The sequence below is a fragment of the Phaeoacremonium minimum genome, assembly GCF_000392275.1.
Source record: "Phaeoacremonium minimum UCRPA7 unplaced genomic scaffold PA7_03_scaffold_290, whole genome shotgun sequence".
Lineage (NCBI taxonomy): Eukaryota > Fungi > Ascomycota > Sordariomycetes > Togniniales > Togniniaceae > Phaeoacremonium > Phaeoacremonium minimum.
The window spans coordinates 81,564-216,960 of NW_006921195.1; the positions used below are offsets into that span (position 1 = coordinate 81,564).

The following is a 135,397-nucleotide window of genomic DNA, read 5'->3' on the forward strand; positions in this document are numbered from 1 at the left end:
GCGGGAAGCAACCTTAGAGAAGCAGAAGAAGCATACTCCAATCAAGCCACAGGGACCAGCACCCATGATAACACGAGAAAGGCCCCCAGGCTCTCTCTATGCGTGCAACACCGAGTTGTCGAAGTCCATTTCGATACTGAAGTCGCGTTCCTCGAGATGGACTTTTTGTCGGAATTAAGGATTGAATTAAGATTGGTAATATGCCGTGCATCGGCGTTCTTGGCAGCGTGTCCTTTATTTTTGGCAGGGAATGAATACCTAGTCTCCTACTTTGGTCGGAAGACCGTACAAGGTGCATTTCCTTGTGTGTTCCTCTCTGCCTTTTGAGACTATTGAAGCCATTAATAACGCATTAGCTCCTACGACGCCGCCAGAACTCCAATCATTAGGGGGCACGACGTCCCGGGTGTGGAGTTGTGGCGCTGACGCTTGGCAAGACCTGGCATATCAAGAGCCGGCTGGCAAGGAAACTCATCCGCACTGTGCCGCTCCCAACTCTCTTTACAACCTGGGTACTACCTACTCTGCGCGGTAGGTAGGTCTTCAACTTTTGACTTTGTGCTGGCCGCTGTGCGGGTTGCGGATTGCGCTTGTGAGGGCTTGCATCGACGCCGTCGCTGACCGTTGATCCCGCCCAGCGAGCCCGCTGTTTAAAGATGCAAGGAAACTCCACATGGCGGGCTTGAAGGATGTCAACGGCGCCCTGCCGAGCCGCACTGAATAACAGGTTACTGCATAGAATTATGTGGCGGGCTGGCAATGCGAAGATTTGGGAGATGGTAGATGAGCAATCGTCCATTTCCTTGCATTGATTGATGGCGCCGTGGCTGATCGGTGGCTTGCTGTCTTGCCCGTTTTTGCATCTCTTAACCTGATGGCCTTTCCTTTCTAGCTCTCCAACTCTGTACTTCATCATTGTCAATACACCAGGCACCAACTGATCAGATAGTCTTCTCCGCTTGGTTTTCTCCTGCATTTTGAGAGTCTGAGGCTCTACAACTGCAGAGGGCACCTCGGATAGTGACTCAACATGGGAATGCCGTGGGATGCGGAATTTTTCCCGCTTCTTTTCTCCAGACTGGGAATAGGCGAAAACACGGGGTCCCTTGAGGATCGTCATTTGCGCAGGGCATTAACTGGGTCTGCTTTGCACAGCGACAGGGTCCGGTCTTGGCGGACTCTTCAGCCGCATCTCTTAGCTACTTGACTGTGTACTATGCAGTAGGTACGGTATTATGTGGGTATGGCCAAATCAACAACAAATCAACAATGGCGAGCGAGGGAGACCTTGAACCTGGCACAGTGCCGGTGTCAGTGCCCGCTGTCTCTCACTTCTTGACTGCCCGCACCAGCCTGTCTTAGACAAGCTGCTAGACTAAACTCACAGCCGCGCCATCGTGTCACATCTGTCACTTCAGCCCAACTGTGGATGCCTCAAGGCGCTCTCTTACTACTCAGTACTCTCCTCCCTCCCTTCACAGTGCGAGTGTCGGTATGGAAGGACGAGTAGCACCGCGGATACAGGATCCGTCCCCTGAGAACCTGTGAAGACCTTGTCCTCTCTCTCTCACTAGACTGGACTACCTGCTTGGTATTGGGTTGGAGTCACAACCATCTGGCGCCCTACTACCTGTGTATGGGCCGGAAGCTTGAACATCGCCAAGCCACAAAATCTAAACCCCCCTGGGTCTAGGCCAAACTAATACTGCAAGCGCGTAAGGCAGAATTCGTGTTAGTTGTTTGGCATCAAGGGGCCAAGCGGCATGTCTCAAGCCGGGTTGCGGCTGCTTGAACCAAATATCCTCGTTCCCCTGTCAAGCGTCGACGAGGTTGGACAAACTCTTAAGCCGCAAGAGCCCTCGGGTGGCTTCAGGACTAAGACTCCGGTTTCTCTCTTCCCGTCTCTTCTCATATACCCCACAGCTTCTTCCTCCCTTCGAGCAAGCTTCTTCGTCTTGCTCTCTTCATATTCGATTCTTCTTTCCTGTCGGCTTGAGTTAGGTACTGTATATTCTTTGGCTCACATACCACATTCACAATGTTCAAGAATTCGCGCTCAACTGAACGCGCCGCGGGGCGGGAGCATATCCCGATCTACCCCAAGGGCTTCATCGCCATTCGCATCATCCAGCTGGTCATTGCTGTGATCATCCTCGGTCTTATTGCCTACTCACTGTCTCTGATCATCTTCGACGGAAACAGCTTGAACATCTTCACTGTGAGTCGGACAACTACCACATGGATAGGACGAGTTTGACTAACACCGATCTTGCAGGCTATTGCAACTATCATCATCAGCATCTACTACATCGTCGCTGAGTTTGGCGCCCCCAAGCTTTACAACTACTGGGCGGCCATGTCCCTGGACATTTTCATGGTCATCTTCTGGATCACCTCGTTCGCCCTCCTCGCCTCTGAGGTTGCGCCTTACATGAAGGGCTACTGCGACTACTACTACTGCTACTCTCTGTCTGGCACGGACCTGGTTGTGGCTTCGTGCCTGGCCGCAGCTGCTGGCCTGGGCGGCCTTGAGTTGTAAGTCAACACCGACAAATACTTCTTTTATATGAGAGTCGATAGACTAACAGGTCTCCAGCGTTCTGTTCTCCATCTCCCTCATCATCCACTCCATCATGATGCACCGTCACCGCAAGGCCGGCCTGCACTGCAACCCCATCGGCAGCGGCACCGCCGCGGGTGTCGCCCCCAGCAGCATGCCCGCGTCGAGCGTCCAGCAGCCCGTGCAGGCCGAGAAGCCGCACGTCATGCCCTCGTACACTGCCGTGCCCCAGCAGCAGCAGCAGCAGCAGCAGCAACCTCAGGGTGTCCCGCCCCAGGTCTACATGCAGCAACAGCAGGGCTATCCCCAGCAGACCATGACGCCTCCTCCCCAGCAGCCGTATGGCGCGCCTATGGCCCAGCCTACCCCTTACTACCCCCAGCAGACGCCCAGCCCGCTGGTCGCGCAGCAGACAGGGCCGTATGCGGCGCCGCCTCAGCAGGGCGTTCCGGCCCCTCATCCTGGCCACTACGAGGCTCAGGGCACGCAGGTGCCTCAGCAGTATCAGCAGTAAGCAATGGTATTGGAAAGATTGCGTTGAATTGTGGCGGCACGGGAAGTTGATGACCTTAAGAGGCTGAGCATTAATAAGATGATCCATTGTGGGTACATCAGGGTATGCTGGGACGGCGTCAAATGAACATCAGGCACAGAAAAGATACAAAATCGTCTAGCTTGTCTGGTTGGAATCGAGTTGTTTCGGCGGCGCATTTTGATACCTCTTGTAGATCTAATCAATCTTTGGACTATGACAAGATACCAGCACAGATGAAGGTGATTTGTTCACAAGCATTGACACACGGTGCTGTCCATGGTTGTGATGAATGTCTTGCAGCATTCCCGCTAATTATTCCAACGTTTCGAGTGAAATCGCGATTCGAAGTCCTGCTGCGTTCTTCACAACTATTTCTTACCTTAGACCACACCCAAAGAGTGTACTTGAACTCGATACTATTCCTCGATTCTTAGGAGATACGTTAGAAGCCGATGGTTCCCGAAACCCCATTGAACTGTTGAGTCGAGGTGCCTTGTGACTTCTTTTATTTGTCTACTGCGTCTTTCTTTCACCAGCACCAACTCTGTTTATTACTTTTAAATGAACGTCTCGTACTCAATATTTTAGGGTCGAAGTTAAAGAAGTCTTTCTATCGCAACATATATATGGCGGTAGACTGTCGAACCATGAAGTAACTGGAAAAAGTAAAGGTTCCCTCTCATGCTTCCAGGATAGGGCAGTTGTGTTCCCTTTTCCTGATTACACGGGTGAGAAGGCATTGTGAACGAGATCACCGGCCAAGTTGACCGGACGACAAAGCTCTTCTTAGATCACCCTACCAGAAATTTTCGTCCCAACCTGGGTGTGACCTTCATTATCATACACACTAGGGTTCAACCACGCCAGTTATCTGGTAGTTTACCTAATTCCTCCAGCCTTCCTCCACACTACGCCAAACGTAAACAACACGACGTCGCCTCACCATCTACGCACCAGATGGCGTCTTCCTGAACTGCCTTTCTCCTTGCTGTCGCCTTAGCACTGTTTCACGATCCAGTGCTCTCGATAATTTATCGTCTCGAGCACAGGGGTCTTCCATGGGGACATTCCATGGTTTTCGTACCGAAATAGACGAAGGGAGCAACCGCAATAATCAAGACTCATCGCAGCCTCCCTTTTCACAGAAAGACCAACTTCCTCGTTGCTTGACAATGTCTTCATCTATAGGCAGCCAAGAAGCTAGAGACTCCTTTACCAAGGTTCCTGCCTTAGAGGATGGATCCTCGACGCCAACAGAAGTGGCACAATCGGCGGTCATGCCTTCCGGCGAAACGCCCAAGGGGCACTTCTTTCCAAGTCTGGACGAGGCACACCGCAACATCACCTCTAGAATGGGCTCGCATTCTACATCGCGTAATGCCTCATCCGGTAACAACACAATCTCCTCTGAGGATATACCTCTGCAAGATATGCGCGCCACGACCTCAAGCTGCCGCACGAACATGTTGATCAGCGACTCCCTTGATTTACCCGTGGCTCATGTCACACAACGGTCCCTGACCCATCCCAAGACGCGTCGACTAGACTTCTCTGCTTCACAGCCAGTGGACCGCCAAGCTTGTCGGCCTCCGGGGTCTTCCGTTTCAATCAACTCCGATGTCAACACATATTATCACAGTTTCCACAACGACCATGGACTGCCCGACATCAAAGGGCCCAGACAAGCCTCTGACAGTACAGTGGAGCGTATACTGAACCAGTATATACCTTCATCTGAGCTCGATTCGTCATCTTCCTCTTTCCCTTTCCACAACAAGAAGCGCGTTCGCTCTGAGTCTCCATATTCAATTTCATTGGGTGTTATACCTTCCTCTGAGCGCCCCAAAGACGATGGTTTCTCTACGAGGCTCAATTCGAAGATGCCTTCCCATAAAGACAAAGTGGCGTTTCGGTTTGACCTCTCCGATACCCGTGAGGATACGCCAACGAAGCTTGGTCGGCTGCCTTTGCGAAACAACTTGACTTCTCCCACCCCTGATGATCAGGATGCAATAGGAGGTCCGCACATGGAAGCAGACACCCTGTTCACGCCAAATCATCCAGAGATCGTAGCTACGACATCACTTCCCAAATTGCCTGCCCCCCGTCCTGCTTATATCCCCACCATTTTTGGATCAAAGAGTGCAGGTGCGAAAGCTTCCGCCAACGCGATGAACCTAAGAGGAGCCCGGGTCCCACAGTCTGGAGAATCTCTCAATGTGACGGTTGAAGAGCAGGTTGAAGGGGAGATTCGTCACTTCACTGCCGATCGCGTCGGTAGCGGAATTGGATCATTGCTACCTCCTCCCCATCGCATGCATTCAAATCGCAGCCGTCGCATGAACCAAAGTAGCTTCATCAGTGGAACAGGGAAATCAACTGGCAACTTGACAACCGATTCTGACGATGACCCCTTCAGATACGACAGACAATCATTCGGCGTCTTTCTGCAACCCTCGAAAGAAAGAGAGGTCAGCGCAGCCCTGAGGCATGTCAGTGGACTGAGCGTACACAGCATGGGCACTATATATAGTCCCGATGGTACGCCGCTTAAGACGATATCTCGAGCACGAATGTTTGATAACTCACCGCAGTCAGTCTACCAAATTGACGTTGCAACGCGACGACCAGGATCTGGAAATAAGCTAGCAGAATCATTCTACAACACCTCGGCGATCCAGTCAAAGTGGGCAATTGGGGCGGATTCCGATCAAGTCAAGGTTGCAGTGCAAAGGGTGGCCCCTTAGGAGGGTGCCCCTGATAAGATTGACAAGAAGCCGGAGGTTCCCAGACACCCCCAACCATTCGAGTGGCTGCGCAAAGAATGGAATACCAATACATCAAATAACCAAGTTGCGAGCGATGGTGATGAATGGGAGACCATAGAGAACTCCCACGCGGCACTTCCAGGAGGCAGTATAGGATTGTCCTTCCACAATGGCCGGAGCAACAACTATGACCAGCAGAACTCGACCAACAGTTTCACTGATATCTCCGAGGCTAGCTCATATCAAGGATATGGCCATTTTCCCTCCACCGAACGCATCGTCCAACACCCAGCAAGAAAACTGTCGTGGGACTTTGGCTATCGTGTGAGAAACTTGAAAGACACGGAGATTCCCGTGCTGGTCCCAAATTCTGGTTTTCACAGAGTGAATGGCTTTGTTCAAAACACCAGTCGTCCTTATCTAGGAGGCTCCCGTGCAGGCAAGGACAAATCACCCTCCACTTCCTTGGTGAGAAAGTTATCAAATCCCTTCCGACGAAGCAGCCCCAGAAGACCGCGATTTTCTCAGGTTCCGTACAGCAAGTCTCAGAGGTCTGCCCGGTATAGCATCCAGCTATCTGATCCGGACGACCAACGACCAGCAAAACGCCGGTCTTTAGGCGGAATAGCAAAGATTCCGGTATCACCAGCACCAAATCTGCTCGTGCCTGAAACTCCAAAGGAGCAACTAACCACCGCAAAGTCACCTACGCGTGATCGGGCTGACACTGTGGGAAGTTCAGCGGCTGAGTTTACTCCAAATTCGGACAATACTCCAAGCTTCCATCACTTCAACCTCATCCCCCTTTCAGAAGCTGCCAGACGCCAAGCTGAAAGAAGAGCTAGCGGATTAGATGATGAGACTGCGACTGGACGAGCTCGACTGCAGCAAGGCCAAAGTTTCGTTTCGTCAAAAGCTACCGGCATGGGCTCGCCAGTTCCCTCCCCATTACCTATGGCGCCTGAGCCTGTCTTTCGGCCGGCGGGTAAACGAGTCACTCCACAATCTCCTCGAAGCCATTTACTCAACCGGCTGGTACGAGGTAATGTTGACTCATTGTTTACAACATGTGATGTTCGCTAATTCATACGATAGACGCTCTCGGACGTCAGAACACAGTTGCAACTAGCATCAGTTCTGAATCACAATCCCTTACACCTCTTGCACACGGTGCGGTGCCGTTTGGAGCAGAATCCGTCGGTTCCTTTAAAAGTCTTGACCACTCGAATGCATCTCCCAGGCCCGTTTACAATGCTCCTCGTCTTTATACTTGGGACGAGCGTCGCCGCATACAGCAGGGAACAGACCCCTCGCTCCGTAGCCTCGCATCGAGAGGTAGGGATGCCGATCCTGAGCTTGGCTTGATACCGCCTCCTATGCGTGGTCACGATGGGTGGGTGTCCTGGGAATCCAAACGTAAGCGGAAGGTGTGGTTCGCGGGCATGACGATTCTGAGCCTCCTGCCATTCATCTCGATTCTTATTCATAACGGCTTGTTCGATTCCGCCTTGGCCTGGTACACTCGAGGTGAAATTCATGAATTGACTCAACGTCAGAAGAGCTTCATTCAGATCGAGATGTGGCTCACTGGAATCGCGTGGGTTGCCATGCTCGCCGTTCTGATCTACTTGTACACCCGTTAGGTCAAGCCTCAGGCTGCATCATGTTCCATTAAGAGTCGCAACTGCTCCACTTGCGACTTCATTTACGATCATATGAAATGGACGGATACACTGCTTTATTCTCATAGGCTTTCCTGCACTCTCGGACGTATGCACGATACTTGCCATGGACCCGATAACCAACAATTTCCTTGAATTGCAACGGAAGCCTGGAATGACTGGTGATGCTTCACGATCATTGCTCAACACCATCCCTGTCGGTATCTATGTATCAGTACGGCTGTACTTCTGTTCATATTCATTTCTTTCAATGTCCAATCGCCAGCATTCGTCATGATACGACACGGGCTGCTCTCTCCTGCAGTATTTCAGCACACAAAAATCGTGGGTACCTGAAGGCTTCATCTCGACGATTCTTTATGCGTTCTTCATTCTCATCAAAGCCTTCGCATAAGGCGAAGAGAGCGCAGTAAACCCTGAGAATGCCCATTCAGGCGCGCTGCTATCCACGGGGAATTTCATGCTTGGAAACCAACTTCGGTCGTTCATTTTGAACCAAAAATTGCATCTGGAAGATGGCTATTTGAGGCATTTGCTGAGCACGGATAAAGGGGAGTTGACCAAAGGCGTATAGGGGAGTTGCAAGGATCTCGAGGATTTTGTATCTACAGAAGCCGTTGCTCGTGTTTTCCTTGCAGGACAGGCTCATGTGATGATCCTTTGGTTTAAGCCGGTCGACTTCCAAGATAACCGCTTTTGTGTGAATAGTTAAGGCATAGCTTGTGCCAGATACCGCAATGACATTGATGAAACTGGACGCTACTCATGTGACATTGATTTGCTCATTGCGCTCATAAAGCGGGAAATGACAGTTTGTGAACGTTTTATGAGACAATAATCTGAGAGATGATCCTCCATCTCTTATTTTCCATTTGTTTCATTTTCAAACGTCTCTAAGGCTGACTTTTTTAGAAATTCCCGATGTGGAGGAATTCTACTAGGAAATACCCAGGATCTATGTACAGTACAATGTAAAACGACAAGCATTCTCTACAAATCGAAGGCGATACCAAAAAAGCCCCTTTTTATCACCACCGCTTCTTGTCCAAGCCTCTCTATTGCTGACCAAACACGATGCCCCTCAGCTTGTCCTTCTCGCCGCTCTCGTCGCACATGGCGCGGAAGATGCCCTGGGGCCTCTCCCACAGCTCGCGGGGGCTGCCGAACTCGGCGACCTGGCCGTCGCTCAGGACGAGGATGCGGTCAAAGTCGGCGATGGTGCTCAGGCGGTGGGCGATGACGAGCAGCGTGGCGTCGGTGAACTCCTCGCGGATGGAGCGCTGGATCAGCGCGTCCGTGTGCATGTCGACGGCGCTGGTGGCCTCGTCGAGCACCATGACGCGCGGGCGCGAGACGATGGCGCGCGCGAGGCACAGCAGCTGGCGCTGGCCCTGCGACAGGTTCAGGCCGCCCTCGGAGACGGGCGACTTGAGGTCCTCGAACACGTTGGCGTTCTTGGCGGTCGGCGAGGAGGGCTCGGCCGAGGTGGGCGTCACGGAGCCGCCGGTGCTGCCCGAGGTGATCAGGTGCACGCGCTCGAGGCAGTCGCGCAGCTCCGAGTCGCTGTGCTTGTCAAAGGGGTCGAGGTTGCTTCGGACTGTGCCGGAGAAGAGGACAGGATCCTAAGATCAAGTTAGTTTGACATTATTGGTCTTGCGGCTTATAATCTAGATAAGAGCTTACCTGAGGAATAATTGCCAGGCGGGACCGAAGATCGTGGAGCTTGATCTTCGAGATGTCCTGCCCGTCAACGTAAATGCTTCCAGACCTTGCTTCCAAGAATCGGAACAAGGCCAGTGTGAGCGAGGACTTGCCCGCTCCCGTGCGGCCGACAACGCCAACTCGCTCATTGCTGTTGACGCTAAATGTCAGGCCCTTGAGGACAGGGGGCAAATCAGCGGCATAGCTAACGACAAGCTCGTTAACCTCCAGACGGCCCTCAGTCGGCCAAGCAGCTGGCGGGCTCTTGCCTTCAAGAGACTCGGTCGGTAGCTCCGTGTACTCGATGATACGCTCCGCTGCGTTCATGTTAAGCTCAACGTTGGCGTAGAGACGGATGGTCCACATGACGCAGTTGGCGAAGTCCAAGGCGAACGCAAGAGCGAAGCCTGCCAAGGCGGCGTCAATGTCAGGGGTCAAGAGGATGAGCGAGGAGATGAAGACTGAGAAAAGCGAGCCGATCAACGACATTCTCCAGCCCATCCACCTGTTGAAGAGCCACAAGTGCCACGTAGCAACCGAATAATCATCAAGCTTCTTATACATGCGCTCAATGTAGACTTGCGCCTTGTCAAAGCCGCGAATCGTCGCGACACCAGTAAGTGCGGAGCCGAACTGCTCGAAAACAGGTGACTTGGTCGTGCTCTCCAGTCTCTTAACCGGTCGAGCGGCATTGAGGTAGACCATTGCGTAGTACAGGCACATGAGCAGCAGGACAAGAGCTAGGACGACAATGTACGGGGACACGAACAGACCTGCGACAATGACGCCGAGAAGCTGCAAGAAAGAACCGCCTCCAAAGCTCAGAGAGTTTGCAAGCTGGGAGTCGATGATGTGGAAGTCTGAGGTGAATCTGTTGAGGACACGGCCCACTGGCACGGTGTCGAGCCACCGAAGCGGAGTGCGTAGAATGACAAAGTTGAGCTTTGCGAAGAGTTTGCGACTGGCCCTAATCGAACCAATGTACGTGTAGAAGAATTTGAAGGTGCCGATAATCGAAGACACCAAGGCGAGGAATACATAGATCCCGAGATAGAATTCGAGGCTGCGCTGTTCTGCTGATACGGTCGGTATGGTGTGGAGATGAGGTGTCTGCTGAAGAGAGATCTGGTAAGTGTAGCCATGCTCTCTAGAGACGTTAGTGTGGAAAGCTTTTATGCTCTCCTCCTCGTATGTGCCTGTCCAGATTCGCAGCCACCAGGAGCGGCCAAGAGAGAATGCCTGGTTCACGACGAAAACGAGAACGCAGCCGCCCCAGAACAGGATACCACCGCTGTCTTGGAGGTAGACCCCGTAAACGTGCTTTCTAACCGCACCCTCCTCACGCTTCTCATCCTCCACAAACTTCCGAGGTGCTACTGTCTTGGACGTGACCTTCTTCAGAGTATCGCCATTAGCGCCGTTCTGCTCCTCCTCTCCATCAGTAGACTCGTCTGAATTGACAGCAGTTATGGTCTCATCCTCCCGAATCTCCTCTGCTGACTGTTCGTGGCTCTTGATCTGCTGAAGCGTGCCATCCTCCTGCAATTCAGATAGGAGGCCTGCGTTGAGGACACCTCCATCTCCCAACTCCACTAGATACTTAGTCTTCGGCTCGCAGAGTGCGACGTGGTGGGTGACCAGGATGCGAGTTCTTCCAGTAGCAAGCTCGCCGTTGAGACACTTCTCAAAGATGTGGCGACCGACATGAGCATCGACAGCGCTGAAGATATCGTCTAGTACAAGTATACCCGCTCTCGAGTACATGGCTCTTGCGAGAGTAACACGCCACTTCTGGCCACCACTGAGGTTGATACCGTTGGCTCCGATCTCTGTGTTCTCACCGTCACTAAGCATTTCCAAATCCTTCTTCAACGCGCAAACCTCAACAGTCTGATTATATCGCTCCTCATCGTAGGGCAGCCCAAAGACGATGTTGTCCTTGATGCTGGCGTTCTCGATCCAGGGAATTTGGGCGACATATGCGATTGCCTCGGGAATAATCCAGTTTGCCTTAGTGGCTTTGCTGTCATGCCTGTCTGCCAGTGGTGGTGCTCTGGGGAGAGAGATAGATCCGGATAGGATGTCTACTTCTCGAAGGATAGCAGAAAGCATCAAACTCTTGCCCGTTCCAGTCTTACCAGAAACGACGGACAGTTCGCCTCGCGGGAATGTGACGGTGATATTTCGTAGGATAAATCTCTCGTCGTCGTCCAACTTCTCTTCCGCAGGCCAGGCAATGGAAGCATTGTCAAAAGTCACCTCGTCAGAGTCCTTGACAGGAGCCTTCTCGATTTCGGGGCTGTTGAGATACTCTTCAATTCGCTTGATGGAGGTCCATGCATCTAGGAGATCGGTAGTCAACTCGGGCACGACCGAGAGCGTCACCTCGAGGGCCTTGAATACTCCGAGACTGACGAATGCGACAGATGGCGTCAAGGCTCCGTTCAAGCCTGCATACACAGCCAAAGAGGCTGCTGAGAGGAGGATTGGGCTAGTAACCCAACAGGCCAGGAGCGCGGTGTCGCCGAGGAAGACAGCCCACACGCTCTTCAGCTCCTTCTCTCGAACATCGCTGATCTTCTTCTCCCATTCTGGCTCGAGCGCAGAGAACTTGATCTGTCGAATGCCCTGAAGAGCCTCTGTCACGACTTCCATCTTCTCATCTCGAACCTTCATTAGTTTGTCCTGGGCCTCCGAATACCGCTTAGAGAAATAGATGTTGACCGGCATGATGGCGACCATGGTTGAGAAGCCAGAAAGAAGAGCTTGCCAGCCCAGAAGATTGACCAGAAAAGCCAGGGAGATGATCAGCTTGAATAAGCTTCCGGGGAACAGATTCTGGTAGGCGGCGAAGTCGGACACACGCTTCGCATCGACACCAATCAGATTGACTGTGCTCTGCTTGCTCTTCTTGAGAGCTTCTGCCTCATCTTCCAACTCATCTGGCACCTCGGGGCGGTCTGCCGTGGTCGACTCCCCAGCAGTGCCAGTAACGACAGGCTCAGCAGTCTGCTCGACCTGCGCCTTCTTGTTGGAAGACCTTCCGGTACCCTTGACATCCTTCCGGCGCATAGACTTTTCGAAAATGAGAGCTCCGAGCTGGGCTCGGACGGGGATGGTGAGCTCAGCCCACGAGAGCCAGAAGACGTATCCTTCAACCCACTATATAGACACGTTAGTGATTATCTTGGATGTTCAATAGCGATAAATTCTTACCGCTTGAGCTACAATAACGGCACCTAGCCAGACCACCCACATCCAGGTCTCCACGCCATAGCTGTCGCTGCGCTTCTTCGTCTCTAGAATGCGCAGAAGCTGCAGTATCACCCACTGCGGGGCGAAATTAAGCACCGCCGTTCCGAGAGTGAGCACCCACTGGAGGGCGAAGGCACCGCCGTGGGCGAGGATGACGGAGAGCCAGAGGCGCTGCTTGAAGTTCTTTGCCTTCCAGTCGGCCGAGACCTCCTTGGCGCGGGTGAAGTGGTCCGGGCGCGGGAGGTCGGCCATGTCGAGGTTCTTCTTCTTGCCGGCGAGCGAGAGCACGTTGTACGGCCAGGCGAAGGTGAAGCGCGAGAAGGCGTACACGGTGTACATGCGGTCGACGAGGCGGCCCTCCTCGTCGAAGACGTCCGGCCGGCGCGGGATGAACAGGCTGGCCGCGCCGAGGAAGACGACCGCGGCGGTCTCGACGATGCGCAGCGCGAAGAGCACGGGGTAGTGCTTGAGCAGGACGGCGATGATGGACGTGTCCTGCGCGAGGATCATGACGGCCAGGATGATGCACGACAGGAACGAGTATAGGCCATCACTGTAGGCCTGGACCGACTTCCTGCTCGAAGCAATGGCGGTCGCCTGGAACAGGAGGAGAGCCTTTTACGTGGAGTCAGTAGATTCATTCCCGGGTTTGGCATTTGTGAAGACTCTCAACTCACCCAAGCACCGACACTGAGCCAATTCTCCAGGAATAGGCCATCCTTGCCAATATGAAGCGTAGACAGAACAGCGAGAGCCACAGCGATGCCGAAACCGAGCGCCGCAAGCAGGCAGATGAAGACCTTGGGCACCTTGGCCGAGAAGGCCTTTACGGCCTCGGGAGAGCTCTTGCCATCTAAGTCTTGGTATGTCTCATCCTTAGCCTCGCGCTTGGAGAGCTGCAGAAGAAATGCTGAGGCGGCCGGAATGGTCAGGAGGCCAATGACACCGACGCCCGTCCCAACGGCAACTATCATCGAGTCGTAGCGCATGGTGGCGCAAATTGCCGAGTGCAGTGCGTGGTGGTCTGCACCTCGCACCTGGTGTTGGTGTTGAGCTCCGTTCTTTTTTTTTTCTGTGTATCTCGGCGCTTGTTTGCTGAGTAGTAATCCTCCTCCCGATTGAAAACTCGAGCCTTATGTTACGCGAGACCGTTTAAAGTCACACGGATACGGAAGCTCGTAAGATTATTAGAATATCACCCAAAGTGATGATGATGTTGTCGTCGGGTGTTCGTAAATACGAAAACGTCCAACTCTCCACCAGTTAGCCAGCCAGTCGAACCCGAAATACTGTAGACCGATTGCGTAGCTCAAGTCAAGCGTCTTGGGTACGTAACTGTCAATCGACAAGCTCACCGCGCGTCAACTGTTTTTTATGGATCGGGCCGACGAGGGGTCACGAAAATAGGGAAAAGAGTCGAAAGGAAGGAAAACCAAACAGATGAGGCACCCAGATGCAAGAGACAGTATACTTAAGTACTTGTGTTTGTTGGGGGGGTTCGTAATTGTGAGTGAGTGCGTACGTAGGTAGGTAGGTCGGTCGGTCGTCCGGTCTATCAACTACGTTACCTACCTACCTCATGCACTTTAGCTATCTTACTATCTAAAGGTATCAACAGATCCCAGCAGGGATAGGTATCTCGACTGGGTAAGGCAGGGCAGGGTATCTAGGTAGCGACTCTGGCGAACTTGGGTGGATTGCGTGCCCTGCTGCCCGTATCCGGTACATGCAGCCCGTTGACTCATGCGGCGGCGTGATGATGGACATGGGCAGATGTGCGACTGTTCTGTAAAATACGCGCGGGAGAGGGTGAATGAGTCTGAAAGGAACGCCGCATGCGACGCAACTGCAGATGCATGAGCAGACCCTGTCGGGGTAAGCACAAAACATGGGCTTAGAGGGGGCGGGATGGTGGGCTTTGGTGGACTGGTGGTGGGACTTCGGGGAAGAGAAGGTTGGGTAAGGTAGGTAGGTAGGTAGGTAGGTCGGTAAAGACATCATCTATATACCATACGGTAACAAGAAACTGAAGAGCCATGCGGTGAAGGTGAGTAGGGATATGTGAGTTACCCGGTATCAGTGTTAGGGCCGTGGTAGTGTGTAGAACGGATCCGAGTTGGAGGCTAGACGAGAAGAGAGAATGTTCGGCCCCGGCTTTGATATTGGCGACATAAAGCCCGATTTGTTCGCGATACAATCCCAGTCTACCTAGATACGGCCAGCTCGGACTGGCTGCATCACATTAGGCGAAGTTTAGAAGGTGTTTCCATGAACCACGCCTGCTGCACCCGCCTCCTGGGGCGCCTGTTCGAGCCAGTCTCATTAGTCGGTAATGTAATCTGAAGAGTCTACTTTACCTACTTTGAGTGTACTAAGAGGTTGGTTGGGTAGGCAATTCGGACAATACCCACGCAAGCTCCTTGTCCGCCTTTTCGGAGACGGTCAAGCACTCAATTCGAGGTCGTACGGGGGTCATCAGGCGGACCCCATGCATCCCGCCCTTTCGCTGGAAAGCTGCTGCGGGGCAGGGGCACAGACCCGGAAGCAACGTGCTGATCTCTCTTCAGAAGCGTCGCCGAGTGAGCGGGAGAGATCTGTTGCTGTATCTGCTAACATCGCCGCCTAGACAATTCGAGACGAGCAATAGTGCTGCCTTGTCGGCACGCGGCCTCAATGAGGCAGTTGAGATGTCGAATTTAGGTGATGAGCTTAGCAGACTTGACTTCATGCTCTGCCAGATTGAGCCGCAGTCTGTGGACATTGCCAGTCAGGCAGTACATTAATTGGCCAGTCCAGGGCAATTGACCAATAACTCACCCTTGATGCTGTGAGATTAGGAGGGTTGCGATGATGTGCACGAGCCGGAGGACACGCCAGGCAGCCAGATCCTTCAGAGATAAGCATTCGAATACTCAAAACATACTTGAAGGCAGCTCTGGGACCGTTTCATTTCACGAAGGCATCAACATGTATACTATGCAGTATTGCTCTGAGTGGAGACCCCTAAATGCAGGCCGCCAAGATAAGGCCAAGCTAAGATGCGCGGTAAGGTAGGCATCAACGCCTGAGGTTCTGCTCTTCTGTCGGACAGGAGATGAGACGACAAGGCATCGACTATGCGCTTCGGAGTAATAGTTTCTTCTGAGACAAGGCATCCACAACATCAGGTGCATGTGCGTGGTGCGTGGTGCGTGAGGTGCCGCACTGCCGTACTATGCAGTAAGGTAGTGACCACCGTGATATCACTGATATGGAGTGCCGCACTCGGAGTGAAGACTCAACTACGCGAGCGCTCGTGGAGGAGATGATACAGTCGAAAGAGGCGGAGTGCTGGCAGGGCCTAGCAAGTAAGCACGGGACGTTTCCTCGCAAAATCAACCGCATACCGTCCAGCCGGGATGAGTCAAAGTGACCAATTCAACTGCTGCGTAGATCTCAGCACCGACCGGTTTGGGAAGGAGGACGGATTGTAGGATGGCTCTCAAAGCCGCCGGTTTCCAGACTGTCGTCGTACAACTCTGTTCTTTTGATAGCCGGAAAAAGTGCTGACGACAGGGAAAGAGTCATAAAGGCTTTGTAGTGTAATTGCTCATGATACCGTAGGCCGACAATTGCCATGTCCTCATCGACGAAGAGATCGGACAGATCCTGGAGGATTGGTCCGGCTTTCAAGGGTCCAATTCTAGCAATAGTTCGCACAGACACGAGCCTATCACAACAGGAATAATCTCGAATGACCAACAATGGGGCTTCGATGAGCAATGGTATTCCTCTAGGGAAATCAAGCTGAGATCGCGAACTCGCTAAACAACAAGTTTTACAATCTACTAGTAATTTGATGGACAGCAGCGATACTTCGATGTCATGTGGTCCACAATCGATATTGGCTACGATTATTCCAGATCGATAATTTGAGAAGGCTATGGATCTGTTCGTCCTGGAATTCGCAAGACGCCCTTGTCAAATGATCGTAGAGATTCGATGTTGGCTTGCTGAGAGGACATGGGGTCGTTGAGAGTGCCTCAGTCTCTTCTTCACCGCTCTGCCTGACGCTGCAACACAGTGAAACAGAGAGCTCACGAAGCCCCTTCTTCCCCCTCGACCTGAACCTTTTGAGACTCTTGTTGAGACCCATAGCCGGTGTCGATCTGTCACAAAACGCCAACATAATGCAACACAACTCCCAGACTCCATCCAAAAGCCAAAGATCTCAGGGAGGGTGTCCCTGAAGGAATTAGAAAATGGGTCACCGGGGTTCGATAGTTGACCCCGTCCGTGGAGTTGCTTGGCAAACGGGTCGCTGGCCGCTGGCTCCCGATTTGCTGGGAGCACGGGCAGGGAAGGGGGGAGCGGCTCGTGGCGCAAGGGAACGGAGCGGATGCTTAGGCTGGTCATGCTGCAGATCGGATGCCCGCGTCCCTCTTCTTCGACGCACTGCGGTGGCAGGCAGTGGCCGCATTGGTCCTAACATCAATGCTAGATGTGCCAGCACCAGCACCAGCACCAGCAGGGTGAACATGGCATGGCATGGCATGGCATGCAGCAAGCCTGCCTTAGGTGGCCGGTAGGGCCTGGACCGGCTGAGAAGGTCGGTGTAGGAGACCTAGACTTGCGCCCCATTGGGGACCATCATCAATTGCCGGGAACTTGCCTATCTTGAGGTGTTTTGTTGACTCGCTCACTGCCTCTGACTGCCCCAGCCGTCAGGCAGAACGGGAGGACACAGACGACATCTTGATGATAGTGGACGAGTGGCCCATTGGGAATCGTACCATAGGTGTAGCTCAGCAGCTTACCCAAGTAGATAAGTTCAGATGCGCGTCTAGAAAGCTGGAAGACTGAGACACGCATGGACAGTTGGTGCTGTTAGCGCGGGCAGGCGATGCAAAGGTGTAGAGCTTGTGACTTCAGTCCCTCCTTCGCCAGGCAGGGTGATCAAGGTTAGGTCAGGTCGGCCAGAGTATCATACTTTTCTTGAGTGAAGAATTCCTGCCCTGATAGAAGACGGTAGAGCGGTAATAAACAGGATCTTTGTGGCTTCAACGAGTCACATGGCTCTCGAGATTCAGTAACGCGAGAGTCTCCATAACCACCCACGCGGTGCCAGAAGAGTCAGTATAAGGCGATCCAGTCAATCCCCCCAAATAAGCAATGAGTTTTAATGGCGGGTGGGCGCTGGCGAGGATTCAAGGGTCCGAGTGATGATTGGCCGGAAACGCCAAAACGCGACACCTCACCCGACAACTCCACTCGAAAGCTCAAATGAGGAGTAGCACTTTAACTACCTAAGCCAAGTAAATCACGGTCGTCGCCGTGGAGCTTCTGCTGCGAAACCCTTCGTCTGTCTTGTCCAAACAGAGCAGAGCATCGCATCGCAACGCAACGCAGGGCGACAAGAAGTTACAGCACATTTACTTGGGAGTTGCCCGAAACGTCATCTCTTTGCCGCAGCTTCCTTTCCTCCTTTGAGAAACTTGCCTTGGCGAAAAAGACACATCGTTTCTCCGCCTATCCTCTCCTCTCCCTCCTCGGTCTAACCACCAACAAACCTTAAGTAGGTAATTGGACGTTTCTAAATCTCAATCAACATTCTTCCATCCCACCTGCTGCGGCTCCGCACAAACGGAGCACTGACCGGCACCACCACCAATCGTCGAGGACAATTGCCTACGCAACAGCTACCTTACCTACCGATCTACCTACCTGTCCACCTCTCAAATCGACACTAAGTAGGTATCATCTGCCTTGTGTGTTGTGGTGCGCCCAGCTCCTTCTGCACGTTGCGGCTCCTCGTTTACGACAGACGATCGGCGCGCGTGCAAGCCTTCCGAAAAGTCTCCGTCTCGGTCACCACTTTAATTTACGGAACTTCTCTCTTCAACTCCCCTTCACCATTTACGCCCTGCTCAGCAACTTCGATACGAAATCTCAATCTCTCATCGCCATCTACTTTGCTGTTATCCCCCGCCTCTTACGAGCAGGTGGCAGCTTTTACCTCAGTATTCCGGATCGACATTCGACCACATGCCCACGCAGCGGTAGCCGTGTTCAACTCGAGCGGATGTCACCATGAAGAGCACTCCGCTTATCATCAATTGGCATGACCAAAATGCCCCCATCTACTCCGCCCATTTCGAGTCTCACGGCAAGGGCAGGCTGGCTACTGCAGGCGGAGACAACAATGTTCGCGTAAGTGACCCTGCTCCCCAGATCTAGAGCTGACAGCTCCAATCTTCCACACACCTTGGATGCATCAACTGACCCCACGTAGCTTTGGAAGGTCGAAGGCGAAGGTGAGGACAGAAAGGTTGAGTACCTGTCCACTCTTGCAAAGCATACTCAAGCTGTGAACGTCGTCCGGTGGGCGCCAAAGGGTAGGGACTCCCTGCTCCGATGATCGCTTCCTCTCACTAATATTCTTTGCTCCAGGCGAACTCCTTGCCTCCGCCGGAGATGATGGCAACGTCATCCTCTGGGTTCCGTCCGAAAACCACCACCCGACCTTTGGTACCGATGGCCTCGAGGACAAGGAGACATGGCGAGCAAAGCACATGTGCCGCTCGTCCGGCGCAGAGATCTACGACCTCGCATGGTCACCAGACGGGTCATATTTCATCATCGGCAGTATGGACAATATTGCTCGTATATACAATGCCGGAACAGGTTCGTCAGGAGGTGTCCTGGTTATTTCTGTGGATACTGACTTTGTTGGCAGGTACTCTGGTACGCCAAATAGCTGAGCACAGTCACTATGTGCAAGGCGTAGCTTGGGATCCCTTGAATGAGTATATCGCGACCCAATCTTCCGATCGATCAGTCCATATCTACTCTCTCAAGACCAAGGATGGGCAGTACACCCTGACAAGTCACGACGATAAGCCGCCCAAGATTGCCAGCCACACCAAGACTGACTTGCCTCCTCGGCGGATATCATCCAACAGTCCTGCTCCACCCGAAATTGGCTATAGGGCCCAGCTGGCGGCGATAGATGCCTATGCAGTGGGTGGTGCAATAGGTTCTCCTGTGCCGTCAGCGCCAGGCACACCAACTTCAGTGTTCCTGCCCATGAACCCCCCTAGTGTGATCAGTCACAGCCGCAAATCGTCATTTTCAGACAGAGCATCGAGACGCTCTGTGTCTCCTGCACCATCAATGCCTCTGCCGGCAGTGATGCCCATGGAAGCTTCTCCTAAACCACATCCGACCAGCAGCAGCATTGGCATGAAGAACGCCAGTCTCTATGCCAATGAGACATTGACATCCTTCTTCAGGCGACTTACTTTCACCCCAGATGGCAGTCTGCTCCTGACCCCAGCGGGTCAATATCAAACTCAGCAGCAGGCTGAAGGTGCCAAGCCAGCATATGAGGTTATCAACACAGTCTACATCTACACTCGAGGCGGTATCAACAGACCGCCCATTGCACATCTACCTGGGCACAAGAAACCGTCTGTCGTGGTTCGATGCTCGCCAATTGTCTACACACTACGGCAATCTCCGCCTGTCACGAAGCACATAACGATTGATACTTCGTCTGCAGAAGATCCTATACCCTCTTTACCAGAGCCCTTATCAAAGCCTTCTCCAGTCCCATCCGTTATGGAGCCTCCCCCACCCCCTGCTTCAACAGAGTCATTGACACCAAATTCCAAAACCTTGAATGTGGAGACCGGTTCTACTGCCCCCGGTCCCAAGCCTGCATTCTCACTCCCCTATCGAATGGTATATGCCGTTGCAACACAAGATTCTGTCTTGCTCTATGATACACAACAGCAAACTCCTATCTGTATCGTAAGCAATCTTCACTGTGCAACCTTTACAGATCTGGCATGGTAAGTAATCATGAAATGCAAGCATTGTTGATGGTGACTAACGTCTGCAAAAGGTCGAGTGATGGTCTGACACTACTCATTTCATCGTCTGATGGGTTTTGTTCTACCCTTTCATTCTCATCATCCGACCTAGGCCAGGTCTACACGGGTGAAATCCCCACTGCCTCACAAAAAGCGCGTCAACGACCAGAAGCATCGGAGACGGCAGTCACTTCTAGCCAAAACACACCTATTCCCACCCCGACTTCGGTCTTTGCGCCACCTTCACCCTTCCCCAATGGCCAGCATCGGCATCGAGACTCCGCCAGCTCACTTACAGCCCCTTCACCTCCTCCTATGGCTTCATTTGTAAACCAGCGACCGTCTTCACCCGCACGATCTAACTCTACATCGTCTGTCATCACCCAAGCATCCACAGCACCAGGGGGTGTCATGACTAACCCTACGTTGATTGGAGGAAACGTGCCCAGTATTGCTGCGGCCAATTCAGGAAAGGTCGTCGGTGTACCCATCACAACTCCGCCTGAGACCCCACGAAGCACCGCAAACACTGTTGCGGGGATGAAGAGAGACGCGAGTGAGAGCGAGCAGGAGGAGTCGGGGGGAGAGCCCAAGAAGAGGAGAATCGCACCTACCCTCATCAGCAGCGGTGATCAATAGGTGTAAGCACCTCTGTAGTGCTTCTGTATTTTCTTGTATGGATTAGCTAAAGGTGGCCATAAAAGCGACATACGCGGGCGCTTGGAAGGTGGTGTGCAAACGAGGCGGAACCAGAACAAAGGATATGAAGCTAGGGGCTTCTTTTATGTTACACTGAGCCTGGATGCATATTCGTGGAGTTTTTAGGATGGCTTGTTATCACGGCCGGCTTGGCTTCGCTGGACGTTACGCTGTGACACAAATACTTAGAGATATCGTGTAGCCTTAGGTACATTAGCTTGTGGGGTGGTTGTCATGAAGAAAGATATATCCTCTCCTGTAATTTCCTGTACTGGTGCTTACCTCATTGTGAGAGCTTTGACTATAGCATCTCTTAGCAGCTTCTTCCTGCTTCTGCTTCCATGAATTGTATAACTCCTCGTAACCAGTGGAGCCCCGGGCTGAGGCTGCCCAACATCAAGCAGCGTTGAAGACCACTTCGGGACAGTTGCCCCGGATCATGGCATTGACCAATCATCGGAGCGAATCCCTTGGAAGGTAGATCTCAGCCGCAACTTCCCAAAATCGGACATTTAAGCAGGCTGCCTCTAGTATCTGTTCTATCATCATCACCAAATCCTCCAATATTGCTTTTATAGATACGCCTTGAGGCTGAAATTATTGCCTTGTCATTACTAAGGTTTAAACAACTATGAGCTATCTGACAGGAAGTGCTTTTCGTGACTTCAAGAAGTCATGCGAGCAGAACAGTCGCAATCGTGACCCTTCGGCTCTAGGAATTCCCGATCGAGATATTACTTCAGGAAATCTTGGCACAGGGCTTCTCGCATCCCTTTGCCGCCCATTCGATATACTGCTGCCCAATGAAACTCTCCTCCCACCAACCCGTCCAGAAACCACGGGAGCTCCCCTATGAAGTCTTGAAGGAGTCTCATGACCCATCGAAAGTCCGTAGTGCGCCTATCCCAATGACTGCTGCTCGGCACGCGCAGATGATCTCTCAATTCCCGGCCAAGGCGCTCTTGCCAGTACAGACAATGTTCACGACGTGCGAACCTGAACAGTTCAAGATATCCGAAGTACTCGATGTTAACGACCTTCCCACCGACACGAGTTTCATCGTAGAACGATGTTCGACGTTTGCTAGGAGTCAAATCGAAGGAAATGGACGTGGGCACCCAGCCCCATGTACAGGAGAATATCGGAAGTAACAGGCACTCATAGAAATACGGGAACGTTTCCCGTTCTTGCTCGGTTCTCTTCATGACTTTGCCTTCCCATCTACAAGCGCGAACATGCCACCTTGGACTAACGACCGGTGTAGGTCGCATCTCCCAGAATGATTTGCGCGGAGACCTGGGCCGACTTGGGTTTTTCCCGCCGCGAAAATGAATTGCGAGCTCCTTCCAAAATGGCCAAATTCTGTCCCGCCAAAGGTCCCTCAAGACCCGAGAGATGTCCAACCATTTCGCGTGTAGGATCAGGAATGCGAGGAGCATGTGGCCTGTCATCGGGGCTTCGAAGACGATAGTGACATTCCTAGGTTGGAATAAATAGACGTATCTTGTCATCGGCGATGCGAGATCTCGAACTGTCCATCGAGATGTCCCTGAGACGTGGCGACCGCTGTAAGATGCAATCCACTTGATTTCGAATTTGAGTGCAGACCCAGGGGAGTAATGAGGCTCAGCAATGATATTGAGGTCTTTGGCCACAATCTTCTTGTCCGAGACTTTCTTCCCGAGTTCTTCGTCATCTTGAAAAGTTTCGTAGTCGATAAAACGGCCGCCCGGCATGCGAGACAGAGTTTCTCTGCGTATTTGGTGGCAAGTGTGTGTCAGGTACGTGATGTCCTCCTCCTCCATGACGAGATCCCAGATGAGATCTCTTAGTTCAAGAGGGAGGCTCAAAATGTTGCGAGTTTGCTCCATCTTGTTAGGTGTTTTACCGCATACGTCGGAGACCAGTATTCCGAGGAAAGATGAAATGAGAAGATATAATGCCAAAGAAAGTTGAGGCGGGCTGGTAATTTATAAGGAGCGCCCAATAATTCGGAGATAGGTTGAATTGAGGAAAAAGATGTTGACTCACTCAGCTGGATTTTCCGGGTTCTGGGGAACTTAACCTTCAATCCACCGATTTATGTTGCCGTCTTCACGTGGGTTTGGTACAAGTCGTTCTTTCCAGTGCAACCAAAGGGGAGTTAGTCCAGCATCTGGAATACATTCGCCCTGAAGGTTTGTGTCGACGGCCACAAGGTCTGTCAGGCAGTCAAAGAGAGGTTCTCAGCTGCAACCCCGTTAAAATCCAATGCATCTCTATGAGACAATCATAGAATATTGCATTAATATGCTTTACTTCGGGTTCTCAAGCTTCGCATGAGTGTCACAGATCTAATGTTGAAGGAGCTTGTATGATTCTTTGGTTCTATGTTCTATCTTCCTTGAGTTTGTCTGCGTAGACCATTGGGTGTACTGCTGTCCAATGAAGCCTTGCTCCCACTGCCGTCCCCAAGGTTCGCCAATTGTCCATGGTTGGTGTATTCTTTCTTTGCCAAGTATTTCTTCCAGTTAGTTGCGAAGAGTTTACAGATATGTTTGATTGCATTTAGGTGCCTCAGCAATATCAGCAGAGAGTAAAAGCTGCTAGATGTTCAGGATACGTCTCATTGAGGCGGCAACGGAGTAGACTCCCCAAGAGACTTAGGCAATGATAATATGGTCACTTGTGGATTTACTGGAAATACCGGAACGGCGCTGTTTTGAGATACATCCATAAGGCACAGTGTGTTTTATTTGACTGATTGTGGATTCAATCGCTTGCGCGGCGCATTTTGATACCTGTCGATATACTGTATCGATCTCTTCTCAGATCTAACAACACCGGACATCTCGCTTGTACGCGCAAATTAGTCTAATATGCCTTTGTGTTCTCTTTTTAGAAGTGCCTTTTGTAGAATTTAGAGAGTAAAATAGCCTTGCTTCATGACGACAACCATTTTGCCCATATTTTGTATTGCAAGGTCTAAATACTGAATCGTCTAGTTTTGAAATTACAGGATGATCTACAGACGTGTTGGTAGATATGTACAGCCATCATGCAAGTAGTCATACACAGGCGGCTCCCGTACTTTAAGAGCGCTCAGTTCACCACGGGTCTCCAGCCCTTTCTGTTTACAAACCGAGTGACACCTTCGTCGCTAAGGATGTCGTTCCCTAGCCGTCCCGTGATCACGCTCCTCTCAAACTCGGGTCCACGCACGTAGAAAGGGTAGGAAATCCGTCCCGAGCTCTCGCTGCCATTGCCATCGACTATGTTGTCTCTTGGCTTGAGAGTATACTCTCCTATCTTCTTCTCCCATACTACACGGTTCCCTTTTCGCGTCTTCACGAATCCGCTGGCCTCGCGGTCCATTGACAGGAACCACTTGCGTTGATGTACGCTGCCAATCGTATTGCTTGCCCCAGGATATGCATTGGTCCGCCGGACCTCCGCGTCCTCGAGCTCACGCAGCTCCCGCTCCATTGCCGATAGTTCGGCCTCGTCATTCCCTGCCGGTGCGCCTGAGCCATCCTTATATTTCTCCTCTCCCTCCATATCAATGGCCCCTTCCTCGTCCGAGCTGCCACTGCTACTACTGGTTACAACCATCGTCTTCGAGGTCTCTGATAGGGGTGCCCTCGGCCGTCGCCGGCGCGGCGTTCCTTGAGCAGACCTCTGCGCCTTCGACCTACCAGCGGCGTCCTCATCTTTCGTCAAGCGCAAGTTGAGCACATACGGCCGCGGCAGGCGCGCACCATCCAGTCGAAGACGAATCTTGCGGTCCGCGAACGCACGTGCAAGCTTCTCCTGCTCAGTGAGCTTCCCCCAGCCAGTACCACCGCCACCGTCCGTCTCCTGCGACTCCGGATCCACCGCCGGGGCGTGCTTGCTTCGGCGCTCCAGCACCACGTACGTGCCCGTGTCCCAGATGAGCAGGCTCCCCGTCGCGGTACTCGCTGTTTCGATGAGGTGGTTCCACAGACAGTGCACGCGGGTCTCGGTGGCGTTGCGTAGTGGCCGTGTAGAGTTGGCGTCCCCGGGAACGCCGTACATACAGGCCCACGACGCAGATGAGGTCGGGTTGATCTGTAACCGTATGTCGTAATGCGTCCCTGCCACCGGGTGGTCATGCTGGTGGATGACGAAGTGTGCTCCGTGTGGGCTGCCGAAGTTGCGCTCGTAGAGGGCGCGGTAGCCGGCGACAGAGAGGCGAGGCGTGTCCTCCGGGTACGGGGAGAAGATGCACTCCGAGAGGAGCTGGCTGAAGTGCGCGGCGTGGTCTGTGATCTTCACATCGCCGGCCTCGATGGCTGCGCTATTGCTGTTGACATCAGCCGGAAGCGGCGGCCCAATGCCGGCATCTTTTCCTTCATCAGGCTTCTCATCAATGCTCCCTGCACCGACCTTCAGCTGACGATGAGGATTGCGTAGAGGTGGTGGCGAGATCCTCCACTCGAGATTGCGCTTTTTGATGAATGGGTTAGATACCAGCTCTGGGCCAGCCTTGCGCTTTGTCGGATCCATCTCGCCGCCAGTTGATCAGGCTGTGTAGATGTGGATGACCGCCGCCTTAAATTGATTCAACGATAGGTCGCTAGGCGGGGAATCCAAGGAACTAGATTGCCCCCAAAGCATCCATGGATGTCAACAACGGCAGTGACTGGAGTCGAAGCGATGTTGCAGAAGCGAAGTGTGTTACCTTCGATTATAGATTGTATTTCTGCTTTAGTAGATCATGTCTTTGTCCTTCGCCGCACCAAATCTTGACATGGAGATATTCATCATGATCGAACATGGAGATTGCCACATTTTGGGCTGTAACTTGACGTTTTCGTTGTACCACACTGCCAAGAAAGCAAGGAATGTTTAATACCACAGTTATTATCCGGTAATGGACAGCGAGATATTTCAACAATTCAACTATATATACTCGATTAAATTACTGTGATAATTGGTTACTGTGAGGAGAGATAATGGTATTACGTTTCATTTTGTGTATTTTACTATATATTGGACACTGTGATCTGAGCGGAATCTAATAAAAAATACATATATATATCTTCTATTAGGAAACCTCCTTCCGAGAAGAACTGTCACTACAGCAAGGGCCCACCCTCGATCATCTTCCGTACTATAGTGGTCAGTATGCAAGCTCGTCACGCTTAAAACCCGGGTTCCTCGTGAATATTAGTTTCCTCTTTGCTGGGTAGTTATCGTCTTCAGATCAAACAAATTGGAGTTGGAAACTGCCCCCATTCTCCATCTGACTTGAGTTCATTCCACTGCCAGGTCAATATCTTTTACCTCGTCTTACTGACTGGGCACTTCTGTCTTGCGAGGTATTGACGGCACCTTGAAAACATTGAAAATATATAAGTCTTCACCTCGACCCTACATGGTACACGAAGGGATGCGACGACTCGGCATCGGAGCGATTTCGTCGTCGCTCTTCCTATCATAACTCTCCCATTTAGTACTGTGGGTTTGAGAAATTCCCATTGATTACCCTGGAGTAGGGGAGATGAACCTTGAGCACAACAGCGGATGGGAGGCTCTGCTCCACAAGGTGGTCATTTCGGGAGGACGCGAGGCGGGGTTCGCTTATCTCGATAAGATAGATGATAAGAGCCGATAACACCTCCAGGTTCCCCGGTGCCCTCCTCCCGCAGGGGCTGTGTACCCGATGCAGGAGATCCTTCGTCCAATCCATACAGACCTATCTACCTCTAACCACCGACCTCGCACAAGAACTCCTATGCCATTTGTGTTTCTTTGGCCTGACTGAGCCTCGATATCTCCCTCACGCCCAATATATTTTCGCATGCCTTGCTTCAATTCTCCATATCATACACTACAATTACCCAGGAGCTGGATGCGGGCGGGGCTTCCGGCTGCCTTCAGTAAGCTAGTCGGGAGATGGATCGCATAGGCTTGACCAGCCTTCCTGAGGAGATTCTTCTCTACATTCTTTCTTGTAAGATATGGGAGTCTCGCAAATTAGCTTTGCAGAACTAACAGTAGCCTGCTCTAGTCCTTGAACCTGTACACATCACGAAACTGCAATTAGTGTCACGACACTTCCGAACTATCGGCCGAGACAATAGCTTCTGGCGGTCGAGATGCTACGAAGAATCTTCCTTCCTTGAGCTTCTAAGCCTCCGCCGCTATACATGGGAGGGAGATAATGGACTGCAGCAGAGCGCCCTACGGCAGGCTGCGGCTTCTGTCAGTGGGACTGCTCCCGAAGCGATCTACAGCAGTCCAAGTCCGCGCCCGGCGGAAAGCTGGAAACGAGAGAGGACTAGAATCATGGCCAACTGGGACCCCTCGTATCCATCCGAGAGAGTGAGCTGGTATGACGAGTATATCCAGCGACATGCGCCGGTTGTCGTGAGTTGGCTACAGCAGCCGTTGCTGAAAGATGGGTCTGAATCTGCCCTGATTGAAGCTCGTGGAGTTGCACTGTACCACCCCGATAACCCACGCCAAGATCCATGTGGCCCCAGATCACTCTTTGCGGTTTCACCTCTTGATGATGGTTCCGTGTGTCTTTGGGACGTCAATGGGACCACAGGTAGGAGGGGCGCAATCCAGGCCAAAAGTCGACCAGGCATACTCTTCATTGACGGGCCTAGCGCTGACAACAGCAAACGATCTAAGAGAATCGATTCTGGTGTCACTGAATGTGTCAGTGTGGACAGTTCGCGATACCGCGCGTTCTTCGCAGTTCAGAGCCGTAAGCCTCATGTTCTCCCATCCGAAAGAGCAACCACCTAACTTGGGCAACAGACCTTATCGAGGTGGATCTACAAAGATTGTCGGTAGTCGGGTGCGAGTCTTTCCCATGGTCGATCACATCTCTATCCACTGCACACCATAGTGTGCCTCTTACGGTTGGCACTAGCCTGGGCATTCATCTTCATGACTACAGAATGCGGGCCCCTTTAAAGACTGATGGCCTCGGCAGGATCGACGACTTCGACCAGTTTGGGGCAAAAGAGTTCTACGAACGAAGCCTCAGAGCATTGTTTGATGATGAGCCACTACCGCCGTACGCCTCACTCTCGCAGCCTGGGCCTTTGAGCATTCTGCACCTACAACGCCCCGGGGCGGAGGAAGATCTCTCAGATGATATATATGTAGCCGGCCGTTTCTCCAACATCCTGCATTACGACCGGCGCAAGTTTCCGTCGATCAGGGGCTCTGTCCACTCAGGCGCGAAACTATGCAGCTTGACGTCGTTGCCCTACCCCTTCTCAACGCTGGACAGCGAACAACGTCGCCAGGGCCGCTTGTCGTTGGATCAGGTACAGACGTCCAAGACTACCCCCGGTGGGCGGACTCTGATTGCATGCGGTGAATACAACACAAAGGGTTCGCTCGAGCTCTACGGCTTGCTCCCGCCATCGTCAAGTCACCCATCTCTACCAGGTGGTCTGCAGAACTCGACGTTCAAGAACCGGCATAATGCCTCCTCCTCGAAGTTACTCTCAGTCATTAACCATGGCACACGAATGGTCTTCTCAGATGGGTCTGGCAAGCTGAAGTGGTTTGAGAGGGATGGATTCACCGAGGTCCGGAGAGCAAAGATAGGTCACTCGGAGAGAGAACAAGCGCCATCACTCTTCTCCTCCATGCCGGGCTCTGACGACATTGCCAGGAAGCTTCTGTCAACGCAGAACGACAGGGGCACTGACCGAGTCAACGACAATGACATATTGTTCTGGACCGGTGAAAAGCTCGGGCTCGTGGGCTTCTCATCTAAGCCCGGATATGTGGCCGAGGATTTTGAGGAGCGAGCCAGATCAGCTGAGGAGCTGGACCAGGAACGGAAAGAACGACTCTACAAGGAAGGCATGCGTCGCGCTCTGGAAAGGCAGGCTGACGACGTCCGATTCGTCAGGAACCTGGGCCTGAGGGCGTGAGCGAGCGGCCCGTCGCGGGGTGGCTTGAGGCTAACATCAATTTCGGTGACTGTATGTACGGTAGATTCACGAATCTTGTATTACGAAGCACGAGCAACACGGGACGGATAGACTGGTGAACGGCTTACATGAGATCCAAGCGTAAGTTAGCTGGGGGCCGGCTCGCGAACTCACCAGAGCCAAGCGTTGCGAGAACAAGGCGAAGGGGCTGTGAGCCGCAGGTATCCTATGCCGTCATGACACAAGGGTAAGACAACCCGTTTCGAGCGTGTCTGCATAAAGGGGTATGAGTCGTGGATCCATACAGCAGAGTCTAGAGGCGTTATATAGAGGCAATACATCTCACCATCGCCCCCTTTTGGGCTAGATGCGCGGTTGCACAGGAGCCGGGTTGGTGTATAATTTTGATCATTGCAGCACACCGACACACGATCTCGGTATCGTAACCCGACAGCCATGGGTCGTATAGCATTACACCACGACCAACGTCCCAATCAACCCATGTCTCTTTCAGACTGCATTATCTGGCTGACCTTTTGGTTGAAGAACCGTTGACACATGCGAACAGATACAGACAGCGGCAACACTTTGATAATTCTAATTGATGCCTGACAGCTTTGATATGCACGGATGGAACCCTCTTTGTTGGGGACTAGATAGTGTCTCAAGAGTCACGCAAACTGGGATTCCACCGGTCTCGAACTGGCTATAACCTATCGTTTTGAGATGTATCACATTGGACAGAGGCTGTTGATACTGTCGTCGTACCGCTGCCGTTCGATTCTGTCGATGTCAGCATCTAGACCGAGTTCGAGACTTTTGGAGTCGCGTGGTTCGAGTGTGTTACAGCGTACGTGCGTGCATGCAGATGTTATCTTCACATGGAGTGGCACTATTGGCAAGGGTTTACCACCCGGCCTTCACATATCATTTGCAAAGAGCGAGATTCCTCCTCCCCATCCAGCCAGCCCATCACAAGTGGATATTGGATTGGATTTTGGGAGGGGAAACGGATTGCATTTTGCAGCAAGCATGCGTGCACCGTATCAGCCAGCGGCAAGCATGCGCAGAGTGCAGGCAGGGCCAGGCGGGCCAGGGAACTGAAGGCAGGGCAGGGCGAGAGGGAAAAGAAACACTGCGTCATTGGGTCCCAGCAGATCTCTCTCAAAGTTGAGGCGACCAATAACCGGATACGACCTCGAGATGATAGCCAATGGCAGGCGCCCTTGGAGACCCTGGCGCACCGCGGTCAACCTCGCCAAATCGGAGAGGCTTGAGGGGCCAACGCAGGCCGAGCGGTGCTAGCAAGGTCAGGCTTGTCTTAGGATCCTTGAGGGCCTGTCGAAGGGTCAAAGCCTCATCTTTTTGAGGAATTGGCAGTAGCAAGCATCGTCATCATCATTACTATGCAGTGCGGTATTGTCCCATTTGTTGTCTGATTGTGGCATTGTGTTGGCGTTGCGCATCCTATACTGATTCAGCCTCCAATTCCAGTTCACAGGGGGCCTAGGATAGGATTCTCGGAACAGCAAGATGCAGCACAAGTTCCCACTTTGGCCAGTCTGGGCCTTGTTGAACCCGCCACCTGCTGCTTGTTGCTGCAGTGATTGCTCCTCTTCTTCAATGCTCCTCACCTTCCTACTTGCGTAGTAATTAATCGCCATCCTATTAACTGATGTGTCGGCAGACAGCGTGCAAAAGCGGCGCGTGCCTGCCTCAATTACTCAACTTATGTAAGTCAACGTTTTGATGTGTGACTGAGGCGGAGGAAGGAGCGAGTGAGGTGGCATTCGGCACCGGCAGAGGTGATGAAATGCAAATGAAACAGGCAAGCATAACTCAGCTCAACACACTACCTACCCTCATACCATAGGCAACAAAGACAAGACTCAACGTCCTCGTACATTGGCCCGTCCACACACCGTCATCCGTCCATCGTCGCTTCTGGAATGGAATGGGCGGGGCCCCCTCAAGTCAATTTTGTAGATTGTAGTCTGCTTATTGGTTTCCAATGATTGACTGATTGAAACGGAGGGAAGGAGGTGGAGGAAGGAAGGACCCTGGAAACTTGGAAGGAACCCTTGGGATCGTCTCGCTTGAGCTTTGAGCTTCTTGGTAACTCTCTCAGAATCTTGAGACCCTCAGACTCTGGGTAACCCACCCGGAGACGGGCTGCTCACCGGGTGGGGATCCCAATCTCAGCGCTACGCTGGTGGAAGATGAGGGAATCTTAGCACTAGCAGGCACTAACGGCGGTTGCTCCAAAACGCTGAGCGCTAGCGCTGCAACTGCCTTGACAGCCTGCTGTGCTACTGCAGACGCCGCACGCTCACCCACGCAGGCTGGGAACGCTAGGGAGCACACCGCTCTCCCGCCCGCCCGTCCCTGACTTTCTTTGGAGTCCATGGCTGGGTCCCGTCCCTGGCTCCCTAGATCCCTACCTAGGTAGCAGGTAGCCCACTGGTTAGACTTTCACACCACCCAACACACCAAGGTGCCCCAGCTTCAAACTGCACCATCGTCACCAACTAAGCAAGCAAGCAGCCATCCGAGCATCAGGGAGAAGGGCAAGAGGGACAGTGAGAGAGAGACAGAGAGAGAGCTATTTTGGTGGGTGTGGAGTTTCAGGTCAAGAGAGCAACAGCAAAGCTCTTGCATCACTTTCTTCCTTAGCTCTTTCCTTGGCTTTGATTTGCAAGCTTGTCTAGCTTACCTTGTGCCTTTGACCTCGTGCTCGTGCTCTGCTCCCGGGATCACCATATCTCGCATATTATTGTACATACATACTCTGCTCTGCTCTGCTCTTCCGTACACACCGCAGCGCATCGCATTCTGCAGATTTCTTCTTCTTCGGCTGGCGCCTCTGGGTGTCTTAGGAAGGCATCGTGAGGAAGAGAAGCCCCCTTCAATACGGCGTACATTAGATTAGGTACCATACCTCTTCACCGTATGTACCTCACTTCTTTAATATTGGCGCTCTGCTTCTGGGATCCATCTCCCTCCTCCTCATTCTACCTTGAAAACTATTAGCCCTCTTCCACCTCCACTTCCACCTCAGATCTACATCTTGTCGCTTATCCTCTCCCCTCCCGTCGCCTCCGAACCTGACTCGCTGCTCGGCATGTGCTCCTGCTGAGGCGCTGCTCTTGCTGCTCTCTCTTCTGACTTGGCTACACTCCAGTCCAGTACAATACAGTACGGTACTCAGAATACCTACCTAATACCAACCTAAGGCATACACACACACACACACACACACACGCACATGGCATGCCACAGCGGCACACCCAGGGAATGCCATGCTTTGCTCTGTTGTCCGGCCCCTCATATCTTAGGCTGATCGTCCACTCCCAATCCCCCCTCGACCCAGCCTGAGTGCCTCGCGCTCTCTTGATTGAAGAAGACCTCGTCTCCCAAACTCTTCTAAACCTCTTATTAACACTCATTGCAACTCCACTCCCTCTGTATCTCTTACAGGTTGACCCTCGCTGCCCTGCCTTAGGTCGAAACCGCCCAAGAAACTATTCGCCATGGCAGGCAAGTGAGGCGGTCCGCCTTTGAGACAACGACTCTTCAGTGGTGTTACATATCTCCCGGATCTTCCATAGCTCATGTCCTGTACACTTCACTGCCTGTCTGTCCAGTTGTCATTGATCATCGTCATCTGAGACGCGCGCGCGCTGTAAATAGCCTGCCCCCTCTCACCGTTCATGTTCATACATACCTCCCATACCACAACATACCACACCACATCTACCCTACCTACATCCATCCATACATACATAGGGTCTCCTTACTCGACACCATTGTCAGTCATCGTCGTCGTTTTCCCACCCAGGCCACTGCCGCTTTACCTCTCGGTCTGCTCCACAGTCTAAGCATGTCCAATGGCTCAATGGGCCGGCGGCGGGGGATCTCCTCGACCCCTTGATGGATCACCTGATGAACTCGAAGTACTCTCTGTCTCCTTCATGCCGGGGAAGCGGCGTTTTATCTACGCGGACGACGTCCTTGACAATCTCCCACCGGCGGATCCCCTTCTCTACAAGCGGCCTCGCTTGCGTGAGCAGGTTTCCCGTGTCGACTCCCCGGAGCTACCTTGGGCCGCTATGCCAGAGTCGAACAATGTCTTCTTCATCATTAAGGAGGGCTCCTCACCAAGAGAACCCGACTACGACGGCTGCAGCCACTTCACCGGAAGCGCATCACCGGAGCCGGAACTGCAGCCAGGCCAATTACTAGACCCAGAACCAGAGCACTTCGCGAGCGCACACTTCATGGAGAGAACTCACTCGGGCCGATCTATCGCCTCGGATCCGCGCTCCGCCCTGCCATGTGACGACTTCTCGTATAAAGAGGACTTGGCTGCTGCTCAGCGAGTCAAGGAATATATGGCAAGCGTTCGCCGAGATACGAAGTGCGAGCGTATTCTGAAGAGCCTGATTCATCCCAAATCCATCAAAGGTGCAGACTTTCCTCTAGACAACGAGGCTCTGTCAAGCATCTTCCATGCTGCCAATGAGATATTCTTCCACGGCAAGCTGTCACAGCGGGTGACATGGGACTGGTCCCACTCGTCCAGCTCGCAGTACGATAGCAGGATTATTGGAACCACTGCCCTGAGAGCTGCGAAAAGGGGCGGCTATGAGACACTCATCGTTCTATCCTCCCCTATTCTCAAAGACACGCAATACAACAGGAGGCTTCTCATCTCCACCTTTCTCCATGAACTCATCCACAGTTATCTCTTCATCTGCTGTGGGTTTAAAGCCCGAAACTGCGGCGGTCATACCGCAGGCTTCAAGAAGATAGCCGATATGATCGACCAGTGGGCTGGAAGAGGAATTCTGCATCTCTGTGACATGGAGGCAGACCTAGAGCAATTCCGGTCTGTCGAAAGAAGTCCACTTATTAGAAATGATGACGATTACTGCCCCGACGGTCCAAGTATCTCTTTCAACGGGAGCTGGAACCGATCCGGCGGCAACATCGGCAATAACAGCAACAACAACAATAACGATCGGTGGGGCAACATCACCAACGAGCTCGTGCCACGGATTGCTGCCGTGGCCGAACATTATACGTTTGCTAACTCAAGACCATAGGGAATCTTGAGTCTTAGCCTCTTCGGACTTTCTTTCGTCATCCACATGTGTTCGAAATTTCCTCCAGTTTTCGAGGCCTTTCTATCATGCATACGTCTCATCTACATACCTCTTTCTCCACTCTTCTGCCCACAACGAGGCAGAAATGTCTCCAGCATTATCATCATCAACATCCAAAGACAGGCATGGCGACGGTGTTTATTCTTTTTGGGGACTTTTTTTTGAAAGGCACCTTTCACAACGATACCACTTTTCTTTATTACATAGATAGCATAGGTGCCGGTGCCGGATAGGGAGAATCAATGGAGATCATCTTCATAGGAACCGATATACTCACTCATACCCACATCATTTTCATTTTAAGCATTGTATATTCTCTTGACCTATACCTCGAACCTTTCGTATCTTCAAGGATATCAGCTTGTGGCGCCTAAGGGCGCATGCGGGCTTATGCATGGTATCCACGCCATCGTCGGGAAGGGTCAAACAGAACAAGCATGGAAGTCATTTCATCACGGCGAATGGGGACAGACAGTGTGTGTACAGGCGAACTTCCTTCCGCCTTATTTTATTTTAGTAGCTTTTTAGACATTACCCAACGGCGAAGAAAAGAATAAAACTCCAGTATCCATTACTCCCAGCTGTGATGCAAGCCCTTAGTCCTCTCTACTCAGGAATGTATGATGATATTTGACAAGCAATGCAGATGCAACTCTCATGCTGAATGAAGATCATTCCCCTCGCTTATGTGAATTATTTCAACGATGCTCAGGCGGCAGCGTTGTAGATGCCATCCTTGCACAGCAGCGCAATCTTCTTGAAGAAGCGCCGCCACTCGAGCGGGTCGCCCTTGATCTTGACGAAGCGCACCTCGAGCAGCTCCTGGCCCTGGCCCTCGGGGATGTAGTACTTCTCGACGAGGATTTCGCCGTGCAGGTGCTGGTGGCGGCCGTCGACGGCGCGGACCTTGAGGCAGGCGATGCTGTCCGAGTGCAGGTTGGCCATGGCGGCGGCGTTGGCGGGCAGCGGCACGTTGAGCTGGTGCAGGGCGTCGCCGAGCATCTGCACCAGCAGCTGGGGCGGCACGTGCGAGTAGAAGCGCGTCAGCGAGTACGCGGGCACGATGTCGCGGAAGCGCCGGGCGTGCTGCGTCAGCGACAGCGGCACGCCGGGGGTCTGGCTGAACTGGCTCATCGTCGGCTCGTCGGCCAGGTAGTCGACGGTGTGCGGCGCGGCGGCCGCGGCGTTGACGACGCCGGGTCGGGTGTGGATGACGGCGGCGTCGGCGCGCGATACCGGCTGCGTGGAGGAGATGGACTGCGCGCCGAGCGACCGCATCGTCGGCCGCTCCCAGTCGAAGAGCACGTCGGTGATGGGCGTCTCGGGCTGCGTCGCGGAGAACTTGGCGGACCAGTCGTCTGCGGCGTGCGAGGCGCCGTCGATGTCCATGGTGTCGGCGGCGTAGCGCTGCGAGGGCGTCGGCTCCTGCGTGAGGTCGATGCGCAGGTTCGCCAGCATCTGCGTGGCAAGGTGGATGGGATCGGAGACCTTGCCGTCGTCGGTGAGCAGCTCGTTGCGGCGCGTGAACCACGGGTGCTGCCGTATCTGCGCGAAGGAGAAGCGCTTGCCCGACTCGACGTTCATCATGCCCCTGAGCAGTGATAGGGCATCGGGCGGGATGCGCTCCCACAATGCGTCTGAGCTCCGGCCGTGGGTGCGTCTGTACTCCTCGAACTCCCAGCTGCTCGCGGTCGGCTCGTCCCATGGCGTGTTTCCTACTAGCAGCACGAACAGGATGACGCCGCAGGACCAGATGTCAACTAGATCAGGTGAGTACTTCGCAGCTTGTGGATTTCGCCGGTCCACTCGCGCACACGTCAGGACCTCGGGAGCGATGTACGGCGGACTGCCGCACATGGTCGAGCTCTGCTTCCTCGCGCCCTTGTACTCGAACATGGTGGCCATGCCAAAGTCCGCAAGCTTCAGGCTGCCGGTCTCGGACAGCAGGATGTTCTCGGGCTTGAGGTCGCGGTGCGCCACGCCCTTGGAGTGCATGAAGCTGACGCCGCTGATGAGCTGGAGGAAGTAGACGTGGGCAATGTCCTCGGGGACGCCCACGTCGGCCTCGATCTTGTCGAACAGGTCGCCGCCCTCGGCGTACTCCATGGCAATCCAGCGCCAGACGGCGTCCTCGCCCGTAGCGAACCACTCGATGACGTTGGGGTGCTGGCCGATGTGCGAGTGCAGCGACACCTCCATGGCGATCTGCTTTGCCGTTATCCGGCCATGCTTGATGGCGTAGCCCTTGTGCACCAGCTTGACGGCGAAGACTGGGCTTGGGGCGTCTAAAGGAATGGCCTTTTTGATGCTGTGATTCTGTAAGTAGGTGTTTCCACCTGGTCACGAGACCACTCGACTCACGATGCATATGCGCCTCTGCCAATGGTCTTGGAGATGATCTTGAAGGGCAAGTCATTTGGCAGGGGATCTAGCTGCGACTGTTGCATGTTGGATTAGCAGGTGTGCAGTCTGGGTAGTCAATGAGAGGCCCTGAGGGTGAAGTCCGGATGGATTTAAGACAAGGATAGTGGAGTAGTAGGTGTGTGTGTAAGTGACTTTCATGCATTCTCAGCAGCACATCCCCAATCGACGCTATCTAAAACTCTGGCTGGCAAAGATACTGCATGCAAATGCCATGTTTCCTATTTAGCACATAAAATAACAAATACTACTCACCATTGCAACTGCAATTTGATGGCGTCTTGCGGCGAAAACGCGTGGAGGGAGCGGTCGCGTAAAGTGGCTTTCTCGCGCGTAAATAATAACGTAGTCGGCAGGCGGGTCTAAGTCCAGAGATCGAATGAAAATGGCCCTTGAATTGTTTTGTTCGCAGAAGTGGGAGTGGCCGGTCGCGAGTCGATTGGCCGAGCGACCAGCAAAGTGCCAGGTCAGGCGCGGGCCGAGCTTTTACTTACAAGCACAGGGGAGTTACAGGGGACTGGCTGACTGGCTAGGGCGTGGTTGCTGTGTGAGGCGTGGTGGGGTTGCGATCTTGCGGCAGCCAGGGAGACGGTAAACATGGACGATGGGGCTTCCAGGTGTCATGCAAGGAACCACGCTCCCCGTCCGTCCAATCCGCCGCAACCAACGCCTTCCCGGCCTCGATCCTCTAACAAACCAATCTTCCTCTGCATCCAACACTTCCTAACCTCTCCCTGTATTCTGACATTGTGGTCCTCTCTTCCCCAGTTTCTGTGCTCATATATTAACTCTTTCACTGCACCTCCAGGAGAGACTTGTCGCTCTCTGGCGCATCTCAAGATCGACCATTATCGTCAATTGTCTCTCTTCAAGCCGGCTCCTTGTACTATAGCCCACCGGCACCTTGTCCCCATCATTGACATGGAGTTTACCAGAATGGAAGATACACAGAACTCTGCTCCTGGCAGCCTGCAAGCCGCTAAGCTCGGTGCAGCAAGAAAGGGCCCAGACTCACAGAGCGTCACCAAGAGGTAGGCACAATCACACATTGCGCCACGACGACATTGTCCTTAGATCTTTGAGCTTGGGTCGAAATGAGGCTGACAATCAATGAATGGGATAGACTACAAACAGAGCTGATGCAGCTAATGACCTCGCCCGCTCCCGGCATCTCCGCCTTCCCTTCTGCTGACGGCAACCTGCTCTCGTGGCGAGCCACCATCGAGGGACCGGACGATACGCCTTATGCTGGTCTTACCTTCAAGCTCACCTTTGCATTCCCGGCCAACTACCCGTATGCGCCGCCGACGGTCCTCTTTAAGACTCCTATCTATCACCCCAACGTCGACTTTTCAGGGCGCATTTGCTTGGACATTCTTAAGGACAAGTGGACGGCTGCATACAACACGCAGACTGTCCTGCTTAGCCTCCAGAGCTTGCTGGGCGAGCCGAACAAGTAAGCCATCTCGCAAAACAATTGTTCCTATAATTTCAATGGTTGACAACGATGTTAGTGCTTCACCCTTGAATGGAGAGGCTGCCGAGCTCTGGGACAAGGATCCTGCCGAGTTCAAGCGCAAGGTCCTGGGCCGCCACCAGGACATTGATGACGAGTAGATGGAATGTGCATTGTTGAGATTTGGAGAACGGAGTCAAAGAGTTACCCTGTACTAGTATGCATGCATTTTCGTAATGGCAGTTCATTGTCAAGGAAGGGGATCATCATTCCAACTGGGCACCGAGTCATGAGTAGTTGGACAGCAGCATAGCATTGCCTCGGCGGGTCAATCACTCGACCGATCCCGCCGAGTGCACACTTGATTAGAGGCGTGGTGTTTGGCTTCACCCTTGGTAGCACTGTAATCGAGATATCTGTTCATCCCACTGAGGTGACCTTTTCACACAAATCGGATTGCATCCCCGAGACAGGGCATCGGTACTTTTGACGTGCTTCTCAATATTGACCCTTTATTAGTGGTGGTAATGCGAAGCTAAATGCCGTACGAAACTCCGGAAAGCCCAATGCCACACCTTGACCAGACCCAGATTTTGTCGACTTTGTCCGCCTTACTCCTCCACAACGACCGTCTGCAGGCCCTTGGGCTCCTTGACATTGACGGCCTGGACGTAGCTGTACAGCTTCTCCTTGGCGCCCTCCTCGTCGTTTCTTCGTCGGGAGATGCGTACGCGGAGTCTGTATGGAACGCCCTTGACACCCTGCTCCCACACCTTCTTGTTCAGCTGGGGGTCCAGGCGGACGTCAGTGGTACCCTAAAGACAGTACGAGTTAGCAATTTTGATCCCACTCGGTGGCGCCCCACGATCTTCTTCGAGCCGGTGCGTCGCTGATGATAGATCGATACGTTGGGGTCGCTGCTCTCGTGAGGGTGGTGCGTACCATGGCCTGGTGTGCGAATTTCTTGATCTCCTTGACGGCGCGGGGGGCTCTCTTCTTGAAGGTGACGCCATGCAGCTAAATGAAACAGTCAGCCCTCAGTCTTCCAGAATATCTCAATTCCCCTCTCCAGGCGTCCTGGAACTCGGGCGAATCGGGAGGTGATGAGTGGTGTTGACGCACCCTCTTGTGCATGTGGATGGTGTACTCGCGAGCAACCACGTCGGCGATGGCGGATCGCTGGGGCTTGGTAGCCGGCTTCTTTCCCTTTGACGACATTCTGTAACGGAGATGACGGTTAGATTTATGATATTCTCCTCGTTCTGGTGGCGGATGGCAGTCCGTGGGCGGGCTTACTTGACGGCGTGTCTGGGTATCTGGTCGATGGGTTGTCGAAATGGTAGGCGGTTTTGGGCTAATTTTGATTTTCGAGATTTTGTGGGAGGAAGGTGCGAAATTCTGTGTGGCCAATGAGAGCAGACTGCGGCTGGAAGGAGAGCTGGCCAATTAAGTTGCTGGGTGTGGAGTCGCTCAAACTGACGATCTTACGCTGAAAAGTGGCTGGTGGGTGGTACCTGCCCTTTCTACCCATATTACCGCATTCCTCAAGTACCGTTTCTCCGCCTACCTTACTTTGGTTTAGCTGTCTTGCCCGACCGTGTCTCTCCAGGTTTATTGCGTTGCAATCCAAGAACCCCAAACAACCTGCCAAAAGGCTGTTTATGCCAACAATTCTCCTCACCTTCTGCTCAATGAGCTGCTGTTAACAGCCAATTCACTAACTTCTGTGCTTTGGGCACAAGATCTGCTCGCTATTTCTTTCTTGTCCGTGGTCTTCCTGGTCGCTTCAATCGAGACGAAGATAAGGGATAGCACGGGGTGACGTGAAACAACCGGCTACATTCTCCCCAAAATCGACGACCTGTTCGGCAACAAACATTCATCCTTCATCCAAAACGAACACACAGCGATAATCGAGGACTACTCTCGGGAAGAATTCATACACTGAATACCTTTGTGATCGCAAGACTCCAGGTATTCTGAGATAAACAAGATGGCCGATCCATCGATACATACCCCGTCACCTGTGCCTGACATGGGCCGCAACCGACTCCCAACCCTCTTTGAGGTTTTGAGTCGCCGGACCCTTCCTCCCGTCGACCTATTTTCCTTCTATATCTACATGAGAGATCAGCAAAGATCTGTAGACTACCTCGATTTCTGGTGTGTATCACGGTGTTTTCACCTTGACTTGAGGCTTTTATACTGATATCATCCAGGCTTGATGTTGCTCAGCACATGACATTATGTCGTCACTACGTTCGCGAACTCCGCCGCTCTGTGTTGGTTGGAACGCCCGAAGGAGAGAAGCCGACCTCCAAGCGATCATCCGCGATCTTGGAGAACATCGGTGACATGAACCATCCCGCCGCTGGCCCGTCGATGTTCGCTACGGACAAAGAGAAGGATCAAGATGCGCAGATGTCTGCTTTCCTGCGCGAGGAGAGAGGCGGCACGCCGGGAATCCACGAGTCTCCCCAGAGCAGCAACGAGCGTCGCCAGCGACCCAGCCCGCACTTCAGCACACCGCATGATGTCACGACCGACTCTAATTCTCCAGCACATACTGTCGCGAGACAGGATATTCGGGCCTCGGCTGAGAAGATCCTATACACCTTCTTGCTTCCGGGTGCCGAGCGTGAGATTGTCCTCCCCGGGTCTATCACAGAGGATGTCACCAGAGCGATCGAGGAGTTTGGCCGCGATGACCCGGAGGTCTTTGATGTTGCCAAGGACTATGTCTTCCAAGCTATGGAACGAGATGCCTTCCCCGGCTTTCTCAGACAGAAAGCTCTTGGAAACCTGATTCCGCCTACGCTCATCATGAGACTGATCATCGGTCTTGTTGCGATGTTTGGTGGCTTCTGGACTGCTTTCGTCCTCATCTTTCTAGACAAGTCACGCGAAACTAGGCTTTTCGTACGTTGTTCACTAACCCTTGATCAAATATGCTTTGCTAATATCTCATAGCTCATCATTCCCTTCACTTTTGGAGTCTATTTCCTAGCTTCATATCAGTACTCTCTCGACCCTATCCTTGCCCTAATCGGCTTGAGCGAGTACACTCCTTTCAACTTCTCTCGAGTTCGAGAGCCGTACGTCCGAAGGCTGCTTGCCACTCGTGCACTGATGGTCTTGGCCGTCACTGTCATCATTGACGCAGCTCTTCTGGTGCTCTTCATCCTGGTCCCTGGCAAGAGACTATGATCTGGCCATAGCCGGAACGAGGAGCTTGTACAAATATCGGACTTAACGACCATTATGACATTTTGCGAATCTGTTTGTCTAGGATACCATTTGTTGAAAGAAGGGAAGTGCAAATAAGGGCCACATGGCGTTACCAAGGCATTTCATAATTAACCAGTGGGATTTTTATCTTGTACGATACGGTGTTCCGAGTTGTTTTAGGAGCTAGGCTTTATATTACTTGATGAGCCTGAGAGTAGCTTAGATGGAGCCATCACCAAGATACCAAGCCTAGCTTTTTGCTATCTTAGTATCTAGAACTGGGCACATGGCAGTCTAATGAACAGTATAAATTACTTGATCCCATTTTACTCGTACTAGGAGTTATCAAGTCTTCAAGTGAATAATGCTTTGTTTTCGTCTAAGCATTCTAATCGGACTGCAGGATCCTTACTCTGGATCTTCTCTCTGGCAAAGCCTTTCGCTATGCGTAGCTCTGCCAGTCATTGGTGGCTTTAGCCTGTGGCCGTGCTGATTATTCCTATTTGTGGCCACTGGTCTTCGAAGTGACTTCAAAGGCCATTCTATCCATGCTTCCCTCAGCCTTGGTGAAGTGCTTTTCTGCCGTCTTCATGCAAGTCATCTAGCTGAAAGTGGCTCGGCCCTTCCGTGAATATACTCTCACTCGGGACCGTTGAACGAACCAAACGCCCAAACCCCATCCTACAGCTTGCGCCGGCTCGTCCGCTTCTTGCCGTCCGCCTCGTCGTCGTCGTCTAGATCCATCGCCTCGTCATCGTCCTCGGTCGCCATCGGCTCGTTGAGCAGGCTGCTTCCCCTCTTGCCGAACCGCGGCTTGCCGTGTGCCGTGCTGAGCGTCATCGGCTTCTTCCCCGCAGCGTGTCCTCCTCCTCCTCCTCCCCCTCCTCCCCCCTCCTGGCTGGCCTTCTCGTCCTCGACCAGGCGGGTGATCGTCGCGTCCCAGCGCTGCTTCTCCGCCGCCTTGCGCGCCGCCTCCCTGCGGATGCCGGCGATCTGCGCCTCCAGCTCGTCGAGCGTCGCCTGGCAGCGGGCGGACCAGGCGCGCAGGGCGGCGATCATGTCGGGCACGGCGCCGGGGGCGACGTCGCGGAGGGGCGCGACGCTGGACACCTGGACGACCTGGCGGGCGGGGTCGAGCTGCGCGGCGAGCAGGCCGGCGTAGACGGCGGCGATGACGAGGTCCTCGAGGGCGCGCTGGGTGGGCAGGGCGAGCGACTGCATGAGGCGGGCGTAGCTGAGCGAGGCCCGGTTGTCGCCGCCGCCGCTGCGGCGGGCGAGGGTCAGCAGCGAGAGCTGCCGCAGCTTGGAGGCCTGGGCGTCGGCGAGGGCGGGCAGGCCGGGCGTCGAGGCGTACGTCTCGTAGGTGCCGTAGCTGAAGATGTGCAGGAGCGTGAGGTGTGCGGCCAGCTCCGGGGCGGCGCCGGCGAGGGCCTGGATCTGCGGCGCCGCGAGCAGCTCGGCGAAGATGAACGTGCCGGGGGCGGACGTCGCGCGCGTGATGAGGTCTGCGGCGGCGCGGGGCGAGGTCGCCGACTTGCTCAAGGCCAGGAACGGCTGGGCGAGCCGGTGTTAGCTTATACGTGTATAATGGAGGTGGAAGAGGGAGCCGGGCATACCTCTAAGGCGTTCAGAGCCTTTGCTTGCTCCATGTTGTGTGGGTTAGACCTTGATGATGAGCTCCCGAAAGGCCAAACGGAGCGGGATGGGCGGTGTCGATAGAGAGGCGAGCTCTGCCTAAGCTTTTGGATCGACGTCAAGGCCGGCAGCCCGTTTGGTGGGGTGGTGAGGCTGGGTAGGGATCTGTGGCTTGGCTCTGGGAGATCGAGGCAGGTCTCCGCGCCCCAGCAGTCACTCAGGATCCCCTTTTCTTCCAGAAGATCCTCCAAGCGCCGTGTCAAGGCTTCGGCAATAGTGAGAAGTGAGACTCAGGTTGATGTGGGCTAGCGTAACCGAGAGTTCTGTGATTTGCGTGTCAGGATGCCTCGTCTGAAGTTGAAGGCTGCGTCAGGTCTGTTTGAGCTATCCGCTACGCCTGGCCATTTAGAGACTGCGGGGCAAAACGGCAACTGTACATGTATACTGTAAGTTTCGCCTCGTCAGGGGGGAAGGCTCTCAGTCTTCTGTCAGGCCAAACTCGAGCCAGGGCCGGATTGTGGGAGATCTCGCAAGTGCTTGTCCCCTTTCCATGCAGCATTAGGCCCCTGTTTGTTTAGCCTGTGTCGTCTGTCTCGTCGAGGTCGAAGACGCACTGGGGTGCGTTTGAAGCTTGTAGGGAGCAAGCGGCGCATCTTGAAACAAAACACATATCACAGTGATACATCCTAGCACAGTGTATGCGCCGGTCAAAGCCGCACTTAGTGTTTGCTTGAGAGCATTACACTCGTCGATTTTGACAATATCGTACAACTACTATGTAATGTAATTATGCTACAGGAAGCATAGAGATGGCCTCAGATACGGTTGATGCTATGCGATCCCAGATAACCATTGATTGACTGGGGCCCAAAGACGTTGAATTTCGGTTCCCCAGGGTACCGGGGCATTTTCTGCAGGATTCGGGGCTATTGAATCGATAGAGCCAGACTCGGACGACGCACGCGGGAGACGAATGCAGCCTTCGGCCCTGCACGGCCCTGCACGGCCGCCACCCACGATGATACCCTCAACCTTGGAAGTGCCTGCTATGTGACTATGTCCCCACGGCGCATGGATCGTGGAGAAGCCACGTAATCATTGGCCATGCTTCTTGTAGTATTTCGACAGGCTTGCTGGGCAAAGAAAGGAAGAATGGTACGATTGCTATCACAAGTATTCAATGTCTTATGAGCAAGCAAGTCTCCATTATAGGCTTCTAACTACTCCTGATAGCCTACGTGGAGAGTGCAACTTTTGATCACTTGGAATGGCAAATTGGCGACCAAGGACATGTTTGACCAGGTTTGTCGGGGCCTTCTCTTCTCGAATGTACGCTACCTACTGCATAGTACACAAATTTCAGACGCATCTAGGTGGTTTGTGGCAGAAAGAACCGGCAGTAGAACGTACACTTGTGTTACTTACACTTACTCACTGCCGAACAAGCTGAAGTGTCACGATGGCTGACATGATCTGCGATTTATCAATTTTAATATACAGATTGATGATGGCGTGCTCGGCACCATTGGCGTGCAACCAAATGAGACCTGCGCTACTCAGGATTGACTGCATTCTCGTCTCTGGTAATATTAAAAAGAGGCTTCTAGATAATCGGCATTTGGAAAACAAAAGTTACAAAACAAAACAATCATGGATAGAGTTGTCTTTTCCACGACTGAAGGCATCCCCAGAACGGCTACGAAACAACCGTGATACCAAAGCGTACAGTGTGCCGAAGCCCCATTCCTCGATATATCCGGACGCAGTCGGCGCCTGTCAAGGGACCCCTGTCCCCGTCCCGGCGCACGAACTCGCTACAAGCAGCGGGCCATTCCCCCCCAGTTTAGCAAGAGGTGTCTGAGCCTAGCAGTCTAGCCAGCCCGGCCTTCCCCCCCCCCATCCTGCCATTCATTGTTCCATCGCATCGCCGGCACCAGCGGGACAGAGCTGACAAAGACTCCGTCTCACTCATACCTTAACTACCACGGGCTGTGCCTCTCTGCCGCTGCTTTTCTTGGCCTTCTTTTCTTCCCGCATGCTCCTCTGCTCTGCAGTACACCCGTACACCCATCTGGCGAACAATTAATCAGTATTCCCTACCCTGCCGCTGCAGCGCCGCCCGTCTCCCGCCCGTACATAAGCTGAGGTCATCCCCGGAAGCTGGCCTTCTGGAGTCTCTGGAGTTTCGAGTCCGCCAAGACAGAACATCGATCTCAGATCTCACCCCCTACGCCGATGCATGAGATCTGTCCCTAATCTACGTCGACTCCAGACTCCAGGCCCTTCGCGGAAGGCAGGACGACTCCGGGCAGTGTTGAATCGCTGTTGCGACTGCTAGAAAGAGTGGGATATAGTGGCACAGCAAGAAAATGGCTCCAGCAAATATCGTCGTGCCGCCCAGGAGTCCCCGGGTCTCCCGGCCGTTGCTGGGCACACCGGGGCCACACATGGCGACAACCACGTTAAAGGTCGAGGGCATGACGTGAGTGACTCAATATAGATATCCTGCTGATCGCTCACTAACATAATCGCAGCTGTGGCGCTTGCACATCTGCAGTTGAAGCAGGCTTCAAAGGCGTGGACGGAGTCGGCAACGTCTCTGTCTCACTAGTAATGGAACGAGCAGTCATCATGCACGACCCCCAAAAGATCTCCGCCGAGCAGATTCAGGAGATAATAGAAGACCGAGGCTTCGACGCTGAGGTACTGGCGACCGACCTACCCACTCCGCGATTTAGCACCTCAAAAGGACTCTATGACGAAGATGCCGTCGATGACGAGGAGGCTTCCTCGTGTATGGTCACAACTGTTGGTATCCAGGGCATGACTTGCGGTGCTTGCACGTCGGCAGTTGAGGGCGGGTTCCAAGGAGTTACTGGCGTCAAGCACTTCAGCATATCCCTACTCTCCGAAAGAGCCGTCATAGAACATGACTCAGCGCTGTTGCCCGCCGACAAGATTGTGGAGATCATTGAGGATAGAGGGTTTGATGCCTCTATTGTAGAGAGCAAAGAGCCGGAGCGTGCGAAGAAGCCAAGGTCGGGAAGTTCAGCAAAGAAGGCATCTCAAGCTATCACAACAGTCGCTATCGAGGGAATGACCTGCGGAGCCTGCACATCGGCTGTCGAAAGTGGTTTCTCTGATGTCGATGGTATGCTACGCTTCAACATCAGCTTACTGGCAGAGCGGGCAGTCATCACACATGATCCGACCAAACTTTCACCAGAAAAGATTGTGGAAATCATCGAAGACAGAGGCTTCGATGCAAAGATTCTGTCAACACAATTTGACGTCTCAGACCATTCAGATGCCACCTCAACAGCACAGTTCAAGATCTACGGCAATCTAGATGCGGCTGCTGCCACGTCTCTCGAGGAGAAGCTCGTCGCGCTTCCTGGTATCAACTCCGCAAAACTCAGTCTCTCAACTTCGAGGTTGACTGTCCAACTGCTACCTAATGTTACCGGCCTTCGAGCAGTTGTAGAAGCAGTCGAGCAAGCTGGCTACAACGCTCTTGTCGCCGACAACGATGATAATAACGCGCAACTAGAATCTCTCGCAAAAACCCGGGAGATCAATGAATGGCGGCGAGCTTTCAGAGTCTCGCTCTCTTTCGCCATTCCCGTCTTCCTGATCGGCATGATCTTCCCTATGTGTCTGCCGTTCTTGGACTTTGGCGCCTTCAAGATCTTTGAAGGACTATTTCTCGGCGACATTATTTGTTTGATTTTAACGATACCCGTACAATTTGGCATTGGCAAGCGATTTTACGTTTCTGCATATAAATCCGTCAAGCATGGCTCTCCGACCATGGACGTTCTCGTCGTCCTCGGCACATCGTGCGCATTCTTTTTCAGCTGCACCGCAATGCTTGTGTCATTCCTCTTTGAGCCTCACACTCGGCCAAGCACTATCTTCGACACTAGCACTATGCTTATCACATTCATTACACTCGGTCGCTTCCTGGAGAACCGGGCCAAGGGACAGACATCCAAGGCTCTATCTCGCCTCATGTCTCTGGCTCCCTCCATGGCTACGATCTACGCAGACCCCATTGCTGCTGAAAAGGCAGCGGAGAACTGGCTTTCAGTTGCTTTCACCGGAGAACCCAAAACTCCCATGACCGACGGTGCGGCTGCCGAAGAGAAGGTGATTCCCACTGAGCTCATCCAAGTTGGGGATATTGTTATCCTACGTCCAGGTGACAAGATTCCCGCGGATGGTATCATGGTCCGCGGTGAGACTTACGTGGACGAGAGCATGGTCACTGGTGAGGCAATGCCGGTACAAAAGAGGAAAGGCAGCTTCCTGATCGGTGGTACTGTTAACGGCCATGGCCGGGTCGACTTCCGTGTCACCAGGGCTGGCCGAGACACCCAGTTGAGCCAAATTGTGAAGCTAGTCCAGGATGCTCAGACCACCCGTGCTCCCATTCAACGACTGGCCGATACGCTTGCTGGCTACTTCGTTCCAACAATTCTCATCCTTGGCTTCTTGACGTTCTTAACCTGGATGGTTTTAAGCCATGTCTTGACCAACCCACCCAAGATCTTCTTGCAAGAGGCTAGCGGCGGCAAGATCTTCGTCTGTGTCAAGCTGTGCATTTCTGTCATTGTCTTCGCCTGCCCTTGCGCTCTTGGCCTGGCTACCCCCACTGCCGTTATGGTTGGTACCGGCGTCGGCGCCGAAAATGGTATACTTGTCAAAGGAGGTGCTGCGTTGGAGAAGACGACCAAGGTCACCAAGGTCGTCCTTGACAAGACTGGTACCATCACATATGGCAAGATGAGCGTCGCTAATGCAAAGGTCGTGTCAGTCTGGCAAGACAACGAATGGCGTCGCCGTCTCTGGTGGACCATTGTTGGATTGGCAGAGATGGGAAGCGAGCACCCTGTGGGTAGAGCTGTGCTCGGAGCAGCGAAGACCGAACTTGGACTCGATTCCGAAGGTACCATTGACGGCAGCGTTGGTGACTTCAAAGCTGCCGTTGGCCGGGGTATTAGTGCAACGGCTGAGCCCGCGACAAACGCCGAGCGTCTTCGTTACAATGTGCTCGTGGGCAATGTGCAGTTCCTGCGCGAGAACAACGTCGATGTGCCCCAAGATGCCGTTGAGGACTCTGAAGAGATTAACTCCAAGGCTGCAAGCCGCTCGAAGGCCAGCTCATCTGCCTCGGCTGGCACTACCAACATCTTCATTGCGATCGACGGCAAATATGCTGGCCACCTCTGCCTTTCAGATACTATCAAGGAGGGCGCTGTCGCTGCCATCGCAGTGCTTCACAAGATGGGAGTCAAGACCGCTATCGTCACTGGAGACCAACGCAGCACGGCCGTAGCCGTTGCAGCAGCGGTGGGCATCAGCACAGAAGACGTCTACGCCGGCATCTCGCCCGACCAGAAGCAGGCCATCATCCGCCAGCTGCAGGAGCAGGGCGAGGTCGTAGCCATGGTCGGCGACGGCATCAACGACTCGCCGGCGCTGGCGACCGCAGACGTGGGCATCGCCATGTCAAGCGGCACCGACGTCGCCATGGAGGCCGCCGACGTGGTGCTCATGCGGCCCAACGACCTGATGGACATCCCCGCGGCGCTGCACCTCGCGCGCTCCATCTTCAACCGCATCCGCCTCAACCTGGCATGGGCCTGCGCCTACAACCTCGTCGGCCTGCCCTTCGCCATGGGCGTCTTCCTGCCGCTCGGCTTCCACCTGCACCCGATGGCCGCCGGCGCGGCCATGGCGTGCAGTAGCGTCAGCGTCGTCGTGTCGAGTCTGCTGCTCAAGTTCTGGCGCCGGCCCAAGTTCATGAACGAGGCGCTGTACGACGAGAAGGGCGTGCTGCGGAAGGGCCGCGGCTGGGGCTGGGACAGTGTTCTTGTTAAGGTACAGGAGTTTGGGGAGCGCATCACGGGCAAGGGCAAGAAGGACGAGGGCTACGTGCCGCTTGCAAACTTGGATCACCCCGATTCGGAGAGGGTGTAGGGAGTGGACATGTCAATACAGCACGATATAGTGTGTAGAGAAAATATTTCTTCAATATATACAGAACATTGAAACAGGTCAACCATGTTTGCGAATCGTTTCACGGATGGGGCTATTGGCAACGAGTGCACGGTGGACATTAGCTTTCTACGTGTGCAGCCACTTGGGTGGGTAAGCAGCTTTTGGAGAAAGTTGTTCTCTTCGGTTGTACTAAAATTGCAGTGCATGTCCAGGACAGAGTGTATACCGTTCTTCTGCCGTGTGCTTGCGAAGGATTGCTGCTCCTGGGAGGACTAAAATTGCAGTGAAGCAATGACCCAGTGATACATGGCTCTTCCGTCCGACCCGAGCCACACCACAGAGACCTCTGGTGAAGTTAAAATTGCAGTGAAATCTGAAATGTTACTATTAATAGGAACCTCTTACCAATGATTTGTAAAGTGCCTGTCCCTTGCCTGGCTTTGGTCGAGGAGTTTTGCCATGATTATTGGCTAGCTTCTTGAGAACTCTCGCGGGTTGAAATGGGATCATGTTTGTGTAGCAGTTGCGAGACTCGAACAGTAATCCACACACCGGGAAAATGCCGAGACATCATCGTGTAAGTGAATTGAGCTGTATCTAACAAGCTCTGCAAAGGCTATTTGCCCATGACACGAACGTGTTGCACTCAGAGCAGTTGACTGTGACCTATATTCACTTCTATGCAGAGCTACATTAAGCTATGAACCAAGCCATGTAGAGTATAACGACGCCTTGAAGCATGAACAGCCTCGCCTGGTCTCTAAAGTACCAGCCAAACACCATGACGCCCAATACCCCGTCTACTTCGTTCAGGCAGTGGCCTGACCCCGTCCATTCGACACCGCATTCACATTACTCGCATGTGCCAGCAGGAACTTACAGCACGTCAGTGTCAATTTGCAGGCTTTAGTCCAGCCATCATCCTGCGCAATACCCAGCTTGATGCTGACGTCGCCGATGCGGTCGCCCTCGATTCGGTAGGGCAAGCTGAGCGGCTTACCGTCCGCGGCTGTCTGCCGCTGCACGAACACGCCCAGCTGGCGCACCAGCTCCAGAAATGCCACCATTGCATTGTCGAACCGGCGGTGCATGAAGGTGAGACCCAGGGGCATATCGCCGGACGAGAAGAGCTCGAGCACGTGCTTCTTAGGCGCCGGTGGTGGAGCGTTGCTGGCTTGCCGGGCTCCTAGACGTGAGGATGCGGGCGAGGGAATGTCGTACCGAATGATACGAGATGTAGAGCCCATAGGTTGTGGCTCGAAACCATCGAATTTGTAACGCAGCTTGTCGGCCACGGTAACGAGGAGAAGGAGCGCATGACCCCAAGCGGCGTTGATCTCCGGCCAGTCGACCGGCTTATTAGAGAGACGACCCAGCCGCAGGCCGTTGATAGTGGCGAAAGTGCCATCATGGCTGATACAGAACGTGTCATTATATACGTTCGATCGTTGTAGTTTCTCAAGAAGTCGTGAATCGTGGTCGAACTTTGAGTTGATACTATCACGCTCGTTCTGGAAGTCCGTGAGCTTCGTCGCGAAAGAGTTCCGATCCCGCCAGAACTGCTCCTCCTCGGCATCGAGCTGCCTCGATTCCTCCTCAAGAGCAAGTATCTCCTCATCGAGCGAGGCCTTCTCTTTCTCGAGTTTTAGTAGCTCCTCCAAAGCACCGGACTCTTCTAGTTTCGTTCTTGCTAGCGCTTCCTCTTGCGCTCGTAGTTCCTCCTCTGTTGGCGCTTCAGCCTGTAGTTTCTTAAGGTAGCCGACATACGCATCTCTCTCCCTAGCTGCCGTCTCCAGACGTTTCTGTAGTCCATCGAGAAGGATGTCTGTGCATTCCACACACACGGGGTGATCGATGTCCGAGCGCGCCGAGAGGATTTCGAAGAGCTTCGTTATGCGCTCCATCTCGTACGACTTGCTCTTGTCCTCTTCATCCAAACCGGCCCCGTCATCTTTACCTTTCTCCTGCCGACTTCCGGAAGTCTGGGCATCCCGACGAGGCGGTAGACTCGGCGGCGTTGCCACTTGCGACTCGGTCAGAAGGACGAAGGACATGGCCGAGCTGTCGCGAGGGTGGCCGGCGCCAGCGTGCCGCCTGAAGGGAGCGGGAGCCGCATTCTTCGAAGCCCTTTCATAGAGAGCTTTGCGTCCACTGTCGAGAGGAGGTGATACGTGTGATGCGGGTGCCTTCTTGGACGGCTGCTGAGAGGATGCAGCTGCGATGCTAGAGTTAGTGGCGTAGAAACACGGCGGTCAATAGGTAGTCCTTGAGCTCACCAACTAGCAGATCATATGCTGCTGGGTTGAGATCCTCCAGAGAGTTGTCCAGGCGGAGAGGACCGCGGCACTTCTGGCAAAGCATTGTTGCGACGTCACATCTCCAAACGGCTTCTGTATGAGCGATGCGATGGGGAGAAGCTGTTTGCTGCTCTTCGCTTCAGGAAGTGCAGTTGACGTCGTACAGTACGGGGAGAGCTAAGGCCAGTGACCTGGTAGTGTGACCCCACTGCACCGCAGCTGCCTCAGTCGCCTGGGCTAGCCCCACGCAGCCCGCCGCCAACCGCCGTTCAGCCCTACTGGCTACGGAGCTCCAGTGGAACCGCGAACCTTTCGCGTTCTTTGTGCTCTAACGCGGCGCGTTTAGTCTGCACCTCTCTACGCGACCCCGCCATGAAAGATAGAACGCCTGCAACGACTCTTTGCTTGCTGCGATAGCCAACGCACCATGGAGCGGCCAGCAAAACGACTGAGAATAGGGCTGGCGCCCTACGATGACAAGGAGGACGACGAGCTAGGACTTGAACCCGAGGAGTTCGAGCAGCTCGAGCTGAGCAAGGATCCTGGCTATCAACTCGAACAGGGGCGCGCAAAGGCAGCGTACAAGCTAAAGTCGACCTTTGAACACATCTTCGAGAAGTACGAGAAGGATTTTACGGATGTGGGCGACGAAATCGACCTCCGAACCGGCGAAATTGTTGTGGACAATGGCCATCTACAGTCCATGAAGGATGCTAGGGACGATGCTGCAAGCCAGGCTGGCCGGACGGAAGATGCACGTTCAGAGGCCGACTCGATAGAAGAGGAAGAGAGGATTCTACACGGGGGCAAGATAGGTCCAGATGGCAGCTCCACAGCGCTGGTTCCTAGGAGTTTGGACTACAACGGCGGACAAGTACCCCGACTTTCATCGCTCATGGACGGCTCGTCAAGGCTGTCCTCGATGATGCCTTTCTCCCGAATGCCTTTCGCTCCGTTCACGCCACCGAGGTCTTTTGCTTCATTCGCTATCCCGAGCGACCCTATCGAGTCTCCTTGGCGAGCCCCGGAGCTCCCTTCTTCCGCTTTCTCTGCTGCGTTTAGGCCACAAGGGCTACTTGGGCGCGGGGCACGTGGTGCAACAAGAACTATCATCAGGAAGGCTCTCCCTAGGCCTCAGATTGTTGATGAGCGGCAAAATGGGGAAATGGAGGATGATGACATACTTCTTGGCGTCTCTGGGAATGGGCTCATGAGAAAGGGGCTCCCGTCACCTCAGGGCGGTAAGGAGCAGACGCAGGGTGTGAGCGAAGATGCAGATTCTCGCACCAAGACAATTACATCTCCTAACGGCGAAGTTTCTGGGCCTCAAACCCATGGCAAAGCCACGGCTGGGGACAGCCCCAAAGTGATGAAAACAGTTTTGTCCATGCGACCTCCTGATCCTTCGTCAAAAACGGCCCGAAGCAAGCTGCAAACCACAGCCACCAAGCCCAAATCACGGAAGGACAAAACTGTTGTGGTAGTGCATGATTCTAAGCAAACAAATAATGCAAATAGCTCTAAGAACCGGTCAAGTGCCAAAAGGCGTCGCAGCCAGCAGGCATCATCCTCCCCGAAGCAAGTGGTAGTTGTCACATCGCGAAAAAACAGAGCAGGGTCGCTAGCACAAGAGACTGTCACTACCCCAGCCCGTCGATCTACAAGGGAGAGAAAACAGATCGAATTCTACCGCAACTCCGATTGGGCTAAGAGGGGGGATCCTCATAAGCGCGCTCTGTATGTGGAACTGTCAACCAAAGGAATCGATACCAATGCATATAGTAGGGTCAATATTTCAGTGACTCCGAGAAAGAGTGCGGCTAACCTGGGCATGGGAGGCTTTGTTGAGGAGCTGAACTCTCGAGATAATTCGCCATCTGCTCAAGAGACCATCCCAGCAGGGAACGCTGCGTTAGATGGTGCCGAAGCCACCAATCCAGGCGACAAGGCCCAGGAGCAGCATAATCCGAAAGCGGTCCCCGAAGCATTCTCCAGAAATACAGTGGACCCTTCTTACGCCTTTTCAGATGAAGAGGATGACTTGCCAAGAAGAAAGGATACTAGACGCACGCAGACTAGGGAGAAGATGAATTCCTCTCAATCGGCTGTCCCTGTGACAAAGGGTGCCGACGCAGTGGTGGCTAAAGAACAAGGGTCTTCACCTGAAACCCCAGTAGCAGCCTCGAATGCACCAAAGAGAAGTAGTCAACGGAAGTCTGCAGCAAACGCAATCAATGAGAGGGCTGAGTCTGTAGAGCTAGGGGAAGAGCAGCATGAGCCTCTGAGACCCGATGAGGCTACCGCAACCGAGAAAACTCAGGCTGAATCCCTGTCCAAGACCAAGAGCAGAAAGCCACAACACAGCTCGACAAAAGCCAAAGCTCCAGAGATATCATCGGTTCCAGCTCCAGCATTGAGCGTTTCTCAGGAGCCGGACCATGGTTCTGCTCAGGGGACCAGCTTGCCGATTACTCCCAATCACAAGAAGGCCCAGACTGAGAAGCCAACACCTCAGCTATCATCAGCGAGGACTGGCATCATGTCTCTCATTTCGGACGACGAGGAAGATGAGCTATCCTTTAGCACAGAAGACCTGACAAGCTCCGATGCGCGCCGGAGAAGCTTCGTCTTCCACAGAAGCAGTCCCATGGGCTCGGCAAGCACACCAAGAAAAGCAAATTGCAACCGCAGCCTGCTTGTCAACTCGCATAGCAAGGCTCGCACGCCCGTACGCGTAAGTCTGGGCTCCACTGGCAAGTTGTCGAAAAGCATCAGTATTGGTGGGCGGTACTCGCTTCCTCGTAGCGTGATCAGGGTCAAAGGCAGCAGGGTTTCCAGTCCGAGCAGCTCGCTGGTACGGACGCCGGGAGGGACGATGCGCAGGTGCGGCGAGGATGGATTCAAGTGTGACCGAGACTTTTGCTTCACTTGCATGTGAGGGGCGCACTGACAGCGAACTCGCTCCTGAAAGGCATGGCTTCTCGTCAATCGAAGCGATGGCATGCATTAGGTAGTCAATATACATCACTTGGCACGAAAAGAAGTATGACATGCTGGATCATTATATAGAAATCATTGTTGAATCCCGTCGAGCCGAAACGTCCGTCCTATTAGACCTAATATGCACAGCCTACCACGAAGTCTCGCACTCAGGATATAGTCCACTGTGAACGCCGTCGTCGGCCACTTTGTCTTCCATCGTCCCCTACCACGGCATGACCGGGGCCATAAGTCAATAGCAATGCTCTGACCACTGCCAAGAGGGTGTGATCAGAAGAGTATGAAAGCAATGGTCGTATTGTCAGATCGAATCAGGCATGATCAGGTCCGACATCGTTACATCCTAGTGCTCTCATATATCGTTTGATGTGATGGTCATCCGGCGAGATCACACTCTGCAAAAGCGTTCACGGGCGAAGACTCTCGTTGCCGGGGTTATGATTAGTCGTTGATGGCAGAGCCCAAATCTTCGAAGGAGGTCTGCCCGGGGTATCTCGGAGTTAGTGTGAGGTGCGAATCGTGAATGATGAACATCAGGATGGCACGCTGCCAACACCACCTCCAAGATACTGCTGCAGCACCACCGGATCCTTGACTGGCTCGAAATATGGATGGCCCATGGCTTCTTTGGCAGTGAGTCGTTCCTGGGAAGTACGTCAGTATGCTGGAAATTTGGAGATGTGAAAAAATAAGACTAACCTGATGATCGTATCTGAGAAGCTTGTCCAAGAAATCAATCGCCTCGTTACTAACGAATCTCTGGTTCTCAGTGTTGACAAAGCTATGCCAGGGCTTCTTCTGGAAGCGGCCTAGGATATCATCGTACTGTGCGTCAAGCTCAATTTCGTACTTGTCGAGGTAATCGAAGAGGTCGTCCGTGCCGAGCACCTTGGCAATCTTCACCAGCTGATCCGAGTTGGAGTTGCCATGGAAGAACGGCTCCTTCCTGAAGATCATCGACGCGAACATGGCTCCCAAACTCCACATGTCCAAGCTGTAGTCATACTCCTGGAAATCCACCAACAGTTCGGGCCCCTTGAAATAGCGAGAGGCAACGCGAACGTTGTATTCCGTTCCGGGATGGTAGAACTCGGCCAGACCCCAATCGATCAGACGCAGCTACGAACATGTTAGATTTGCTGTTAGCTGAACGAGGGAGCAAATGGCGTTTACCTTTCTGTTCTCATGATCGATCATAACGTTATGAGGCTTCACATCTCGGTGCATAATGCCCTTGCTGTGACAGAAGTCTAGCGCCTTGAGGAGCTCGAGAATGTAGTATCTGACGTCAAAGTCATTGAATTTTGGATATAGGCTCCGGAAGTCGGTGTTGTTGACGAATTCGAAGATGAGGGACGGTGTTTTGCTCTATGACATGGAATTAGATGCAACAATCCCAGGACATTGCGGGAAGATATGACCTACCTGTGAGTCTCGCACGACGTCCAGCAGCGCGACAATGTTTGGGCCACCAGCCAGGTTCTGTAGAATCTTGATCTCTCTCTTAATTTTCTTCTTCTTGACCGGCTTCAGCACCTTGATGACGCATTTCTGGTAGTTGACGACGTTGATTCCCTCGAATACCTCCGAGTACTTGCCCCGGCCTGCCCGGGAATAGTCAGTATATCATCGCAATGCTGTCGCGACCTCTTGTCGAGGAGGTGGACATACCAATCTTCCTCACGACCTCGTAGTTCTCGAGTACACCCCAGCCTGGTCACGCAAGTCAGCGAAAAGATGGGACGATGCACGTGTGGGCGGGGAGGGGCCAAGACATACTGATGTTGACGCTGTCGTAGTCCCAGTAGCTCCTGGGCATGTTCTGGTTGACATCTGCGTAGACCCGCGCCATGATTGCGGGCTCTGGTGCTGGTCCGGGGCGCGTGGTTGCGCGCGCCTGAGTGCTGGGTCGGGTTCGAGGTGGGAAGGGTATTTTGAGGGGTAACAAGGTACTTGGAAAGTTGCGTCGAAGAGTGGGCTGGCCTGGTGGTGGTGGGCTGCGATCACCTGCTCAGTGGGTGGCCTTTGTAGCCTGGCTGGCTGGCTGGCTGGCTGGCTTAGGTAATGAAGGCAGGAATGCGAGCAGAGATAAGAGGAAAGCTAAATAAATTACGCAATTAAGCATAAATACTCGCGATAAACGTAAGCAAAGCCACCACTATTGAGGCAACTTAAGTAAACGAGGATTAAATATCAAAGCTTGGATTTCCTCGATGCCTTCTACGTAAAAATGATATTTAAAGTACTCCTCCAGCAGGGTAATAAATGTTAGTTTGCCGAGGGTATCACTACCTCCTCAACAACGCATTATAGTAATAAACAGAATATTCGAGAGCTTGATGAGTATTACAACTCTCAGCATTGAGTATCTTCACCCTTTAAGAAATTGACGTCTAATACCCTGACAGAAGACCGGTAGGCCAAGTACTTGATGTCCTGGTCCACTTTCTGTACTAGTTGTCGTAGCGGAAGACCTGATTGAAGTGACCTTCCTCCGTGGCAAGAGAAGAGGGATAGACGCATGCTTCCTAGATTGTGACATCATCACGTATCCAGAGTTGTCACAAAGCACGGCAGAATCATGGATTGAGACTGATTATTGCATTGGGTATTTTCATGCATTATCAACAAATCTGGAACCTCTTGTGTCTAAAAATAATGTTCCGATCACTCTGTTCCGGTGCCCCATTTCCTTGATCATCCATGATTCTGATCAAGCTCATCTCATAGAGTCATACATCATCATGTTTCTCATTAAAACAAGCCAGTCTCTGCGCTGGTTTTCGCCATATCGTGTAAATGGTTTTCTACCATTGTGTTGATGACTCTAATTGCCACCCCGGAGCGCATGGTTTGCGAACTTGTCGCTGCAAAGGTTCATCTGGTTATCTGTCAGTGAATGACCTTATGCCCTGAAGATGATTATGTTCCAGCTTGAGCAGATATGGTAGGGTATCAGAGAGAAGATTATGATTCGACATGTTCCTCGAAGGGGCCGTTAACCGACTGAGTCGGCTTGCAATACCTTTCGCGGATTTCCGGCTAAGGATGACGATACGATGTTCTCATCATGCAAGGGGGTGGCTGCGGTGTTTGTTGGGAAGAAATTGTACTGACAATGAATCCTTGCAAAGCTTAGTAAGTGCCTGGTTGACTAGCAGTGCCTGCCCGGTTCGACGGCCTAGATATACGAAACAGCTTCTTGTGTAGAGCTTCGGCAATGACGAGAAAGATTCTGCTCGGAAGAGGGATATGACGTGTCTCAGTCATCATCATAAGAAATGCGTCGCCGTTGAGGGGCATTGGCTGTCTTTGCCTGAGGTGTCTCGGCCTCGTCGTAGTCTAGGCTGCCCAAACCTGTATCTACGACATCCCAAGTCCTCTTTCGAAGATCGATCTTTGGACCCGGATCTTTGCTTTTGCCCTTGCCTCGTTTCTTCTTCTTCTTTTTTGGTGCATCCGCCTGTCGCTCCATCTGGGGGGTCGACACCTCGCCTTCGGAAAGTTGCTCCATGGCATCGGAAGCCTCCAGGTCTTGATCGTCCGCATTAGTATGGAGAGGTGTTGAAGCCTTGCGAGCAGACGAGGATATGGCTTGCGCTCGACGAAGAGCTTCGATTTCCGAATGTCGAAACATGGCGATTTGTTCGTCCGTCAAGGTTCGCTTCACACCATCATCGTAGTAACCAAGCCCATCATCATCTTCCTCTTCCAGGTATTCATAGTCCTGGTCCGCGGCCTCTTCTTGAGCTTCATGGACACCAGGCTGAGTGAAGAATTGAGCCTTGAAATGGTTCAAGGCATCGTGGGAGAAATGAGCTTCGTGGAAGGAGTAAAGATCTGTCTAGCAATTGGTTAGTTGGGAAAAACGAGTAGCGTCGATTTAAAGTCCACAAACCTGGGATATTTCAGGGACTTGCAGCGGCGGCGCGTGTTGCGCTTCACCACGGGACATGGCGATCAGTTGAATGGAGAATTAGCCTGTTAGATGCGGCGGGAGTTTTTAATGGTCGTCTAGTTTCAGGCGTTGGTAGATCACGTGCCCAGAAGCCCAACGGGACAATGAGAACACCTCAGCGAATGTTCTTGAGATGTACTCGCAGGTAGACCTTCGTGAGATGTCGGGTTTGTGGTTAGGGAATCCAAGACAAATGTGTGTAAAAAGGTTGTTAGGTGCGGCCAGGCAAGGTCGTATTAGGATGCTATTGAGTACGCTTTTATAAGATGAGATCCCAGTCCTCAAATTACCACCGCAGGGCAGCTATGGTCATAAATCATAACGTCGTAACTTCCATATTTAGATGAAGCTTTGGTAATAAACAGCGACATGGTCAGGCAACCGTTGGTCTTTCAGGTAAAAGCTCGAGTGAATCCAACGATGAGTTAAGGTTGGCTCAGTAGGGCTAGTGCGCTTTGGAAGGCTCTCACGACCTCGCTCACTGTTCGATGGGTCAGCGCCTGCCTTGATCAAACAAACCCTCAAATGAAACTTACAATGTTTCTTTTTCTGGACCAGATTCGACTCCTCGATCTGAACATATCGCTCACGGGTTTGCAGCCTGAGAGGTTGTCTTAGCAGGTTGAGCTACTTAAGCCAGGGGCGATGAGGGACTGACCGTTTGTGAGCGCGTTCATTGTCGTGTGCAGATGCAGCTGATGCCCATACATTGAAGTACTAGGTATTGTCAATGGCATGCTTTTTGCGTATTATGATTTACTTCTGAAGGAAGCTTACCTTTACAAGCCGCTCAAACTCGCCAAGCAAGTCCTGCTCCTGCTGGTTTGCATCTGACAAAGCTTGCTCATAGCGAGACTCAAACTCTTCCCAGTCGAAGGGGGCTAAATGACCGGGGGTGCTCGGTGATCGCTCAGTATCGATCTTGTTGCCGTTTGCGCGGTCTTGCTGCATCTGAGGTTCGGGTGTCCTTGCGATGGGCCGCTTGGAGTCAGATGATTCGGAGTCAATAATCATTCCTTCGACGCCAGCAGGCTCAGAATAAGTGTCGCCGCGAGGAGAACCAAGTATAGGTGACTCTGGTATAGCCTCTGCTTCGCGGCCGACTGTTTCGGAGGAAGGGTGTGGGCCCAACGGCGGTGTGGTAGACATGCCTGCTGTGGCAGTTTCTTGTTGCACCGTGCAGAGAGACGCGTGCTGGCCAGTTAGGTAGTAATTTTGAGTGGCTTGATGATCAAGTTCTGCTCTTTCGCTCAAGATGGTTACTTTTTAGAGTCCAATGATGAGGAATAGCTGGCCTTTTGGGTGCAGCCACGGTCTGGTACATGGATATGAGCGTTTATTACGGAAACATCCTGCGCTTTCCTTGGAGCGTTATCTTTGCTGGTGCTTTCGCAGTTCGCGACGCAACCCAACGCGCCTGACTATTTGGGTGGGTGCGATTGGGAAAGTACACGGGCCGGCAGTTCGGAGCAGGTAGCACGAGGCTGATAGTGGGAACCTCAAGTGACAGGTGGGGGTGCGCCTGTTGGATCAGATGATGATCGGGGGGTTATGGAGATGGTTGGGTAGTGAATTAGGCGGTTCGCTGCTCATTGGTGCCTGCCGAACACACTCCTCCAGGCGGAAACCGCAAGGTACGTGCTTGCCTAGCGGAGCTGATAAGCTTCCACTGCACAAGGCCCTTGTCCCTGTGACGACACTCCAAGACATTTATCTCAGCCTCGACGCCGGCGAGTGCTGCCACAACCTCCTTGCGACATGACAAATTGCCGCGCTGTTTCACCGTTCGGGATTAATAGCTTTGTCCTCGTTCTCCCTTAACTTTCTTAGGCTTCTGCGTGTTCGGCGTGATACTGCTTTCCAGACTCGCCTCGCTCAACCCACGAACCTCGATGACGGTCGCGGCTGGTATTGCAACTTGTGAACTGGCTGGTACGACTTAGTTCGACCGTACTCTCCACATCACCATGAACTGCGAGATCTGCCACCGCGCGCATCACCCCCAGCGACTGCCGTTCTACTGTGCGGTCGATGCAAGAAATCGTCTTTATGAGAGCCGATTAGCCCACGCCCAGAGCTTGATCGAGAATGATGCACTTGAACAAAGCATCAACGCTGTTATAGCAGACCAAACCTCTCCGACACAACTCTCCGCTCAGTCCACAACTATTCGTGCGCAAAATCTCCGGTCCGAAGAGAAGAAGGCCGTAGACAGGACAAATGATATCATCGCTCAGGCGGATAAGTTGAGGTCCGAGATGGAGAAGGCGAGGGACGACATCCAGAAGCGAAAGCAAGCTATTACGAGAAGGAAGTCTGATCTAGCCGCCGCTTCTAGTGGGATATCTGCGAGGCGCACCAGACAGCTCGAGGAGACTGAGAAAGCTATTCAGATGACCAAGTATAAATGGAACCGCAAGTACGACGAGATGGCTGCGGTAAGAGGATTTCTTTGCAAGGAGGCCGCTCAGCTGTATGGTCTTCGGCGCTCCAAGAAAGGGAATTCGGCGAAGTATGAGATAGGTGGACTTGACATGGTTGACGTTCTCTCCCTGAGCAGTAAGTCGTCTCCTTTTTTCCTTTTTCTTGGCTTAATGGATGTTAACTTCTTTGTAGCTGCCTCCCCTGAAGTTATTTCGACGTCGCTGGCTCATGTTGCGCACATATTGGTGCTGACGTCCCATTATCTTGCCATTCGTCTGCCATCCGAGATAACGCTTCCCCATCGCGATTATCCGCGCCCAACGATCTTCTCTCTTGGCTCTTCGTACCAGCATGGCGAAGTGTCTTTTCCAGGAACGGCCAATATTGTGCCTCCCGAATCTCGAGATCGAGATCATCAGAATGCGCCACGCCCAAGGCCTCTCTTCATTGACAAGCCTCTTCCCACGCTTGCAAAAGAGGATCCGTCCGCATACTCTCTTTTTATTGAAGGCGTCGTACTCCTCGCCTATGATATCGCCTGGGCGTGCTGTTCCCAGGGTGTGGCCATCGGAGACAAGACTTCTTATGAGGATGTGTGCAACATGGGTCGCAACTTGTACAATCTCCTCATTAGTAACCCTCTGGTAACCAACCCCGCCGGCCGGACCTTCCCACGGTCAGCCTCTTCCACTGCTGGTACCTCAGCGGAAGGAGATTTGGCGGAGATCGGCAAAGCAACAACGCTCATGGGGAAGTTCTCCCATGGTGCTGCTCATACATTCCTTGGTAGTGCGGAGGGTAATGAGTTCGTCCGCAGCTTCAAACTACCAAATCCGATCAAGCTCGCAGACAGGTTGAAGAAGAAACTCATCAGCGACGCCCCAATTCCTGATTGGGAATTGCTTGAAGATGATGCCTGGGCTGTCAATGATGATGGTTTGGAGGATGGAGTGCTTGTAAAAGGTCGCAAGCAAGGGGAGTCGGATAGGAGAGCATATGGTATTGAGAGTGTGATGACCGTCAGAACTGCTCTAGACGCACCAACGAGCCAGAGAGATCCCGCAGACAACGAGACAGGGGTTGAGAAGACACGAGTCTCAAGCGGGAATGGCTGGACAAAACTCAAGACAAGGTGATAGATATAGTCGGCATCCGGAATTGATGGCCACCTCCGTGGCATAATCTGACAGTGAAGGCTCTTGACGATTGACGCTCTGGGAATTGGTGGCCCCTTCCGGGGAATACTCTGACAACAGACAATCTTGATAGTCGATACTCGGAATTGATGACCCCTTCCGGGATGTACTCTGACAACAAAGATCTTGACAATTTGGGATTTCGTGCCCCCTTTCAGGGTATACTCTCACAGCAAACAGTCTTAATGATCGACACTTAGAATAAGTGGCCACTCGCGTGGCGTACTCTGACAATAGACGATCTCGTACGGCTCTCTTGCAGTCTCCGCTCTGGTATGGTAACTGCGTTATACTCCGACAGGTATTCGTACAATTTCGTTCTTATTTCGACACGACCAGGCGCACTCAGTGCCCCACGGGACGAAGCACCTGAGTGACCTTTGTGGTCCGTTGCAAGTACTTCATGAGCCACTTGCCTCGCTCCAAGCGCAACCGCTCCCAGGAACCTGGGTCGATCTCTTCCATCTCCTCCTGGCACCGTTCTGCCCAATATCGGGTGAACTCGCTCTGGATGATGCCGATCGCTCGGTTCCTGGGCCACGGTGGGCGCTGGTTGACTTGTACATGGTCGACGAGACTGGCACGGAGGCGAGCCTCGTAGCCGTCCTGCCACTGCTGAACCTGCGTGAAGTGCACGCCTGCGTCGACCAGCTGCTTAGGAACAAACTGGTCTCGGAACGCAAGGGCAGCTGCAACGAGAAGCTCCGGTGTGACGGGCCGGATATCATCTCGCTCCTTCTCCAGAGCGAGGGGGTTATCGGCGGGAGGAGGCGCGGAGGTAGCGGTGGTGGTGGCGGCGGTAGAGGAGGATGGGCCGGCTTCGCTGGGGGTGGCAGCATTGGTATGAGCGACCTGCTTGCCTTTGGATGCCTTTGGGGGGACCGGGGCCGGTTTCTTCGGCGCGGAGGGAGTAAGCGGGGTCCTTGGCTCTGCCGCGGACGGGGTAATGGCCGCTGTAATCGGCTCGTACACGAGGGGAGAAACCGGGGGGAAGGCCGGGGGAGAGTCAGGAGGCGAGGGGACAGTCGCCGTCGTGTCCTCGAGAATCATAGACGGGTTAGGGGCAAGAACAGCAACCGGGTTAAGAGCCAGGGCCGGGGCCGGAGCCGGGGCTAGTGCTGGCACGGTTGCTGGTGCCGTCGTCTTGATGACCTCAGGGGTCGACTGGTTATTCACCGAAGCGGACGGGGTTACAAACGTCGCTGGTGTCACCGGAGGAAGGGCCGGGTTCGCAACTGTGTCCTGTTGCTGAACCGGGGTCGGTGGAGTGAAGGTAGCCGACACAGGCGGAAAGGCGAAGAGCGGCGCAGGAGAAGGGATAACAGGACCGGAGAGCGCGAACGAGGGTGCAACTGGTGCCGAAGCGGGAACCGGGATAGGAGCGATGGCAGAGGCAAGAGCAGGGAAGGCTTGGTACTGAGTCTGGAATGGCTCGGCACCTTGGCCAATCATCTGGTCTTTCTCTTCCTCGTCCATGTCCATGGCAAAGCATTCGACGCTCATGCCTATGAGCTTGCCGGTCAGCTCCTCCACGTCCTGGAATTCGTACGCCATTCGGGGGTCCAAATACTGCCGATTCGGGGCCGGAGCTAGGGGCGGAGCATCTGGCATCATCGTGTCTGGGGGCGATCGGTGTCGGTTGACAGGGGAGTCCGAACGCTGACGGATAGGCCGGGGGGTACGTGCCGGCGAGAGGGATCGGTCTCGGCGCTCTCTAGTAAAACGGGGGCGAGCACGGGCAACGAACGGGACAAAGGGCTCGTCTTGGCTGGTATTGCCGGCCCTCTTAGTGGTTACCGGCTCAGCTGTCGACGGCTGTTCTTTGGTCGTCGCTGTCTGTGTCGTTCGCTTTCTGAGGAAGCCTGTGAACATTGGCTGCTGACGGTAGGGGGTCATGGGGGTGAGATGCCCACGAGCCCGCACAGGTGCCGAAGAAGGAGAGGGGGTCGCGAAACGAGAACGGCGGGAGGAACGAGGCTTGGTATACCTCTCGTGCTCCTCTTGCAGGAGCCTGAGCTCGTCGATGCGCTCCTTCTTGAGCAGCTCGAGGCTGTACTCTTCCGTCTCGAGTCTCTCAACAGCTTTCTCGTTCACCTTGATGAGCTCGGCCAGGTTCGCCAGCGTGTGCTTCATGATCACAACCTCCTTGTTCTGGCTGGTAAAGTACCGGACCAAGGCGGATTGTGACATGCCGTCTACCTTATGCGGTAGACCGGGCAAGCAACCCGCATGGTTCACCTGAGCTCGAGCTTCCACTGACTGAAAGAAACGGCCGCCGGAGAGCTGGATGTCCATTTCCAGCTTCTGGATAGCCGAATATATATCGTTATTTGCCGTGTTCTTCTTGGTGATAGCGGTCCTCAACTTCGTGAGCAGCTTCTTCGAATCGGATAGCTGTTTTGCCAAGGAGTTTCGCTCCTTGACATTGAGACTATCCGATTCGAAGAAGTGCTTTGCTTGACCGATGAGCACCTTGTACGCGTCTTGGACTAGCCTGACCAAGACGTACGCGACAAAGCACGCCAAAGAGACGAAGACGACCGCGAGGAGGTAACCAGCTGCGTATATAATATTCACCATGCGCAGTCCCACGACGATGAACGCGTCGATGAGACCGTTGGCATCGTGACCGAGGAGGAATAGGAGGGCTGCGACGATGGTACAGTAGCGGAAGGCCGGCTTGCTCTTCCACGCTGTCACCATCGCCGCCACAGCGATGTCGATGTAGCCGCCTGGGCAAGCCAGAACGGCGAAGAGGCAGTAGGCCGCGAGGGCCAGGAAAAACCAGGCAAGGATCTCCAGCATCATGGTTACGTATCTCTTCACGGTTGAAGAGAGATGATGGGAGAGGAGGAGGTAGAGGAGGGGAGAAAAGAGGGGTGTCGGAATAAAGGGGGTGAGGTGAGGGTGAGGGTGACGGAGTATTGGTTGCGTAGGTCAGTATTCAACTGCCTACTAGTGATACTCGTCTTTATCTCGTCGTCAACGTTGATGATTGGAATCTGTTGCTCGCAATTGCGGTTAACAATTCGGTGATCAGTGTTGATGGGGATGGGTGGAAGAAAAGAAGGAAGAAAGGTGTTGACGTCGTCGCGTCAGGGGAGGAAGATACTCGACGTGACCCACAATTGTTGGCAGAGCAGTCACAACTTTCAGACGAACCGTACCTTTAGGTATGAAATTTTTCCCCCGGGCAATGGGATTAGATCACTGCAATGTGATGTGACTTATTTTTATCTTTTCTATACTTCCCCGCCATCCACTGTCGTGGCTTTTTCCCCATCTCATGATTTCAGGGGCTAGCCACGAGCTCAGGGGCACTGAGGACAGGACACCACGGTTCCCGTCATCAACGTCTCTCTGAGGCATTTCGTTGGAGAGTTATTAGGTTGCAGAAGAATGATACAGTGGTCATAGCTAGAGCCAACTCCAGAAACAAAGTGACTTCTTGCAACAAAGGGTGATTGTTTAATTGTCCCTGATGGGTTAGTGGCACCGATTTATGATTAAAGACAATAGATCTCAGTCCAAACAATATAGGATTATACAACAATGGAAGTTAAAGACTTTCGCTTTCGAGGTTTCAGTAATTATGGTAACTATATAGATCTCAACCAGCTCATGAGCCAAATTGGTGTTCGGCTTCTGTGCCAACTATATAAGCTCATGTCCTGTATTGACAACTTTTATTTAGTAATACGTTTGCTATGTATCAAACAAATAATTGTGACTGATTTTGCGTTAGCCTGCTGACTCAAGCTCTTCGAAAACGCTCCGTCACCAAAGCCTTTGTTGAAGAAAATTGGAACAAACAACAATGCTTTTTATAGTAGCCTTGGAACCTCGAGATGTCATTTGAAACGGCCTACAACAATCCTTTATTGTTCAAGCCGAACAATAACTCTTTCAAGAACACTCAACAGCTGATTCAACAGTGCTCATATATGAATATATATATATTTACTGGAAGACATTCTCCTAACCTGAGACAGAACAGCCAAGTTCGCTCTAAGATTCTAAGGTTTCTAAGACGGAAGTCAATCTGATCCGGAAGCTTCGATCTCATTCTTACCAAGGAATTGGTTGACTACCGCTGACTACCCGATCTACTAAGCTCAAGAATCAGCCGACAGGGTGATCAACGTGGACAAGATGATGATTACTTTACTGGCCATTATCACCCACTTCTCTCCAGACATCATACTTTTCTGTCTCTGTTTATACTTCTTCATCCAGTCCTATTACATTTCTTTCGCCGGACTTGTCTTGTACCGGATCATAATTGGCTGGAAACTGCCAGGGCTTCTTCGCTCGCAGACGCGAGGCACCTATCGCGCCGGCAATGGATATTGGGGAGACGTTCAAACTCAAGAGCAATCTCCTCATGCAGCCACAGTTTGCGTTGCAAGCTTCCACGGCAACCCTTGTTCAAGCTCAAATCCAATCGCCAGCAACACCATCTCACCACCACAAAGTGAAGTACAGCCTGCGAGCGGCCAGACAGGGCCGAGCGAAGAAGCTTCCTCCAGCCACCGGGGCCGCAGCAGCGATAATGCTTCCAACAATTCTGCTTACTTCAGAGCTCGTCTTCAACATCTCTTGCAGGATTTTGAAGATGTTCATACCGAGATTCAAGGGGTTAAGCGTACTAGGGATTCTGACTCTGTTGAAGAACGGCACACGCAAGCGCGTGGCAAGCTGCTGAAGCTCTCCGCCCCGTCAGAAACCCCCAATCCTAGCGGTATTGACATTGAAATGTATGACGCACTTCCAGACCGCATCAGAAGTCTTGAAAGCGCTAATTACGGTTCGCGAACTCGAAAAGTCTCGAGAGTAGCTAGACCACGGGTCTTGAATAACGAACAAGGGTCATTGTCCACTTCAGGAATACAAGATGCCAGGGCACCAGATCAAGTTGCCCCAGAGAATCAAGGATGGTTTGCTGAGCTCCTTAACTTGGGCCATTGGATGCCTATCCCCCCTTTTCCTAACATGACTCGTGGGCGCGTTGAAGCACCAAGAGAAGATCCTATGAAGATAGTGCATCCGATAAACGAAGATCTCGCTGAAGATTTGGCCAAGTTGGAGATCCATGACTCAGACGACTTAGACGACCTAGACGATCCTATAGACATTGTGGATCGTATAGACGAAGCTATGGCTGAAAACTTTCGACAACTAGAAGAACTAACCTCCGAAGAACCCGAACAACCTAGTGAAGCGGAGAGAAACTCTGGGACTGAGATATCTTCTCATGATCAAAACGTTTCATCTTCTGTAGGTGGAGGGACTGAAGTAGATTCTGCACAAGGACCACATGTTTCAGTTGATTACGATGACGATGAACTGGTGGTTGAGAGTGTTGTACCTGCTGGAAGCAATGACAGTAGCGACGAGTCCACGCAAGCTGCCGAGACGAAGGGCCAAGGTGAGAGGGAGTCCGAAACCGATGAGGGGTATCAAGCTGATGAGCCCAGCGCCGGAGATGAGTCTGACGATAGAAGCGTCACAAGCGAAGCCGGTAATGAAGAGGGAAATCAACATACGCATTCTGCAAGCGAATCAAGTACCGGGGACGAGTCTGCTGACGAGCCAAGTGCCGAGAACGATCCTGACGATGTAACGGTAATCATCGCCGAAAACTCAGAGGAGGATCAAAGCGCGCAGTCAGCTGCTGATTCTGGTACTGGGGACGAGTCCGACGACGACGGGACTGTCAGCGAGACAGAAGGAAACGGAGATATAGTGATGATAGATTAGGTTTTCCAGTTATCTACCTACACCTTACTTTCCTTCTCTCAGACATCACAGGTAATCAACATCCGATCTCTCACACCTGACTCTCCATCTCTCTCACGTATGTAATCAACGTCCACAGTCTCTTTCACGCACGTAAACCATGTCCCAAGCTCCTTCTCACGCGTATATCTACAGATTATTGAGCCTCTAATGAGCACCTATTACCTTTATTCCCATCGTCACAAAACGAAACATTTTCACTTCAATGCAAGCGTTAGTTCGTGTATTTTACCCGGGGTGACTGGCGGGAGTGAGCGACAATGATATCTATTGCCGGACGCCTAGTCTTGAAATTACTTAAATCAATACCCAAACCGTTACTCCTTGAGTCCTTGCCTCATTCCTCATTGTAAACATTACAAATAGGCTTCACCGGCCTATTTCTTGCCTCGCGCAAGTAGTCTCGTTTGGAGTTCGACAACAACATCACTCCAATACTCCGACTGCTTCTCTCCCTGTGAAAAGACATGATGCCCAATGCGAGTAGATAAGAACTCCGTCATTTTAGGGGCATTGAATTGCTCTCCGTAAACAGCATTTGCCTGAGGCATAATCGTGACGTCGAGACCGTCAGCGCCCACCGAGCAGTGCAGGTTGAGAACAATCTCAACTTTAGTAGACAATGGGACCAACAGAAGGCTACTCTGGATAGCGATGGAAGAATCTGACGTCTTAGTTACCCGAGTCGGAAATGTGAGGTTGAGCAGGTGGATATGATTGGCCACGGCATTTGCCTGACTCCATGCTGCACGGACCGTGCCAAGAATGCGGCTCAGCTTAGTGGACGACTGTGGTAATGCACGCACATAGTCCCGAAGACATTGAAGAAAGAACTCTTTCTCAGGCGTTGCAGGTAACGGATTGCGTTCGCGATTAGCTGCGATATACCATAGGTCGATCCGGGAATTGGGTTGACCTGGCTGGAAACAGGCAATGTCGAAAACCAGCTCAATCTCACGAAGGTACGTCACTGAGATGGTCGTCCCAACAACACCAGTAATAGCCCAACCGTGCTGATTCTCAAGTTCATCAACCCGGACTATTGAACGGTTAGCCAACTCTAGCGCGGCAGTGTTTGGGGAAGGGCTGACCCTTTAGAGAGCTGATCTCATTTGAGCTCCAGCCACGGCACTCTTCCCGGACTTTTTCAGCTTCTTTGATCTCCACCTGGCAATGCTCCTTTTGCTCGGTGAGCTTACTGATGTTGACCTCGGTATCTTGTAATTGATTTCGAAGCTCTGCTATCTTGAGCATCTTAGCTTCAATGTCCTTGTCTGCAGATTCCAACTCTGCTCGAGCGGATTGAAGCTCTTCGGGATCGCAGTCAGCAAGCTCACTGGCAAAGGATTCTAGATGTTCATGTTCACGCTCCAATGCCTCGAATCGTTTGACCAATGCCGGAGCGACCGATGACAGGAGTTTCTGCTGCTTTTCGATGAGTTTCTCATCCATCTCCATGCCCTCAGCAATTTTCAAGAGACCCTCTCTTAATCCATCCTGGAGCTTCATACGCCACTCATACCACATGGCTTTACTCAGAAGCCGTGCATGAGTCTTGACGTTCTTGAACTGGTTGTCCATCAGAATTTTGAACTCTGGGGAGGCTGATATGTATTCGCGGAAAAGAGGTGGATTCTCTTCGAGGGTTTCGGTTTCAATCTCGCGAACAATCCTTCTGCCTTCGGAGATGTACTTCTTGAGCTCACGACAAGACTGCTTCCTGTTAGCAATCGCTCTATTATCTAGAGTAGGCGAAACTTACGTGTTGGTATAATTCCAGCATTGGTACTGTGCAGGCACCAGCTACAACGCATCTTTCAAGAGAAATGTCATCCTTGTCTTCTCCAGATGCATTGCCCTTTGGTGCTGTTGGGGCTACGGTGTGTCGTCGCTTGGTAGTCGTCAATTCCATGAAGCGAATGCTGGTCATATTAAGGAAGTCTTGTAAATGGATTCTGTCCTCATTATCATTTGCTTGCAACTCAATCTCATTGAATGTTCGGGTGGCATCGAAGTCCATAGTCATCGAAGGTTGATCTTCTTCGATATTCCGAAACCTCCCTTGGTTCTTGGGAGTTGTCACACGACCTGATCCTTTGATTGGTGATTCGGAAGTTGTGGGGGTAGCGATGTTGCCCTCAGCCCGATCCAATGGTTTCCTGGCTGACCTGGTCATTCGCGCTGTCGTTTCGGCCTTAGATGGTGGTTGTTGCAGCCGCACGTTTTTTACAGGGCTGCCTTGGTGCCCCTTAAGCCGCTTCACACCATCTCTTTCCTCGGCGTCCTCTTCGTCATCCAGCTCAGCTGGGCGTTTCCCAAGCAAACCACGTGCACTACCCACATGTAGACTCTTGCGACCCTTGAGAAGACTCTTCTTGGGCGACAAATTCTCGATCATCTCCTTGAGGTTGAGGGTAACTTCTTTATCGTCTTGAGATCCATCAGCTTCCCGCTCCAATATTTTGCGACCACTTTCAATGTCCTCAGCATTTTGCCGTTCTCTATCAAGCTCCTCCTGCATGATGCGAGGATCCTCAAACGTGACGGCTCGACGATTTTCGCGCATCTCGCCCGGGACAAAGTCACTGGCTGTATCACCAATCGATTCACGTCGATCAAAGATATCAGCGACTCTTGGAGATCCTAGACCTGATCGATCTGCACCAACTCCTGAGAGTCTTCGCCGCTGAGGTGTTAAGACAACTTTGGGTGTGCTTACTCCGGTTGAAGGATTGTGCTGGAATACTGTGCTGCCTTTTGCCGGTGAGTTTGAGGCACGAGAAACGAATTTTGACTGCGGTGATGTGCTTCTCCTTGATGGGGAGGGCGTCCTTTTTGCACCTGGCAACGGATGACGTGGAGACTCTTTGGTCGCTATGGTAGATGATGCCTTCCCGGATGGTGTGGGAGCTTTTGATACAGGAGTTCCTGGGCTCTTGGCTGGTGACTTTGGAGCTGAGGATAGTCCTATACCACTGCTCCGCCTAAGTCCTTTGCCACGAAAAGCAGAGAGTCCAGGGCTCTCAGTGTTGTCTCGAGAGGGTGATTGCACGGATCTGGCTTTCTGTGCCTTGTATGGAGAGACTCTTTGGCTGGTATCGCTAGTGTTAGTGGTCATCGGGGATGGATCGGGCTGATTAGCCTCCTCTTCCATGAGTTTCTTAGCCGCAGAACGAGTGTGTCCAGGCGATGTAGGTTTGATAATTCCACCCACGGCCATGGTCATATCCATTCCCACTGTAGTATCATCGTCAGGTTCAGCCTCATCGGCCTGTCCCATTATTTGGCTGACACCAACGGTCATATCCATTGGGGTGTCATCTTCGGCATCTTGTTTCTTCATCGGAGAAATGCTTTGCCTCGATCTCCGCCGATTTGGTTTTGAGAGAACACCACCAATAATTGTAGTCAGTTCCATAGACATGTCCTCATTGCTTTCATGGTCCATTTCGTCAGGGCTTTGTTGGTGAGTCAAATGGATGCCGCCGATAGCCATTGTGAAATCCATTGTTTGGTCTTGTGCGGGCGAGCTGCCGGCAGTATGTCCAGCCGGATTGCCTGATTTCTGCGAAATAATACCGCCAAGCACCCGCGTTACATCCATAGACATGTCGTCAGACTCATCCTTTTCAGGAGAAGCTATTTTTGATCGGATGATACCACCCATTGGCTTCGTCATTTCCATGTCCATATCCATCTCCATTTCCGTTTCTTCCTCCTCACCACGGTCGGAATGTCGTGTCGTGTTGTCTTCTCCATGATTCGATTGCTGGTTGACGCTCTTCTTTCCCCAGCCGATCAATCCCGGAACCATTTCTAGGCCTTCGTCATCATCATGGCCATTTTGTGTGCTAGCTCTTTGGTTCGCTAATCTCAGAGCCTCGTCCAAATTGGAGGTCGTATCCATGCTTGACTCAGATCGAGCTGATGCTACAGATGCAGACGTCATCTCCTCTGCCTCCACGGTCATCAGGGTGCCATCATCATCAGAGTCACTGCTTGAATCTGAAGTCTCTTCCGTCTGGACCTCCGCAATGCTATCGCCATGGTCTGAGTCTGAGTCATACACTGTAGATGTCATAGTATCATCATCCACATTATGGAAGTTGAGCGTAGGCACTCCTGAGCTTCGCCTTCGCTTCTTCTGATGAAGACGCCGCTGGTCTGCCGGTGATTCTGGGACAGTTTCGTCCGCCTGCTCTGGAGGCGTCGAAGGGGGCTCCGAAGCATCGGATCCAGCATGCTCTTGACTAGCCCTTGGCGTGGAAGCGGCCGATGTGGAAGATGCACGTCGCGTAGAGTCCGTGGAGGTCGTTGAATCTTGCATAAACTCCACCTCATGAAAGGTGTGAAGAGTGGCCTCGGCGGCAAATGAGACGCGACGATTTGCTAACGACTTTCTGCGTGCCTCCCTTCGATCGTTGACCTCCTTTTCCAACTGTGCTCGCTCTCGTGCTTCGCGTTCACGGGCCGCCGCCTGCTGTTCCTCCTCTGTACGCAGAGCGATCTTTTTACCCGCTGACCCGCTGTCGTCGCTGGGCGAGGGACTTTGTAACTTTTCCACAGCCTTTGCTTTGGGTTTATGCGGCGGTATCTCCGGTAATAGTGGGATTGTAGGTTTTAGGATTGATCGCGGGGGTGGACGAGACGGCGCCGCCAGAGACTAGCAACAGTCAGTGTTAATGCAATAGGAACGCTCGAGGCGATACTCACAACTCTGCGATTTCCTGTGCCCGATTTCAGAGCATCCAGCCCTCCTGGACCAATGCTCTTGCTTCGCGACTTCTTGCGACTTGCTGCGAGCGTGTTGGCAACGTCCACAGTGGCATTTTCTTTGTCCATTGCTTTTCGTGATGGTGATAACCCTGTTGTTGACTTACGCGATCTTCGCGTAGCTGGTAATGTTGCGTCCATCTTGAAGAGATGTTGCTGCCAATGACCGGGACGCGTCGCAATTGTATCGGATCATGAAGTCATTTAAAGATAAGTCAGGAGGTACCGTGGGGTGTTTGTTGGTGGCCCTTGTCGTCTTTGCGCTCCCACTTGGACTGTTTACTTGAGCCCGCCCTCTGATTCGCTCTTTCCTGGTGTAAGACAACACTCACGTGAGCGTTGCTGTGGAAGCGGCAAGCGCCGCACAGAGGAGCCCACGAGCATTCAAGCGAAAGTGGCTTAGCCTGAAAAGCACGTGCTGTCTTTTGCACCAGCCACATTTGAGCAGCCACTTCAAAACCCATCCTAGCCATTGGCAGCCACCTCCACTGGAGCCCACACACGGCGCCAAAATTCGAAAATTGAGCGTGCGACCTGCAAAACCTCTGAAATTTCAAGTCCTTCATTCGCCCAACACACCAACCCGTCACCACCACCACACCTTGCGATCACCGACCCCGACCGCAACCATGGCGACGGAATTGACTGTTCAGTCTGAGCGTGCTTTCCAGAAGCAGCCTCACATCTTCCAGAACTCCAAGGTCAAGGCCAAGTCTGCCAGACCTGGCAAGGCCGGGTAAGACTGCGATACCTGCAACCGATTTACGAAGACGATTTTCTAACATTCGTGTGATGACAGCCGCCGCTGGTACAAGGATGTCGGTCTAGGCTTCAGGACCCCCAAGACTGCCATTGAGGGCAGCTACATCGGTACGTGACGACTCTTCGACGGTATCTGTGTTTGCGACGTTCTCGAGAATCAGGGGTGGATGTTTTGCTGGTTTCGACAGGATCTCGAAACGATATCGCATCGAATGCAGATGGCTATTGAATGATTTATGGCTTGGGCACGTGTACTAACGGATGCTACCTACAGACAAGAAGTGCCCCTTCACTGGTCTCGTCTCCATCCGTGGCCGTATCCTGACTGGCACCGTCGTTTCCACCAAGATGCACCGTACCGTCATCATCCGCCGCGAGTACCTCCACTTCATCCCTAAGTACGCCCGTTACGAGAAGAGGCACAAGAACCTCGCCGCTCACGTCTCCCCCGCTTTCCGTGTTGAGGAGGGTGACCAGGTTACCGTTGGACAGTGCAGACCTCTGAGCAAGACTGTGGGTTTAATATTTGGCAACAGCACATCTAACGGGAGACTAACAAGTTTCACAGGTGCGATTCAACGTCCTTCGTGTGCTTCCCCGAACTGGCAAGGCGGTCAAGTCTTTCAGCAAGTTCTAAGGGATGGGAATGGGGATTTCCTCTGGCATTTCCGGCGTCGATTGCTTGATGGCTTTATATCAGAGATGGACGGCGGCTAAACGGTCAACTGCCTGAGCACAAAAGTGTGTTATAGATGCAGTATTGAATGAAAAGGAAACGTTTGGGCATTATCTTTGTGCGGTGTTCGACATGCAACCTCCATTGATGTGAAGAGTAAGCGGAGGAGACGTTTCGGCCACATTTCCTCCATCGAAAATTTGGCATATGCGAATCTCTGACCCGAAAATTGTCAACTGGAGCTCGCGAGTGTTCTTTTCTGATCAAATACCAGTCGTCCCATTTGCCTCACGTATAGGTTCCTTGTCTACGGCTATTTGATCTCCCAAGGCCGCCCTTTCACCAAGACGTCTGCCCATGACCTAGCTGTTATGTATGTCACTAACCTAGACTTGCGCCCTTAGCATTCCACCTTGTTGGTAACCCCAATTATGAAATACCTGCTGGGTGCAGGTGCTGAACGTTCAGCATGTTTTCGGAAGGTAAAAATATGTTATCAATGCTATTCCTTCAAGGTGTCAGTCTTTTGCTGTGAACACTGTGTATCGCCAATTCTTTAGTTTTAGTCTTGATCAGGAATACAACACTGTACCCATGCCTTTCTGTCGTACACCTAGGTAAGAATCGCGGAGCTATCAAAAGTCTGGTAACACGTGACCTAATCGATAGGACCCTTAAAGATCTTCGCCGACAATGAACTTTTCTGGTTATCGACTTACACCCTTGAACACAGCTTCAAATGATGCGATGACAATCCCCTCTTGAACAAATCAACCGTCTAAATGGGCTGGCTAGGTGGCATTTTTGGCTGGGGCAGCAACGACGATGACCCTCTGCGCAAGCTTGACCCCAAGCTCCGCGAGTTTCTCGAGAAGGAATCGCCCGTGAAATATCGGACCAGCAGCCAGGATGACTCGGTAGCAAAACCAATCTCGAACGCGACGGCAGCAGCGCCGGTAGCACCATCAGCGGCAGAGAGCGAGACACGGAGCACCGAATCAACACCCGCGCTGCCGACAGAGAGCCTCTACCAAGACGGGCGTTATGCGCATCTCTGGAAGACCTACAAGCCACTCGCGGCCGTCGAGGCCGAAACTAAGAGCGATCATGAGAAACTCATGGACGTGCTGGATGCGTACAAGGACCGCAAGTCGCAGATTGGGCGGGCAGCGCTGGAGAACTGCGCGCTGGAGCAACTTGACTGGAGCAATTGCATGAAGAGCGGCACGTGGACATCGCGAATGACGATGTGCAGCGCCGAGGTGAAAAAGTTCGAGCGGTGTTATATGATGCAGTCGGTACGTCTTTTGAGAGCCTGGTGCTCCCCATTGAGCTGAAGATTAGGACACGTACTAACAGCGTCTTTGATTGTAGCGTCTACTGAAAGCCCTGGGCTACCTGTCTGCATATGACAGACCGGCGCATGTGGATGAAGATATTCAAATGCATGCTGACAAATTATATCACCGCATGCTGGAACAAGAGGCAGCTATTGAGGCCGCAAAGAAAGAAGGCAAGCCAATACCGAAGCTTGAGCCAGTGTTCACTGCGCCAACTGCTGCCGAGGACGCCAAGATACCAGCTCTTTCAGAGGAGGCCCGGAGGAAATGGAAAGAGCAGCTGGAGAAATTGCCAGAAGAAGATCGAGCAGCAGAGGAAGAGGCTTTGAAGGCCGAGCTCAGGGCGAAGGCACAGATGGTTTCGAAGATCCAAGGTCTCTGGCAGGAACAGGCGGAAGAGCGAAAAGCGCGAAAGGAGCAGGGCAAAGAAACGGTCACAGACAAGATCTCCTCGTTACTCTCTGGAAAATAGACCAGGGTTCATTGAGGGAGACTCACCCGACATATGTAGCGCTATAACTGTACTATTGTAATTATCATCATCAGGCATGGAAAAGGAGTAAGGCTCTCTGGATCATATTGAACAATACCACTTTCAAGCACAAGTCAAATCAAGAACATGCGAGTATCACTTGCATTTGGGAATCTTGCATGGTCTTTCTGGAAGACCAGTCCGCGCCACTATCTAGCCTCAAGAACTACAGCGGCACGCTCTAGAAAGGCGTTGAAATTCTTGATCTCGCTCAATATCCCACCGTTACGGCTGCAAGCCTGAGACAATATACTACTGATGAGCAGCTCAAGATTTGCTGGGGGCGCTTGTTTTTTCTCCTTAGCTGAAAGCTCAGGGGCGCCAAGACCTGCTTCAACCGCAAGGTCAATGTCGTGCATTGTAGAGGAGATTTGAATATGATGCTAAAGAGAAAAGACAAGTTAGTATTCTGCGATCGTAAGTAGAGAACAACGATGACGCACCAACGCAAGTTTGCTGTCTTCCTCGTGCTTAATTCTTGCTGCATCCATGCGCAGGGCAACCTGATCCCTCTCAGCGCGTATTTTGAGAATTTCTTTTCGAAGGGCAAGCTTTTGCTTTTGAGCAGTTTGAACTCGCTTCCGAAGAGAAAACAGAGTATCCAGAGCAATTGTCTAAGACAGTTAGTAGAGGTACTTCTCCTTTTGGGTATGTTACACGCACGTGTTCAAGGAACCGAATTCTCATTTCCTCTCGGAAGGCCTCCAATGCTCTCGCTTTCGTCCGGTGCTCTCTCTTCTCAGCACTATTTTGGGCATTGGAAATCGCCTCCGCTAATGACTCAATGCTGTGATTGATAATCTCCTCGCACATTTGGGATAGCACATCGATAGCGTTGACACCCTTGCGATCGGCTTCCGGAATCTCGAAGTCAGGCAGCGCTGCATCGTCATCTCCGTCCTCCGGCTGTGCGGGCTCCACGAATCTCTGTACGTCAATATGAATAGCTGGGCCGTTCGCCTCAGTACTACGTCTGCGCTTGGCAGCTGGTTTGGCCTTTTCACTCTGCGCCTTCGACTGTCTTGTCTTCTTGGTGCCTTTTGCCTCTGTGCTCTTACGCCGACGTTTGGGAACCGGCTCCTTAAATGCTGGATCTGAACCTAGCTCTGATGATGGCTCCGGCAAACTTCGACGAGGCCGCTTCCTCCCTAGCTGGCGAGCGGCTTCATTGTCATCGATCTCTTGAGCCACGTCGTCTTCTCTTTCTCCTTCCTCTTCGGCGTCCTGGTTCCGTGAGCTATCCTGGGCAATGCTGAGGTCCACCTCGTCGGGCTGCACTTCTTCGACCAAAGTGCTCCTCTTTCGGCCTGCGGCTGGTGTAGACATAGCGGCTTCTGGCGAAACATCGACCTCGCTCCCTCCTGAGAGTCGCGCACTTCGCCTCGGTGTCGATTTCGTGCTCCTCGCTGACCGCGGATAATCGCTCGCCCTCGACTTCCGCGTCAAAGGCGATGATTCCTGCAGAGCAGCCTCCACCGTCTCTTCTCCCGCGAGCAATGCATCGTGCAACCGCGCACTGGAAGTAGCCGCGCCGCTGATCCTGACCCGCCTGCGCTGGCCACTTCCAGGGGCATCAGCTGGGCTCTCTCCGACCTCTTCGGCTTCGATCAAGGCCGCCACGCGCGGCGTCCCCGTGTGCGCAACATCTCGTCTGCTCGAGCCGGGGACCAGCCGCGGTGTCGCGCCTTGCCTTGGCGTCGTCCGCGGGGCAGCCTCAAGCTCATCTTCCGAGTTGCCATCTGGAAGCCGATAGGGGTCTCCTTTCGATGACCTCGGCGCTGAGGCTGCCTCTGCTGGTGGTGCAGATAGTCGCGATGGTGAGAGCAGTGGAGCAGCTGGATCACTGTCCAAGCGTCTCCTTTTCGCAGATGAATTTGGCGTTGTGCGAGTGGCCGTAGGGGATGTCTGAGCTGGGGCTTCCGACTCCGGGTCTGGCTCCGGTATCGTGAAGAAGGGCCCAAAAGAGACATCCTGCACCTGATGCCGCCTTTCAATAGACTGTCAGTTTGATATACTTTCACTTGGCTTCGTTGTGAGCTTACTGCGCTCCTCGCATGCGCTGCTGCATACGCGCCTCGCGACCTGAAGAGAATTAGCAGATGAGCCATCTCACAATTTGACAAAATACCATACTAGTCTCCATTTTTCGTTAATCCCTCAAGTCTGAATCAAAAGATGGGACTCGTGCTCTCTTCGACGACGATCTAGACAGGTATCATCACGGCGTTACGCGCCTTGCGACGCGTTAAGGAAGGTGCAGTTTGCCGATTATTGAGCTCTTATCGCTGATACATAGTTGGCCAGTGCCGATAAGCTTTCTGTTATAGCAGGTGGTCCTACTAGGTGGTAGCCGGGGTAGCGCTAAACACCCCGCCATCACCTCCCACAAGGGCACATTAATGCCTTGTGATCCTTCGCAAGGATGCACATTATTTCTTGAAAAGGGTCCAGGAACTGTTGCACATGACGAGGGCCACGATACGAGACCTCGAAGATATGTTTATTATTATAGTTTGACCAACTTTGATAACAAAGGTACTTTGCAGAGGAGGGTGATACCCTAGGCAAACTAATGTTACTCTAAGAAGATGTATGGGATATTATACTTGGCGATGTCATTAGATCATATGAATCGGATGGAGCACCATGTATTTGCGTTCGGTGTTTTCGCTTTCGGTAATCGTGTCCAAGCTACAACTGTCGAGTATCACAAGGATTGAGATGAGATTTCATGCTCAAGGTGTTTAGCTTTCTTCCGCAAGAATCAAACTTGAGAAACATTTCTATAGATCGAGAGAAAACGAGTGTCTGCTCAAGGTGGACGAGATCCTCACGTCTCGCGTATTAGAAACCTCAAAAGGGATCGGTCTTTGGCTCCATGTAATCTCTCGCCCATAGTAGTGAATTCAATGCCCGTGCTTCACATAAAACGGATCTTGAACTGTGAGACTATTGGGCATCACATCGAGATCACTATAGAGCGAAAGTACTCGGTGTTCTTTCGATTACAAGTGAGGTATATCGGGAGCAACCTCACAATCAAGCTCGCCAAGTAACAGCATACTCTCGAGAGGCCCATGACGTTGAAAAAGGAAACGAGCGACATGTCAAATGCCAGCGGCAAAGTGGACAGCCTTCCATCGTATCTAGGTAGGTAAGCGAGGCATTGAATGGCGTTGAAAAGAAAGACGAATGTCTTTCGAGAGTGGAAGCCCCCCCATTCCGCGTCTTAGCGCTAGGCGAGGCCATTCCACACATCCAGCAGCGCCGTCACAAAATGGCGTGAAACACCTTCTTGCGCGGACAATTTCGTAACAAAGAAACACAGATCTCCCTGGTGGGAAGCGAAATGCTTAGCTAGATGAGAATACCACCGAAGCATGCATGGCTTGGCTAGCTAATCTACGGTAGAGAGCCACGATGCTACTCAAACGGTAATCAACATGGGTTGCATTGACGCTGTGACATCGGCAAGGTTCTGGAAAGAATAGGGGACCTGACGAGGGGGTTCTCCGTGAGGACAGCAGCGGCATATCAGCCACAAAACGAGGAGAGCCAGGCCCGTGATTGCACAAGACGGTTGGGAACCACGCGAGCTGCCTGACGTCAAAATTTGTGTCTCTTCTTGGCATCCAATCCAGAAGAAGAGAAAGGTGAAAGAGGCTGCCATCCGCAATCCCAACTGTCTCAGTGTGCTGCTGCAAGGAACGCAACCGAGGGCGGCACCACGAACACCAGAGGACAGATCAGCAAAAGACGGCAAGGCGAGACAAGGGCTACCAGGACTCCGTTTCTGACTCGTGACAACTGACACCGAGACGGCTCGAGCGGCTCTGAGTCGAACATGTCGAGGGTTTTTTCGTCGTTCGAAGTGCTGTACTAAGAGTCTGCTACGGCACTCACGGTCTCAATTGCCGTTTTAGTCCCGGAAGACAGGCCTGCTGGTCTGGTGCTGATGACGCGGCAGCACTGCAAGAAAACTTGCACCGGCGCACCATGGCCAAGCGCAAGGGGCCCTGAGCACCCCATGCTGCGGCTTTTCCCGTTGGCTCTGGAGGGGAATTGACCTCCGCTGCTCTGCTCTGCTCTGAGATGATAGATCCCTTCATGCACTGCCACTGCAGGTAGGCTCGGTAGGGCAGCTTTGGCCGAGGAACTGCCAAGCCAGTCGCTGATATGCATCGAAAAAGCTGCAGCTTGCACGACGAGCCGGAAGGTGGGAGGCTTCTGTAACGGAAGAGGCTAACAACGGGCGCGGGCTATACCTTAGATGCCGCCTTTGTTGTTCGGAGATGGTGTCAAACCACCTTACACCAGACAAGACCGTACAAATGGTCTCCTCTGCCGCTCACTAACATGGTCCACCCGTGCTCTAGCCTTGGAGTTGGGCGCGTGCCAGTTCTCCGTGGTCCACTTGGCCTCTCCAAAGGGCTGCGCGTCCCGGGCCCCGGCCCCGGTATTGAGAGTCCAGGGACCTGGAAAGCACACGACAGCTCATTTACAGCACAGACTGTAATACTGTAAGTGCATCGATTGCAATGCCTGACGAGTGGGAGGTCAATATCAGTGCTATGTGGGGTGCATCTCTCCCGTCCCTCGTCGCAATAGCGCTATCATATCATTGCGCCTTTAAGCATGTTGGCATGTGCCTCTCTGCATACCTTGAAGCGTGGCAGGGTCTCTACGTATGGCGAGCCCTGCAAGGTCAGATAGATTAGGTCCGAATGAGACAGGATCTGCCCCTTCCAACTCCCAAGTTCTCTGGGGAAGGAAAGAGTACCTACTTAGTCTAGTTCTTAAACAACAGCAGGAAGGCGCAATCACGCCGTTGCGGTTTCCTCATGTTTGCCCCTACCCACCTGCCTTACGTCGTGTACCTCCCTAGCGAGTAAGACAAAGCTATATTCACGACTCTGGAGCCGCTTTCTTGACAATCTGCTCAAACCACCTTTCGTCTTCTTCCTCGTGTATTCTCGACTATTCCTCTTGACTTTCTTCTCATCGCCGAGCAGCCATTCCAATGACACATCAAGAGTCTTGAGAGGCTATCCTCTTCACTTTCCTATCAATGTGACCTCTCCTTACATAGTCAACACCCTATATCGACATTCCTACAGTCCTGGCTAGCTTACACCCAGTTCAGTCCCAGCGAACTGCCTGAAAGCCGCCCTTAGTCACAATGCGCCTCCATATCGTACTCTACCTATCTACTCTCCTGTCTACGGCCGTCGCGGGAACGATACAACGGCGAGATGCAGACTTCCTCTCTGTCAGGAAAAAGCTCCTCAAGGACCACAGTGGTCGAGCCGGCGACCCCCCAGAGAAATATTTCCGTAAGTACAGCATTTCTTGCGGTAGTTCATCAGGTATTCAGGTCGCACAATGTTGGAAGAGACCATTATGTTCCCACCTCGTTGCTACATCGTTCTTGCGAAATCTTCTGTGCGAAATTCTTGAGACATCCAATGGCTGACGATTCGTTGTATACAGATGAGGCTACGTGAGTTGTCTAGCCCTGGGTCGACGTTGTTACATAGTGTACTAATTATTTCGAATTAAGCTTCCATCCTCACTATGACGGACGGTATGTTCACTTCCCAACTATCCACGTTCCTTCCTCCTGCGAACAGCACTAACATTGCATTTAGATTTGCCGACCATGTTCTCGGAGAAGACGAGCAGAAGGAAGCCTTGAAGAATCTCCTCCAGACCTATTTGGCGACAATGTCAGACATCGGCGTCCAGACATGGCTAATGCATGGCACTCTATTGGGATGGTGGTGGAATAAAAAGGTTCATCAATCTAGTCACTTATTCTGGTCTATGGTGACTCTGACAAACTACAGATTATGCCATGGGACTCGGACATTGACGTTCAGGTGTCCGAGACAAGCATGCACTATCTCGCCGCCTATCACAACATGTCTGTCTTCCACTACAAAACCCCTAGGATCACCGATGGGCGCGACTACATGCTCGAAATCAACCCTCACTACAATAACCGCGACAAGCAGGACACCATGAACCATATTGATGCAAGATGGATCGACACCGAGAGCGGTCTCTTCATCGACATCACTGCAGTTCGATACGATGTGGATCACCCAAGAGGCCCGAACATGCTCGTATGTAAGGACGGTCATGAATATAAGGTAGGATTCATCAGTCGATACCGAACTCCAGCTCTGACCAAGCGCAATCTAGGATACCGATATTTTCCCCCTGCGAAAGACTTTCTTCGAAGGGACAGCAGCACGGATACCCTTTAACTTTAGAGACGTTCTGGCAAACGAATACGGAAGAGACTCTCTGCTTGTGAGAGAGTACGAGAAGTATGTATAATTTCATAAAGAGCAGCCCAAACAATCCGATCTAATGAGAACATAGTCATGTGTTCGTGGACGAAAGAATGGAGTGGATACCGACGAACAAGCTGATTCCCTTGAGAGCGATCGCAAACGATGATGGCGGAGACGTCAAGAAGGATGAGCCAGTTGACTTGAAATTTGAGCAAGGAGTTTCGCAGTCATAATTATGCAAGTAAGAGGCAGCTCTGACTTCTAGCTTGGTGGGAACGAGTTCAGGGGTGCAGAGCACACAAACTTCAGTCATACCCACACTAAAGCATCGCCAGACAAGCAGAGTAAATGGAACGGCGAAGACGAATAGCGTTACAAACGAGAGATTGGTCACGATTTGGCGGCGGAGGAGAACAATAGCATGTGGTGGCATTTTATGGCGTTGGCAGGCTGCTCTTCAAGCATATTTCGCGGCCCGAGCCGGATGAAAAGAATCGTTTGATACCCTCGACAAATTTTGAGCATAGTGAAATGGAAATCTATCGCGTTCGTTTCAATCCACAGACTCCAGACTGTTTCAATCAGTGAGAATCTAGGTTTGAACATGAGCAATCTCTACCCTCTTTTATGAACACAGCATGGTCTATTTATCTACCTGGCGTCAATGGTCCCTGAGGCTCCTCGTCTATGCGCCTCCACTTCACGCAGGCTACGCTCTATTATCATTGCCCGCTAACCGTAGTCTTAAGAACCGGTTTGCCTCTTTGCGGTAACGCCGAAGTCCTACCCGGAAGAGATTCAGGCTCTAGGATCTCCAACACATATTCATTTAATTAATCATCATCCAAAACTTCATCGGTCTTCAGATTTGCTGACACTGGTGACATATATAAATCATAGGGCAAAATTGGCCCGTAAGTGGCAGAAGTTTCAAGACGGTAGGTGTATGGAACTGTCAAGCGTGTTCTTAGAACCAGTGTTGAAGTATTCACAGCCTTGGAAATTTCAGTTGCTTGTGTCATGGTTTCTTTCCGTACTCTGTTCGACCTTTCCAGTTGCTTCAGCAAATACTTCAACAACTCATGCCCCAAGGTAATATTGTCATTGGAAGTATCAATGACACGTGCAACTAAGGAGTCCAGTTGGTGTTTTGTACGCCCTATCTTTTCTCCACCAGTCTATGGGCACTCAGGGATAGGCAAGTGCCAATGCGAGTAAGAAAGCATTTACAGGCAGAGAGACTCAAAGAAGATCCACCCTGCATATTGGTAGTTGTAGATCGCATCATAGCTTGCCAGTGAACACGTCTAATCATGAGGCTCAAAAATAGAAGATCTGATCAATTCACCCGAGAGTCCACTTCCCCGAAATATATCACGGGCGGGATCACTCACTTCTGGCATCCCAGAGAGCCTTGGTGCTGTCGAGGTAATAGTGGAAAGCATGAAAGACTCGTCATTGACTTGACTTACCCATTGTGCGACTATGTGTGATTTTATCAACTGGCAATCAGCAGTCTTCACACCTTCAGTCATCGTTGAGGATAATTAATCCGTCATTTTGTCATCTGGTTTGAGCTGGAACCACTGAATCAATGGTCTTAACGAGGATAGGGGATGCTAGTTCGGGCTAGCGAATCATCTGGGGTAATTGGACTAGATGGCCCGTGCATTTTCCAACCAACTCCACGTGGGGCGATGCTTCGGCGGCACGTTCCACCAAGCTCTCACTAAATAAGACAGGCGGCTGAACCCCCCAGCCCATACGAGGCTGACCACCTCCACCTAACAACTGCGGCCACGCAAGCTCCTAGGCATCGACCAAAGAGCTCCGCCTACATCAAATATCACGTCCCACCGATGGCCAGTAGTTATTGTAGCTAGAGGGACCCTTCTGCATCGAACAATACCACGAGTGACCTCCCTTCCTTGTCGGCCGTCCTCGACATAGCCGTATCTAGCATGCGAAAGAACTAGATCGGACAAACAAACGCATCATCACCAGCTCCGAGGTGGATCGATAACTTCCTAGCGGTACCGTTCTTGCACTCGCCAAGATGAGCGCATGGAATGTGAGAGATGGTCGACTCTCGCATAGCAGGATTTGTAGCTAATTGCTGTCTAGATCTTCAGGTTTTTGGCTGATGCCTCCCACATCGCATCGAAGGTCATCTTGATCATATCAATACACCGTAACAGGAGCGCTGAAGGTTCGTATTAATTGCGACTTAGTACTATTCATGTGGATACTGATTTTCCATCTTCTAGGTGTCTCCTTGATCACCCAAGTCCTCTATGCGGCCGTGTTCTGCACCAGATACACAGACATCGCCCAAGAAAGGTCTAAATACAACCTGTTCTTCAAGATATTCTACATCCTCTCTTCCTTCTACACCATAGGGATTATGCGATGGCTATACCCGAGAACCCGAGAAAAGGAGCTTGCATGGAAGATGGGTGCTGGGGTCCTCGGCGCCTCACTGCTCATCTCACCGTTCGCCATGTTGATTTTCGACAAAGGGAATTACAGCTTGTTCTATGTATGACGCTCCCGGTTCAATTGACCTATCAAAACTAATTGCTGGCAGTGGCTGTGGGATTTCTCCCAGATCCTTGAGTCTGTCTGCGTTCTCCCGCAGCTCCTCCTCCTTCGCCAGACGACTGTGCCCACCGTCATCGACTCGTTCTACCTGCTCGCCCTCGGCTCCTATCGCGCACTGTACCTGTTGAACTGGATATGGCGCAAGCTACATGGCGACCACCCCAACACGATTTCTGTCATTTTCGGTATCATACAGACTGCACTATACGTCGACTTCGCCTGGGTGTACTACACTCGCCAGCGCGTCAAGCTCCGCAACGGAGGGGTTGTGGACGCCGACGACTTGCGCCGGGGCTGGCTACTGAACCGAATCTTCGGTAGGCACGTCGATTCGGAGGAGCCCGAGGACGAAGAGAGCGCACCGGCGCTGGGAGGTGGCCGTAATGGCAGTGCCGGCGCACGGGCGACACGGTCCAAGTGGGGCAAGAGAGGCATCTCTGTCAGCGCGGACGATGGCGTGCTCGACCACAACCAGGCATTCTCGGAGGAGGACGACGAGGAGCACGGCATCACTGACGGGCTGGTGGACCCGGATGCCAAGATGAAAGATCCCGACGAGCTGGCTCGAGTGTTGGACGACGAGGACGAGGATGGCACCTTGCCGTCTACACACGGCAACGGCAATGGAGAATCGAGTGGAGTGAGGAATGGCGATGAGTGGAATGACTGAGGGGGAGTCGAGTACGAGGTGGATATGTTTGCTACATTTCTCGGAGTTCGCACACGGTGGTCTCAGTGGATAGCTTTAACTCTCTGTCGCGCTCTATCATAAGCGTCGGTCTGAACTTCGCTTAGGTATCGTTCGTACACATGTCTGTATAAAATTAGATCTACGTCTCGGTACAATATCACTTTCATAGTGTATGCTTCGTGCCATCTTTGCTGTTGCATCTCTTACACGTAAAAGTGCAAAGTTAACCCGCAACTTCCCCACCATAGGAAGAGTGAAGCATTCTCATTTCCAAGTTGAAGGAAACAAGATGACGAATTAGCAAGTTCCAAGGCACTCAGCGCGTATGCCAGGGTAATAGGGCTTGATGTATTATTGCGCAAAACAATATTGAGTTAGGGGATCGAGGTCTGTATCAAACATATAGACCAGGTTATTCTGCCGGCAAGTAGTCTCTTCAGAATATCTTCATCGCCTCACCTTAGCTTGCCAGATGTAAGTTATTTAAGACAATTAAGCGAGAACGTCTGTATCTGGCAAGTTTGATAGTTGACTGAGCCATGTTTTCTGTCAATAAGGAGTATCCGGTCACTAGTTGTAAGACACTAGCTCCTGAAAATGTTCTGGGAAATGAAGAATATGTATCAAACCAATGATGCATCAGCAGTCAATTACAATGCTCTTGATATGGTATATGGCAGTGCGCTATTACATATTCGCCAGACTTATTAACATTTTGAGTGGCTGACATTCGCAGTTTATGACAGAGCGAGAGTAAGCTTGACACCGACCGGTAAGGGACTGACAGCGACATCTTCAGTTTTTACATCAAACAGAATATCGCAGACAAAGACTTATATTAAGATTTTATATAGATGCGCTAATGTTTCCGATTTGCTGACCAACAGTTGCGGAATTCCAGAAGAACGGCCGAGATGGCGGCTGTCGCTTCCGTTAATCCCGCCTTCTTGAAGCCAAGAGGCTGTGCAACTTAATCAATTCTACCGGGGGACTGGGATTGGTGTACCGGATCTCTGGTGAGACGCGGATTCTCTTTGACTTCCTTTGGCCCGGTTGTTCCAGGAGTAAATTCGCCGTGTTGGTCTAGTGCTCGTGAGTAGTAGGTATGATGCGAGTAACTGTTGAGAATTGTCCGAAGCGATCAATGACCATCAGTCCTAAAACAAGATATGGATCTTTACCATAGTTCCACCCATAGATTAGCGAAAATGGTAGAAACTCTTGTAGTGTCAATCCCACTCTGACCCATGTAGCATTTAGACTGCCGAGAAAAGGAGTAAATGCCTTGTCAGGATGCAATGCCACCTTAAAGCATGGTGGGAGATTTCAAGGTGCGTCCCAAGGTTGTCAGACCATGGCCCCTGCATTATGTCAACGAACATTATAGCACCTGCATGGCAGGCTGGTACGCCATCTTTCACTCCGGAGATCGCCCCACGTAAGATACGACTCCTTTCGTTGATTCTAAATGTACATTATGCCACCCTTTTCAAGGCGCAGTTGGCGCCTGGTTTGAAATCAGTGTTCATACTTTCGGCAATTTGATCAATTTTCTTCTTACACGCACTTTGTTTGGTAATTCCTTTATTCGCCTAATCGTGTCACCGCATGCTATCATTACCAATCTCAATGCGGAAACAGAGACAATGATCGGGAGGAGGCAATTATGGATAGATCCGATCAGAAGTACATTATTCCCGACCTGAGGTCTTTCGTCCAGCCAGGATTGGAGGCAGTTCATCATGAGCCGGAGGTGGCGCCGTCGACATCGCCGGAAGTCGTCTCTGCTACGCCGCTTGGAGACCCGCTAAACAGGACCGAGACTCTCCACTTTGCGGCGGCCTCGCATCCGGATGCTTCGCTGCCTCAAAGAGCCGGATCGAGAAGCTCGAGGCAATCGCTGCACTCATCTCCATTTCCTGCGTCAGCATCGATATCGAGCAGCACGCCAATATCAGGCCTACATCTGCGAGGTGGGCCGGTCAATAACACGCCGCTGCAGAAATTCAAGGTTGAAGAACATGAGGATCATAGTCCTATACGACAAACCATTCTCGGTCTCAGCGTCGTTGTCTTCTGGGTCGCCATCTCTATCCTTGTAGCATTGGTAGCTGTCGGCTTGGCCGTAGGACTCGCGGTTGGCTTGAAAAGGTCGTATGTCGCCCACACCGTTCACTGAGTTGAGATGGCAAATTACTTGGGAAGCTCTAACAAGATATGTCTCCTAGCAGTTCCAATACTACACCCAGTGACACCAGCAGCACACCAACACCCGTCGCAACGACAGTCCCGGGCGTACCATCACCAGCACCGCTCAATCCCTGGTGTCCATTTTACAACGGTAGCGTCGTTACACCATATGATGCTTCAGGAACGTCGATACGGTTCAATAATGAGTTTGCTCAGAGTTTCCAGATGCTTTGCAACACGTACTATCCTGCCGGTCAGGGCATAAACCCGGGACAGCGTGACATCATGGTGATGTATACGCCGGATATGGTGAGCTTCGACCCTCTTTTGGGTTCCCTTTCCAGCGGTAATTGGCTGACACAATCGACATCACAGCTCACGTGTATCACCCTCTGCGCAGAGTATAATGCCGGATATAGCGATGCGGTAGGCGACGACATTGCAGTTGGCGGTGGCATATGTGTCGGCGTCGCCTTAGTCAAGAGCCCGACCGAGTTTTGTTATTTGAAGAACGCCACAGGCATCAATGATACGACAGCGGCCAACGGTGGACAGCCAGTTGACTCAGCAATACTGGTTGGAAACGTAAGTCAACTGTCAACTATAAAACGTAGTGATTTGTCAGCCTGTACATGCTCACCGAGAACAAAATCTAGTGGACGGAACTCGAGACCGTTGGTGCTGGCGGCGACGATTAGTCTACGGGGCCGGAAAAGCGAGACAGAAATGGACAGGATTTTCCTCTATGTGGATAACAAATGAGTTTCGAATGGTTCGGGTTTTCTATACAGACAGGAAAAGTGCACACGGCGTAAGGAGTTATGGGCTCATCATAAGTTGCTGGATGCTTAGCCCTCGGATATGTGCTGTACCTCTGATACTTCGTCTGTGAGAACACGATACGGCTTCTCAAACAATGGTCACGGGTTTATTTCCCTCGCATATCTTGTCATACTCCTCTCTGAACCACATTTCCCTTTCCCTACGACTTCTGAACTCGATAGTGACAATACCAACCCTCTCAAACGAATCACCAGGTGATTTAATAGCCTTCCTGAGCACGAGGAAGAAATCAGTAACAGCTGCTAAGCGGCGAGACTTGCTGTCGTATAAATGAAGCAGGAAGACACTTGCATGCTTGCAAGGAGAACCATTGTCGACAAAGTCGAAGTCTTTTCGGTCATACTCAAAGTCTGGGAAGAAAACTAGAGTCGCCGCACCGAGATGAAGGGATTTAACTCCATCGCGAGGGCATGGTGTTATGCTTGGACTCCGCGTCAAAAGCCATCGATCGTGTTCGATGGTGTATTTCACCCGGCTTCGTGCCGTCCTACATTTGCGGCAGATTCGACGCAAATAGACTGGGCAGAGAGACCCGCGTATGCGTACATAACCAGACTCAATGCCCCCAGTCTGGTCGGCACCAACAGGTACGCATTCAGCAGCCTCGATCCTGTTTTGAAAAGCATCCCGATCCCACGTCTCTTGGGGGAAGATATATTTGATTCCATTTGATGTATTTAGACTTGCCCAAGTCCAGCTTGGGGCTCTCCAGACGTCTGGGCGAGGCTGGTCGACGGGAGCATTGACAGTCCATAACAGTCCTTGGGCAAAACTTGATCGCCAGAGACCTGCGAGGTACTTGTCTCCTACCAGTCTATGAAAGTCTTGAGCACACCCTGACAAGGCCGGTAGCGTGTCACTCTCCTTGGTCAGGCGCAGTTTAGCGTATTGCATGACTGTCTTTTGCCAGTGTTGACACAACTGATTTATTGTATACCCATCCGTCGTCCCAAACGACTGTTCAAGTTCGGCATACTGACTCTTTGCTTGCACCATCTCTAGACTTGCCACAGTGTTCGGAGTTGTATGAGGCGGCATATACTGATTTCCACATTCACAAGTATTCCCTTCTCGGCACTCAAACTGAAACTCACGATGGTTGCAAGACAGCACCCTTCGTGAAAGCATACGCTCTTGGTATACCCAGGCTCTGGTGAGGATAGGGAAGGCCTTCTCAAAAGTCGCAAGGTCAGACACTGTCCCATCGCCTTCGCTGTATCTGGCAGCAATAAAACTCTCGAAGTCGTGCCCCTCCAAGCGAAGGCACACATCGCTCATTATCTCAGGCGAAAAGCATCCACCATGAGAGTCGGGAGACGAAACCGCAGCAATAGTGACAAAGCTGTTACGATAGATATCCGCCATTTTGCCAGACTCTATCTGCCAGTCTTGGACACTATTTTGAATGATGCAGAGTGAGTCGATCCAGAGGTATCTCAAGCCTAGTCGTCTGGTTATTACCACGGCATCTTGAAATGTTTTGGGAAGTGCCGAGACTGAAATACTATTCGTATGGTCGTTGAAATTAGATGTCGTGGTTTGGAGTGGCTTCGTGCTGTTTCCCCAGCAGTGGGACAGGCATGCGTAGGTGCCGACGATGCCATCAGTTTCGGCAAGTCTGACTTCTGAATTGTTGCCGCCTTGTTGCGGCTCTAGATCAATACATCGTTTCGGAAGAGGAACATCACGGCCGCTGCCACACTGCGCATGGGACGTCCCACAGTTGCGTATCGAATCTTCAGCCCACACAGAAGACGCATCTGACGATGTATCACCTAGAAGAACGTTTGCAGACCGAAGACCATGTATGGCAGTAGGAGACCCTAAATGGAAGTTAATCGGTGTTGATTCACAGATTATTCAAATGCATTCAAGTTGTACATTTCAAGATACAGATACTGAGACGAACCTACCGGATGGCGAGAAGAGTTGGAACGAGAATGACGCTCCGTTCCTTGCGTCTTTCACTTTAAGAAGAAAGCTATAGCGGCTCCATTCAAATACACATTCTCTGCAATCCAGGTTATGACGTGTTGAAACAAGGCTCTGGATCAATGTCTCCTGAAACTGGCAGCCTTCGCAACCATGTTCACCAGAAGCCTCCAGATCTTTCAAAGTGAAGGGCTTTCTCTTGAACTTGAGCTCACTATTGGGTGTTCCTGTGTCCGACTTCAACGTCTGACGCTGTTCACGGATCGAGACTTTTCCAAGGGCCCTGTTATCTGCCCATTTTTGGCGCTTCTCGGTGCTGTTTGATGTCCGTCGATGATGCAAGGCTAACCTGTCCCTCCAGGCTGCGCAGTCCAACTCACAACGGCTTACATCGAACCTTTCAAATATATTGATGTGTTGCGCGTCATCTCTATTCACTGATGGCAGGGAGATCGCCTCCTGTAGCGGTACAGAAGTGGTTTTCATCGTAAAGAGTCATTGCTCGATATTAAACAGGCAGTGAAATGGTGGGACGAGCCGGCAGGATGGTTAGTTGTTGTCTGCCTTATCACAAGCGGTCAAAAGATGCGCGGGGGCTGAAATTCGAATGCTGAACACTGGCAATCTAGTCATGAAGACTCTGCTTTAAATTAATTGGAAAGTGAACAGTACCGCCTTCAATTGTTTAGTGCAATGCAATACTTACACATTGACTTCAAATTGAAGCACAAAATCTAGCGCATAGTTGCAAGCCAATCATTTAATCACTGCAATTGTCATGAACGTCAACATATATAATGTCTCTACCGACTAGATATTTCCCAAAGGGCTCGGAGAAGAGCCAACCCACTGCCCTGAGTTTCGACAGTCCGACCTCGGCCTCTATCATTAAGGTCTTGCTCTTTTGTACTGCTCTGTGAGAAGCGAGGCGAAGGGCGGTTTGAAGAGCGCCTCTTTCTGCTATTCAGTGAATCCTGGTCTGTAGCACTTCCATACGGGGAATCTTCAGCCGGCCCAGACGAAGGCGGCAGGTTTGCGTCGGTCAATACCCACAGCTCATCATTAGGCACCCCGTAATTGCGATAATCCACAGCATCGGGATCTTGACGGGCGTCCCGGTCCACGTCTTCCGGGACAGAGGTCATGTTGAGGAGCCCTATGGTCCACCACATGCCGAACTTGCCCTCTGAGTTCCGCGTCGCCACTGCTGCCGCAGCGTTGTGCCTGAGCCAACCGAGGTACGCTTTGCAAGCGTCCTTGTGCATCGTTGGCACTGCCCTGCGGCTAGCAATCTCTAATGGCGCGCAGAAGGTGGCGAGGTGGTGGAAGAAGATCCCCTTGAAGGTCTGGCCGTTTTGTGAACAGTCACCTTTGATGTCGCATAGATCCTCAAGAACGCCAAATCTGCCAAGTCCTTGCCATTCTGGTAGACCGTCGTCAGGGTCCTCATGGATGGGCCGGTCCCTCTCCAAGTCGTATCCGGTTGCTCTGATCACATTCTGTATCAACCTGTGACCGTCAGCGAGAAACCTGTGATCACCGGTGACTTTCCAGAGACCGATGTGACCGGTCAAGAGAACTCCTTGGTTGTAGGAGTAGACCATGCGGTTGGGAACATCACAGTCCTTTCTCGGACGTGATGGGTTGTGCCAGTTGGAGATGTGAAAACCATCAATGTACAGTCCCTGCCTGTTCATCATGCCGGACCTTAGTAGCCATTCGTAGCCGTCCACTGCAGCTATGAGATGTCTGGTGTCGTGTGGTGGCTGAGGGGGCAAGACATCGCCGTTATCTAAGCTAGAGGATAAATCGTCCTGTATAAATGGAGATCCGTTATTATCCCCCGGGGAATAAAGGTACATTGATATCGATGCTGCTATGTACAGCTCGTTTGTGATGGCATTTTTGTAAGGCTCCAGCCTCGGATTCCAGGTCATTCCGCCGTCGCAGAGGTCGGTGTCCCAGCCTTTCTCTGCAAGATCCCAAAACACGCGCGAACGGTGAGAGAATGCGGGAATCCAGATGCTCCCGTGCCAAGTCTGATTCCTCAGTATTTCTGAGATGCCCTCAGCCTTTGGCCATCCTGGCGGGTAGTGCAGCCCAGAGTGAAGATCGATGAACTGGAGTGTCTCAAGCCAGCCTAGGACGACCCACAAGATGTCATCGTATGCCTCGTTCCGGATGGCGAAATGGTCCATACCGAAATAGTAGCTCAGCACTTGAGAGAAGTACAGGCTTATCAAGTTTTCCTTTGCTGAGTAGTCTTCAGCCCCACGGAGGAGCTCCAGCCCCAGAGACAGTGAGGTGAGAGTACCCGAGACATGCGTCCCCATGACGGCGGCCGTCCAATCTATGGATGTTGGCCACGTCCCTATCCAAGGGGCGAAGAACTCATCCTGCATGACGCTCAGCGCATCAAGGGTCTGATCAAATACTTCAAGATCTGGCGACCGAGTTGCGATACGTTGAGGGTCGGGTTGGAATGGGAGAAAGCTCGCCGTAGTCGAGACAGCCGCGCCCACCATCACGAGGACACGGCTGAAGGACCTCATCTTCATGATGATATGCTTTGATCTCAATTGAGCCGGAATAATGTCTTTTCGTCCACTTTGGTAGAGTCGAAGGTTGATGTGGTCCTCCTCTGAACCTTGGTTCAAGATCAATCGTTTCCAAATAACCAAGTTGGACGGATCCAATTAGAAATCCTACAGTAACACGCTTGGGGGAGGTGATCCGGGAAGATATAGCCGATTCAAGGAAGAGAGGAGACGCAGAACTCTAGAGCTCGAAAACACATCGTCCAATGGTTGGATAAACACAATGTCTAGGAGTCGCTAATATGCTACGCAGAGACAACCCAATGCGATGAAAAGCAGGTAATGAGAAGCGGACATGCACAAGGAGGAGGAAGATGTCAAGCAGCGACGGTGAGACATGCAGACATGGCCGGCCACGAGGTTCTCTAGAAGGAAGGCTGGAGTGTTGGAGGGCCTGAAGAAGGAGGATCTGGTGATCGCCAGGCCAGAGAGGATGTGGTGAGCGATGTCATACCCGAATCCTGGTGGTCGACCTTTCCAAGCTGCGGGGAGGCTTGGCATCTGAGGCCCATGTCGTTGCGTGTGATCCACCGGGTGGGCACTCTGCAGGCCCTGCAGCAGCGCCCTGTAGCGTGGGTTGGCTGACGATGCCTCGCTAGGGACCGCTAGGAAAGCCACCAACCGGCGCATGAGACCAACTGGAGCTGTCCAACCCCACAACCCTCCCAGCGCCCGGTTTTCCAGAATCGCAGGTCGTGCTCCGTATTCTGCCCCTCCTTTTCTTCTCGGGCAAGCTCGTGCGAGGACCCTGGATTTGGATTGCGGGGTCTTATAGATCACGATCCCGTTATATGTAGAAGCTTGGAAGTGAATGCAATTTTCAGTCTCTCGTGTCATAGTGTCTCATGGTTGAGGCTTCTTGTCTCGGTGGGAATCTGAATACAATCTTGAGATAGGGTAAGCCGACCCCTGAAGCAAAAGTTGAACAGCCTGATACGCACTACAACGTAGAACTGCGTTGGAGAAGATTTAATTTGATATGTCGAGATATAATTAGGATCTAGGAATAAAATGAATGACTTAGATTCACTGAATAGACACTTCAGAATCCATCCTTTAGTCCAACCGCCTCCAAACTCATCTTCCACAGTCTCTCCTCCATCTCCTGATTGTACGCCCACTTAGCATAGCCATACTGCAATCTCCCAAGGCCAGCCTCATCCAAACCTTCAGGAGCCTCCACAGCGACAGCACAGTTCTCACAATACACGCCGCCTTTGCCCTCGAGCTCGCGGGCCGTGGCGGCCCATACAGTCGTGGCACAACCCTGCTCCAGACTCCTCATCCAAGTAGAGTATGTGCTACTCGCTCTCACACTTTCCATCTCTGCTTGAATATGTTTCTGGAGAGGTGTGTAGATACCTCCCGGCATGACACTGTACCCATGTATGCCCTGACTGCCATACAGGCGCTCGATCTGGTTCGCCATGTGGATGTTGGCCGACTTGGACGAGCCATATGCTACCATGATGTCGTATTTCTTCTCGAGGTTGATGTCGTCAAACTGCTCGGGGCAGTATCGATGGCCTGATGAACTCAAGTTGACAACACGACTCTGGAACTCGGGGGTAGACCCGGCCAGCAGCAGGTCCTTCAGCAAAGCGAACAGGTAGAAGTGCCCAAAGTGGTTCGTGCCAATGTGCATCTCGAAGCCGTCCGCCGTCTTGGTGTTCGTCGGGATGAACATGACGCCTGCGTTGTTGATGAGGATGTTGAGCTTGCTCTCACGGCTTCTGAACTCGTCGGCGAAGGCCTTGACGCTCGCCAGACTGGCGAGATCCATCTCTAGGAGGTGGACCTTGGGGCTGTCGAGCAGCGGGCCGAGAGCCTCTCTCGCACGGTCGAGAGCGCGGGCGGTGCAGTAGATGGTGGCACCGGTTGCGGCCATCGCTTGCGCAGTGGACACACCAAGACCGGACGAGCAGCCTGTGATGATCACGATCTTGTCGCTGAGGTCACCGCTCAGTCGGTCCTCGTCCTGGAGAATCTGCATCCCTGTTGGGCGGGCATCTCCGGGGCCCCGGAGGACTTCATGTCTGTGAACTGCTTCGTATTTTCCGGGCATTTTGTAAGTGACTCAATAGACTTAAAGTCTGAATAAGATGATAAATAATTGTATTATGAGCTGAATTTTTGCTCCTGCTGACTCTGGAATCACCATCGAACCTAGGAAAGGAGAACAGCCCTTTTTATACTTTGAAAAAGAAGAGCTCATCATCGCCATCGTTGATATCCACGACGGCCCGTCAACTCAGCCTGAGACACAGACATCGCAACTCTCTCCTGAGCGCCGCAGATAGCTTTCTATCCCCGAGCATCTTGCATGATGGACGTCACCACGGCTGGAAGATTCCACCGCAAGAGATCCACTCGAGCCGTCCGTGTAAGGTCTCTCACGAGGCTGTTACAGTCTGGCTCCGGCCAGTTCACGGGTCTTCTCGCCATGCTAAAGGGGGAGCAGTCCTGTTCTGATATCGGCAGTGGCTTGTCGGAGGAAAGTTTGACTCGTGCTCGATGGCTAGGTGAGCATTGGCCTATCAGGCGCACGCGCGGTGCGGGCGGGCTGCGGCCGCACATGCAAGCCGATCGACCCCTAAATCCGGGCCTGCAGCATGCTTTCGCACCACCGTCCTGGGAACGCCTGTCTTGGCATCGCCGCGATGGCGATGGCGATGGCGCCTGGCATATGGGTATTCTTGCTTGCTGTCTGGCACGTGCAAAGGTACTACTCGGCAGCGTCGCCGTCGGTCGCCGATCTGGCAACACTGCTGATAACCAGGCCACGACGAGTGACTGCGCTGGGTGGAGAATGATTCCAATGATGGATAAGCTGCACCATCACTCGACCTCGGACACAGTGCTGTCATTGACCTCAGGTTCCGGACTTTATGCACGTAGAGAGACAAGATGGGTTTCTGAGTCTTAGTAATTACTTGGAGTTCAATTTGCAATCTGCCGTGGTTTTGTAGCGTACACAAATATACCTGAAAGAATCCCAGCTCCCAACCCTCTGCATCTGTTCGCAGCAGTGGCCATATATCGGCTCCCATAACGCCGTGCACCAAGAAACCCAAGGTAATGAAGCCGTCCTCGGACCCATCCGGCTGGTTCCCGATTCACCCGGTTGGCCCGTACAAACATTCAAGATCCCATACGGATTTTTATGCGCAAAAGCGTCTTTCGAATTCCTTGTACAGCTTCGGGCTAATCTCGTCGCTGCTCATGCCCTCGACCTCCCACAACACACCCTGGCGTGCGTAATGGTCGAGCAGAGGCTCGCTGGTTTCTTGGAACTTCTTGAACCTTGTGCGATAGATTTCTTCACCGTCATCGGATCTCCTCACCAAGGGCTCCCCTGTGACATCGTCGACCCCAGGAACCTTCGGCGCATTGAAGGTCGTGTTGTACACCCTCCCCGAAGCCTCGTGCACCCAGCGGCCTGAGATCCGTTCCAGGATGACGTCGATCGGGGTCTTGATGTTCACTGCGAGGTTGATTGGTACGAGAGTGTCCAGCTGGTCTGCTTGCGCTGCCGTGCGGGGGAAGCCGTCGAGAACGAACGAGGCGGCAGGGTCGTCGGATGGCTGTGGCGCGACGTACCTCTTGCTCTGCATTGGCGAGGAGAGAAAGGTGGCCAGCTCGGCTTCGTCTTCAAACGCTTGCTCCTCTGCCGATAGGCTCGAGGAGTTGAGCGTCATGACGCCGGGGGTTGCGCTCGAGAAGAGCCAACCTCGCTGATTGAGCTCATTGGCGATGAGGCGGATGATGAGACTATCGGGGACAAGCCCACCGGCCTTCAGCGTGCTCTCGACCTTGATGCCTGGAGCTGGATGTTAGCCTTGATGCGCCCCAACCATGTCCGCATGGAGAAAGCGCCAGTGACGTACCGAGAGGCGTCCGTTCCTTGACGTTGTTGCGCAACAGGTCACCGGAACTGATATGTGACAGCTGGGGGAAGCGCTGTAGCAGTCTCTCTGACTGGGTTCCTTTCCCAACGCCTGGCGCACCGACTAGAATGACACGAGCGGCCTTTCGGAGCCTCATAGTACACACGCGCACACTCTATATACAGATGGCAACAGAAGTCGTAAGTTTCGTAGGTTGACGAGGTGGGCCTAGCGAGCGCCTTTTATCTGGCGAATTGTTGGTGAGCTCCCAGGGCGCAAGCCCGGCCAAGACGCAATTCCCGACGACCGGAGAGTGCGGGGAAGATGCGGCTGAGGATCCTGTTGGATCCTGGGACAACGAGCGATAAGCAATACTTATACAATATCCATATCGAAGAGAGACTGAAGCCGGAGATGTGATTAGGGAAACCGCTGTAAGGGAAGCGAGGATGTGCTGTGAGGATCACTGATGTGTGTGATACCGAGGCTTTGGCGCGAACCACCAGGAAGCAGGACGTTTATCAGCAGCACCAACACCAGCACCAATTCCCAGCCCAGCGGACATAAATTAGGAGCAGTCCGAGTGCTCCGCCTGCAGCACGCAAAGAACCTACTGCGTAGTAACCTAAAAGGCTGCGGGGAACTGGGAAGATGCAGCAGTGCGGGCTTGGCGGTCACTCCTCTACTGCTGACTGGGGGCTCAAGTACATTCAGGGACTTTCTGTTAGTCTTTGCTGACACATGCGAGTCAATTGAGTGCAAGATCCTCGACATGACTAACATGCTTTTGGTGAGGATACAGCCGATCTCCCACCAGAAAATCTTGCCTGGAGGGTTTGTTGAGCTTCCACCATTAGTATTAGCCCCACTGAAGGAACACGGTGGCGCACTGGGCCACTGGCGTCGCCAGCATCGAGGCTCAGTAAGCCGAATGGTTCGGGGGATCTCACAGGTACATTTCCTACCGGGCACGATTGACAGCACACCCTTTTCCCCTGAGAGAGGGAGGCTACGGGGATTTGGGCTCGGCGTCGGCTCCAAACATCACCGTGTCCGACCTTGACCATTCCAACTTTCGTCACTCTCGGCCCCGACCGGAAGTTATCAATCATCATTGAGATGCAAGTAGAATGCTGGCTCTGGACGCCATGCAGTAGGTAGCAGAGATCCCTCAGATTGTACCACGTTGGGTTGTATTTTCGAGGGGCCCCCGGATTTGAGTGTTTGGTACCTGGAATGCGTGCTAGTCAAAGGGCGGCAGACGGTAACTGTAGGTCTCACATGCCATCGCCCGCCTGTCCAGTACATAGTAGAACAGCAGGAGAGCAGCAAGGCAGGCGGGCAGGCTCGACAGGTACGGATTCAGAAAGGGGGGCCCTCCACATCATTACCCATTGTCTCGGCGAGTCAAGGAAGACGGAGACGGATCTCTCCTTGAGCTGCTACGCAACGGATCGTCGTAGGGCCAAACCTTGACATCAGTAGGTCGAGTAGGTACCTGCCTAGTGCCTTTTGCCTTACGGTGTACCTACGTAGCTGGCCCCTCTACCCAAAACGCATCACGTGAACCTGGCAAGGGGTCTAGCCGGCACCTGCGTTCGGGCCTTTCGCTTCTTTCCCTTTAGATCCGTCCGTCCTTGTTTGTACAATACGCATCCAAACCCGCATTATTCTACAGTTGTATTCTCTTGCCAACTTCTTCGCTTGTATTAATCCCTTGTATAGCGCATTTGGTCTACGGCTTTTTGGTTTTCTACAAAGTGTTCATCATCATGAGCGCTTCCGCCAGTGTCGCCCGGCGAGCCGTGGTGCTCAACCCTTTTCTGGGCTCTGGTAAGCATCCTGCATCTGCATCGTCCGTCTCGGAGTTTAGGGAATCCTGGACTGACAGAAACGATCACGCAGGCCGTGCTCTCCCCAGATCTTCTATGCGAGCTGCTTCGCTCCAGCTCGGTCGAAATGCGAGGAACCTCCAATTTCAGAACCCCGCCGTAGCCTTACTGATCCCCGTTCGCAACATTTCGACGGACACCCATACAAGCGGTCCGCCTCAGGGCCCACCCCCCGGATTCAACGCGGAACAGGCTAAGAAACCTCTTCCGAAGGAGAACCAACCGGCAAAGGCAGCGGCGACGCCCAAAGAGGCCGAAGCCAAGGATGCGCAGAAGGATGCCGCCGCAGCTGGCTCGGAGGACGCAAACCTGACGGAGCTGGCAGCAGCAAAGGAGGCTTTGCAGTTGGACAAGAAGGAAACCAAGAAAGAGGAGAAGAAATTGACGCTCGGACAAAAGATCAAGAAGGAGGTGCAACACTATTGGGATGGAACTAAGCTGCTTGCGACCGAAGTCAGGATCAGTACCAAGCTTGCGGTCAAGATGGCTGCCGGCTACGAGCTGACCCGAAGAGAGAACAGGCAGTTGCAGCGCACTGTGCAGGACCTTGGACGGCTGGTTCCCTTCTCGGTCTTCGTCATCGTTCCTTTTGCCGAATTGCTCCTGCCCGTCGCATTGAAGCTGTTCCCCAACCTTCTACCCAGCACATACGAGGATCAGAAGTCCAAGGATAAGAAGTCGGCAACGCTCCGGGCCAGCCGGAAAGAAGTCAGCTCGTTCCTTCGCCAGACCCTAAAGGAGACAGGGTTGCCGGTGACGACTGCTACGGCTCAGAAGGAGGAGTTCGTGAACTTCTTCCGTAAAGTCCGGGCTACCGGGGAGAAGCCCACGGCAGAGGATGTCATCAAAGTCTGCAAGATCTTCAAAGATGATCTTACTCTGGACAATCTCTCCAGACCGCAGTTGGTGTCAATGTGCCGGTACATGAATCTCAACACATTCGGCACCGACATGATGCTGCGATACCAGGTCCGCCACAGAATGAGGCAAATCAAGCGAGACGACCGAGCCATTAGCTATGAAGGCGTCGAAAACCTCACTGTTGGTGAGCTACAGCTTGCTTGCGCCAGCCGTGGCATCAAGAGTCACGGTGTGTCTCCTGCCAGATTAAGAACGGATCTCCAGACCTGGCTGGATCTCCGACTCAAAGAGGGTGTGCCGTCTACCCTCCTCGTGTTGAGCAACGCCTACATGTACGGACAGACTAGCTCGGATGGTGAGGCTACGAGCCAGATTGATGCGCTGATGGGAGTCTTGTCGTCGATCCCCGAGGAGCTGTACCACGAGATCGAGCTCGAGATTCACAATGCGGAGGGCGCAGCGACGAACAAGCAGCGTCTGGAGGTCCTCAAGGAGCAGCAAGAGCTGATTGAGGAGGAGAACGAGCAGAACAACGAAAACCAGGAGAGCGGGTTTGCCACGCCAAGAGATGTGGACGACATCGATGAGAAGGAAGAGAGACAACTGAACGCCGAGGCCAACGGCGTTGAGAAGGCTCAGGTAAGCGAGGCAGTCGATGCAGAGCAGGATCACATCGATGCTGTGAGGAGAGCGGAGGAGGATAAGCGTGTCGCGCAGAGCAGTGCTGCACAAAGCAGCGAGAAATAGGCGACATAAAACCTGTACTACATCTCTTGATTCTCATATGTTGTGGAGTTTGGATGGCGGGATAAGGTGTACCCAAAACAATGGTCACATACCAAAGGGGTATCAAGGTATCCAGGGAGCATAGAAGACATCTCGACACAGAAACCCAATAGACCAAAATCAACTTTTGACTTAGCTTATTGCTCATCCCCTGTTGCCCTGGTGAAGTGATTACCCAACTACAATGAACCTGGAAGGCTTGGGTCATACATCGCATCTGATTATAATGAATACATATCGGTTATCTTGAATGCAAACACATCTAAGATAGCCAACGACCCATTTACAGATGCTGGTTGTTTCAAAGGCGGCTTCTGTAGGGGTCTCTGTTACCTTGCTCTAACATGACTTGGAAAGCTAGAGGCCGGATTGAGACACTAACACGTTGCTAGCCGAAACCGAAGGCAGCCAGTTAAGAGTTCCGGCCCCACCAGCCCACAACCTACCAACCCAGGCTGGGGAACCAAGCTACCTGACGTCCCACCACCCTCATACGTCAACGCAGCTCAGTGCCTCCAGCTCCAGTTCCCTCACCACACCTTCATCACTACACTACCCGGACATACACTCGCAAATCCCAACAGACCGCTGACCATGGCGGTAATTGGTCAGGACAACAACTTTTCAAATGTCTCGTGGCATAGCGACGATGGCGATGCCGCGGGATCCGCCTCCACGGAGGTGCCAGAGGCCGACGCGAATGAGAGGCTCGAGGCAGAAGCCCAGATGGACAGGCTGGACCCGGGCCTCGGCGGGGAGATACTGGAATGCACCGTCTCCGAGCCTCACAAGGAGAACGACGGCACCAAAGATGCATATGTATCATATCTTGTAACCACAAACGTAAGTTGACAGACTGGTCCACTCGAACTGTTCTGAATGTTAACCCGATCTTCTATAGTCCACTTTCCCATCTTTTCAGAAAAGCATCACACAGGTCCGCCGGCGGTTCACCGACTTCGTATTTCTCTCCAAGACCCTCTCCAAAGACTACCCAGCATGCGCCGTGCCGCCGCTGCCCGACAAGCAGCGCATGGAGTACGTCCGCGGCGACCGCTTCGGGACGGACTTCACACAGCGCCGCGCGCACTCGCTGCAGCGCTTCCTCGCCAGAATAGCACTGCACCCGATCCTGAGGAGGGCGCCGATCCTGCACACGTTCCTCGAGTCGCCGGACTGGAACGCCACGATGCGCAGCCGGGGCAGCCGGGCGTCGACCGCTAGCTCCGCCGATGCGGGCGCGGGCGGCGTCTTTGACAACTTTGCCGACACGTTCATCAATGCGTTCACAAAGGTGCACAAGCCGGACCGGCGGTTCATCGAGGTGAAGGAGAAGAGCGACAAGCTGGACGATGACCTGAACCATGTGGAGAAGGTGGTTGCGAGAGTGGCGCGCCGCGAGACTGACATTGAGGCCGACCTGAAGGACCTGGCGGAGCAGTTCCAGAAGCTGATTACTCTAGAACCGGGTGTCGAGGCTGCAGTGCATGCCTTTGCCGCGAGCGTCGAGGACACGGCTGCCGGGCTGAAGAAGCTCAAGGACCATACCGATCAGGACTACCTCGGCAGTTTGCGAGACATGGCAGCCTACTCAGGGGCGCTGAAGAACCTCCTCAAAGCACGGGAGCAGAAGCAGCTCGACTACGAGCAGCTGACCGAGTACCTGAACAAGTCAACAGCAGAGCGGGACATGCTGGCGTCGGGGTACTACGGCAGCGGCGGCGGCGGGGCGCTCTCCGGGGCGGGCGGCTTCATCCGCAGCAAGATCGAGGATGTGCGGGGCGTGGACCACGAGCAGTCGCGGCGCGAGCGGCAGCGCAAGCTGGAGCTGCGGGTCGACGAGCTGACGCGCGAGGCCGAGACCGCGCGCAAGACGTCCGAGATGTTCGACGAGGAGGTCGTCAAGGAGGTCGGCGACTTTGAGCGCATCAAGCGTGTCGAGTTCAAGCGCCAGCTCGGCGGGTTGGCTGATTCGCACATTGACTTCTACGGCGGGGTTATCGATATTTGGGAGAAGTACGTTGAGGAGATGGAGAAGGAGGGCATCCTGGCGGCATGAGAAAGACAGGGATGGGAATGCTTTCGGCTGTCTCGTATGCAATAGAAAGGCAGCGTTGGTGCATCATCTCTTACCAATCTCTACTGCAGATCGCACCGTGAATTGGCGTTTTCACCTGGGAGGGCACCTTAGGTTAGAAGTTACTATCCATAATGGCATTGCGTGCCTTATTTGGGCCAAGTTAGTCACTTTCCATTACGGACGGGACACATGTTGCCTTGCTATGATGCCGCTCAAAATATCATTTCTGACTGATCAATGCTGAATACCGAACTTATGCAAGTTGAGAGCTGACAAACGCTCTTCGTTTCGAGACTCTTTGCTTGTTATACGTATCGAACAATTTCTAATGCAGACAATATGAGGTTACCGCCCATTTTAACGCCGCCCAGACTGCAGTCCTCTCCTCTCATCCTCGTCCTCTTCATCGCTATCATCGCCCCCGACAACATGATGTTGCTCATCCTCCTCGTCATCCTCGCCATCATCCTGACGCCGCACACCACGCTTCTCGTTCCGCCCGTCCTCGGCGCGCTCCGCCGACCGGTCGCGGTAGTCCCCAGAGTCAAACTCCTCGTCCTCGTCCTCGCTGCCGCCGGCAAAGGCATCATACAGCTCGCCGCCGCGGGTCTTGCGGCCCTTCTTGCCAATGGCGCCCTTCTCACCGCTGGCGAGGCCCTCGGCTTCTTCCTCGTCGAGAAGCTCGAACTCGTACTCGCCGCGCGGGTTGTTTCGGAGCCTCTTGCGGCGCGCCATCCATAGGTACACGCCAAGACCGCTACAGAAGATGACGATGAGAGCGACGGAGCCGTAGATCCAAGCCTGAGTTGCGGGAGACACGCCGAATGTTGGGAGGAAGCCTGGGAGCCATGAGCTGCCGCTCTTCTGGGCCTCCTCTTCTCCACCGGTGGTCTCTGAGGCTCCGTTGCTGTTGGTTGGCTTGGGCTTCGTTGGACGATCTGGGTGATCAGACGCCGTGACAAGCGGTGCTTCAGACTGTGTACCTGCCACTGGAGGCAAAGTCGTTGTTGTGGCACCAACAGTCGTAGTCGAGGTAATAGCATGGTTTGCATCGTCCTCCTCAGTCGGCATGGGCAGGACCACTGCCTTAGCCGGATCAATGGACTCGCCCCAAAGCTTCAGATGCCAGTCAGTCCAAGTGCCATTGTGCTCGTTGACCTTGGTATCCTTCACAATGACGGTCCATGTGCCAAGACCAGATTCACCCCTATAATCCGTGTCAGTAAAATTACACAAGATAAGTTGAAGGGATTACTACTGACCAATGGACCACACTCATGAACGTCCAGTCGTCATAGCCAGCTGCTTCTGCGTCCATTCTGCGAGGAACGGAAAGGTGACTGACGACCTTGTTTGGGCTGATCAAATCAACGCTGATATCGCCCCTGCGGGTGTGTGCAATGTTCATGGTCACAGTGACATGCTCGACGCGCTCGAGGTTGGCTTCCTTCAACATATCGGGCGTGATGTCGAAACTGACAGCAAGTCCCTGCTCGCCCTGGGGAATTGCCTCGTTGACATGAATCCACGGGGAGAAGAACCAGGCCTGTGGCTTGACACTCTTCCAATCCTTGGCCATCTCCACGAGGCTGTAACTGTCGATCTTGCCGTAGCCAAAAGTGTGGCTGAACTTCTTGCCGATAGTAGTATCCTGCCATGATCCGTCATCAAGGTTGATAGGGACGGCTGTAAGCATGGCAAGATACTGCATATCTCTCCAAGAGAGATCTGGTCTGACCTGCAACGCAAGCGCAAAGATACCAGCAGCAAGAGGTGCCGCGGCAGAGGTGCCTCCATGTCCGCTATAACACTGATTTTCACCCACATCGGTGGTGTGGATTGCATCTCCACCACCGCTAGAATAGGTAACGACTAACCCGGCTGAGCATTCCTCGCTGTAGTATGGATGCTCGCCCTTCCTGTCAAGAGCACCGACAGTGATGCTGTAAATGCTGTTCGTGTAGCCGTCGAAGTTGCAGTTGTCGTCGTTACCCGCTCCATTACCACTAGCGAAGACGTAGATGGAACCTAGTCCTCCTCGGCCGTTCTGAACGGCGTTGAGCATCGCACGACGGATGAGGATACCAGGAGCATCCATACTCCGCCCATCATCGGGGGGTCCCCATGAGCAAGAATAGATCTGATTGTGCTGGAAATCGTAGTTCATTGCGACTGCTTCATCAGCGTCACTGATGAGCTTGCTGAGAATACGAAGACCAGCAATCTTCGAGTCGTACGCAACACCGACACCACAGACATCGTTCTTGACAGCTGAGACCTCGCCGGCGCAACGGGTGCCGTGGCGATCATCCGACAACCGCGGCCGGGGCTCGTCTGTCTTGTCGTTGAAGTCATACGAACCCTGCGCGTAGTAGTTGGCTTTCAGATCGTTACTGTACATATCCAGACCATCGTCCACAATGGCAACAGTGGCATTCTTGCCAGTGATGCCCTGTAGCCAAACGTCTGTCACATTGACATCGTGCCCTGGCTGGACCGCGTTGAATAGATGCCACTGCTCGTTGAAGATGGGATCGTTTATCCCAAGTGTTTGAGCAACTGACTGCTGTTTTTGAAGCGCCCAGTCCACCGGCTCGTCACCTTGCCTCTTGGACAGAGGTTGTGGGCCGGCACGCGGTGGAGGGATGATCCTCTTCTCCCATGGTGCCCGCAGCTCCTGTTTCTTAGATAATAAGACGCCGTCCAGTATATCACGGTCATTCAGTCCTCGTTTCCGACGCCGCCTCTCCACCAGCTCTCGTTTTACGACATCATGTTCCGCCTTGGTCGCGGCAAATATGTGGTGGTCTTGTAGTTCTCCAAGTTGTCCTTCATGCGTCAGGCCGAGCCTCAATGCAACCTGGTCGGGTGAAGTGTCTGGTTCGAGATGGAGCACATAGTAGTCGCTGGCGCTGAAGTCCCTAGGCACGACCTTAGGGGCTCCTGCAGCAGCAAGAGCACCCAGGCTCAGCAAGCTCACGAGCGGAGCGACCTTCATTCTGCGTCTGGAGCCGGAGCCGAGGTCTATCCTCGCTACCGGGAGCCGTCGAGGGAAGGAAGGACGAGGGGAGGGATCGCGGGAAGCGTGGTGGCTAGCAATTCGTTCTCATAGGTATACTCGATCGTAAGAAATAGTCGAGTCGATTCGATTCGATCCGAAGAGCCAAAGTCTGCGAGGTGAGCTCCAGCAAAGAAGCCTAGCGGGCTGAATGGCAAGTTAGACCTCAAGTCCGAGGGGCCGCGCAAGCATGAGAAAGGGAAGAAGCAATGGCCGAAGGCTCCGCTAGGAGCAAGTGTTTGTACGACGCGAGTAGACTTTTATTTGATGAAGCCAGGAAGCAGACGAGGAGACGGTGTTCAAGATAGTGTTTCAATAGTGGCAATTTTGGGATGGAAACAGCGTCCAGGGATATGGGTTTCGGTTTCGAACTTACCCTTGGCGATGTCCCCTTCTGTCGGCGGGGTCCCTTTCAAGAGCACCCTTTCTAGGCACGTTCTCCACTGAGCGAGCCCCTTGCGCTCTGTGCTTGTCGTCAAAGAGCACCACAATACAGTTTCAGTAGCTTCGAGGAGGGAGATGAGGTAAAAGGAACGACGATGCCTTGCTATTGATCGGGGAATGCATGCGACAGTATCAATTCGTCTTCAGGTTTCTTGTAGCCACATTGCCTAGACTGCAGGCTTAGTAGGGGGCCTAGGCGCCGCCTAAGGATCCCCCCAAATGCGTGGCCCTGCGATTCAGCCACCGCAGCTGGGGCGTATCAAGGACCTTCAAGGTTGACAGCCTTCGGCATGTGGGGTACCTCGAGTCAGCTCCGGATACATTCTCTACACGCAAAGACAACGCCGCCTCACAAGTTCCTAAGTCTCCAACTCAAGTCTCCTTCGAAAGCCAAACCTGAGTGCAACAGCAGTGCTCATTTAGCCCACTGCGTACGTCTCTGTCAGAGGGATAGAGATGCTGAAATCAGCAGCCCCAGCAGAACGAGTGATTTGGGGAGAAAACATGGCATACGACTTCACCTAACATGCATTTCATACCTAGCCAACGGATTGCCTATGTGCTGTACCACAGAAGATCACTTCAAGATAGTGATTGGCTTGGGCAATTGATAGGATATCGAATCTGACTTTCACGCTGTGAGAATGTTGTGTTCCCGGAGTTGCGTGTATTAGCATCCATCGCAGCATCCTTCTCAAGAATTGTGTTCCTTCCTAAAGCAGCTGTGGGCCAGAAGGCATCTTGCGGGAATGTCACCAGCGCTGCTACCACCTCCCCTTCCCAGGATGGCCAGCTACCTATTACTGTAACAACCATTGACTGCCTTCTGTTATCTGAACAGGCTCCTTTCGCTGCCACGCCTCCATATACAACACCCAGGTTCTACACACAATTATCTGTCTCGTTTTCCTTGTCGCAGATAATGGCAATTGGCGCTTCAGGAAACTTGGTCTCCTGTTTGATCCCGTCATGCTGCTTGACAATGCAACTCACGCGAAAATCCTGCTGCTAGTTGTAGCTTTCGTTCCAGCGTTTCGCCAACCTAGCCACACTATCGAGAGCAGTTGACTCTGGGATACCCAGGCATTGAAACAGGACAAGACACCATTGACCATGATATGCCTGAGGCCTGATCATACCAATGGCTCAATCTCAGGCTTAAAGAGGCGGCTCACCAGCCACCATGTTTCCCAAGTCAGACCCAGTGGGCTGGCTGGTTGGCTTAGCGCATCCGCACCTCGTGGAACACAGGCTGCCAGTCGCCATCCCGGCGCTGTTTCACCAACTCAGCTATTCGTATCCGAGAAGCTAGTCTCCGTGAAAGCTCAGAACGCAGAGGACTTGGTCTGTGGTCCTCCTCTTCAATCAAAAATGCCATTTTTGGTGGTCATCCTCGCCTGCGCGGGGTTCTACGCGAGTTGTACTCACTCAAAAATTCAGAACGGTCCTAGAGTGTCTCGGTCCCCAGTACCAGGCCATGCGCCAGGACGATCTAATTGATTGTTTAGCGGCGGCGGCAGCCGAAATTCTAACAGGGATCTCCAGGTATCAAATGGCGGTCGGGAGCTTCCCATGCACGGCCCATATCGAACCGAAACCTATGAAGCGAGGAGAGACGCCTCGGAGCTGGAGAGCAGCTTTGCATACGAGAAGCAACGGAGGGAAGGGAAAAAAGGAAGACAAGTCAACCAAGGAAATGCGAAGTTGGAGCCAAGAGATGAAAAGTCGCACCTCCAAGCTCCGTCACTAGTGCTCCCGCCCTCCGTCCGTGGTGCTGTTAAAAAGGAAGCTAAGACATACAGGGAATATCCAGCTCTCCAATGCGGTCATGGTCAAGGTCATGGACATGGGTTTGGGGCGTGGTCAGCCTCTCTATTTTCGCAAATTCTCTGACCCTGCCCTACCGAGTCCCATAGCTCTCTTGCCCTGGCTTTGGGCATCTTATTATCCTTTTTTGCTACTGCAATACATATATTTCATGCATGTCCGCCGTGCAGGCCTTGTTCGCATGTGTTGTCGGGTTCGCATTGGCTGTTATGGGACACCTGCATGCTGGCGACACTTAACAGATTAGGTCATGGACGCTTGATGCTGCGTTGAGCTGAGAACATCCCATCACAGCCCAATCATTCCTTCGTCTGCCATGTCTACACCGTACTGGGGCAATCTTCCTGGCCCCAAGCTCTCAGGTAACGCAAAAGCTCGCAGGGCGTCTGACGATTACAGCTCCGGTGCTGCCCGCCGAGCCTCGTTGGACGAGCCAGCTGGCCAGCCTCCGACAAAAGCAAACAGAGTCTCTATCCAGACTGCCAACACCACTGCCACGGATTCTACCCTGAGCCCTTACGCCTCACCGACTGCCTCAAGCTTCGCCGGCCAGGGACTTGCTCCTCGACCTCCAACCCTTCCTTACGGACAGGCGCAATACCCGCCTGAGGTCGCAGAGAAACGCCGCCGCCGAGCGAGTCGAAACCGGGAAGAAGACTACGAATACTCTACAGCCGCAGCTCCACCGGCAGCTCCAGACGTTCCCAAAGCTCCTCCTTCTAGCTTTCGACATCCGTTTGGCAATGGTGGATTGCCCTACACCTTTTCCAAGGCTGGAGGACCTCCACAAGACTACCCAATAAGCCCACCTGCCATCATGGATCCTGAGGACTATTACAAGTCTCCGACCCCAGATAAGCAGGCTAACCTACCTGTTCTTGACCGAGCTCAAAACACACTCGATCGGAACTCGTCCTCCCGCCGCCATGCGGCTCCTCCCAGGGCGGCCCAAGCCAATGGACAACAGGTATCACTGCCCGCAGGAGGTGACCAAGCTCTGCATCACAGGAGGGCGTCGCTAGGGACGCAGTCCGATCGTCGAAAGTTCGCAATCGACCGATCACCCTTACAGAAGCTTGAGCTGACGCTCGACAGCATCACCAAGGAGGAGAAGCGAGCGCGTGTCGAAGCCGCTGAACAACGCTCGCGGGACCGGGCAACACGCGAACCAGATAGGGGCACAAGTCAGCCACAGGTGCGCTTCAAGGAACGCAGACCCTCGATCGATCAGGATACACGGCGGCCCCAGGTTCTGCCGGATCCTATCCAAGCTCAGCCTGCTATCGCTGCGAACAGAGGTCCTTTGTCGCAGAACCCTCCAGAGGAAGGAAAACGATATAGCTCCTCCGCTGGCAGGTCACCAAAGGGACCCAACCCCGAATCCCGAATTCCTGTCCCTTCAGGAGCTCATGGATCTGCTCTGCCCCAGCGCAACTTGAGCTTTCGTGAACGGGCGGCGAGGAATGACATCAAACTTCCAGATGCTTCCGGAGATGCCTCGCCAACTTCTCCTACGGCGACTACTCCCACGGGAGGCACGTCCCTCACCCGGAGCGGGAGTAATAAGCTGAAGAAGGATCCTCCCGGAGACCCCTGGTTCAATCGTAGAGCTGAAGTAGAAAAGAAGTATCCTGTGGTCCAGCCACGACATGGGCTGGTCGAGGACGCTAGAAATGCACCGGTCGATCCTACCGTCCCCAGATCAGCACGACAAGTGCAGCCTGTCCCCGCACCTCCGCTTCCGCGTGAAGCTCGAATCCCTTCAGGAGCTCGGGGCCCTGTCGAGCAAGGATCTCCCATTCATGTAGCAGACACGAAATTCGTGAAGACGCCAAGTCAAAGGGGAGCTCCACCCCCTGGACAAGTTCCCCCAAGATCCTTCTCCCTCCCTACTGAGCCGACACGAGGTTCCTCTAGTAGAGCACCTGCTGCTGCAGTTGCTGGCGCAGCGGTGGCAGCTGGAACTGCTGCGGCTGTACATGGTCGGCGACAGAGGCGCGCTGACAGCGACGATGATCATAGTTCTGACAGTGAAGACCATCATTTCTCAGACTATGTCTATCATGGCCGGGAAAAGTACACTCCAGGTCAAGGGATGTATAACCCACCGCGATACTTGGACGAGTGGAAGAAAGGGACGATAGGCACCCTGTCAGGATCTCTTCTAGATCTTGACCAGGAGGCTCAAGCCGCCGCGGCCGCGGGCAACGATCAGGCTTGGTGGGAAACACCTCCGTCGAAGCGGCGAGGGAGCATGTCATCCAGACCTAGAAAAGCCGAGGCATTCGATGGTGAATATGATGAGACCCAGGCCCCCACACGATTCAAGCCTGCTCTTTATTTGAAATGCGGCCCTTTGCTGAGATATTGCGGTATCCGTCATGAACGCGTTCCGACTAGATCAGCTCGAAATGGAGCCGTTGCTGAGAGGGAGATCTGGAGAGGTACAGTCATGATTGTAACCCAAGACAAGGACTCGTCGTACGATATCGCCCCGACGTTGCGGCTCTTCGTGCAGCCGATAGAGCTTCTCCCACCGCCGCCAACAGAAATTCAGGATGGGCAAGGTTTGCCACCAGAATATGTAGATCCGATCTCAGGCCATCCCAAGCTGGGCCGTAAAGGAGAAACCCTCTACGTTCGGCCTGTGGAGCACTTGGAGGAGATGAAGGACCTTTCGCGAGATGAGACGGATGACGGTCTATTCGAGAAGAGCCGCAGTCCACCTGATGTACCACCGCCAGATGGCTCCTCCGAAGTACCGGGCTCCTTTGCGTACCGCAGGAAGCGCACGCCTATAGACGGCGAGAAAGTTGGCAAGTATAAGGACGTTAGAGGCTACCGTCTACATACCGAGCGAGGCTATACTTTCTGGCGTTTCAGCATCGAGGTAGAACTGCGAGAGAAACAGCAAAGAATCGCCTATAGGATCAATCGTGGGCCTGCAACTGGTTTCTGGGTCCCAGCTAAAGGCCAGACGATGAACATTATGTTCCACAGCTGCAACGGATTCAGCCTCAGCGTCAACCCGGACGAGCTCAGTGGCCCGGATCCGCTTTGGCGTGATGTCCTGAACAACCACCAAACCCAGCCTTTCCATGTCATGATCGGCGGAGGTGATCAACTCTACTGTGACGCTGTCATGCGACAAACCAAATTGTTCCAGGAGTGGCTGATGATCAAGAATCCCTTGCATAAGCACAATGCGCCGTTCACGGCTGCAATGCAGGATGAGCTTGAAAACTTCTACCTCGAGAGATACTGCATGTGGTTCTCACAAGGCTTGTTTGGGTTGGCCAACTCCCAGATTCCAATGGTCAACATGTACGATGACCACGACATCATCGATGGTTTTGGTTCGTACCCGCATCACTTCATGCACTCGCCCGTCTTCCGTGGTCTTGGAAACGTTGCATTCAAGTATTACATGTTGTTTCAGCACCAGAGCGTTATCGACGAAACGGAGGAGTCTGAGCCGAGCTGGACCTTGGGGATACAGCCTGGCCCCTACATTCATGAGCTCAGTCGCAGCGTGTTCTTGTCTTTGGGGTCACGCGTTGCTCTACTAGCGGTAGACTGCCGAACAGAGCGGACACGCGACGAAGTCATCAGGGATGAGACATGGAAGAAGATAATGGATCGCGCTTATGCCGAGATCGTGAAAGGCAAGACAGAGCATTTGCTCGTACTTCTTGGAGTTCCTATTGCGTATCCGCGACTAGTATGGTTGGAGAACATGTAAGTCCGGTGGTAGCTTGACCTTTGTACACATACTAACATTTTGCAGCCTGACATCACGTCTAATGGACCCCATCAAAGCGTTGTCAAAGACGGGCATTTTTGGAAACGTTCTGAACAAGTTCGATGGTGGGGTCGAAGTCTTAGATGATTTGGACGACCATTGGACTGCCAAGAATCACAAACATGAACGAAGTATCGTGCTTGAGGACTTGCAAGACCTTGCTGCGGACAAGTCTGTTCGCATCACTATTCTTAGGTATGTGGGCTTTATCTAGATGACCTATGACCAACCGCTAATATACTGTTTAGTGGCGATGTTCATCTTGCAGCAGTCGGCCAGTTTTTCTCGAACCCCAAGCTTGGCCTAGCGAAACATAAGGATTTCCGTTACATGCCTAATGTTATTTCTTCAGCGATTGTCAACACCCCACCTTCAGATCTTTTGGCCGACGTCTTGAACAAGCGGAACAAGGTCCACCATTTTGACAAAGATACTGACGAGGACATGATGCCCATATTTGGTCACGGTGTCGAGGGTAAGCCGCGAAACAACAAGCGTCTGTTGCCTCACCGAAATTGGTGCTCTATCCGCGAATATGTCCCAGGCAACACGCCACCATCCTCTCCTCAATTGTCCGCATATGACAACTCCCCTGTGACAACTCCTGGAGGAGCAGGCAAAGTTATGCGGCGGCTCTCAAAGAGGAACCGGGGACCTGCCTACCGCCCCGATGTCATTGATTCCCGACCACCCGTCTCCGGTGGTGGTGGCGGTGGAGGGCTGTTCCGCTCTTTCTCGCGTGGCCGTTCCAGCTCTGAGTCTGGACGCCCTGGCATGCTCACCCGTACATTGTCCCTTACACGCGGCGATTTCAGTCTCTTCCGGCGTAATGGCAGAAATAATTCACACCCTGACGATGGTGGAATCAACGGCACGTGGGGAGACAGCGACGAAGATGATCGCATGACCCCTGCATATCCTCCTCCGCGTCGTCCTCAGGGCGTTGATCTGCGGGGCGGTTCCGGTGGTTTCAACGACGAGTACTCCGATGGAGATGACTCGTACTTCACAACACGCGCTCCGCGGAACACCAGCGTGAACAAGGCCGCGAGAATTCTGGGAACTGACCCCACGAGGCCAGCTACGAGCGGCGGACCCGCACCTGAGTCTGCCGAGTCCTTCCAGCCCCGTCCGTTCCACCGCACGCCTACTGGTCTGTCGACGAAGCAGAAGAAGCGTGCTGAGGAGTACGAGGTAAATATTGAAGGCGGTCTTGATATCTGCCTCAATGTGGAAGTCAGTGCGAAGGATCCTACTGGTATTACCGTGCCATACCGCCTCCTGGTGCCGAAGCTGTGGTATGAATACACTAACGAGGAGCCTGAGATGGAAGAGAAGAAGGAGAGTGGCATTAGGAGGCTGCTCAGCCTGAACCGAAATAAGCCGGCACCCGTTCGAGGTAACGAGGTTGAAGGCTAGAATATTAAATTGAAAAGCAAATTGGTACGAAGCGGGATATGATATGATACGTAGACGAGACGGGTTACGACGATACGACAGCATTGATTGCGTTGTACTTTTATTCCTGGCATAGCCTAGGTTGCTTTCTATTCCCAGGGGTCGAAACCGCTGGTGGGAACTGAGGCCTTTCTTGGAAATCTCGAGGAGCGTGATGGAAACGACGAAGTATCTTGACTTTTCTCGGATGTAATGAGGACATGACAATGTGTTTTGAGTAGGCGATCATTCAATACATAGATACCATCATTTTATCCCAGATACAAGTTTGCGATATGCAGCACATGTAGTCAATGGGATAAGGATATGAGATCACTAAGACATAAGGATGCATGTATATTCTCTATGCGAGTTCAAGGACTCCATCTACTACTCAGTAGAATCCCTATTTTTTCCCCATCTGCATTTTAGATTGGCCGACTGGCTTGATATACCACAAGTCAGTGCAGAAGCCGATATTGACCGCACATACTCCACTGCGGTGCTTCTTAGATAACCTAGAGCATCTTGTCAGCTGGGGAGTGGGAGACAAAGATCGATCGATCATCAGTAGGAACATACTGCCAGTCTCAAAGATCGCATGCCGACACGTTTTCAACCCTTCTCGGGAACATGTCGGCTTTGCAACTGCTCTTTCCGCAGAGCATATCAAATTCACGGCACGCAAAAGACCGTCACTCTTCTGTTTTGGATAGCCCATAAACGTCTCCCTCGCCCAGTCCAGCCTCCAGTAACAAGCTGCGATCATTGGATATCGTCATCCCTTGCCCCAGCGCCGGGACTTCGGCTCCTGCTTCGCCCTCTGCCGGAGCGCCCGCCCCGTTGACCGCCCCGATTGCCCTTGCCGGGTGGTGGGCGCACAAAAGCAAAGTCGACCTTGACCGTCTGGTCGAGCAGCTTGGTGTCGTTCGCGCCGTCGATAGCGGCGCGCGCCTCAGCGAGCGTAGGGTACTCGATCAGAGCGTAACCCTAGCAGTCTCGTCAGCCTTCAATGCCCATACCGCGTCCCACTTCCGAGCAAATCGAATAGACATGCGCACGTACCTTCACGTAGCCGCTCCGCCGGTCCAGGTTGAGATGCAGGTTCTTGATCTCGCCAAACTCGCCAAACTTGTCCTGCAGCGCCTCCTCGTCGGCCTCCTCGTGCACGTTGGTCACGACGATGATCCAGCCCTCGATGGAGCGCACGGCCGTCGCCTTGGCCTGCGTCTGCATGTCGCCGATCTTGGAGCTGCCCTGCTGGTTCGGCGGCGGGGAGCCCGGCTCGTCGACGTCCATCTCGTGGTCGGCCATGTTGTTGTGGGGTGTGTGTTCTCCTTAGCTTTCTGCCTGCTGAGAATACGGAGGAGAAAGCAGCAGGTTGTCGCGCTCGAGACTACTGTGCTAGAGCTTTAGGCGTGGTTGATAGGAACGAGAGACAACTTCCACAAGGAATGGTTGTGGGCTGAGATTGTTGGTAAAGGTGGGATGAAGAGCAGTGGTTTGGCGAGGTAAGGTTCCCAGCCAGCCTTGTCAGGTACGAAATTATCGGGCTAACCAGATGTGCCCCACAAATTCGTTTAGATCAACGAGCCGCAATTCCTGGGCTCTAGAAATCTTTCATACCTACGTAATTACCATCAGTCACATAGCTTGAATTCAAGATCATGTAGGATCTCAAAGAGTGGCATGGACATGCATATCATAACAAGGTTGACCTCCTAAGCAGAACAAACTCATCGCGAGTTTCTTTCAATTCCTTGTCGGTCTCTGACCAGGCCGGTAAACCATACATAACTCATGCTACCGTGAAAACAAACCAGTTATCCTGCCATCCTAATCCAACAAACGCCGTCCTATGAATACATTAATGCTGCATGATGCTGCCTAAACACTTAGACCGAAACAATCGTTACAATCGTGGCCTCAATCTCATCTTCCGTCATCGCTTGACCCGACATCTTCTGACCTTCTAGAACATCGTACAGGCGGTATACTTGATCACTCTTGATCTCCAACTGATGCTGCAAGGCGACGATTTCCCCGGCCAGCTCCTTCCGATCCCGACGGCCGGCCGACTTATCCAATGAGTTGTAACGAGCCTGTGCGCTCATTGCAGCAGCTTGTAAATGCTGAATCTCGTCCTCAAGCCCCTTAATGACAATAGCAAGGGCGTGGCCTGGCGACTTGGCCGGCCTCATAGTAGGCTCATCCTCATATTCGCCCGTCGGCTGTGGGATACGGTCAGTGACCGGTATCGGTCTCGGCACTATGCCAACCGTCTTTCTTGATTCTCTGATACTGTGACCCGACTTCATAGCCGTCTTGAGGTTGCTTTGAGTAGTTGTCTTAGATGTTATGGTCGAGGTGACATGTTTAGTTTCGGTCGAGAGTCTTGCGCACACGCTGCAGTTCTTGCTCTTATGCTTACACAGGTCGTGGAACACGCGACGTGCTGGCTGAGACAGTGAAGGACCCATGTTCCTCGTGCCATTACGTTCAGTCTTCTGGCTTTCAATAGTGTCCTCAGCAAACACAACTCGACGGGCGTCATTGGTAGATGCGACAGTAGGATTTCCAGTGGTTTCTTTCTCAGTCTCCATGGTGATATCAGGGATGAAGAAAGCCGAGGTCATATTTTCGTCGGCCGAGTCATTATCGGCATCATCTTCTTGAGGTGGTTCCTCCTCCATCGCTTCGGTTTGCTGAGTGGGATCATTTTGCGGCAACTCAGCAGTATCCTCCGGAGCAGCTGGCCGAACTTGCTCAGGAAGGCTTTGCTCTGTCATGTTGGTTGCTCTTGTTGGATCATTCTGCAGCAATTCGATGACCTGATCTCTTGTGGCGATTGACTGCTGAAGAGCTTGATTGCGCTGCTCAAGAAGACTGATTTTGGACTTCAAGTTTTTGTTCTCGAGGAAATAGTGCTCGTTGCTGCGCTCAAGGCCACCATGGTCTTGGGACACCATCGCATGCTGTTCCATTAGAGTTTGGTGCTCAGTGCGGATGGATGCCAGCTCGTCGCGAAGGTCAATTATTTCCTTTCGGGCATCCTCTAACTCCTGCTGTGTCGTAATGTGGCTTTGACGAAGAGAGTCGTGCTGGGTTGTCAGTGTCTTGTTTGTTGCACGGAGAGTTCTAGTTTCCGATAAGAGTGACACCTGTTCCTGGCGGAGAGCCATGTTCTCGGACGCGATGGACTCTTGCTCTTGACGAAGAGCCACATTCTCAGTGGCGAGAAACTCATGCTGCTCGCGAAGGGAATTGTTGTTAGAGAGCAAAGACTTGTTCTCAAGCTGCAGCGTCTCCCTCTCGCGGCGGTAGGTTTTGATGACATTGGCTTCGTCTTTCAACGAGTCAAGCTCTGCCTGAAGCTTCTTAGATGCATCCATTGCATTGCCAAGCTTCTGCAGTGCTGCATCGCGTTCTGCGGATAGAGAAGTATTATGAAGCTCATGGACCTTGATGGTACGATAGGCTTCATCGAGGCGCTCCTGCAGATTTCGGGATTCTAGATTGCGGTCAGAGTCGATCATCCTAGGATAGACATTTGTAACCAAGTTCTTACTCTGAATTTGAGTATTGAGACGCTCGTTTGCAGCCTGATCAGAATCAGAGCCAATAGCACTGTCTGACAACTTCTGGGATCTCAGTTCTTGAATCTCGAGCTGCAGGTCATCGACTTCTCGCTCAAGTTTCTCGGCTTCTTTCTGGAGCATTTCATCGTGCTCCTTGAGAGCTGCAACCTCCTCTCGGACCTTATCCAGAGACACGAAGATCTGTTGCTCCTCGGCAGGAAGATCGATGGCCCGAACATCAGCATGCTCTACAATTGGCTCCTGTGGACGAATATGAGCTTTGCCATTCTTAACAAAGACGGGAGCTCCGTGTGCACCGGTGCTAAGCCTCAGCGTGCCAGAGACCAAGTCGTGAAGGTGGTTGAAATGCGGCATGAAGAATGAGCGGGCAGTCTGATTCGCAGTCATACCGCTCATGTTCATGATTTGATGATTACTAGAATGCATTGATCTTAGTACTAGTGGAGAGGACTGCTGGGGAGGTGTCATCAGTCTTGGCTCGTCGGTCATGGCTGTTTCCACATGACGTTGCTTCGACGCTAGATCTGCCATGTACTTGTCTGCTGCACTTTCCTTGGCATGAGCAACTCGAATGTTGGAGGAAAGCTTGCCGAGAGCAGACTTGTTTGATCCTTGTGGTGAGCCCGATGAGTAGCCAACTTGAGGACGACTGAATCTAGAGGAGCGGCGCGTGGACAACGCGTTGGCAGGAGTGTGTGAGAGCACTGAGCAGTCAGACTCGTTTTCGACGGTGGGCTGCATGCCTGCTCGATCTCGCGGGACGCGATGATAGTGTGATTCTGGTGTCTTTTGTCCGATTGTTGGGGGAATGTTTTCTTTGGCTTCGAGGGCATCGGTGATTCTGCCTCTGTTGGTGCCGTTGTCCGGAACGGCAATGTTTCGCGACCACTCGGGGAAGAAGCGATCTAGCTTGGAGGTCTCGACGGTATACGCGGGTTTTGAATGGCCAAATCGGCCAGTTCTACCAGCAGCACGTCGGTGGCGCGGCAGAATATCCTCGTCGAGCTTTCGTGGAGTCGACTCGCCTTCGGGCTCGAAGGAGAATGTAGATGAATAGCCGACCGTCGTACTGACGGTGTCATGCGAGCCGGCAGAGGAAGGGGGAGAGCCAAATGGCTGGTATCGTGCGCGGTCCATCTCACGCTTGAGGCGTGAGATGTGCAGACGACGGTTCTCGTCGTTGCTCCTCCTGGAGTCCATTGTGGCTCCTCAAGGACCAAGTGGATCGGAGGTTGGTATTGATCGCGATGTGCGGTTTGGGGAAGGAGCAATCGAGTTACTCCTGCCCAATTTCTTGTCCAAGTTGGACAGCTATGAAGAATGCAGTAGCAGATGTCCAATTGAGTATAAGTCGAGGGTGAGTGCGATGCAGTGTGCTATAGCTGCTGGTGCTGCGAAAGTGTAGGTGTATGGTGTATGGTGTATGGTGGTATGGAGGAAGCGACGAAAGCTGGGGAAGGTGTGGTGGACGCGACTGTGTTCGAGAAAGTAAACAAATGCTTGTGCCCCACCGGTACCCGTGCGTATGGACAAGACACCCGCTGCGGACCACTCATGAGGTCAGCTCTCATTAGAAATGCAGTTATTATTCAGAATGAACATCTCAATTGCTATTCATTATAACTCTCGAATTTTTGGACTACTTTTCAAAGTAGGAAAAACCCATTTTGTTCGACAAGTGCATCTGGAAGTGCATGATGAGAGACTTGGAGGTTACTTCTATGCTGGGGCTAAATCAGTGTGGTGGAAGCTGAGCTAACCCAACACTGTCAACCAAGCCCACCCAATCAGATATTACAAGTGTGATACACCCTTCAACCTAAGGCTGTGCCATTCTTCAAGAGATGTAAAATGTGCCTAGGTGGGTATATGGCAACGCCTTTTTCACGAGATCAAAACTATCTAGCCTTGAGATATTGGACGCCCATCATTTCCGCTAGTTGCACTATTGCGTACATTCTTCACTGGAAACATTCGGCCCTGCTCGTAGATTGGAAGCAAACTCCCGATGATTAACTGCGGGCGACGTAGCTGAGAGCGCAGAACTAGACAGAGTGTATGTTGAAGTGTAAGGGTTTGATAGCAGTCATCGGCAGTAGTTTTGAGTTTTTGATAGAACTCATCTTCTGAGGAGACACCAAGTAAATATTGTCTTAGTACCGTCACTCATAATTTTGACATGCTAGCACGTGGTGTTTACTACGGTAGAGCAACACCAAGGATCCTTGTCGGAGGCTCCAAGCCGACATTTGAAATATCAACGAGGCACAGCGATAACCACATTAAAGACCCTTTCCATAGAAGGCTATCCGGTATGCGCAGGATATCCCTCTTTCCAGTCCAAAGATAAGCGGATACGCCCAAAAAGACGATTACGCAGTTGAACGTCTGCGCCATCCATCCCGCTCCAGCATCCCTGCAAGCCTGTCGGATTCGGTACGACGACCAATGGGCATCCTTAGCGGCCCACGGCCACCCCGCAAAGCTTGGCCTGTGCCCGGCTCCTGCATCGAATTCTCTGGCCGAAGCTTAACGTTAATCGTCGCATTCGCAACTCGTTTAGCACTGCCTCTAGCATTTGAGATCGGCCTCTCCCACTGGTGTCTCTGGCAGAATTTGGGAGGGAGATAGGTACGGTACAGGTAGGTCTTAGGTATAAGTATTCATGGTCTCCTATCCTATCGATTCGATTCCTTTTTTTTCATCATTGTCATCAGTATCATTGGTATCAACATCATTCATATCCATTTAGAAGCAAATACTCCGTACTATTAAGCACACTTCCTGCTTCCAGCCTCTCAACCCATCAACCTCACAAACAAAACATACATACACATCCCACTTAGCTATGGCAGGCCTTGTCTTCGGTCTCGTCGGAGGTGCCATCCGCGCCGCAACCGGCGGCAGCCGTGACCGACATCACGACCACATTGTTGTCGGCCCCCAGCCCGCCTACTATGGCGCTCCGTGTGCTTGCCAGATGCCCGGGTCCTGCCGGCTCTGTGCGGTCGACCCAGTGTTCATGTCCCGCCGCGAGGTCCGCCGCGAGCTCAAGTACGAGCGCCGCGCCCTGAAGCACGCCCGGAAGGCAGCCCGGTGGGGCCTCGCGCCCCCGGTCGCCGTCTATCACACCCACTCGCAGAACGGATACGTCCAGCCGCAGCAACAGCAGGGCTACCCCCAGCAGAGCTATCCTCAGCAGCAACAGGGCTACGCGCAGCAGCAGTACCGGTCGGTGCCGGAGCAGCAGGCGCCGAGGAGAGCGTCCTTTGATGAAGATGATCTCCTTGATCAGCCGCCTCAATATGAGCCGGGCGACTACCAGCAACGGCAGCAACGGAGATCTGTCGAGGTCTTGACGAGCGACAGGAAGAACTAAATGCCGTTCCAGCGACGGCTCTTCTCTTTTGATGATTTCTGTATGACTAGATTGGCGCAAAGGGGTTTGGTTTTTTTATGATACCGTTAAGCATAGACTTCTAGACTTTTCACACCCGAGTGGACTTCCTCGATCATGAATATACCTTTTTATGTTGTTCATTCAAGACGATCGCACGACCGTACTGTCCTAATTTTGTGAACCATCGCCTGCCATGCCATTTTCTATGATACAAATTCTATATCGCACATCTTGACATCGAGACCATCTATTCTCAGACAGATGTAGAACCGCCATATTGTTATCAAGAGACGCTGAACTTCAATGCTTCCGCGTGTCTTAACGCTCACCAGCTAGTCGTCGGCTTTGTACCTCGCCCAACGCATTCTTGCCGCTGAAGACGATGATTGTCGAGAGGACACCAACCGCCGGGAGAAGCTGGAACAGATTCCAGGTGCTGTAGTATAGCAGGAACGCGAACTCCATCGCGAAGATGGAGCCGATGAAAGCGGCATAGGACAGGGGAGCCGCTGAGACCGCCTTCGAGAGATGATCGACGTTGGCGCCGAGCGTAAACCACTGTTCCAGATGAATTAGTACATGCTCCCCGCAACTGGATAGAACTTTAGGTACGTACCACTCCAAGAAGCAATGGCAGTGGCGCAAGGACCACGACTGTGAAGAAGAATGACACCACCATGGGAGGGCTCTTAGGATCTCCCCGGAAGATATGGTGGATCTCGGATAGCTTGCCGTAGCGAAGGGGCTTCTCGGCGGCGGGCGCAGCCGCGTTAGGGTCGAGATTGAACTCGATGTCGAACACGGGGCTGAGGAGGCCTTGGGCTGAACCGAAGGATGCGAGAACGACGGTGGCCTTCAGAGGCTTCGGAGTTGAGAGGAGTTGCACGGGGATATCCTTCTGAGACTGTCCCATCTTTGTCAACTACATCTGACCAGACACAGAATGGCATAATGCAAAACATACGATTTGAACCTTCGCCTTTCCGTCATCCTTGACAGTCAGAGGGAAGGGTGCCTCCAAACCAGTCTCCTCGTCCTTCAAAAGCACGAACGCCTGGTGTGGTCGCTTCGCCTTGCCATTGTCCTTCGCAGTCAAGCTAATTGTGACGGTATCCTGGCTTCCTAATGTGACGACCTTCGACAAGGGAGATTTTTGGCTCAGTCTATTCAATTGGGTTAGCATTCAACTTCATCAATTGAGCTATGAGCGGTCCGTTAATTACTTCTCCTTGATGCCATCAGGGCCCTTCTTAGAGGTCACAGAGATGCTTCCCTCATCAAATCCCCAGGAAGATGCTGCTTGAACAGCGCCAGCTGCTGCCAGCAGAAGCGTGGAAACGAGCGACCCTGAAAACCGCATTTTGTGTTGTTGTGTGTTGTGCGAAACACTATGAACCCGTGAAGGCGGTTCAGGTTAGGCGAGGCTGAAGGGGAGGTTCCAAAGAACACTTGTTCCAGAGCTCTTGTAGCTTGGAGCTTGTTACGTGGCGTCAGGCGTCTCAATGCGCTAGTGATCCAGGGGTGTTGTCAATCACGTGCTCAATCACGAGTGCCCTACAACTTCACCCCTTTTCTCTTGAATATTGGCAAGGTTTATCATCCAAGACACGATTATCTTATTATTTTCCTTTTACTTGCATTAATTAGCATCAATAGTCATGTAGGATATCTAACAGTCTATCTTTGGAAGCGTGGATACACCAGATCCCCTTGAATCGGATCTAACATAGCTGCCCACGCATAAGCATGCCGCCAATTCGAGGATCACAATACAATGTGGCTCCTGTACCAAGATATACATTTAACGTCATCCATGCAAATGATTCCCAGTGGCTGAAATCTTAGGATCCACCCTAGTTTCCTAATGTGCCACCTGTGTATCTAGGCTCATGCTCTTGCTGCTAGAGCATTGCTTTAATGAATCCTCAAAGTGAGTCCTGGACAGCATACATAATCCAGCAGCTCTTTCATTCAAAGAGATCGGGATGGAATTGCATGCGATCACGACCCCTTTGCGGTGGCCATGATGAGAGGCCGTGCTAATCCTGAAGGTCAGGTAATGCCCGCCAGCCCATCCAGATCGATTGTGTATGCTACCTCTATAGTTCCGACTTCTCTTCACCATGCACTTTCACCTTTGGTGGAGTCGGAAGATGCCCTTCAAGGTCCATCCACTCAGCGACGAATGCCGTCATGATTTTACCCCAGTCCTGAAGGGTTGGGCCGTGAAGGTGCTCGCCATCATCCTGCATCGTGTGCCACGTCCGCGGAAACGGCGTTGGGATGATATGGAGGATATTAACGCCGCGAGCCATGAATGGGATATGGTCGTCCGAGACAAAACCCCGGCCAAATTGCGTTGGCAACTTTCCCGACTCGGTCAAGAAATGAGTCTTTGGTCTTGTCTCTAAAAGCTTAAGCTTTCGCATCCGGTCCTCGATACTGGCAATATGCTGATATGCCCAGTGGGTTGACTTGAAGTAAGAAGGAACATGCGGGTTCTCTGCTCCCAAGAGATCCAGAAGAACGAAAAGACTGATTGAGTCGAGAGGGCTCTTATGAATGGACATGGCGGGATGCAATTCTGACTCCCAATGCTGGGCCAGGGCACGCGATCCGTAGATCGAGTCCGTATCAGTCCACGAGACCCACGCTTCTTCGCCGTCCAGCAGAAGAATCTGGACGCCTTTTTCCTCCTCCAAGCCATCACCGGTCTCGCCTGCAGCCTCCATTTCCTCCCATCGTTTGGATAAAGCCTCGTCCACGCTCCTCGCAATATGCATGAGCAAGGCGCAAGGCGCGGCGCTGTCCGTGGCTCCGATAAAGCCCTCTGGCCGATAAAGACTGTCATAATGGGCAACGAGGGTCAAGCGGCCGACATCTCCAACAGCCGCCCAGGGCGGATCGCGCCGAAATATGAGGTTCCGAAAGTTAACTAGCTTGTCTCCCGTGGCAGGCGTCAAAGAGGTTGAGTTGTGCCACTCTATCGTCCATTGGGGCAAAGTCTTCGTGAAGAAGTCAACAAAGTGCTGCTGAACCTTCAGAGACCCAGGCGTATCTGGCACCCGTGGTATCAAAATTGGGGCAAGCAATGCGCCGTCATGTATGTCAAAGTCGAGACCTGCCCCAGGGATCTTTTTTAGACTGTTGTCCGACAGGACTGTGTAAGCGAGCGCGGGTAGCAGCAGCGAGCAGATGACCAGAAGCGTGAGCCCCAGGGCAGGACTGAAGCGAGACATGTTCTGGTTACACGAACGCCTTATGGCGATCTACAAGTGGGTTACTGTTTGACCCTCTCCATGTGCAGCATCATGCCCTAGGGATGTCTGATATCGTCGTTGAGGACAGACTGGCGCGAAATACCATCCTAACAAAGGGCTGGAAGTGCATCAGGTCGCTAAGGACACGCTAAAAACGCGGGACTGGCCCGATCTGCCGGGGCCCAAGATGGTGGGGCAGGCCCTGCATTTCAGGTACCATCTAGACTAGAGTCCCTAAATGCCGAGCCTGACATTCGATTGTACCTGGACAGCATCGAACGGATGGCTTGAGATTCGAGGTGAGGTGTAATCATGCTGTACAATACGTATCAATATTGAAGATTAGTTCATAAGAACACCAATCGTATGGATAGGATCTGGAAGGTGAGATCACTTTACTTCTTGTTTCATATAAGTCGATCTCTAGCACTAATCGACATTGATCGCAACTAGGTATTGCTGGAAGCACTTGCCTACAAAACCCAGCTGCCTTTTCCAGACAACCTCATGTCGATATCGGGATTGATCAAACCTTCTTCATATACACAATGAAGAGATATCCGTCGGCGTCAACTTGGAGAACGTGCATTGAACCCCGGCCGATTCGACAAAAGCATCTCGTATTACAGGGACATGCGGCGGATCTCCGGCGGTATGGTGGCAGCTGCGCCGCTATGGCTGCATACGACATAGATACTGATTAAGACGTCGAAGAAAGGATTATATATGCCTAACAAGCTCAGGCGAGACGTTGAGACATGTTCAACCTCTGACCTCTTTCTCGTTTCTCTTTGTACTTCAACAATGCTGTATCCGTCATTCGCAACTGAAGATTGTATAGCGATTGCCTCTTCTTTTCTCAGTGTAGTTTTCCTTTTGTCAATTCCATGGAGACTTTGGCAATTGCACCATGCGCCAGTCAAGGTCCGACCTAGTCGAATTGGAAAGATCAAGAGTGTGAGTCCGCTTGCGCAAGTCGAAACCTCTGCCTTAGTCTTTCGAGTCTAATTGTGTCCAAGGCAAGCGTTGCTATTTACGCACTTGTAGAGATCACACTACCGCTCTTTCGGCCAATTGGTGGAAGTGTATTCGACCTTGTCGCCATCTCTGTCTCAGCTGTTGCGTCTCTAGGACTATGTCTACTTTCGTGGCAGGAGCATCAGCGTTCGGTCCGGCCTTCGGACTTGATTATTGGCTATCTTTTGGCATCTTCAATATGCCACACACTGTCTCTCACCGTACCCGGTTCAACATCGTTTACTACGAGTCTTCTTACGCAGCTTGTGGTAAAGCTGTTTGCATGCGTACTCGAATGTCAGGAAACGAAGTCGATCCTGCTTGACAAGTATAAAGAACTTCCTCCTGAAGAAGCGACTAGTTTCCTCGGCAGGGTGTTCTTCTGGTGGGTGAACCCTGTCCTCGCCCAAGGGTACAAGAATGTGCTAGTAGGCCATCAGCTGCCATCGACAGATCAGAAGCTCTCGTCAGGGTTGTTACGACGAAATATTCTTCGCGCCTGGGACCAACGAGGTTTGTTTATTGCGAATAGACGTAGTCATGACTCCGGTTGCTAATTAGACCACTGACAGCGAAGCCTGAAAATAAAAGCACACTGCTCAGAGTCCTGTTGCATTGTCTTCTACAGCCATTCTCTGCTGTGATAATACCACGTCTCTTCCTCACCATCTTCCGTCTTGGACAGCCTGTACTCATAAGACAAGCAATTCGTTATGTCGTGGAATCATCCACCTCGGAAGATACATCAGTGACTGGGTACTGGATCATCATTACAGCTATCATCGTATATGTTGGTCTTGCAGTAGGTTTCTCGGACCCTCTATGTTTGTTAGGACAACTTAATTCTTAACTCTTGACTCTTTAGGTATCCACAGCGGTCTACAGACATGGCTCAAACCGGGTCAAAGTCATGATACGCGGCTGTCTTGTGGGCCTGATTCATAGCACAACTTTAATCGGTCGAGATGAAGGCAGCGAGGATGGGAAAATCGTGACTCTCATGAGCAACGACGTCGGAGCTCTCGAGGAGTCCGCTGAAATGTTCCATGAGACATGGGCTCAAGTGCTTGAGGTCGTCATCGGTGTCATCTTGTTGGCAAGAGAAGTTGGATGGGTCTGGCCCTTGCCTCTATGCATTATCGCTAGTAAGAATATCGCTTCGATATGCATCGTCTCATTCGCATCTTTGCTGATTATACACAGTATGTTCTCAAGTGAGCCGATATGTTGCCAACAACCTCAAATCCAGGCAAGGTCGTTGGAATGCAGCAACTCAGAACCGTATCTCTGTGACGAGCTCCGTCTTAGGTTCAATCAAGACTATCAAGATGACAGGCTTACAAGATGCTGTCGAAAATCATATACAGGACACACGCAAAAGGGAAATGGAGGCGGCGGGGTCCGTCCGTTGGATGATGTTCGCTTACGGTGTAAGTGGTGAGTCTTCTTGATGCTATCGTTCAAAGGGATATTTTTACGCTTATACGTTTGTAGCAAATGCTCTCGGCTTGTTTGCGCCAGTTTTGACTGTGGTTCTCTACGCTTCTCTTCAAGAGTGGAGAGGGGCTCGACTTGATACGGAAACCGCATTTACGACAGTTGCCATTCTATCTATGGTCACTCACCCAGCGAACATGATCATGACAATCGTGCCGCGTGCTATTGCTTCCTTCTCGAGCTTTGAGAGAATCCAGTCTTACCTTTTGAACTCTCCGAATGAAGACAGACGTCTCATCAAGACTGAGCTCATTAAACCTTCACTGGCTACAAATGGCAGCAACGAACCAGAATTCGCAATACATTTTGGTAACGTCGCCCTTGCATATCGGTCGACATCTCGTACCGTTCTTCAAGATATTAATCTCCAAATTCCTCGAGGCTCTGTTGCAATTTGTGCTGGTGCTGTTGGAGCAGGGAAGACAACTCTTGCTCGAGCTATCCTTGGGGAGCTTACTCCTCAGAGCGGAAGGGTGACTGTTTCTTCGAAGATGATAAGCTACTGCTCACAGACAGCGTGGCTTCCAAATTCGACGATAAAGAACGTTATTTATGGCCCTATACCAGATCATACAAGAGACAAAACATGGTACGAGCAGGTTGTCAAATTATGTTGTCTCGAGCAAGACCTCAAATCACTTCCTGAAGGAGATGATACAGTAGTTGGAAACAAGGGCATGAACCTTTCAGGTGGTCAAAGACAACGAGTCGTAAGTAGACCGGAACCGATCTCATTCAGATTCACTTACACAAAATAGGCGCTTGCCCGGGCCATCTATGCACGGTATGAGATCGTGATCCTAGATGATATTTTCAGTGGCTTGGATGAAAAAACAGAGACCGAAGTCGTCAATAATCTCCTTGGTCCTAAGGGGTTATTTAGGAAAAGCCAAGCAACAGTGTTCTGGGTTACAACTGCGAGTAAGTCATGTGTTACCCTAGTGGTCTTCTATTGATTGCGTTTTCATCAATACTCACACGCAGTAGCGAAACACTTTCCCCTGGCGGACACTGTGGCAATACTTGGCCAATCAACTATTCAGGAGCAGGGACCGTGGGAAAGTCTCAAAGACCATAGCACGCAGATCGCTCATATCATTCATCCGGAAAATGATGAACTCGCTGAAGATCTCGTTGCTTTGCGACAGATTCCAACCAAACCGCAACCAAATTCCGCTCTTACAGATGCCTCAAAGGACCTTAGTCGGAAGAATGGAGACATATCGCTTTACGGCAGGTGCAAATCGAGATCTGAAAACGTAAAGATGCTAATTAGGCTGCAGGGTACTACTTCAAGTCTGCTGGTGTTAGAAACATTGCTATCATGACAGGATGTACTGCGTCTTACTCCTTCTTCACTTCCTTCACACAATACTGGCTTAAATGGTGGACCGAGTCCGACGCAAATCAAGCAATGTTTATTGTCGTGTATTTTTGTCTCATCTTCACAGCTTGGATTTCCACAGATGGCAACATGTGGTAAGGTTCCTCACTGTCTTCCTTTGGCTGGCTTCTTACGTGAAAAGGACTACTGGTCTCCGGATAGCTCCAACTGCAGGTATCAAGCTTCACGAACGTCTTCTTCGAGCGATTATGGGGTGAGGATACATCGACCTTTGTTTGAACATTACGGGAACTGACGCATTATCAGTGCACCTTTACTATATTTCTCTGGCACACAGTCAGGGAACATCTTGAATAGGTACGTCATGCCATCGCGAGATCAGGTCCGTTTCCTGACCATCTTAGGTTTGGTCAAGATATTCAGCTTGTCGATAAGCAACTAGCAGCTGCGACTCAAGGCTTCATTACTCGTAAGTGAATTCGTGGGATGAGAAAGTGACATGCTGACAGTATTCTCTCAGAAATCTGCAAGCTGATTATGCAGACAACGATCCTCCTAGTCGTTCAATATCGGCTTGCTTTGACCTTGCCATTCTGTGCCATTATTGTGTACATTGTCCAGAAAGTGTATTTGCGCACATCTCGACAGCTGCGATATCTTGAACTAGAGTCAAGATCAGCGGTTTATTCGAGTTTCCTCGAGACGGTTGGCTTTCGCTTACTCTGATATCGTGCTTGGGCAGCGCTAACCATTTCATAGGCTCAAGGCATTGCGACAATCAGAGCTTTTGGCTGGCAGAAAGAGATCGCCGATGACAATACCAAGCACCTAGACGATTCACAGCGGCCATTCTACTTACTCTTCTGCCTTCAGAGGTGGCTCAACGTTGTCCTTGATCTGTTGATTGCGATGCTTGCTATTGGCACCATCGCGCTTGCCGTTGCTCTCAGGGGCTCAACCACAGGTGGCCAAGTAGGAGTCGCACTGAACTTGATTATCGTTGCCAACACGACTCTCTTGAGCCTTGTGACATGGTTCACAAATATTGAAATAGGACTTGGTGCTATTGCGCGTCTAAAGGAGGTCGAAAATGACACGCCGAAGGAATCTTTGAACGATTCTGCTGGAACACAGGTAACCGTTCCAACCGCATGGCCATCGTCTGGTAATGTTTATTTCAATCGCGTGAAAGCATCGTACAAGTAAGTCGAGTACTATACCTGCTTCTTTTCCTTTCGAAAAGTATTAACACTACATAGTCCCGATGCCTTAGCCCTTCGTGAGGTAGATCTCCAAGTTGCCCCTGGCCAGACAGCTGTAATATGTGGACGGACTGGGAGGTGAGGGAAGAAAACTGGCATTCGTACATGCGACATGCTAATACTAACTAGTGGTAAATCTTCTTTGCTTTTGACTCTCCTCCGCTTGCTAGAGGTCGAATCTGGCTCTATCACGGTGGATGGTGTAGACATCAGCGCCGTTTCCCATGCAGCGGTTCGCCGACGAGCATTTATCACCGTCTCGCAAGATGCGTTCCTTCTTCCTGATGCATCACTCCGCTTCAACCTCGACCCGTATCTTGAAGCCTCGGAGAGCCTGCTCGTTGATCTATTGAAACGCACTGCGCTTTGGTCACACTTTGCTCATGCAGAGCCTTCTATTCTTGGCGGCGCTGATGATGACACTGACGAAAGTGTTCGGGAACGGATTTCGGAGCTGCTCGAGCAACCACTTGTGGCGTTGCCATCGCTATCTGTTGGACAGTCACAGCTTTTGTCTCTAACACGAGCCCTAGTGCAGATCAAGATTGCTTCGGAGCTTCCTGGGAGCTCCGCAGCGTACTCGGATACGCCAAGGGGCAAGCCAATTGTGCTTCTCGATGAGGTGACAGCATCGCTTGACCCCGTAACCGAGTCAAACATGTACGACATCATTGAAGAGGAAATCATCAATCACGGCCACACTGTAATCATGGTCACGCATAAGCTCGGCGCATTCGCCAAGAGGATGCGGCCTGAGAAGGATATTGTTGTTTGGATGAAAGATGGCAAGGTTGAGAAAATAGGGGGTGCGGAGGATATCTAGATAGAACCCATGGCAGGAACTCCAAAAAATGCTAGAACGCTGGCACAAAAACACACAAAAATAACAAGCCCTCGTCATCGCCATTGAATCTCTGCCTCCCATTTATTTAGATTTGCTCTTAGCTCGTTCATCGCCTCGAGCTCCTCCGCCGCGTATTTTCTGAATTTGCCCACCGTCATATTTTGGATTACCCTGTATCCCTCTTCATTAAACTGCCTCGCCTCCGCAAACTTCCCCTGTCTCCCTAGCGCTTCGATGAGAATCCTCATCCCGCCAATTGCCTGCGGCGAGTCTGGTCCCAGCGAGACAAAGTTCTGCGCCATAGGGAGGAACCGTCTTGCGTACATCTCGGCGAGCGTATATTGACCTTGCTTTATTTTCAACCACGCTAGCCCGCTCAGGGCGCCGAGATCTGTGGGCGCTTTCCGCACATTGTCAGTCCTAGCCTCGTACGCGGCCATCAGCGTGTGCTCTCGCGCCTCGGCCGTGTCGTACAGCTCGAGCTCTTCCTCCAGCGACTCGAGCAGGTACTGCTGGTGGCGCCATTGGGCATACTGCTCCGGTGTCAGCATCCCTGGGGGGCCGAGCGCATCGCGAGCCACCCGGTCCTGGGCGATCTTGTAGAGAAGCTCGAGTTTGGCGCGCGTGGGCAGTCTGGGATCGAGCGGTAGGGCCGCGGTCTCGGCGGGAGTGAATACGAGGAGGAACTGGCGGCCGAGATGCTGGCGGACGGCGTCGAGGGGCGTCCAGAAGTCGCCGACGGGCTTAGGTGTCTCCCAGGGGAACCTCTCAGGGGCAGCTTGATAGTCGGTGGTGCCGGTCGCCATGGTGGAACGACGACGTTCGATCCGGCCGAACGAGGCGGAGGGGAAGAAGAGCAGCGGCAACAGCAGCAGGTTGGGGGCGGCGGCGGTCTACTACTTTTAAGTATTGCTCAGGGGCGCGCGCGAGGGATCGTCGAGACCTTGGTTGGAGGCTCAATAGAGTTTGGTCCCGCCGGTCCGGAGCGCATTGTGTGTCTGCTCGTGTGATGAGGATTAGACGATAAAAGCACCACGGCTCGCTCACATGGCCCCGTTTAGAAGGAGACGAAAATCTCACTGCCTGGCGGCCCAACACACGGCCATTATGCAACGACAATGACTACTACATGTTCAATAAGAACCAATCTTACACCCTCTAGACGGGCAGTATGCGGCGCAATACTGCTAGTGTCGATCAATTGGCGCGCTCGTGTGCTATCCGATCCGAGCCTGCTTTTATTCTGCTGCCTAAGGAGTCCGAGGGGCCGAACTGACCCCCCGACAACGCGGAGACAGCGAGGTTGTGGAACAAATCAGGGAGAAGGACTATATAATCAAGGGGCTGCTCAATGCCATGCAGTAACCATGTAACATATCTACCGATACCAGGAGCGTAACTGCGTATCTGCACGGGCATATAGAGCACAGGGTCCTGGATATGGCAAGACCAGATGTGTGAGGAGTGGGTTTGACGGGAGGAGCACGTCGTCTTGATCCTTCGTGTTCCAAGATGGGCAGAGATCACTGTGGAACTATGCTTGAGCTAGATCCATGGCCTCTTCGGTTGCGGCAGACATGTGGGAATGCCGTTGACCGTCTTACCATGGCCGACTCCGTGTCGGTTAAAGAGCCGATGACTCCGGAGTCAGATATGTTGATCCATGTGCCGTCACGGCGCGGACCGAGCTGATGCCTCGCACTTTTGCGAACTGTGGGGTCAGACTACGGCGCTGTCAGGACGGACGGGCTTCTGGGATCAGGGAGAGGGCGCGTGAATCGTTTTCGTTTAATAAACCGAAGTGAGACATTCGTACAGCCGAAGGATTGGCTTGGCAAACGACGCCATCGATGCTAAGTGATCCTCCTGACGTCTAAATCCCCTTTCGGCGATGACCTAATCGCCGATACGCTCCCCTCGCAAGCCACATCACTCTCTTTACTTAACACATCGGCTTTCTCGACAACTCCTAAATTTTGGAAAGAGAGAACCGGGAAGACCTGATAGAGTTCCACCGATTCCTCCACTTGGCTTGGTGGCTTCTTCACTCAATGGCTGCAATTCGTTGGCTTTTTGAGACCGCAGGTCTTGGCTTAGTTCCGACGATGTTCGGACTGCCAATGTCCTTCCCCATACAGGCGTCATTTACATCACCAGCCATGTGATAGAGGAAACACCATGACGCTCGCGGATTTTATCTTGCGGACATATCGTCCGTAATGTTGTTTGTGGATTTAGGAGATTGGCCTAACTCACTTCAATGGCATATTCTGCATCGACAACACTTCTATAAGAAGGTTGAGACATCGCGATCAAGTCTGAGGCTGTCGTTCATCACAGTCCACAACAATCTAGAGGCAAAAGCAATCCTCGCAACTCATCTTCGTATACGCAAGCCAACAAGCCACAACTCCTATACCAACATTCAACAAAACCATCAACATCACACAAATGGCCGACCTCGTGTTCCTCATCACCGGCGCCAGCAGCGGCTTCGGCAAGCACACAACCCTCGAGGCCCTCAAGCGCGGCCACAAGGTGATCGCCACGGCGCGGAAAGCCTCGCGGCTCAGCGAGCTCGAGGCAGCCGGCGCGGTCGTCCTGGACCTCGACGTGACCGCCCCTGAAGAGGCGCTCGACGCCCAGTTCAAGGCGGCCAACGACATCTACGGCAAGATCACGCACGTCATCAACTGCGCGGGCTACATCCTCGAGGGCGCCGTCGAGGAGGTCAGCCAGGCGGAGATGGCAGCAACCTTTGCGACCAACGTCTTCGGGGCAGCCAACGTGTCGCGCGCCGCCGCACCGTACCTGCGCCAGGCGGCCGCAGACGGCAACCAGTGCGCGATCGCGCACTTTGGCTCGCTGGGCTCGTGGTCGTCCGGGCCCGCGGTGGCGCTGTACTGCAGCACCAAGTTCGCGGTGACGGGGCTGACGGAGGGCCTGGCCGGCGAGCTGAAGCCGTTCGGCGTCGACGCGTGCGTCGTCGAGCCGGGCTACTTCCGCACGGGGTTCCTGAACGTGGGCACGGACAGCGTGCACCGCGTGCGCGCGGCGCGCGACCTGGCCGTGTACGACGGCACGCCGGCGCACGAGGTCCGCAAGGGCCTCGAGCAGTACAACAACAATCAGCCCGGCGACGTGGCCAAGGGCGCCCGCGTCATCGTCGACGTCCTGACCAAGCGCGGCGTCGCCGCCGGCAGGGAGATCCCCGTCAGGCTCGTCCTCGGCTCGGACTGCGTCGAGGTGATCAGGCAGAAGATCAGGGAGACGGAGAAGATCCTCGAGGAGTGGGAGGCGATTGCGCGGACGACGGACTATTAGACTGGGGGCAAAAAGGGGGGATTCTATCGGTTGTTGAATAAAGTGCTTACTTCGGTGATCTGCGCTGCAAGCTTTGGTGTTCGGTAATTGTTAGCTTTGGTATAAATAAATCTCACTTGATCCTACCTTCTTTCGTTCTTGTCTGATTTGCATGTGCTTGATCCTCCTCGACAGAAAAAAGGGGTTTCAGCCAACGCATTGGTCTTGCCATACGACCCTGCACATCACAGCCTACCACCAAATAGGTTATATGAATCAATTTGTGCCTTATACGTTGAGTATAGTCGACCTCAAGCTATTAAAAACGCTGCACGTAATCCCGACACTCTGCCGGCTGGCTCTATAACAAATGCTTTGCCTCCTCTATATGGAGTACTGTATCAACATCAACAAAGACGACCAAAAAATTCAGTCATGAAGGCCCCTCAACGCCAGTTGAATGCTAATTAATGATGCCTTACTTTTTCGAAAATGCCCCCGGCCCGCCCCAAAAAAGCCCAATGCTTATAAGCATCCCGTATCAATCGACGCGCCGGCTGACTTGCAGCTAGCGGAACCCCCTTTTTTTCATATCGAGCGCATTCATACTCTCGAAACAGAATCGATCGTCATCGACGATCAAGTTTTGAAGCTTGCACTTCTCTAGAAGCCTTGTAATGGTTCTATCTATTACAGCGCCGTCGCACCGGCCACTTTAGTCTTTTCTCTTTGTTGAGCCGTTGAGTATCCCGTTCGTCTGGCCGTTGGCGACCTGATGCAGCCGCTTGTTCTCCATCTGCTTCTCGTACGGAATTGTCAGGGCGTTGATGCCCAAGAAGTCACAAATGGCGTTCGTGACGAGGAACGCCCAGCGGAAGTAGACGATCGCCGCGAAGATGAAGTATCCGTACAGGTAGTACAGCTCGACCTGCGCAGAGACCTGCGGCAGCCCGAAGCGCGGCAGGTTGCCGAGGAGAGCGCCGCCGACGAGGGGGAACAGCATGACGGTCCAGTAGGGGAAGGGCTGGCGGGTCAGATGGGCGAGGATCATCTTGGTGGTCATGCGGCCGAAGACGAAGGACATGGTGATGCAGAAGAGCACCAGGTGGTTCTCGGAGCAGAGGGTCGAGTACGGGCTGTACAGCCACGCGGCGATGGAGCATGCGTAGATGGTGAACGGCGTCCACTCGAGGAACACGGGGGCGATGGGCAGGCCCTGCCGGTGCCGAGCCTGCACGACGTGCTTGATGCAGCCGGGGACGTGCACGAAGAAGCCGCCCACAATGATCAGCACCCAGATATCCCGCACGCACAAATCGCCCAACTGGTCGGCATATCCGAAGAGATGGTCCTTGCCGAGATTGTCGCGGATGGGTGTCGTCCAGATGGCCGGGCCGTAGTACCCAGAAATAGCCATGAGGGCACATGCGATCAGGAGACCCTCGGTCGGCCCGTTGACATAGCCTAGATACAGGGTGTGGCTGTGATAAGTCTCCCAGGTAGAGAAGAACATCGGTAGGCAGGGACATAGCGCGGTAAATACGCCGACCTTGGATGTGCCCAGGCCCATGGCGGCTGTCTCGAGCAAACTAGCCAGGGTGCAGTTGAGTGAATCGATACCGTGGTCGAAGAGCTCGCCCAAGCCACTTGACGTGCCCGTCCTCCTAGCCTGCTTGCCATCAATGTTGTCCATGGTCTGATACATAAACAGACCAAGGGCGAAGCTGTAGTAAAGCCATGCCGGGCCCTGATTCCACGAAAGCAAATCGTCAGCATGTAGACCCTTATATCGTAGCTCAAGGGAAGAGGGGGTATCAGCACGACATACCGGTCCCACCAGATCGGGCATGAAGATGACGAGCAGCACAATGTTTGCCAGGATGAAGAAGAAGCCGATCATGGTGACCATGTTCGGTGCCAGCCATAGCGGCAGCAATTCGACGGCCGCATTCCACTGTTCATGGGATATTTCTTAGCTGGCGGTGTACCTTCAAGGGGCCGCACGGGTTCGCGGCGCTGTGATCTGCAGGGGGGAGGGATGGTCTCGTACATAAGGTCGCAGGATATAATGGGAGACGGGCGACTTGTCGACGGCCGAGTACTTGTAGGACTTCAAGTGAATGAGGGCGTCTTCCGAGATGCACTCGGCGACGGCTCGCTCTGCGTCTCCATTGTCAGTCTGCTGCGCTGTGCTGTGGTGCGCGTCCCTGGATCGACAAGACATTTTTTGGTGGGGCAGGGGGGGTTCAGGGCCAACTCACTGCTATTGTCGGGCGCCATGGTGTCGGATCCCTGCTGCTTGAGGGAGCGCAGGCCGTTGCTGTATAGCGTCTCGAGCTTGGAGGGAAGAGAGGAATTGTTCACGGGAACATTCTCTGTGATAGGAAGAGACATGAGGGGATGTGTGCAAAGAGAGAGAGAAGAGGGAGAAAAAGAAGAGAGACGGCGCGATGCACATACGGCGGCGGAGACGGTTTAGTAGGTAGGTATAGTTGACGTGCAGTACAGTAGGCGCAGCAGGTGCAGCAGACAGGTAGACTGCTGGCTATTTAGTTGGTTGTTAGTTGGTTAGTTGGTTGGTTGGCTGGCTGGCTGGGTGGATGGATGCAAGTCGGTGCTTCCAAAACGTTGGACGGAGACGAAGTCGGGGGCTTCCCAATGACTGGAGACATCTCCGATCTGGCAATTTTAGCCCCTGGCAGCCGTCCCACCACGAGTCCACGACACGACCACCACCCCGGGCTTCCACTAATTAGACCGTAGCTGTCCCCCAGCAGCCACTGGGAATACCGTAGCTTTTCTGTTGAGCTCACAGGACGGAGGACGCACACACACCGGGGCACCCTCTCGGGGGATTATCACGAATCAGCGGCCTGAAACTTGCTGTACCTCACCTCCTTCAGTGCAATGATGCTTTCCCGCATCTTCCACCCCTTCCCGGCCGCCATTTCTGACACGTGAAAGCGATGGTGAATCATCAGAGGCGGTAGACGAGTACCTTGGTAGAGTTGCGTATTA

The 135,397-nt window shown here is 52.6% G+C and overlaps 38 protein-coding genes across 38 annotated transcripts; 19 read left to right on the plus strand and 19 right to left on the minus strand.

Moving 5' to 3' along the window:
* Positions 1 to 2,038: 2,038 nt before the first annotated feature.
* UCRPA7_3633 (hypothetical protein) lies at positions 2,039 to 3,074 on the plus strand (the record flags this gene model as incomplete). Its single annotated transcript, XM_007916208.1, has 3 exons — positions 2,039 to 2,218; positions 2,276 to 2,535; positions 2,597 to 3,074. 3 exons carry the CDS (start codon positions 2,039 to 2,041, stop codon positions 3,072 to 3,074), a joined length of 918 nt encoding a protein of 305 aa, XP_007914399.1.
* Positions 3,075 to 8,600: 5,526 nt separating this feature from the next.
* On the minus strand, positions 8,601 to 13,490 carry UCRPA7_3634 (putative abc bile acid protein; the record flags this gene model as incomplete). Its single annotated transcript, XM_007916394.1, has 4 exons — positions 8,601 to 9,167; positions 9,229 to 12,408; positions 12,463 to 13,116; positions 13,179 to 13,490. The coding sequence occupies 4 exons, from the start codon at positions 13,488 to 13,490 to the stop codon at positions 8,601 to 8,603; spliced, it is 4,713 nt and encodes a 1,570-aa protein (XP_007914585.1).
* A 5,080-nt stretch (positions 13,491 to 18,570) lies between these two features.
* UCRPA7_3635 (putative chromatin assembly factor 1 subunit b protein) lies at positions 18,571 to 19,694 on the plus strand (the record flags this gene model as incomplete). The annotated part of the gene is made up of 5 exons (XM_007916364.1): positions 18,571 to 18,690; positions 18,773 to 18,875; positions 18,931 to 19,164; positions 19,217 to 19,500; positions 19,581 to 19,694. 5 exons carry the CDS (start codon positions 18,571 to 18,573, stop codon positions 19,692 to 19,694), a joined length of 855 nt encoding a protein of 284 aa, XP_007914555.1.
* A 4,440-nt stretch (positions 19,695 to 24,134) lies between these two features.
* UCRPA7_3636 (putative abc1 domain containing protein) lies at positions 24,135 to 25,559 on the minus strand (the record flags this gene model as incomplete). Its single annotated transcript, XM_007916180.1, has 1 exon — positions 24,135 to 25,559. The coding sequence occupies one exon, from the start codon at positions 25,557 to 25,559 to the stop codon at positions 24,135 to 24,137; it is 1,425 nt and encodes a 474-aa protein (XP_007914371.1).
* Positions 25,560 to 27,967: 2,408 nt separating this feature from the next.
* Positions 27,968 to 28,960, plus strand: UCRPA7_3637 (putative f-box domain-containing protein; the record flags this gene model as incomplete). The annotated part of the gene is made up of 1 exon (XM_007916245.1): positions 27,968 to 28,960. The coding sequence occupies one exon, from the start codon at positions 27,968 to 27,970 to the stop codon at positions 28,958 to 28,960; it is 993 nt and encodes a 330-aa protein (XP_007914436.1).
* A 3,971-nt stretch (positions 28,961 to 32,931) lies between these two features.
* On the plus strand, positions 32,932 to 34,065 carry UCRPA7_3638 (hypothetical protein; the record flags this gene model as incomplete). Its single annotated transcript, XM_007916388.1, has 1 exon — positions 32,932 to 34,065. One exon carries the CDS (start codon positions 32,932 to 32,934, stop codon positions 34,063 to 34,065), a length of 1,134 nt encoding a protein of 377 aa, XP_007914579.1.
* A 768-nt stretch (positions 34,066 to 34,833) lies between these two features.
* Positions 34,834 to 36,572, minus strand: UCRPA7_3639 (putative serine threonine-protein kinase chk1 protein; the record flags this gene model as incomplete). The annotated part of the gene is made up of 2 exons (XM_007916200.1): positions 34,834 to 36,433; positions 36,487 to 36,572. 2 exons carry the CDS (start codon positions 36,570 to 36,572, stop codon positions 34,834 to 34,836), a joined length of 1,686 nt encoding a protein of 561 aa, XP_007914391.1.
* Positions 36,573 to 37,467: 895 nt separating this feature from the next.
* Positions 37,468 to 38,163, plus strand: UCRPA7_3640 (putative ubiquitin-conjugating enzyme protein; the record flags this gene model as incomplete). Its single annotated transcript, XM_007916298.1, has 3 exons — positions 37,468 to 37,577; positions 37,670 to 38,002; positions 38,061 to 38,163. The coding sequence occupies 3 exons, from the start codon at positions 37,468 to 37,470 to the stop codon at positions 38,161 to 38,163; spliced, it is 546 nt and encodes a 181-aa protein (XP_007914489.1).
* Positions 38,164 to 38,613: 450 nt separating this feature from the next.
* On the minus strand, positions 38,614 to 39,220 carry UCRPA7_3641 (putative 60s ribosomal protein l31 protein; the record flags this gene model as incomplete). Its single annotated transcript, XM_007916203.1, has 3 exons — positions 38,614 to 38,817; positions 38,945 to 39,019; positions 39,125 to 39,220. 3 exons carry the CDS (start codon positions 39,218 to 39,220, stop codon positions 38,614 to 38,616), a joined length of 375 nt encoding a protein of 124 aa, XP_007914394.1.
* An 817-nt stretch (positions 39,221 to 40,037) lies between these two features.
* On the plus strand, positions 40,038 to 41,209 carry UCRPA7_3642 (putative regulator of g-protein signaling domain-containing protein; the record flags this gene model as incomplete). The annotated part of the gene is made up of 3 exons (XM_007916287.1): positions 40,038 to 40,165; positions 40,222 to 40,921; positions 40,973 to 41,209. The coding sequence occupies 3 exons, from the start codon at positions 40,038 to 40,040 to the stop codon at positions 41,207 to 41,209; spliced, it is 1,065 nt and encodes a 354-aa protein (XP_007914478.1).
* A 702-nt stretch (positions 41,210 to 41,911) lies between these two features.
* Positions 41,912 to 42,879, minus strand: UCRPA7_3643 (putative cop9 signalosome complex subunit 7a protein; the record flags this gene model as incomplete). The annotated part of the gene is made up of 2 exons (XM_007916299.1): positions 41,912 to 42,784; positions 42,847 to 42,879. The coding sequence occupies 2 exons, from the start codon at positions 42,877 to 42,879 to the stop codon at positions 41,912 to 41,914; spliced, it is 906 nt and encodes a 301-aa protein (XP_007914490.1).
* A 2,433-nt stretch (positions 42,880 to 45,312) lies between these two features.
* UCRPA7_3644 (putative copper-transporting atpase ran1 protein) lies at positions 45,313 to 48,847 on the plus strand (the record flags this gene model as incomplete). Its single annotated transcript, XM_007916350.1, has 2 exons — positions 45,313 to 45,347; positions 45,400 to 48,847. 2 exons carry the CDS (start codon positions 45,313 to 45,315, stop codon positions 48,845 to 48,847), a joined length of 3,483 nt encoding a protein of 1,160 aa, XP_007914541.1.
* An 830-nt stretch (positions 48,848 to 49,677) lies between these two features.
* On the minus strand, positions 49,678 to 51,229 carry UCRPA7_3645 (putative autophagy protein; the record flags this gene model as incomplete). The annotated part of the gene is made up of 2 exons (XM_007916366.1): positions 49,678 to 51,083; positions 51,145 to 51,229. The coding sequence occupies 2 exons, from the start codon at positions 51,227 to 51,229 to the stop codon at positions 49,678 to 49,680; spliced, it is 1,491 nt and encodes a 496-aa protein (XP_007914557.1).
* Positions 51,230 to 51,592: 363 nt separating this feature from the next.
* On the plus strand, positions 51,593 to 52,227 carry UCRPA7_3646 (putative myb-like dna-binding domain protein; the record flags this gene model as incomplete). The annotated part of the gene is made up of 2 exons (XM_007916325.1): positions 51,593 to 52,006; positions 52,078 to 52,227. 2 exons carry the CDS (start codon positions 51,593 to 51,595, stop codon positions 52,225 to 52,227), a joined length of 564 nt encoding a protein of 187 aa, XP_007914516.1.
* A 2,471-nt stretch (positions 52,228 to 54,698) lies between these two features.
* On the minus strand, positions 54,699 to 56,017 carry UCRPA7_3647 (putative casein kinase ii subunit alpha protein; the record flags this gene model as incomplete). The annotated part of the gene is made up of 6 exons (XM_007916224.1): positions 54,699 to 54,809; positions 54,865 to 55,284; positions 55,339 to 55,533; positions 55,591 to 55,769; positions 55,837 to 55,878; positions 55,945 to 56,017. 6 exons carry the CDS (start codon positions 56,015 to 56,017, stop codon positions 54,699 to 54,701), a joined length of 1,020 nt encoding a protein of 339 aa, XP_007914415.1.
* Positions 56,018 to 57,427: 1,410 nt separating this feature from the next.
* On the minus strand, positions 57,428 to 58,120 carry UCRPA7_3648 (hypothetical protein; the record flags this gene model as incomplete). The annotated part of the gene is made up of 2 exons (XM_007916221.1): positions 57,428 to 58,009; positions 58,064 to 58,120. 2 exons carry the CDS (start codon positions 58,118 to 58,120, stop codon positions 57,428 to 57,430), a joined length of 639 nt encoding a protein of 212 aa, XP_007914412.1.
* A 428-nt stretch (positions 58,121 to 58,548) lies between these two features.
* Positions 58,549 to 59,137, minus strand: UCRPA7_3649 (hypothetical protein; the record flags this gene model as incomplete). Its single annotated transcript, XM_007916261.1, has 4 exons — positions 58,549 to 58,604; positions 58,660 to 58,724; positions 58,782 to 58,840; positions 58,901 to 59,137. The coding sequence occupies 4 exons, from the start codon at positions 59,135 to 59,137 to the stop codon at positions 58,549 to 58,551; spliced, it is 417 nt and encodes a 138-aa protein (XP_007914452.1).
* Positions 59,138 to 60,090: 953 nt separating this feature from the next.
* UCRPA7_3650 (hypothetical protein) lies at positions 60,091 to 61,683 on the plus strand (the record flags this gene model as incomplete). Its single annotated transcript, XM_007916385.1, has 2 exons — positions 60,091 to 60,682; positions 61,058 to 61,683. 2 exons carry the CDS (start codon positions 60,091 to 60,093, stop codon positions 61,681 to 61,683), a joined length of 1,218 nt encoding a protein of 405 aa, XP_007914576.1.
* A 405-nt stretch (positions 61,684 to 62,088) lies between these two features.
* Positions 62,089 to 64,548, minus strand: UCRPA7_3651 (hypothetical protein; the record flags this gene model as incomplete). The annotated part of the gene is made up of 1 exon (XM_007916328.1): positions 62,089 to 64,548. One exon carries the CDS (start codon positions 64,546 to 64,548, stop codon positions 62,089 to 62,091), a length of 2,460 nt encoding a protein of 819 aa, XP_007914519.1.
* A 4,044-nt stretch (positions 64,549 to 68,592) lies between these two features.
* Positions 68,593 to 69,325, minus strand: UCRPA7_3652 (putative chromosome segregation protein; the record flags this gene model as incomplete). Its single annotated transcript, XM_007916237.1, has 2 exons — positions 68,593 to 69,255; positions 69,305 to 69,325. The coding sequence occupies 2 exons, from the start codon at positions 69,323 to 69,325 to the stop codon at positions 68,593 to 68,595; spliced, it is 684 nt and encodes a 227-aa protein (XP_007914428.1).
* A 3,619-nt stretch (positions 69,326 to 72,944) lies between these two features.
* On the plus strand, positions 72,945 to 73,714 carry UCRPA7_3653 (putative 40s ribosomal protein s11 protein; the record flags this gene model as incomplete). Its single annotated transcript, XM_007916363.1, has 4 exons — positions 72,945 to 73,051; positions 73,115 to 73,185; positions 73,352 to 73,590; positions 73,646 to 73,714. The coding sequence occupies 4 exons, from the start codon at positions 72,945 to 72,947 to the stop codon at positions 73,712 to 73,714; spliced, it is 486 nt and encodes a 161-aa protein (XP_007914554.1).
* An 821-nt stretch (positions 73,715 to 74,535) lies between these two features.
* UCRPA7_3654 (putative autophagy protein) lies at positions 74,536 to 75,565 on the plus strand (the record flags this gene model as incomplete). The annotated part of the gene is made up of 2 exons (XM_007916242.1): positions 74,536 to 75,051; positions 75,128 to 75,565. The coding sequence occupies 2 exons, from the start codon at positions 74,536 to 74,538 to the stop codon at positions 75,563 to 75,565; spliced, it is 954 nt and encodes a 317-aa protein (XP_007914433.1).
* A 5,239-nt stretch (positions 75,566 to 80,804) lies between these two features.
* UCRPA7_3655 (putative mannosylphosphorylation protein) lies at positions 80,805 to 82,157 on the plus strand (the record flags this gene model as incomplete). Its single annotated transcript, XM_007916272.1, has 7 exons — positions 80,805 to 80,958; positions 81,116 to 81,125; positions 81,186 to 81,209; positions 81,274 to 81,418; positions 81,472 to 81,777; positions 81,830 to 81,957; positions 82,013 to 82,157. The coding sequence occupies 7 exons, from the start codon at positions 80,805 to 80,807 to the stop codon at positions 82,155 to 82,157; spliced, it is 912 nt and encodes a 303-aa protein (XP_007914463.1).
* Positions 82,158 to 83,980: 1,823 nt separating this feature from the next.
* On the plus strand, positions 83,981 to 85,195 carry UCRPA7_3656 (putative er lumen protein retaining receptor protein; the record flags this gene model as incomplete). The annotated part of the gene is made up of 4 exons (XM_007916293.1): positions 83,981 to 83,995; positions 84,049 to 84,133; positions 84,192 to 84,463; positions 84,512 to 85,195. The coding sequence occupies 4 exons, from the start codon at positions 83,981 to 83,983 to the stop codon at positions 85,193 to 85,195; spliced, it is 1,056 nt and encodes a 351-aa protein (XP_007914484.1).
* Positions 85,196 to 93,820: 8,625 nt separating this feature from the next.
* On the minus strand, positions 93,821 to 94,843 carry UCRPA7_3657 (putative short-chain dehydrogenase protein; the record flags this gene model as incomplete). Its single annotated transcript, XM_007916336.1, has 1 exon — positions 93,821 to 94,843. One exon carries the CDS (start codon positions 94,841 to 94,843, stop codon positions 93,821 to 93,823), a length of 1,023 nt encoding a protein of 340 aa, XP_007914527.1.
* Positions 94,844 to 95,939: 1,096 nt separating this feature from the next.
* Positions 95,940 to 96,822, minus strand: UCRPA7_3658 (putative adenylate kinase protein; the record flags this gene model as incomplete). Its single annotated transcript, XM_007916223.1, has 2 exons — positions 95,940 to 96,598; positions 96,666 to 96,822. The coding sequence occupies 2 exons, from the start codon at positions 96,820 to 96,822 to the stop codon at positions 95,940 to 95,942; spliced, it is 816 nt and encodes a 271-aa protein (XP_007914414.1).
* Positions 96,823 to 98,593: 1,771 nt separating this feature from the next.
* UCRPA7_3659 (putative mitochondrial distribution and morphology protein 38 protein) lies at positions 98,594 to 100,165 on the plus strand (the record flags this gene model as incomplete). The annotated part of the gene is made up of 1 exon (XM_007916396.1): positions 98,594 to 100,165. One exon carries the CDS (start codon positions 98,594 to 98,596, stop codon positions 100,163 to 100,165), a length of 1,572 nt encoding a protein of 523 aa, XP_007914587.1.
* A 633-nt stretch (positions 100,166 to 100,798) lies between these two features.
* Positions 100,799 to 102,263, plus strand: UCRPA7_3660 (putative vacuolar targeting protein; the record flags this gene model as incomplete). The annotated part of the gene is made up of 2 exons (XM_007916246.1): positions 100,799 to 101,047; positions 101,106 to 102,263. 2 exons carry the CDS (start codon positions 100,799 to 100,801, stop codon positions 102,261 to 102,263), a joined length of 1,407 nt encoding a protein of 468 aa, XP_007914437.1.
* Positions 102,264 to 102,641: 378 nt separating this feature from the next.
* On the minus strand, positions 102,642 to 105,282 carry UCRPA7_3661 (putative pheromone processing endoprotease kex2 protein; the record flags this gene model as incomplete). The annotated part of the gene is made up of 2 exons (XM_007916205.1): positions 102,642 to 103,491; positions 103,547 to 105,282. The coding sequence occupies 2 exons, from the start codon at positions 105,280 to 105,282 to the stop codon at positions 102,642 to 102,644; spliced, it is 2,586 nt and encodes an 861-aa protein (XP_007914396.1).
* Positions 105,283 to 109,708: 4,426 nt separating this feature from the next.
* Positions 109,709 to 112,834, plus strand: UCRPA7_3662 (hypothetical protein; the record flags this gene model as incomplete). The annotated part of the gene is made up of 3 exons (XM_007916270.1): positions 109,709 to 111,351; positions 111,401 to 111,610; positions 111,664 to 112,834. 3 exons carry the CDS (start codon positions 109,709 to 109,711, stop codon positions 112,832 to 112,834), a joined length of 3,024 nt encoding a protein of 1,007 aa, XP_007914461.1.
* A 783-nt stretch (positions 112,835 to 113,617) lies between these two features.
* On the minus strand, positions 113,618 to 114,166 carry UCRPA7_3663 (putative rna-binding protein 8a protein; the record flags this gene model as incomplete). The annotated part of the gene is made up of 2 exons (XM_007916398.1): positions 113,618 to 113,842; positions 113,918 to 114,166. 2 exons carry the CDS (start codon positions 114,164 to 114,166, stop codon positions 113,618 to 113,620), a joined length of 474 nt encoding a protein of 157 aa, XP_007914589.1.
* Positions 114,167 to 114,747: 581 nt separating this feature from the next.
* On the minus strand, positions 114,748 to 117,651 carry UCRPA7_3664 (putative rhoptry protein; the record flags this gene model as incomplete). The annotated part of the gene is made up of 1 exon (XM_007916240.1): positions 114,748 to 117,651. One exon carries the CDS (start codon positions 117,649 to 117,651, stop codon positions 114,748 to 114,750), a length of 2,904 nt encoding a protein of 967 aa, XP_007914431.1.
* A 1,648-nt stretch (positions 117,652 to 119,299) lies between these two features.
* UCRPA7_3665 (hypothetical protein) lies at positions 119,300 to 119,830 on the plus strand (the record flags this gene model as incomplete). The annotated part of the gene is made up of 1 exon (XM_007916228.1): positions 119,300 to 119,830. One exon carries the CDS (start codon positions 119,300 to 119,302, stop codon positions 119,828 to 119,830), a length of 531 nt encoding a protein of 176 aa, XP_007914419.1.
* Positions 119,831 to 120,169: 339 nt separating this feature from the next.
* On the minus strand, positions 120,170 to 121,211 carry UCRPA7_3666 (putative oligosaccharyltransferase subunit ribophorin ii protein; the record flags this gene model as incomplete). The annotated part of the gene is made up of 4 exons (XM_007916367.1): positions 120,170 to 120,409; positions 120,468 to 120,755; positions 120,816 to 121,014; positions 121,075 to 121,211. The coding sequence occupies 4 exons, from the start codon at positions 121,209 to 121,211 to the stop codon at positions 120,170 to 120,172; spliced, it is 864 nt and encodes a 287-aa protein (XP_007914558.1).
* Positions 121,212 to 127,039: 5,828 nt separating this feature from the next.
* Positions 127,040 to 129,055, plus strand: UCRPA7_3667 (putative atp-binding cassette protein; the record flags this gene model as incomplete). The annotated part of the gene is made up of 6 exons (XM_007916360.1): positions 127,040 to 127,104; positions 127,277 to 127,327; positions 127,375 to 127,439; positions 127,491 to 127,675; positions 127,730 to 128,172; positions 128,362 to 129,055. The coding sequence occupies 6 exons, from the start codon at positions 127,040 to 127,042 to the stop codon at positions 129,053 to 129,055; spliced, it is 1,503 nt and encodes a 500-aa protein (XP_007914551.1).
* A 74-nt stretch (positions 129,056 to 129,129) lies between these two features.
* Positions 129,130 to 130,067, minus strand: UCRPA7_3668 (hypothetical protein; the record flags this gene model as incomplete). The annotated part of the gene is made up of 2 exons (XM_007916371.1): positions 129,130 to 129,969; positions 130,020 to 130,067. The coding sequence occupies 2 exons, from the start codon at positions 130,065 to 130,067 to the stop codon at positions 129,130 to 129,132; spliced, it is 888 nt and encodes a 295-aa protein (XP_007914562.1).
* A 1,460-nt stretch (positions 130,068 to 131,527) lies between these two features.
* Positions 131,528 to 132,400, plus strand: UCRPA7_3669 (putative estradiol 17-beta-dehydrogenase protein; the record flags this gene model as incomplete). Its single annotated transcript, XM_007916378.1, has 1 exon — positions 131,528 to 132,400. One exon carries the CDS (start codon positions 131,528 to 131,530, stop codon positions 132,398 to 132,400), a length of 873 nt encoding a protein of 290 aa, XP_007914569.1.
* A 694-nt stretch (positions 132,401 to 133,094) lies between these two features.
* On the minus strand, positions 133,095 to 134,773 carry UCRPA7_3670 (putative cholinephosphotransferase 1 protein; the record flags this gene model as incomplete). The annotated part of the gene is made up of 4 exons (XM_007916316.1): positions 133,095 to 134,126; positions 134,208 to 134,333; positions 134,430 to 134,539; positions 134,641 to 134,773. The coding sequence occupies 4 exons, from the start codon at positions 134,771 to 134,773 to the stop codon at positions 133,095 to 133,097; spliced, it is 1,401 nt and encodes a 466-aa protein (XP_007914507.1).
* Positions 134,774 to 135,397: the final 624 nt, after the last annotated feature.